We start from the raw sequence: 135,983 nt of genomic DNA, 5'->3' as shown, positions 1-135,983 counted from the left end.
CCCATAGGGTCCCCCTGAGTCCCGCCGGGAGTAACTCCTGAGTGCAGAGCCAGGAGTGACCCCTGAGCACCGCTGGATGGGACACAAAAAGCCCAAAAAAGTAGGATTAGAGGCCCCCGGCCCTGGCAGCGGAGCGCATGTGAGAGGGTCTAAGTTCAGCCCCGCCGGAAGGACGGGCAGGTGGGTCGGGGGTGGGCAGAGACGACAGAGTGAGAGGCAGATAAACGGTCGCCTGGGTGCATGGACAAACAGACGGCGTGAGTAGAATCCAGGTGGGTGGAGGGTAGATAACGGGGCCAGCTGGACCGCCGACGGCCTGACCCCAGCCGGCCCCTCTGGGCTTGGCTGGGGGGGGGTCTCCCCGGTCCTCGCCGGCCTCACCTGTGTTCCCTTCTCCCTGCAGGAGGGGAGCGTGTGACAGGGTCGCGTTCCCTCCGCGGGACCATGGTCTCCATGATGCTCGCCCGGCGGCTGGCCTGCAGCTTCCAGCACAACTACCGCCTGCTCGGGCCAGGTAAGCCGGGCTCTGGCCAGCACCGATCCCGGGGGTGGAGGGGGGGGCGGGGGGGCAGCCGTGCTCCCCCCTCCCCGACACTGCCCCGGAGAGCCCATCTCAGCAGGACGGAGACAATAGCCCTCCTCAGTGGCCTCCAGGCCAACTGTGCTGAACAGGGGCGGGACAGGGATGTCCCCCCAACAGCCCGCCCCCGCCCCCCCATCAGAGGCCGGCAGCCCAGCCCACTCTGCCTCCTAGAAGCCCCCAGAAGCTCCTAGAAGCTTCGGTTCCAGCCCGCCGGCCTGCAGAAGCCAAGAGAGTCCCGCAGGGACCCCAGTTGGGCCTCGTTGCGCAAAACAGAAACTGCTGAGTCCGGGCCAGACCGTCTGCAGCAGAGAAGGCGCTGGCTGACCCGGGGTCCGTCCCCAGCGGCACATAAGGGCCCCCAGGCACTGCCAGGAGGGATCCCTGAGCACAGAACCAGGAGTAAGACCTGAAAGCTAAAAAAAAAAAAAAAAAAAAAAATAGGAAAGAAATTGTTCATAGTGGGGCTGGAGCCATAGCACAGCGGGTAGGGCATTTGCCTTGCACGCGGCCGACCCGGGTTCGATTCCCAGCATCCCATATGGTCCCCCGAGCACCGCCAGGAGTAATTCCTGAGTGCAGAGCCAGGAGTAACCCCTGAGCATCTCCAGGTGTGACCCAAAAAGCCAAAAAAAAAAAAAAAGACATTGTTCATAGAATCTGGTCATGGTAGTGGTGTTACTAAGTGGCCGACTACACAGTGAAATGAAATATTTGGGGGTGATAGCACTGTATAGCTCTGTCGTCCCGTTGTTCATCAATTTGCTCGAGCGGGCACCAGTAACGTCTCCATTGTGAGACTTGTTACTGTTTTTGGCATATCGAATACGCCACAGGGAGCTTGCCAGGCTCTGCCGTGCGGGCGGGATACTCTCGGTAGCTTGCCGGGCTCTCCGAGAGGGACGGAGGAATTGAACCTGGGTCGGCCGCGTGCAAGGCCAACGCCCTACCCGCTGTGCTATCGCTCCAGTCCTTTTGGGAGTTATTTCTTATTATTTAATATTTATTAATATTTAATTAGTAATTGTTTCATTATTCATATTTTCCTAGATGAGCATATTATCAAAACATAGGTGGGAGAAAAGAAAAGTGGGAGGGCAGGGAGAGACTGGCAGAGAGGCGGGTCAGGAGCAGGAGGGAAACTGAGGACGTTGGTGGAGGGAAGTGGACTGGAGGATGGGTTGGAACATTGTAGGAGAAGGGTTGAAACATTGTAGGAGAAGGGTTGCAACATTGTAGGAGATGGGTTGCAACATTGTATCCTGAAACCCGTCATGACTAACTGTAACTTGATGAGAAAAACACAGGTGGGGGTTCCGGAGAGATAGCTAGGGGCTAAGGTACCTGCCTCACGGCCCCCAGCCATTCCTCAGAGGGACCCCCAAGCACAGACCTGGGGGTGGCCCCTGAGCACAGCCAGATGTGGCCCGAACCCCCCCCACACCAGAAGAAAAGGGGCCAGAGCAGTAGCACAGCGGGGAGGGCGCTTGCCTTGCACGCAGCTGCCCTGGGTCCCGTCCCTGGCGCCCCAGAGGGTCCCCTGAGCACCCCCAGGAGTGACCCCTGAGTGCAGAGCCAGGAGTGAGCCCCGAGCACTGCTGGGGGTGCCCACCCCCCAAAAAAAACCAAACCCCTCCCCCCAAAAAACATTAGGTGGGACTGACAGCGACAAAGGAGATATGATTAAACAGAATTAGAAGCCGAGCAGACAGGGCCGTGACCCGGCCCTGAGCCCGCAGGTTGGCAGAGCACTGGCTGCAGGGAGCAGCAGGGCTGAGGGCTCAGATGAAGGGGACAGGAACGACATTAAGGGGCGGCTTTTGTGGGCTGGAGTTGAAGATTGACAGTGTGTGCTGACCCCCGGGAGGTGACGGTGCACACACCAGGCGGATTCGCCCTCCGGTGGGGCAGGGGTGAGGGGGTCCCCTCCAGTCCGGGGGGCTGGAGCGATAACACAGTGAAGAGAGCGTTTGCCTTGCACACGGCCGACCCGGGTTTGATTCCCAGCATCCTATAGGGTCCCCTGAGCATCTCCAGGAGTCATTCCTGAATGCAGAGCCAGGAGTAACCCCTGAGCATCGCCGGGTGTGACCCAAAAAGCAAAAAAAAAAGAAAAGAAAAGAAAAGAAAAAAGAAAGCCCAGTCCAGATGTCTCCCGCTGCCATCGCTTCCCCGGGTTTCCATGAGCGTCAGCTGCACAAATGGCACAAGTTCCCCAGACAGACGCATTTCTAGCTGAGCCGTTTGTCGGCTGGGTGACCCCGGGCAGGTCTGTCGACCTCTCTGGGCTCTCCTTCGGCTTCTCTGAGGAATGACATCAGCTTTCCCTCTGAGGGGGTCGGCAGGGGGAGAGGGGATGACCCCCGGTCAGGTGCTCAGGGTCACGCTTCTCTGTCCACCCGCGGTGACCTCGCGTGGGACCCCCGGAAGCAGTTTCCTTGGCCGCACAGAGAGTGTCCCCCTCTCGCTGAGGGACCTGGGGCACTGTTGGTGTTTGAGTCTTTCCCTCCGCAAAGCGCGAGCCCGGAGAGAGAGCAGGAGAGCCTGCAGCATAGGCGCGCGTCCGTACTCCGGCCCTGCAGCTGTGTGACCCCGAGACCGTGCCTGAGCCTCTCTGATGCTGTCGGGAGCGTGGGCCGAGCCAGACGGACACGGCGGAGGAGGGCTTGCCTGGCGTCCGGAGCCAGGGCCAACGGCGGCTCTGGCCGCCCCAGATCTCCGAGGCCGGCAGGCTCGAGTTCCCGGCTCCCGGCCCAGCCTGGCCACCGTCCACCCTCCCCACGAGGTCTGGCAGCCGGCAGGATCCCGGGACGGTCTCGGGACAGCCCCGGCGGCTGCACATCTGGCCCTGGACATCCCCGTCTGCTCCCTCGGGGCTCCTGCGGGCAGGACCAGATTCCCCGCGGGCCCTGCCCTGGCCGCCCGCTGCCCGCCCAGGCCTTCGGGGCCCTTCAGCTGCCGCCCCAGCAGCCCCGCACTCGGTCCCGGAGCCCTGGTGCGCCACTGCCTCTGCAGGACCTTTTCCCGGGGACAGCGGGAGGGCCGGGACTCGCTGACCTGCGGCTTGGTCATTGTTTCATGTCAGGCCACCCCCAGCAGGGCTCGGGACTTACTCCCGGCTCTGTGCTCAGGGATCATCACGCCTGCCGAGACTCGGGGGACCGTATGGGGTCCCGGGGACCGAACCTGGGCTTGTCGTGAGCCAGGCAGACGCCCTCCCCACTGGATTATGTCTCTCGCCCCAGTTTATTTTGATTTTTTTGCTGTTTTTAGTTTGTTTGCTTGTTTGTTTGTTTGTGTGCGATGCTCAGGGCTCACTCCCGGCCCCGCACTCAGGAATGACTCCTGGCGGTCTCAGGGGACCACATAGGGTCCCGGGAACGGAACCCAGGTCCCATATGCAAGGCAAATGCCCTCCCACTGTGCTGGCGCTCCAACCCGCCCGCCCCGGTTTATTTACCTACCCCCTTCCTATGAACAAGTCAGAGAAATGCTGATTTGGAGTTTCCTCTCCCTCCCTCCCTCCCTCCCTCCTTTCTTCCCTCCTTCCCTCCCTCTCTCCCTCCTTTCCTTCCTTCCTTCTCTCTCTTTTCTTCCTTTACTTTTTTTTTTTTTTTTTTGCTTTTTGGGTCACACCCAGCGATGCTCAGGGATTACTCCTGGCTTTGCACTCAGGAATTACTCCTGGCGGTGCTTGGGGGACCATATGGGATGCCGGGGATTGAACCCGGGTCGGCCTCGTGCAAGGCAAACGCCCTACCCGCTGTGCTATCGCTCTGGCCCCTCTTCCTTTACTTTTTGGGACATATCTGGCTGTGTTCAGGGCTTACTCCTGGCTCTGTGCTCGGGGATCACTCCTGACAGTGCTCAGGGAACCATATGGGATGCCGAATATCCAACCCGGATCAGCCTGGTGCACGGTGGACACCCTCCCCGCTGTGCTATCACTCCGCCCCCCGCCACCCCCCCCCCCCCGCCCTCACTATCTTTGTTCCCAGCCTCCATCCCTGTTTCACGCGGGTCTGGCAGGAGTCAGGCTGGACCAGTGAAACCCCGACTGGGGCGGAGGAAAAGACGCGCAGCGTAGCTTCCCACGGACTCCTGACGTGTGCCGTGACCTTTCCCTCTGCTCGCGGGGTAACCTCTGGAGGAATTCTGTTGTTACTCCCGAGATCAAACAGAAGGCAGTAAAAGCCGGTGTCTTTGTGTCTCCGAGAAGGGGGAGCGTTGGATTTGAACTGGACTTGATCAAAGCGCTTCCCTTGATTACAGGAAGAATCCACGAAGGGCTTTGATCCCCGGGGCCAGGACGGGGAATGAAGGATGCGTTTAAATTGTTCTTTTTATTTTCACGCCGGGGACTTTGAATTGTCAGGCAAGGTTGTGTGCTTGGGGGAGGTGCCGCCAGGATTGTTCTTTCCCGGGGCTGACCTTGGGGATCGAGCTGAGTCCCACCACGGTTGTGCCGGGCGTGACGGAGACCGTGGCACGCCTTGTCTGGTGCCACTCCGGAATCGCATTTGCAACACGGGCTCCGTGCCCTGGAGACGAGAGGGGCCCGCCGTGACGAGTCTGGGCCTCGCCGCCTCCCCTCCATCTGGCACTGAGGGGCCGCAAGCAGCCACATTCTGAGTCCTTGATGCTTGTTTTTGTTTGTTTGTTTTTTCTTTTTTGGATCACACTCAGCGATGCACAAGGGTCCCTCCTGGCTCTGCACTCAGGAATTACTCCCTGGCAGTGCTCGAGGGGTCCTATGGGATGCTGGGGATGGAACCCGGGTCTGCCTCGTGCAAGGCAAACTCCCTACCCACTGTGCTATCGCTCCAGCACCCCCCCCCACGAGCTGAGCTCAGATGCCACCTGGTGCCAGCGACTTTCAGACTATGCCCCTCCATCCCCCCAAAAAAAAGCCCCAAAACCCACATGAGTTTCAAATGACTTGGGAGCAAAACTTGGTTCTAACGGGAGCATCCCTAAGAGGGGGGTCACGAAATGCAGGTATTTGATCTTCCTCCTGGTCATTGGTGGGGCCACCCGAGAGGGTGCTCAGGGCTCCTCCTGGCCCAGACTGCCGGGGTCCGGGAGGTGCTCGGGGGACCCCAGGCGGCCCCCGGGATTCCAGCCTGCGCGGGCTGCAGTGAGGCCAGTGGCCCCCGCCAGGTCCTTCCTGGTGTCTAAACCTGCAGGTTCCCGCCAACCGAGACTCGGGGTGTCCTGGCTGGGAGGAAGTGGGGTCTTGGGCAGGGTCCTCACGCCCACCCCCCCCCCCGACATCCCTCCCCCCCCGGGTTTCCTGCAGGAAGCAGAAGCATCAGTCAGGCAGCGGCCAAAGTGGACGTGGAGTTGGACTATGACGGGCCGCTGATGAAGACAGAGGTCCCTGGACCCAGGTCTCAGGTGAGGTGAGCGGGGCGCCCCCCAGCGGGCAGTCGGGCTGGGACAGGGAGATGGGGCACCTGTCACCTGGCCAGCCACCCGGAGGGCTCCCTGGAGGGGGTGTAGCTCACCTCATAGGGGATGTGGCTGGGGTCACTCCCCTCCTGGGGAAGGTGGGCTCAGCAAGCCCCTCTCACCATCCAGAGGAGCCCCCACCTTGGCTCCAGCCTGGCCCCCCAGGGTGCAAGAACTGGGCAGAGCTCCGCCATATTGGACCGGGGGTGGGGGGGGGGGACAGCAAATGCCCTTGAACTTGACCTTGAAAAGACTGGAAAGGCCAGGTTTGCCCAAAACAAGATTTCTGCCCTGGATGAAGGGAAAAGGGGTAGAGGTGAGGCATGTGGGGTACCGAGTGTGAGCCCTGGAAGGAGGTTGGGGCTCCCCGAAGCCCTGTGTCCCGTGACTGACTCTCTGCTGGACGCCCAGCGTCTGGCCTGCCGAGCGCGGAGGACGTCCCGGCGGGAACCTTCGCAGACCCTTTGGGGCGTCCTTCTTGGCGCCTTTCCGCGAGTCTTATCTGCAGTGTCGTGTTTTCTAAACTGCCACACAGCCACGCGTCTGTCACGGCTGCTGGCTCATCAGTCCGGGACGCTCCGGGATTTTGCATCCAACGGGAGTTTTGCGGGATGATTTCTTTATTTTTTCCCCAAAATCAGAGACCTTTCTCGAGCATATTTCTGCCGGGGGGGGGGGTGTGTGTTAATTTAGTAGTAAGGAGTAACAGACTGGCCAGTAATTGTTCCGGCCCATGAGTAGCGGTTTGTATTTGTGGAACTACCTATTTTTGTGACCCTAATGACTAAAGTCGATTCTCCGGGGAAGTATTTTTAGAGGTGGCGTCTTGGGGTGATGGAAGCAGCTCGTTTGTTTTCCTGTTTTCTCCGGTCGCACAGATGGCGTATGGCGCGTGCGGCTTGGCGTGATAAACGGGGAGAGGCAAGCTTACGTTTTTAGTGGACTTTATTTTCCTAATGGGGTGTTAAAACCTCACCCTCCCCTCAATAAAAAAAAAAAAGGTGTTGCTTTCACGGAGGCTAGGTAAATGAGCTCAAGCTTTTTTTATTATTATTCTATATTTTGGTTGACGTCACTTCTGTCATTCAAAGGTCTAAACCGCCACTGTGCTCTATTGATGATTACATAGGCAGGATTAGTTTCCTGCCGAGTATTTACGTAAAACAGCTTAAAATATTGATGATATTTGGGGAGCACAGCGGGGAGGGCACTTGCCTTACACGTGGCTGACCCGGGTTTGACCCCCAGCATCCCGTGTGGACCCCCATGCATCACCAGGAGTAATTCCTGAGCATTGCATCACCAGGTATGGTGAAAAAAAAATACCCCTCAAAGTATATAACTATAAATACAAATATATATATGTACTGGTAAAGGAACAGGTGTTGGAATGTTACATGACTGAAACCCAGTCATGAACAACTTTATAACTATGTATCTCACTGTGATTCAATTAAATATATATATATATGTATATGTAGATAACATTTGAGGCATACCCAGCGGTGCTCTGGGGTTACTCTTCATTAGTGCCTGGGGTCGTTCCTGGCAGTGCTGGGTTTCGAACCCGGGCCTCCTGCACCCAGTCCTTTGATCTCTCTCCCGGGGCCCCTGATAAAATGACTGACTCATTAACTCTTGGGGGTATTTTCGGGGGTGGAGGGATTGACCATACCCCGTGGTGCTCTGGCATCGCTCCTGGCTCTGTACTCAGGAATGACTCCTGGCGGTGCTCGGGGACCCGATGGGATGCCGGGGATTGAACTTGGGTCGGCCTCGTGCAAGGCAAACGCCCTCCCCGCTGTGCTATTGCTTCAGCCCCCAACTCACTAATTTATAAGTTGGCAGGAGGGCCTTGGAGGCCCAGGACTCACAGAAGCAGCAGGGACCGGGAGCTCTGGCACCAAGAATATGGACTGGGGACGGGAGCGACGGCACAGCGGGGAGGGCGTTTGCCTGGCACGCGGCCGACCCGGGTTCGATTCCCAGCATCCCATAGGGTCCCCCGAGCACCGCCAGGGGTAATTCCTGAGTGCAGAGCCAGGAGGAACCCCTGAGCATCGCCGGGTGTGACCCAAAAGGCGGAGAAAGAAAAAGAATGTGAAGAATGTGGCCTCACTCGGGTGTTTCTGTGCTTCTTGTCTGCAGGAGCTGATGAAACAGCTGAACATTATTCAGGTGAGCGGGGCGGGGCCGATCCTGCACCCCTCCCTCCCCTATGGTCCTCCCTCCCCTCCCTTCTCTGCACGGTCTTTCTACCCCTTCTCTCCCCACCCCCACCCCGACTTTATTTATTTATTTATTTATTTTGGTAATTGCCGTTCACCATTGTTCCAAATCTTTTTCACCTTTCTCGTTTCCCCTGTGGCTTCTGGATGCGCTCACATTGATTATTTACGTGTTGTTTAATTTCCACATTTTTCTGATCTCCTGGCATTCTGTTCTATCATTGATTCCTAATTTCATTCCACTGCGTTGGAGAACATTTTATGGACATATCCGCCTTGTAAATGGATTGAGCCTTGCTTGTATTTCTCTGTCACTGTGTTGGATTTCCTTTCCTTTTCTTTCCTTTCCTTTCCTTTCCTTTCCTTTCCTTTCCTTTTCTTTCCTCTTTTCTTTTTCATTCCTTTTCTTCTCTCTTCTTTTCTTTTCTTTCTGTCATGTATTTAGCAAATATTTCTTTTTCTTAGTATATATTACATACTATATATAGCATATATATAGTATATAGTGATAACTATATATTATCGAAATCTACATTAACTTTATCCCTGGGGGTCCGAGTGATAGTATACAGGTAAGGTGCTCGCCTTGCACGTGGCCCACCCAGATTCGATCCTCAGCGTCCCAGAGGGTCCCCGAGCCTGTCAGGAGTAATTCCTGAGTGCAACACCAGGAATAACCCCTGAGCACTATTGAATGTGAGCCAGAAACAAACCCAAAAAATTAATTCAAATTTAAAAAACCTTATCCCTGTAGGGGCCAGAGAGACACAGTAAAGTACGCAGGGCACTTGTCTCGTATGTAGCCGACCTGGATTCGATCCCCAGCACTCCACAGGATCCCCTGAGCCGTGCCGGGAGTGATCCCTGAGCACAGAACCAGGAGTCAGCCCTGTGCATGGTTGAGTTACACTCAGTAAACAGCTGCCCTGCTCTGCCCTTCCGTGGTGATCAGTAAGACACATCAGGAGGGCCGGAGCGACAGCACAGCGGGGCGGGCATTTGCCTTGCATGCGGCCAACCCGGGCTCGATTCCCAGCATCCCACAGGGTCCCCCGAGCACTGCCAGGAGTCATTCCTGGGTGCAGAGCCAGGAGGAACCCCTGAGCATCGCCGGGTGTGACCCAAAAGGAAAAAATAAATAAAGACACATCAGGAACCGTCGTTCCCAGTGAAGCATCTGTGTCCTTACCGTGTCCCTTCCCCTCGCCTCTTCCCCCCGACTCACGCTCCCCCCGCCTGAGCCCGGCCCGCTGTCCCCGCTGTCCCCGCAGAACGCGGAGGCCGTGCACTTCTTCTGCAACTACGAGGAGAGCCGAGGCAACTACCTGGTGGACGTGGACGGGAACCGGATGCTGGACCTGTACTCCCAGATCTCCTCCGTTCCCATAGGTGAGCGCCGGGCCCTCCGGGGCCACCTCTGTCCCCCCACCCTGTAGCCGCTCCCCTGGCAGGACACAGCCCAGGTGTCCCCAGAGGGCAGAGAAAAGGGTCCAGTCCTTTGTGGGCGGGTTCGGGACCCCGGACTTTCTCTTTTTTTTTTTTTAAATCTTTTTTTTGGGGTCACACCCAGTGATGCACAGGGGTCACTCCTGGCTCTGCACTCAGGAATGACTCCTGGCGGTGCTCGGGGGACCCTATGGGATGCCGGGGATCGAACCTGGGTCTGCCGCGGTGCAAGGCAAACGCCCTACCCGCTGTGCTCTTGCTCCGGCCCCAGACAAGGTGTTAAGCTTTTCCTACTCTCCAGCTCTGAGATGATTTTTTTCTCTTTTTATTTTCCTTTTGGCTTTTTGGTGGTACTCAGGGCTGCTTACTCCTGGCTCCGTGCTCAGGGACCCTCTGGGGTCAGCCTTGTACCAGGCAGATTCCCTCCCCGCTGTCCGCCACGCAGCCCCTGTGAGCTGATCGGAGACCCGCGCTGCCCTTTCCCGATATTAAGCCCGACGGCACCTGCCCCATCTTCCCGGCGCACCCAGCTCACCAGCCGTGTCCAGGGGCCCAGGGGCCAGTCCTGGGGAGTCCTCAGCCATCCTGCCTGGACAGGTCAACGCTCAGGCGTGGCGATGGGTCCCCTAAGGCTCTGCAGTGCTGGGGACCACTCTGGGGTCACCTCAGTGGTGTTGGGGGGACGATGAGGTACCAGCACGAGGACTGGGGTTCCCTCGTGCAGCAGGCATGGACCCCGCCTGTGGGCGCCTCCCGACCCCAGAGCCTGAGGGTCTGCACACCCGGGAGAGCCAAGGGCCTGGACCCACACGGCCATCAGCCTCGTGAGCCTCCGCCCCGGGGAGCAGCCCCCGGATAGCTGCCCAGGTGTGGGGGGGTCCCACCGCCTGATTTCCCTCAGGAGAGGGACGGGCCCCGCCCACGTCTCTCCTGCGGGAGCCAGTGGAGCCGCAGTCCCTGTGGGTTAGGAGATGTCCCTGGCACTGGCTTATCTGCAGCGGCAGAGACGCTCCACGGCCCGAGTGGCACAGCGCCAGGGCTGAAGGGCCAGCAGCCAGAGCACAGCGGGAGGGACGGCACCCAGGGGGAGCTGGGAGGAGGCAGGGGAGGGGGGAGGAGGTATTCAGCGCTCGCCTCCTGCTCCCCCATCTCACACCCGCAGAGCGGCCTGCGAGGGCTGGCCGGGGCAGACACGGCCTTTGCCACATCCCCTTCCCGTTCTGCAGGGAGCAAGTTCCCGGGGAGGGCGTTTGCCTGGCACTCGGCCAACCCCAGTTTGATCCCGGCATCCCATAGAAGTCCCCCGAGCACCGCCGGGAGTAATTCCTGTGAGCAGAGCCAGGAGTAAGCCCTGAGCATCGCCGGGTGTGACCCACTGTCACTGTATCACTGTCGTCCCATTGTTTATCCTTTTGCTCAAGCGGGCACCAGTAGTGTCTCCATAGTGAGACTTGTTGTGACTGTTTTTGGCATATCGAATACGCCACAGGTGGCTTGCCAGGCTCTGCCGTGCGGGTGAGATACTCTCGGTAGCTTGCCGGGTTCTCTGAGAGGGACAGAGAAATTGAACGCAGGTTGGCCGTGTGCAAGGCAAACGCCCTACTTGCTGCGCTATCGCTCCAGCCCAGGTGTGACCCAAAGAGGAAAAAAATAAAATAAAATAAAAAAGGAAGTTCCTGGTGAGCTAGACTCTCATGCACAAGCTGGGTCCCTAGCGCTTGAGCTGGGTGACACCTGAGTGGGGTCCCTAGCACCTGAGCCGGGTCCCTAGCACCTGAGCTGTCTCTTGACACCTGAGCCGGGTCCCTAGCACCTGAGCTGGGTCCCTAGCACCTGAGCTGTCTCTTGACACCTGAGCCGGGTCCCTAGTATGTGAACGGGGTCTTTCAGGTCCTCCAGTCCGAACTTGCCAAGCTGACCCCAGACTGCAGGCCTTGCGCAGGCCATATAAAGATCCCTTTCAAAGTCAATATATTTGGGGGCCAGTGATAGTACAGTGGGGAGGGCATTTGCCTTGCATGCGGCTGACCCGAGTTCGATTCCCTGCATCCTGTATGGTTCCCCTGAGCACCACCAGGAGTCATTCCTGAGTGTAGAGCCAGGAGTAACCCCTGAGCATCTCCAGGTATGACCCAAAAAGAAAAAAAAATTCAAAGTAAATATATTTGGGGACTGGAGTGATGGTACAGCAGGTAGGCCCTTGCTTTGCACGCTGATGACGGGGGTTCAGTCCTCTCCACTCCGTATGGTCCCCTGAGGGGTTCATTCCTGAGCTCCGAGCCAGGAGTAACCCCTCAGCATCACCAGGTGCGGCCCCCTTAAAAAAAACAAAACACCAAAGTAAAATACATTTAAGTTCAAAGACAAGCTGGTTTCAAGGAAACGGGCGCGTGGTCTGCGTCATGAGTGTGTATGTGTAGGGCCAGGCTTCGTCCTCCAGGCTGAGCTGGAGCACTGTGCCAGGAGCAGCCCCCGAACTCTGCTGGGAGTGACCCCAAAGCAAAGCAGACGAGGGCGGCGCTCCGAGGGCGGCCGTTTCTTCCCAGTCGACATCCTGCTCTTGCCCCTGGGTTTGGAGTCCTCTCTGTCTCCTGCTTGTGTTCCAGGAGAAGTCGTTTGATTTGGGGGCCCTGCGGGAGAGCAGAGGGGGCGACGGTGTGGGGGGAGGCGGGTGGGAGCCCCGCGAAGCCACAGACAGAGTTTCACGCTGTGGGGCCGAGTGCACCGGATTCGGGGGTCCGGCCTGCCTGCCGACGGGGGGTCCGGCCCTCGCTTCCGTGGGGTAAGGCTGCTCGGCTGAAGGCTCCCGGGGCCCTGGTGACCGGCACGGCCCCGTCATCCTCCTCTGGACACTCAGTGTCCCTGCAGGAGCCGGGCCGCGGGGAGCCCTCGTGGACACAAGTAGCCACTCGGCCCGGTGGACTCGAGGCTCAGCCCCCCGCCCCCACCCCCGCCTACCTGGCAGGGGCGCAGAGGGCGGGCCCGGGGTCTGGGTGCAGCGTGTCCCTGACGCCGCTCTCTCCCCAGGGTACAGCCATCCTGCTCTCGTGAAGCTCGTCCAGCAGCCTCAGAACGTGGTGAGTGTTGGGGCTGGAATTCCACGGCGGGGAGGGTACACCCCGCAGTCCTCGCAGGCTCTTCCTGCCTCTGCACCAGGACTCACTCCTGGTGGTGCTCAGGGGACCCTCCGGGTGCTGGGGACTGAATAGGGCTCAGACGGCCCAGGCAGGCGTCTTCCCCTGTGCCCTCTCTCTGGCCCCCGTTTTTACTTACTTATTTATTTACTGCTTTCTTGGGTCACACCCAGCGATGCTCAGGGGTTCCTCCTGGCCCTGCACTCAGAAATTACTCCTGACGGTGCTCACGGGGCCCTACGGGATGCCGGGGATCGAACCCAGGTCTGCAGCGTGCAAGGCAAACATTTGCCCTACCCACTGAACTATCGCTCTAGCTCCGGCCCCTTTATGAGGTGTTTTTTTTTTATCAGTAAATATTTTTTTTACGATTTTATACATTTTATTTTCATAGAGTAGTTCACATTAATATTCAAACACCCACCCAACCAGCGAGCATCTTCCCACCACAATAAGAAGGAAGTGTGTGAAGGTTGTTGTATATCTTTCTGGGGCTATTTAAGCGCGTACATACAAGAATACAAGCAGGTATATTAAAACCAAACACACGTGTGCTACTTTAGGTACATCAGTGGGCTAGAGTATCAGAGGTCCAGGAAATACTGCATCCCTCTCTTCCAGGAGCTTTATTTTATAGTCTCTGGATCTTGGCCATTGATGAGATTACATGATGCCAGGGGCAGTTTATGGGCGTGGCTGCAAAGCTACTGGAAAATGGGGGATCTGGGTGGAGGAGGCCCAGTCCTGATCCAAGCAGGCTTGGAGGTCTCAGTCCCGGGTCCCACATACCTGAGTTCCTCTGCCGGTTTCTTCATGTGTGAGGCTCGTCCGAGCATGTGGAGAGTGGCCTTGAGCATGGCTGCGGCTGGGTTCTGGAGGTTTTCAGCTGCCGGGGCTCTGCTTGGGGAGGGGAGGTAAACTCAACCCGCCCCCTTCTGAGGCACCCCGATGAAGACAGCCTGGCGCAGGGTTGGGAGATTCTGCCTTAACGGTAAACATTTTTTTTTAACAGTAAACATTTTCAGTGGTACATAGTGTCTATTCTTTGTTGTCTGTCTGTTTTGGTCTTTGGCCACACCCCGCGGTGCCCAGGGGGTTTCCCCTGGTTCTGCACTCAGAAATTATTCCTGGTGGTGTTTGGGGGACCCTATGGGATGCTGGGGATCGAATCCCAGTCAGCTGCGTACAGAGCAAACGTCCTCCCCGCTGTACGATCGCTTCGCCTCCCCCGACCCCGTTTCTATTTTAATTAGTTTCCTTCTGTCATTGCTGACATGCGGGTGATGGGATGGCACCCCCGAGGCTGCTGTGATACTTGCTGGTGTGGGGGGGCACACGGCACGTCTCTGTACTTCCCAGCCATGGTCTGCTTGTGGCTGGTGTCCGCTCACCGGGCCCCCCCGCCCACTCTGGTTGTGGTGCAGTGCTCTGATCCTGGTGCTCACACACCTTCTTGCTGCATGCCTGAGGAGGAGGGCGACCTCTGACCCCTTGGTGATGCTTACCCACACCCGGCAGCGCCAGGATGGGCGGGAGCCACAGCCGTGCCCCAGGGGGACCCTCTCCCCGCACGCCCTCTCCCCTCGCAAGTGCGGGCATGGCCAGTCACTGGAGACCCCGCTGCCCTCCCAGCAGAGGGGCGTACTGCAGGGCTCAGGGGTCCTCCTCTCTTCCCGCGAGCCGACCAGGGCGGGGGCCGGGGGGCCAGGGGGCCAGGGCCGGGACGTCTCCCCAAGGGCACTGCGGCGCTGCAGCGGCAGACCGTGGGCGGCGGCAGAACTCGGGCGTCCCGGCTGTGTTTGTTTTCAAGGCCCGACTGTTGTAAAACGCGCGTGGCTCACAGATGCTGCGGCAGTTGGTGCTGAAGGACGCGTCAGCAAACACGGGCAGTGTCGGCTGCTCCCGGGCCCCAGCCCTGCCACGTGACTGCCGGCCCAGGAGCCAGGGGCACCCTCCTGCGGGCGTCTCCCCGGCACCCTCCGCCCCGCGGTCCTTCCCGATCCTGACACAGGGGAGGGGGGCGGGGAGCACCTTCCTGCCCCTCTGCCTCACGGCCCTGCGCAGAGTGGCCGGGAAGGACTCAAGGTCCCTGGATCCCGGGCGGCCCCGCTGCAGGGTCACGCTTGGCACGCGAGGTGCAACAGGACTTCCAGCTGCCCCTTACCTGGCACGGCAGTCTAGCCCGGGACCTGAGCCCGCAGGCAGCTCTCTGGGCAGTCTGGCCAAAGCTAGATCAGTCTGACCACAGCCTGACCACAGCCTGACCACAGCTGACCACAGCCTGACCACAGCCTGACCACAGCTGATCACAGCCTGATCACAGCCTGACCACAGCCTGACCACAGCTGACCACAGCCTGACCACAGCCTGACCACAGCTGACCACAGCCTGACCACAGCTGACCACAGTCTGACCACAGCCTGACTACAACCTGATCACAGCCTGACGATAGTCTGACTACAGTGTGACTACAGTCTGGGCTACAGTCTGACCACAGTCTGACCACAGTCTGGCTACAGTCTGATCACAATCTGGGCTACAGTCTGACTACAGTCTGGGCCACAGTCTGACCACAGCCTGACCACAGCCTGACTACAGCCTGACCACAACTTGACAACAGCCTAACTACAACCTGACGACAGTCTGACTACAGTCTGGGCTACAGTCTGACCACAGAGCCAGTCTAGATCACAGTCTGACCACAGTCTGACCAGTCTAGATCAGTCTGACCACGGTCTGACCACAGCCTTATCACAGTCTGACTACAGTCTGACCACAGCCTGACCACAATCTGACCACAGTCTGACCACAGCCTAGATCAGTCTGACCACGGTCTGACCACAGCCTGACCACAATCTGACCACAGTCTGACCACAGCCTAGATCAGTCTGACCACGGTCTGATCACAGTCTAACCACGTCTGACCACAGCCTTATCACAGTCTGACTACAGTCTGACCACAGCCTGACCACAATCTGACCACAGTCTGACCACAGCCTAGATCAGTCTGACCACGGTCTGATCACAGTCTAACCACGTCTGACCACAGCCTTATCACAGTCTGACTACAGTCTGACCACAGCCTGACCACAATCTGACCACAGTCTGACCACAGCCTAGATCAGTCTGACCACGGTCTGATCACAGTCTAACCACGTCTGACCACAGCCTTATCACAGTCTGACTACAGTCTGACCACAGCCTGACCACAATCTGACCACAGTCTGACCACAGCCTTATCACAGTCTGACTACAGTCTGACCACAGCCTGACCACAATCTGACCACAGTCTGACCACAGCCTAGATCAGTCTGACCACGGTCTGATCACAGTCTAACCACGTCTGACCACAGCCTTATCACAGTCTGACTACAGTCTGACCACAGCCTGACCACAATCTGACCACAGTCTGACCACAGCCTAGATCAGTCTGACCACGGTCTGATCACAGTCTAACCACGTCTGACCACAGCCTTATCACAGTCTGACTACAGTCTGACCACAGCCTGGGCCATGGTCTGACCCCGGTCTAGGCCGTAGCCTGGGCCACCGTCCCTGCTGGCATCCCAGAGGCCTGGTGTGCCCGGCGAAAGGCAGGTGGCGCAGACTCAGAGCAGTGACCGCGGCCGGGTGCCCCGGGCAACAGGCTGAGAGCCGTTGACGGGCCACTTGCCTCTTCCGAAGTCTTGGCCAGCGAAGCCCCCAGGGGGCGGCTAGTGCGGGAGGAGGGTCCCGCCAGGCGCTCTGGAGTCCGGTGCAGGGGCTTCTCCTTCCTCGCCAGCCCAGCCACCGCCTCCCGGAAACGCCAAATACCGTGTTTCCAGAGGCCTCGTGGCCAGGACTCGGTGTCTGAGCCCTGGCCAGAATCGCCCCGTGGCCAGGCCCTGCCCGCTAGGCGCCCACGGGTTCTGCAGAGACGGTGGGTCCCTTGCCACTGCCCTTCCCAGCAGGGGTCCTCTCGCATCTCTGCTCCCAGCCTACCGTCCCTTCACCTGCATCTGTCCGGTCTGCGTGCTTAGGGGGAGGGGCATCCTGCCGCAGGAGGCGCCTGAAGACCAGAGAGGCTAAAGGACTCTCCCCGGGCTGCACAGCCCCGGCAACCCCACAGCCCTTTCTCTCTGGCCGCGCCGCGGGACTGCTGTGCCCCATAGCGAGGCTTCTGGAAGCCTGTCCCCATTTGCTCCTGTGCCCCGATGTCCCAGATAACTTCTGTCCTCACTGTCACGCTTTGTCGAACAAGAACACCACCCCCACATTCTTCCCGGGGCCCAGAGAGGCGGCTCCCGGCAGCCCGGCCCCTCCCCCGCCACCCACGCTGGCGATTTGCTGGCACCTCAGTCTCCCGGGGGCCCCCGACTCCTTCCACACCCCCGGGCACGCTCAGAGCCAGAAGGAGGAGCACTCTGGGGGTCAGACGAGGTTTCCGGGGTGTGCGGAGGGGAGGGGAGGCCTGCAGGAGCACTTCGGGAGGGTCCGGCTAAGCACAGACCTGGGTCCGGGGTGTGTCGTGGCCCGGCCTGGCTGCTCTGTGACCTGGGGCAAGTAGTTTGACGTTGCTGGTCCTTGGTTTGCCCCGCCCTCCCTCGAGGAAGGTTCCCCGTCCCGTATACAGACCCTCCCCCACTTACCCTCACGGTCCCCAGCGCCAGAAACAAGCAAGAGAAGTTTTCCAGAAAGTGTCCAGGATTGGGCAACAAAAATCAAAACCAGGGGCCGGAGCGAGAGCACAGCGGGGAGGGCGTTTGCCTTGCACGCTGCCGACCCGGGTTCGATTCCAGCATCCCATAGGGTCCCCCGAGCACCGCCAGGAGTGATTCCTGAGTGCAGAGCCGGGAGGAACCCCTGTGCACCGTCGCGTGTAGCCTAAAAAGAGAAAAAAAAAATAAAGCGAGAAACGTTATCAGCTGTGAGGGTTGTTGGCAGCCTGGGGCAGCGCCAGGCCCGGGGCTGGGGGAGCTGGAGGGGGTCAAACGCCGTCTGAAACATCCTCGTGGGAGGGTTCTCTGGCCTCCGAAGGTCTGCGTGCTATTGTCCAATACTGGGTTTTTTTTTCCCCCTGGGGGCCACACCCAGCAATGCTCAGGGTCTGCTCCCGCCTCTGTGCTCAGGGATCGCTCCCAGCTCCAGGGGCCACATGCGGGGCCACACAGGGAACCAGGGTGGGTCGTGTGCCAGGCAAGTGCCCTCCCCACTGTGCTCCCTCTCTGGCTCTCTATATTTGGTTTTCAGCCACTCTGATCGGTTTTTTATTGGCGCGTGGGGGTCCGGGAGAGATTGAGCCACACCCAACAGTGCTCACGGATTACTCCCAGCTCTGTGCTCAGGGGTCACTCCTAGTGGTGCTCGGGGATTTCATTCAGGGCCGGCGCCTTGACTGTTGTACTGTCGGTCTGGCCCGGGTCCATTCTTATTTTCAGTTGTAGATTTAGAGGAAGTTGCTCGTGTTAAGAGCATCGAGCAGCTCGGTGTTACCTGGGGCTGATGCCTTGGATGGTCCCTGACACCTTCTGGAAGAGCCACGACCTCCTTCCCGCCCCAACGAGACCCCGAGCCACCACCCACGAACGGCCTCTCTGGCTCCTGATCGCGTTGCTGAATGGCCACGATCCCGGAGACCCAGAAACAAATCTCGGAACCCAGCAGCTTTGGGCAGAAATCCCTCTAGATTTAATTTTTTTTTTCTTTTTGCTTTTTGGGTCACACCCGGCAATGCACAGAGGTTACTCCTGGCTCTGCACTCAGGAATCACCCCTGGCAGTGCTCAGGGGACCATATGGGATGCTGGGAATCGAACGGGGGCCGGCCGCGTGCAAGGCAATCGCCCTCCCCGCTGTGCTATTGCTCCAGCCTCCAGATTTAATGTTTAAAATTCCAGAATCCCAAACTCGCAGTCTCTGCCGCATGACATCCTATGCTATTCGTAACCAGCAATAGAAAACGAAGTGTCTAATATCGCCTTTTTGGCAGATACCAGTGTTGGGGGAAAATCTCAAATAACAACGGTGGGTCCGGTATCAAAATAGTGAATGTAATCAAAGTAGAGAGAGAGTCATGTGGAAATTATCCGCCACATAGGTAGGGGGACGGTGTGGGATGGGGGTTATACTGGGTTTTCGGTGATGGAAAATGTGCACTGGTGAAGGGACGGGTGTCTGATCATTGTATGACCAAGACTTAAACCCGAAAGCTTTGTAACTGCTCTCACGGTGATTCAATAAATAAATAAATAATAAATAAATTTTAAAAAAAACAAAACCCGAGCCAGGGCCTCTCGCTTCCGTCTTTCCCATTGGCCGAGCCTGCAGCGCCCGCAGCCGGCCGCTGTCGTGTGCCCTCAGTGGTGGGTAGCGTCAGATGAAAAGTGACCCTTCTGGGGCTGGAGCGAGAGCACAGCGGGGAGGGCGTTTGCCTTGCACGCGGCCGACCCGGGTTCGATTCCCAGCATCCTGGAGGGTCCCTCGAGCATCGCCAGGAGTAATTCCTGAGTGCAGAGCCAGGAGTGACCCCTGAGCATCGTCAAGTGTGAACCCAAAAAGGGAAAGAGAGAGAGAGAGAGAGAGAGAGAGAGAGAGAGAGAGAGAGAGAGAGAGAGAGAGAGAGAGAGAGCGAGAGAGAGAGCAAGTGACCCTCTGGGTTTTTCGCAGAGCACCTTCGTCAACAGGCCGGCCCTGGGCATCCTGCCTCCGGAGAACTTCGTGGACAAGCTCCGTGACTCTCTGCTCTCGGTGAGTCTGCCCGGGCCCCTCCCCCGCCCGCACCCCACGTCTGCTCCTGGAGAGGGGACTGCGGGGATCGGGCTCTGCCTCCGCTTCTGGCTCGCTCAAAATGTGGTTTCTTTCGCTGAGAGGATGATTCGGATGTTTTCTTTGAAAAATAAAATGGAAGGAAGGAAGGGAGGGAGGAGGGGGCGAGGGAGGGGACGCAGGGCCCTGGGATGTCCCCTCTGGGCTCCCCAGAAGAAGCCGTGGGCTCTGCTGCCCTGTCCCCGACTTGTCAGTTTCAAGCTTAGGAGCACAGCGTTCAGAGCCGCCCTCTGCCCTCTGACCCCCAAAGGAAGTGTGGGTTTTCTACACCCTTTTCTCTTTTCGGGTCACACCCAGCGATGCTCAGGGGTCACGCCTGGCTCTGCATTCAGGAATTACTCCTGGCGGTGCTCGGGGGACTGTCTGGGATGCTGGGAATCGAACCCGGGTTGGCCTCGTGCAAGGCAAACCAACGCCCTCTCCGCTGTGCTGTCGCTCCGGCCCTTTCTCCACCCTTTTCTTCCCTCTGCCCTCTTGCCTCGAAGCTTTCTTTTTTTTTTTTTTTTTTTTTTTGCTTTTTGGGTCATACCTGGCGATGCACAGGGGTTAGTCCTGGCTCTGCACTCAGGAATTACCCCTGGCCGTGCTCAGGGGACCATACAGGATGCTGGGATTTGAACCCGGGTCGACCGCGTGCAAGGCAAATGCCCTCCCCGCTGTGCTATCGCTCCAGCCCGCCTCGAAGCTTTCTTGGGCCTCTCCTCGTCCACCCGTGGGAGAAGTCTCCAGCCCCCAGGAAGTCCCCGAGTCCTTCCCAGGCTCTCCAGGTGCCTCCGGCACGGCTGAGCCTGGGGTGGGGGGAAACGACACCCCCCGGAGCTGTGCTCAGAGCCTGCCTCTCCCTGCAGGTGGCCCCCAAAGGAATGTCCCAGCTGGTCACCATGGCCTGCGGCTCCTGCTCCAACGAAAATGCCTTCAAGACCATCTTCATGTGGTACCGGGTAGGCGGGGCGTGACGTGTGCGTGCAGACTCGCCCCCCCCCGTGGCTGGTCCCACCCGGACACAGTCGGGGTGGCAAGGCCCGTCATCACTGTCCACAGCTGATGCCCTGGACGGGCCCCTCCGAGCACGCCAGAGGGCACCAACACCGCCCACGCTGGCCTGCGCGGCCACATCCCCCCGGCCTGTGTGGTCACCGTCCTCCCTGCCCCATGCTGCCGTGCTTCCCCGGGCTGTGCGGCCACAGTCCCCGTGGCCAGCCCCACACCGCCCCCGCTGAGAACAGCATTGCCCAGGGCGGGGTGGGGGGGTCCTCCCGCTGACCCTCTGCCCCCCCCAAACCTCTCCTGCTCCAGTGCCCAGTTCATGGACCCCTGCACCCCCACTCCGCAGACAGTGCTCCCTGGTGGTGGGGAAGCCAGGGCGGGTGGACAGGGGCGGGGACTCACTTGGGCCCCTGCTGGCCTCTGAGGCGTCTCTCCATTTCCTCAGAACAAGGAGCGAGGGAAGACGGGCTTCTCCAAAGAAGAGCTGGAGACGTGTATGATTAACCAGGTGTGTGCGGGGTGCAGGGCGGGGGGTACCCGCAGCCCCCCCCCGAACCCCCCGTGTCCTTCTCCTTCCTCCGACGCTGCCAGACCAAAGCCCCCAAGAGTCTGGGTGGAAATTGCACACGTGGGGGCCAGCAGTAGGGCGGGGCCCAGGAAGGAAGCGGGGGGGGGGGGGGCGGAGAGGAGACAGTGGAGGAACAGGGACCCAGAGGCAGGAAGTGCATCGCCCCTGCAGCCCGCAGACCCCCGGGTCGGGCCGCTGGGAGGCAGAGCGCGGCTGGTCCGGGGCCCTGGGGGGCCAGTTCCCGGCCGGAGCCCCTCCCCCCCCGTCTCACCGCAGAGAGCCAGAGGAGGGAGTGAGAGGACGGCATCCTTTGCTGTCTTCGGGGGTGGGGGGGGCAGAGACCCCCTCCATCCCGGCGAGGGCTGGGAGCTGCTCCGACCCCGGGGTGCTGGGGGCAGCGAGGCCACGTGGTCTGGGGTTCAAGTCGGGCGACTGCCAGGCTGCCCTCTGGCCCCGTTCCCGCGCTCCCGGCCCGGTGCTCTCCGTGCCGTGCCCCAGCCGCCCTTCGGATGCACATGCCACGCGGCAGCGCCTGGGTTCAGAGGGCTCAGACGCTCTGGGCGCGCCGAGGGGCTTCCTCCTCCTGCGCCCACTCGCGTCCTTGGGACCACAGAGCCCTCCAGCCCCTCTGACATTGACACAGACGCTTCTGCTGCCCTTGGTTGTTTTGTTGTTGTTTTGTTTTTTTGGAAAATTTTAACTTAATTTTATTTTTGGGTCACACCCAGTAATGCTCAGGGGTTCCTCCGGGCTCTGCACTCAGGAATTACCCCCGGCCGTGCGTGGGGGACACTATGGGATGCGGGGATCGAACCCAGGTCAGCCGCATGCCAGGCAAATGCCCTCCCCGCTAGACTGTCGCTCGGGCCGCTTCTGCTGCCTTTCAGAGGAAGAAAGAGGGGCTGGAGCGATGGGACAGTGGGGAGGGCCTTTGCCTTGCCTGTAGCAGACCCGGGTTTGATCCCCGGCATCCCATGTGGTCCCTCGAGCACCTCCAGGAGTAATTCCTGAGTGCAGAGCCAGGAGGAACCGCTGAGCATCGCTGGGTGTGACCCCCAACGCAAAATTAACTTAGTTCACAGAGAAAGGAAAAAGAGTCCCAGCCGAGGGACTCGGTGTCCTGCCGCGTCCTGCGGGCTGTGTTCTGGGGCTTCCCCCAGCCTGGAGGCGCGCGGCCGTGGGCGGTGAGACGGTGCCCTTGTTTTGTCTTGGACCCCGAGTGCTCAACCTTGTGAACACGTCAGTGGACTGCACATGTGTTCCACATGCAGAAGGCCCAGGGACCATGTCTGGCACCACATATGGTCCCGTGAGCAGTGTGATTCTGAGCACAGTGGTCCGTGAGTCAGCCCTGAGCATCGCCAGGTGTGACCCCCCAGAAACAAAAGTGACCATATAGTGAAGGGTTTTTTAAGGGCTAGAGCTACAGTACAGCGGGGAGGGCGTTTGCCTTACACACAGCCGACCCAGGTTCGATTCTCAGCATCCCATAGGGTCCATAGGGTCCTCCAAGCACCTCCAGGAGTAATTCCTGAGTGCAGGGCCAGGAGTAACCCCTGTGCATTGCCGGGTGTGACCCAAAAAGCAAGAAATAATAATAATACATTAAAGCACCAGAGTTGCACAGCCACGCGGTTGACCCAGGTTCGATCCCCAGCATCCCATATGGTCCCCTGAGCACTGCCAGGAGTGATTCCTGAGTGCAGAGCCAGGAGTGACCCTGAGCATTGCTGAGTGTGTCCCCCAAACAAGAAAAACAAAACCAAACAAAAATATATTTAAAAAAATTGTTTTTCAGGCGAGAGAGATGGATGGGTTACAGGGCACGGCCCTGGGTTCCATCCCCAGTACTGCAAAAAAAAAGAGAGAGAGAATTTCAAACTCTGCGTGCAGGGGCTGGAGGAATAGCACAGCAGGGAGGCGCTCACCTTGCATGGGGCCAACCTGGGTTCGACCCTCAGAGCCCCACGGGGAGGGATCTCTGAGCACAGCCAGCAAGGCCTGAGCACTGTGGGTGTGGTTCCTACACACCCCCCCCCGCCAGAGAAGGCACCTCAGAGTCCCCAGGGCCAGCAGCGGGGTCCGCATCCCCCAAGGCCACTGACCACCCGTCTCTTGGTTGCAGGCCCCCGGGTGCCCGGACTACAGCATTCTCTCCTTCATGGGCGCCTTCCACGGGAGGACCATGGGTAAGGGGGCATGACCCCGCGACCCCGCGAGAACATCAGCTGGGGGATCGGGCTGCCTTTGATCCGGAGGCAGGGGGGGCCGGGGGCTTCTCCTGCCTCCTCACTGACCCCCATCCCCACTCCCAGAACTCAGATGGGCTGGAGATCTGCGAAGCCCACGCAGTGGCAGAGCCAGCTGCCCCCGAGTGTGTGTGACCCGTCCCCGGTTCCCGCTGGCTCCGGCTGGCAGGCGAGCTCGGGGTCTGCTGGCCCCGGGTCTCCCCTCGGGTCTGGGCCTCAGGACCACCAGCCCCACCACCCTGGTTCCATTCCTGGCATCCCCTATGGTCCTTGAGCCCGCCCGGAGGGATTCCCCGAGCACAGAGTCAGGAGTCGGCCCTGAGCCCACCAGGAGTGATCCCTGAGCACAGAGCCAGGAGTCAGCCCTGAGCACAGAGCCAGGAGTGATCCCTGAGCACAGAGCCAGGAGTCAGCCCTGAGCACAGAGCCAGGAGTCAGCCCTGACCATCACTGGGTGTGACCCCAGACCGCACCAGGATGCTCCCAGCCAGCCAACCGCCTCCCCCTCTGTCTGGCCAGGTTGCCTAGCGACCACACACTCCAAAGCCATCCACAAGATTGACATCCCGTCCTTCGACTGGCCCATCGCGCCCTTCCCGCGGCTGCGGTACCCGCTGGAGGAGTTCGTGAAGGAGAACCAGCAGGAAGAGGCCCGCTGTCTGGAAGAGGTACCCGGGCCCCCCGGGGTCCCCCCTCGCCCGCCCACCCCCCCACTGGGCCCTACCCCTCCCCCAGCAAGCCCAGGAGGAGAGATGCAAAGGGCTGGCCGGACCCCAGGGCGGCTGCCTCCCCAGGAAGTGCTAGTGGCCGGAGGACCGGGGTCCCAAACGCTGGCCTGGCGGGGGAAAGACTCACCCCCCACCCCAGGACCGAGGCCACGCCCCCGGGAAGGGGCGCAGAGAGGAGAAAAGTGGGAGGTTCCCCTGGTGCTGACGGACCCTCCCGGCGTTGTCCAGCGTCCCTCGGTTGCTGGGTCCCCGGGTCAGGCTCTGCGAGTCCGTGGCCTGCTCGCAGGCCGTGCCGGGTCCCTGCCGGGCGCGGGCGGGCTCTGTGGCAGGGGCTCCATTCGTGGGGTCACTCCTGGCGGTGCCGGGGGTAGAACCCAGACCTCCGGCCCGTGGAGACGGTCCCGGCGCCACCAGCTTCACTGTTCACTGCGCCTGCGTCCGAGAGCCCTTCACTGCCCGCCCCCCTGGTGAAGGGGGCTCGTCCCCTCGCTCTCGGCAAATCCGAGCCCTCCAGGGCCCGCGTGGTGGCTGGGGGTGGGGCACTCGCCTGGATTCCGTCCCCTGCACCCCGAGGTCCCCTGAGCCTCTCAGAAACAGCCCCTGAGCACTGAGCCAGGAGGAAGCCCCGAGCATGGCCCAGATGGACAGTGGTCATCTTCATCATCTTCATCATCTTCACCCTCGCCGTCTCCCCGGTCGCCGTCACCCCCTCCCTTGGGCAGCCCCCTCAGTCCTCCGGGCGCCCCCTCACCCACACAACAGGGGGTCCTCGAGAGATGAACCTGGCGACCTGCTTTGCTTCCCTGGCTTCTAGTTTGGGGGGTGGGGGCTGGGAGGGGCACACCAGGTGGTCTCGGGGCCTGCTCCCAGCCCCCCCTGCCCCCACGCCCTCTGCTGCTCCCGGCCCCCCCTTGCTGCTCACACCCCCCCCTGCCCCCAGGTCGAGGATCTGATCGTGAAGTACCGGAAAAAGAAGAAGACGGTGGCCGGGATCGTGGTGGAGCCCATCCAGTCCGAGGGCGGCGACAACCACGCGTCCGACGACTTCTTCCGCAAGCTGCGGGACATATCCAGGAAGGTCTGTGCCGTGGGGACACGCCGCAGCTCGGGGGTCACGGAAAAAATAAAATAATAAGCGAAGGGGGGGCTGGAGCGATAGCACAGCAGGGAGGGCGTTTGCCTTGCATGCGGCCGACCCAGGTTCGATCCCCGGCATCCCATATGGTCCCCCAAGCACCGCCAGGAGTAATTCCTGAGTGCAGAGCCAGGAGTGACCCCTGTGCACCACCGGGTGTGACCCAAAAAGCAAAAAAAAATAAAATAAAATAATAAGCGAAGGGTGGGACATTGTGGGCTCCGAACCCTAATTATCAATGGTATTGCAGATCATTCAAAGAGCTGGGGGGAGGGGGTTTGGGGTTGGGGGGTCACTCCCAGGGGTGCTCAGGGCTGACGCCTGGCTCTGTGCTCAGGGATCACTCCTGATGGGGCTTGGGGGACCATACGGGGTGTTGGGGATCGAACCCGGGTCAGCTGTGTGCAGGGCGAGCGCCCACCCCCGCCGCGCCATCGCTGCAGCCCCTCAAGGGGAAGTTGCAGAGGTTTGACTCGAACCCTGAGGCGGAGCCTGAGGGCAGAGAAGCCCCCACGGGTCTTTCCTGAGACACTCAGTGTGGGAGCAGCCTTTGGGGACCCGCGATGGGCGGGCAGGGGCGGCGGTTGTGCGTTGCACACAGCTGACCTGAGTTCGTCCGATCCCTGGTATGTCCCATGGTCCCCCGACCCCGCCTGGGGTGACCCCTGAGTGCAGAGCCCGGAGCCAGCCCTGAGCACTGCCGGGTGTGAACCGAGAAACAGACAGAACAAGTGGCCGCGTCCTCCCAGCTTGGTTTCTGGGTCTGGGCGGGGCGTGGCTGAGAGGCTGGGGCGGCCCCTGGCAGTGTCCTGGGGCTCCCCCAAGATCAGTGCTCGGGGCTCCCTCCCGGGGCACTGGGGTCTGCCTGCCAGGCGAGCACCTCACCCCTGCGCCACCCCTCGGGGTGCCCCCGCCTGCTGTCTTAAGGGGGGAGCCCCACCCCGAGACGGCCAGCGGGACCATCCCCCAGCTTTTCCGCTGCCTCTCACCTGTCAGCCCGTCCGCCCAGCTCAGCCGGCCGCGGGAGGTGAATCTCGGGGTCCAGGTCCTGGTACTGGCACCCGCCATGGAAGACCCAGACCCCGGGGCACCCCACCCCCAGCCCGCGCGAGTTGGCGGAAATGCAAATCCCTAGAAATTGCGAGCCCAGAGAGGGACGGGGTGGCCGGCAGGGTAAGGGAGGGCAGAGCCTTTCCGAGCCAGCCCCCACCCCTGCCGGAAGTCGCTGGAGAGTTCCGTGCTAGCACCAGGGGCTCGTTCCCCTTCGGGGGGGGTGGGGGCAAGTGAACCCCTCAGACCTGCAGCGACCCCAGAGGTGCCCAGAGCAGGGGGACACGGCTGGGGGCTCAGGGAAGCCGAGATGGCCAGCGGGGACCCAAGGGTGGGCGTCCGCTCCATCTCCCCCTCCTCCCCCCCCCCCCTCCAGCACGGCTGTGCCTTCCTGGTGGACGAGGTCCAGACCGGAGGGGGCTGCACCGGCAAGTTCTGGGCCCACGAGCACTGGGGCCTGGACGACCCGGCCGACGTGATGACCTTCAGCAAGAAGATGATGACGGGGGGCTTCTTCCACAAGGAGGAGCTCAGGCCCAACGCCGTGAGTGGGGCCCGTCCGGGCTGGGGGAGGCGGGCGCCCCTGTCCTGCCCCTGGGGTGCCATAGAGAGTCCCCGTGGCAACCCTCCCCACACCCCTTGCGGTTTCTGCTCGTTCTCTGATGCTCCTGCACCTCGCCTGCACCCAGACGGCGGGTCAGTGCGGCCAGACGCGGTGACCCACCAGGGCCACGCTGAGGCCGTCCAGAGCCGAGTTTCCCCTCCAGGCCCTTGAGTATCTCCCCCTAAACAAGCTAGCCGCGGAGAGGCCAGGAGTCAGCCACAGCAAGGGTCAGGGTCCAAGAGCACGCAGCCTGTGCTAGTCCAAAAAAAATTTAAATTAACTATAAACTTAAAAGAAACATACAGGGGCTGGAGCAATAGCACAGTGGGTAGGGCGTTTGCCTTGCACGCGGCCGACCCGGGTTCGAATCCCAGCATCCCATATGCTCCCCTGAGCACCGCCAGGGGTAATTCCTGAGTGCAGAGCCAGGAGTAACCCCTGTGCATCGCCGGGTGTGACCCAAAAAGCAAAAAAATAAATAAATAAATAAATAAATAATAAAAGAAACATACAGATAAGGGGCTGGAGCGATAGTACAGTGAATAGGGTGTTTCCCTTGCACACAGCCAACCCGGGTTCGATTCCCAGCATCCCATAGGGTAGGAGTAATTCCTGAGTGTAAAGCCAGGAGTAGTTCCTGTGCAGTGCCAGATGTGACCCAAAAAGCTAAAGAAGAGGGGGAAAAAAGAAACATGCAGATAAAATTTAATTATAATGTAATTAAATTTAATTATAATGTATATTCATATATAATAAAATATATAAATTATATAAGATAAATCATATAACTTTAATGTAATTAAATTTAATTATAATGTATATTTATATATAATGAATTATATAAATTTAATTATAATGTAATTAAAATTACATTAAAAGTAACAAAGCTTTAGGATTCAAAGACACACGGGCACACACACATCACATACACACACAGTCATGAGGACACCAGGCCCCTTTCTTCCACTGTTGCTTCAGTTTCCCTCCACACGGTGGCCTCATGGCCCAGAAGCATGGCTGGTGCTCCAGCCATCACGTCTTCCTCTGGGTAGTCAGACGGGGAAGAGGAGGGAAGCCCAGAGTAGCCCCACTGGCCTCTGCAGCCTTCCCAGAAATCCCGCAACACCCCTGCTCGTGACACTTTGACAAAGGCTGGTGGCCGAGTTGTTGAGAAGGTATGGCGAGAGAGGCTGTTAGGTTTTGTCTCACGGCACAGCCATGCTGCAGATTTGGGGGGTCAGCGAACTGGGGGGGCCTCTGGGGTCAAGCTGCCTCAGTGCCCTCCTGCACCCACTCCCGGGAGCCTCGAATCTCTGCTCCTCTCGGAGCCTCACTTCCTCTGCTCTGTGAGGACCGAGCAGTCTCGGCTGCTGCCTCAGTTTCCCCAGTCTCCCTAAGAGCTGTGGCAGAGGTCCCGGGAGACAGCATCGTGCTCACGTGCCCGACATCCTCCGCCGGTGCCTTGCCAGGAAAAACGTCACCAGTCTCGGGCAAGGCTGCACCCGACCCGCGTCCTCGGGGGCCAGGGGGGCTGTGTCTGTCTGTGCGTCCGTCCGTCCATCTCTCAGAGCCTTTGCCGTGTGGACTGTCCTCTCTGGCGGGGCTGGGTGGCGAGGCAGTGGGAGCCGGGGCCCAACCCGTGCCCTCCCTTGCAGCCTTACCGGATCTTCAACACCTGGCTGGGGGACCCGTCCAAGAACCTGCTGCTGGCCGAGGTCATCAACGTGATCAAGCGTGAGGACTTGCTCAGCAACGCGGCCCACGCCGGGAAGGTCCTGCTCACGGGGCTGCTGGACCTGCAGGTAGCTCCGCCCGCCGCCCCGCGCACGGGGACCACCCGGCGGGCCCGGGACCCTCGAGATTCCACTCGGGAACTCCTCCAGCCCAGTTTTTGGGTGTTTTTTGGGTTTTTTTTTGCAATTTTTTTTCGAGCGGGAGCAATAGCACAGCAGGGAGGGCGCTTGCCTTGCACGTGGCTGACCCGGGTTTGATCCCTGGCACCCTGGAGGGTCCCCTGAACCCCAGCAGGAGGGACCCCTGAGTGCAGAGCCAGGAGTGAGCCCTGAGTACTCCTGGGTGTGGACCCCAAAACCAAAATAATAATAATAATAATGATGATAAAAATTTTTCCCAGGGGCCTGAGCGATAATTCAGCGGGTAGGGTGTTTGCATGCAGCCAACCTGGGTTCGATTCCTGGCATCCCATATGGTCCCCTGAGCACTGCCAGGAGTCATTCCTGAGTGCACAGCCAGGAGTAACCCCCCCTGAGCATCACCGGGTGTGACCCAAAACAAACAAACAAACAAAAATTCTTCTGAAAGAAGAGATACGCTGAAAGATGGTTTATGTCCACGGAACCGGCCCGTGGCCCAGGGCCTGACCCAGAGCCCTCTTCTGGCTGAGTCCTCACTTTGAGGTCTGCAGCTTTTATGTCCTGCCTTCACAGAGTGGAAACTGAGGCACAGGCTGCATTCGTGCCCTCCTGCAGGGGGAGGTGGGTGGGGGCTGGGACAAGCACGCTGCCCCGAGAGTCCCCAGGGGCAGGTCTGTGGGGGGGGCACCAAGCCTGCTGGCGCCGGGGGCCCAGCTCTGAACCCGGCCTGTCTCCCCCTCGCAGGCCCGGTACCCCCAGTTCATCAGCAGAGTACGGGGACGGGGCACCTTCTGCTCCTTCGACACCCCTGACGAGTCCATCCGGAATAAGCTCATTTTAATAGCCAGGAACAAAGGTGAGGCGGCCGGGAGGGCGGGGCAGGGTGGGGCCCGGCGGACCCCCGAGTCGCCAGCATGTCGCCTGTCCAGTCTGCTGCTCCGTGACACCAACCCGGGAGATGGCACAGAAGGAAGGAGGGCAGCTGGCAGGGGAAGAACCACAGGCAGGCAATCAGGAAGGGCTTCCAGGGGGAAGCAGCAAATTACCTGAAGTCTTTTTTTCTGGGGGGCAGAGAGAGAGCACAGCGGGTAGGGAGCCTGTCTTACAAGCAGCTGACGTGCATCCAACCCCTGGCCCCCCATATAGCCCCCTGAGCACAGAGCCAGGAGTGAGCCCTGAGCACAGCCAGGGGTGAGCACTGAGCACAGAGCCAGGAGTGAGCACAGAGCCAGGAGTGAGCCCTGAGCACAACCAGGGGTGAGCACTGAGCACAGAGCTGGGAGTGAGCACAGAGCCAGGAGTGAGCCCTGAGCACAGCCAGGGGTGAGCCCTGAACACAGAGCCGGGAGTGAGCCCTGAGCAGCGCTAGGTGTGACCCCAAAACCAAAAAGGGGCAGGGGTGGTGTGGCATGTCAGAGACCCCCTAGACGGCGCGACCACTAGGCCCTGAAAGTGAGCAGCCCAGGGCCGGAGCAACGGTACAGCAGAGAGGGCGCTGGCCTGGCATGCAGCCGCCCGGGGTTCGATCCCCAGCATCCCCTAGGGTCCCCCGAGCACTGCTAGGAGTGATTCCTGAGTGCAGAGCCAGGAGTCAGCCCTGAGCACTGCCGGGTGTGACCCCAGAACAAAGCAGCACAAAAGTGAAACTCGGTGAAACTCCCGGCCCTGGCCCCGGCCCCAGCCCCCTCGAGGGTCTGCAGACAAGGGTTCCCTCGGGGGTTCTCTGTGCTAGCAGGGAGAAGGGAGTGGGGGGCGGGGGCCTCAGGTGCAGCCCTCACCCCTCCCGCTCTCCCCCAGGCGTGGTGTTGGGGGGCTGCGGCGACAAGTCCATCCGCTTCCGGCCCACGCTGGTCTTCAGGGACCACCACGCACACCTGTTCCTCAACATCTTCAACGACATCCTCTCCGACTTCAAGTAGAGCCCTCCGGCCGCCCGCCGGCCCGCCCTTGCCGTCGTCCAGTCGATCCCTTTGCCTAATTCATGTTTCCACTTCTCGTGTCAGCGGTGAACGTGTGCTCAGAAGGGTGGTTCGCGTGGGGAGGGGCTGTCCGGGGGGCCGGGCGCTGGTGTTGGCTTCCTCCCTGCGCTGCTCGGGATGTTTCGAGGGGCCTGGCCAGAGCCCGCCCACCCTCGGCCCCACCTTTCTCTGGAAGCCAGCCCAGGCCCTGCCCTGTCCCCGGGGTCGGGCGGGAGGACGGGGGTGACCCCCTCACCCCTCACCCCGACCTGCCCTCACGCCCCCTCCCACCGCCCCCCAGGGGGGAGGTCAGGTCAGATGACATCAGGGACGATCGCAGGGAGGTCCCGTGCCCGGAAACTGAGTCTTGTCCTGGTGGGGGGTTTGCCCTGGAGACTGAGCGAAGTCCTGACGCCCGGCAGCCCGGACTGTGCCCGTCCTTTCCCCCCGTCCAGCGCCACCGAGACCTCGGCATCCTAGCGGGGGGCCACAGGGACCCGAGGGACCAAAGGGTCAGAAGCAGGAAGCAGTGGCCCTGGAGCGGGTGTGGGCTGTCTCCGGTCCCGAGTCGGCCACACCACACCGTCAGGGTCGGCCTGGGCTCCCTCCCTGCCTCACCCCTGCCCCCATCTGGATGGAGCCCCTGACCGTGCCCTGTCCCCGGGGAAGCGCCTGGGTGACGGCCACGGGCAGGAGCGAGAACAGCCGCCTCTGACGGCAGCCGGGCCTGGGGAGGGAAAGCCCTGTGCTGGGGATCCTGCACTGGGGGCGGGGGGTTCAGGAGGCCTGTGGGGTCTGCTCGGTCCCCCGCCTGGCAGCATTCACGGCCTGCGCACTGCGAGGGCGGGATGCAGCAGAGGGCGGAGTCCCGGCCTGCTGGGCCTCCAGGCGGCTCTGCTGGTCTCAGGACTCCGGAAGCCAGCGAGGCCACTTGCCCGGCCGGCCGATGGCGGGTCCCTCCCCGTCCTTCTGCCAGGCCTCTCCCCCGGGGACATTCATTTCTGCACAGCTGTTCCTTCACGACACTTGCACAGACCCCCACCCCCACCCCGTCCCAGCTCCAGTGCAGAGTCCCAGGAAGACCAAGGAGAGGAGGAAAAAAAAAAAATGGTTCCCTGTGTCTCGGGAACCAGGGAGGTTTCCTGGAGAAAGGGACATGCAGGTAGGGTTTTGCAGGCTGAGTAGGAGCTGGCCGAGCAGCCGGGGCAGGAAGAGCACTGCAGAGAGAGCAGTGTGTGCTGACGCAGCTGTTCAGGCCCCCTGGGGGCCTCGGCAAAGCAGCAGCAGGCGAGCGGAACCAGATCACCTCAACAGGTGCCGAGAAACGAAGTGGTGGGCGTGAGCTGGCCAGTGGTTCCAGGGTGGACCTTGACCCTCTTGGCTGCAGGGAGGGGGCGTGGACACTGTCCCCTCCCCTGCGGGGTGCAGACAGAGAAATGAATTCCTTCCGTCGGGAGACTCCCCACTCACCCCTCCCCAAGAGGAGTTACTTCCCGATTGAAAAGAGAAAAAATGTCTTAAGCCATTTGCCAAGTTCTGTGGACGCTGGGCAGCGGGAGTCCCCAAGACCCCGTCTCGGGAGGGCCGGGGAGGGGGGCCGGGCAGAGGTCAGGAGGAACCGCGCTTGGCTGGGCTCAGGAGGGTAGAGACCAGCCAGGGCAGCCTCCCGGAGTCCGGGGGTCAGGGGCCCCGACGGCCAGTGGGCGATCGGAAGTGACCCGTCCCCCATGAGTGCCATCAGTCGGTGTGTGTCCAGCTGGCCTCGCTCTTACAGAGGACACGGTCCAGTCTCCGTGAGTCTTAGCAGACCCTCACCTTGATTACAAAGCCGTGTTCAGATTTGTTTTTTATTTTTATTTTTATAATTCGTACTGACCCTCGCTAACCACGCCTCGCCGCGCACAGCGTTACTCACCCTCCCCCCCCGCCCCTGCCCCCGCCAAGCCCGGTAGGACCCCAGCTAGGAGCGCCGCTGCCACCGCCCATGACCCTGTTTACAGTGTTCTGTCCACAGTGCCAATCTCAGCCGAGGAACCTAACCACGTCCCGACGCAACTGCTGACTGCGCACAAGTCCATGAATTAAATGTTTCCTGTGTTAATCTGTATTCTTAAATTAAAAGAGGACATTTATAACGGAGGCGGGAGAATGCACGTGGCTCCGTGGGCCGTGGGCAGGCACCTGCTTCTGCACGGGAGCCCGGCTGGCGTGCGGGTGGGCCCGGGCGCCGCGTACGGGCGTTTTCTTCTAGACGGTCCCTCTGGGTGGGGCTCGCGTTGTCATCGTCCCGGAGATGAGGCACGGACAGCTCGGACGACCGGCCCGGTGTCAGAGCTCCCGCGCGCTGGGGTGGGCATTGCGCCCTGGGAATCCGATTTCCCCCGTGGGAGGACGGAACGGCTGTGTCACAGCTGGCTGGCACAAGGCAGTGGCTTCTGTCCTCGTGTGTGTGACAGCGCTCGTCGGAACAATGAGTCTACTGCGGGCAAGGGCAAGTGTCCCCGTGTGGATGGGAACGACTTTCCGGCGTGGCTGACCCTCTGGGGCATTCCAGCTGTGCGCACAGCTGTTGCGGCCCTCGGGCGGGACCGCTGCAGGCAGCTGGGATGGCGCTGCCCGGTCAGCTCTTAGCAGGCGCCAGTCTATGGTTGAGGACTGCAGGATCTGGGGCTGGAGCCATAGCACAGCGGGGAGGGCGTTTGCCTTGCATGCGACCCAGCTGGGTTCGATTCCCAGCATCCCATAGGGTCCCCCGAGCACCGCCAGGAGTAATTCCTGAGTGCAGAGCCGGGAGTAACCCCTGTGCATCGCCAGGTGTGACCCAAAAAGAAAAAAAAAAAAAAACCTGCAGGATCAAAAAGAAAGGCCAGGAGGTCAGAGCGATAGCACAGCTGCACAATCCCCGGCATCCCATAGGGTCCCCTGAGCACTGCCGGGAGTAATTCCTGAGTGCAGAGTCAGGAGGAACCCTGTGCATCGCTGGGTGTGACCACCCCCCCCAAAAAAAAAAGGAAAAAGAAAGGCTGGGAAAGCTGCCCTGTGCCCGCCGTGTGCAGACCTGCCTCTGGGGGCTCGCCCGTCCTGATAAAGCAACAGGCGCCCCCAGGACCCGCTTATTGGGACGGGTCACCCCATTCCGGGGCGTATGACGTGCCTGCCGGGGGAGCCCGTGTCCAGGGCCATAGCCGTGCTGGAGCCCTTCCCCACGGGCTGGAGAACACAGACCAGGCGCTGAACCCCCCATTTCTCCGTCCTGAGGGCCGGAAGCCCGCTGGCCCTCCCGCGGCTTCCTGCGTGCCAGTGGGCTCCCGGCAACGTCCTGAGTCTGGTCTCTCTCCGTCTGGTATTCGTCCCGTCCTGGCGCCCGGCCCCCGAGACCACATGACGGTAACCGTCACCCCATCACCACCAAAACCTCCAACCGGGGGTTAGTTCCAGCAATTGGGGGTGGGGCGGGGCGTCAGCCTGCAGCAACCACTGCAGGGTCCCTGGAAATGCCTGAGGGAGGTGGACCCGGCACAGCCCCTTCCCCTGGGAACACCGCCCCCTCCCCAGACACCCAAGTCCCTTGGTGTGGAGTATTTCCATGACGTAACATGATCCTGGCTGGGGCGGGGGGCGAGACAGAGCCGAACAGGGGCCGATCCCCCGAGTCCCGCTCAGGAGTCACCTCTGAGCACAGCCAGGTGGGACCCCAAAACTTCCTGGCCTCCTGCTTGCCTCGGAGGCGGTGGTTATTGTTCTTCCCTGTTACATCGTACTGAGACAGTGTATCCAGATACAAGGCTACACTACAACCACCGAACCTCCAGCTTCTGTTAGAATTCTTCTTCCCCCTTTGGGACTGAATCTTTCTTTGGAGGGGTCTCCCAGCTCAGGGTGCCCCGGGCTGAGGGAGCTCAGCACTGTGGGGGAACACGCCACTTACAACTGACGCCAGTTGCATGTTTGAGAAATAACGTTTTAATTATGTTTGGCTATTGGGGTCGCACCTGGCGTTGCTCAGGGGTTACTCCGGGCTCTGCACTCAGGAATTATTCCCGGTGGTGCTCGGGACACCCTGTGGGATGTGGGAGATCAACCAGCAAATGCCCTCCCCGCTGTACTTCTCTCCAGCCCCTGAATAACGTTTGTAAAAGACGGAAGGGAAACCACCTCACACACTCGCGCTGTGTTTGTTTGGGGGCCATGTGGGAGGTGTGTGCCCGGTGCCTGCACGCAGCCCTAAGGAAGCTGTTATTCTTTTTTTTGGTTTTTGGGTCACACCCGGCGATGCACAGGGGTTACTCCTGGCTCTTCACTCAGGAATCACCCCTGGCGGTGCTCAGGGAACCCTATGGGATGCTGGGATTAGAACCCGGGTGGGCCGCATGCAAGGCAAACGCCCTACCTGCTGTGCTATCGCTCCAGCCCCCTCTTTTATTCTTTTAAATGATGTCGGGGATGGGGAGAGAACAGGGCAGGTGAGGTGCTTGCCTCGCAAGCTGCTGACCTGGGCTCCGTGCCTGGCACCCCTAGGGCCACTGAGCATCGCCAGGAGTCAGCCCCGAGCACTGCCAGCCAGGTGTGGTCCAGAAACAAAAACGGGCCGGAGCAATAGCACAGCAAGCAGGGAGGGCATCTGCTTTGTACACGGGTGACCTGGATTCAATCCCCGGCATCCCATATGGTCCCCCAAGCACCGCCAGGAGTGACTCCTGAGCACAGAACCAGGAGTAACCCCTGAGCATTGCTGGGTGTGCACCCTTCCCCCCAAAAAAAACAATGAACAGCAAAAGGATGCAGGTGCTGTGAAGAGCACAGCGTGGAGATTTCCCTCACGTACAGCCAACCCAGGTTTGATCCCCCCACACCCTATATTGTCCTCTGCTCACCACCAGGAGGGACCCCCGAGCACAGAGCCAGGAGTCAGCCCTGAGCACCACCAGGTGTGGCCAAAAAAAAAAAAAAAGAACTAAAGGGAAAAAATGGAAATGGATATGAAGGAATGACGTCTGCTGGGACTGTGGCACCAGGGTGCCACGGAGGAAGGGTCAGGCATCCCCTACAAAGTGACAGCAGAGTGACCAGTGGGACCCAGCGACCCCCATAACCAGTGGAGGCCCCAGGAAAGGAACCGGAAGCAGGCATTCAAACCTGTCTGCGCCCCCCCACACCCACGGCCAGTAAGAGGCCACCCAGGGCTGCACTGCCCGGACACCGGGACCCCCCCCCCCCACAGGTGACCCAGCTCTGGGACCAGGAGGGTGGGGACTTCCTGTCCATGGGGGCGAGTGTCTGGGTCACTGAGAAGGTTCTGGAAGTTGCCAGGGGGGAAGGCGTGGCGCCATGAGGAAATACCAGCAAGTTTGTGAGGTGTGTCACGCCCCAGCCCTCAGGGGGCCCGTCAGTTATGGAGCCCCCAACCCCCCTCTCCTAGGAACTCCACAGGAAATTCAGATGACCGCTCAGGGCCGGGTGCAGCGGCCACGGTGTGGGCCACACGCGGTGTCCCCAGTGAGTGCCCGTGCACTTCTCCGTTACTTTTTATTGAGGCGTCACTTACTACAGTGTGATTGAATCAAGAAACTGAATTCTTACAGTGTGATCAAGAAATTGAATTCTTGGGTCGGGCCAGGCGCTCCTCCAGGTTCAGAGCTCGGGGTGACGGGGGGGGGGGGGGGGAACCAGGCGGGAGCCGGGCTCTCTCCGCGCCCAGGGTCCCAGCGGGCTCGGGACGGGGGCCCTGGTCACCATCAGGGCGTGCAGGGGTGGAAGCCAAGGCTTGCAGGAGCCCCGATGGATGGGCTGCCCAGGGGTCAGGCTGCTGAGAATGGCCGGACCGGACTGACCCGGACCGGACCGACCCCGTCTTCCTGCAGCCGCCTGCTCACCCGGCCTAGGGCGTCTGCGAAGGGGCGAGGGTGCTGTGACGAGCACAGCGCGGAGGGGATTTCAGCCAGGGTCCATCAACCCGGGTCTGAGCTCCTGCGGCCTCCAGGTCCCCACCCCCACGGTGAGGGCCATTCACTTCAGCTGCTCCAGCGCGCCGAAGACCCTGGCGAAGCGCTCCCGGTCCAGCACGCGCCCGTAGCGCAGCGGCAGGTAGAAGGTGGCCTTGCCGCTGTACTGCTGGATGCGCACGAACAGCTCCTGGGGCCGGTCCCGGCTCTCGGTCAGCGGCACCACGTCGGCCACGGGCCAGTAGGAGTCCTGCCGCCAGCCCCAGAAGGTCAGGTGCGCCACGCGCAGCACGGTGCCCGCCTCGTTCACGTACAGGATGCCCACCAGGCGCCGGAAGAAGTAGCTCATCCAGCACAGCATGGCCAGCGCGAAGCCGGCCACCCCGCCGGCCAGGTACAGGGAGCTGAGCGGCACGAGGCCCTGGGCGTGCCCGTAGGCGCCGGCTGGCAGGGCCAGCACGGTCAGCGCCGTCTGGGCCACCTTCAGCTTCGACAGCAGGCCGAAGGCGCGGATGGCAGGGAACCTGTAGACGGGGTGGAACTTCTCGGCGCCGGGGCCCGGCGGTCTCTCCTCCGACGGGGCTGACCGGCTGCCCAGCCACCTCCGGGGGTCCAGCCCGGCGCCCGGGCACCACCGCCTGCGGAGAGGTCCAGCCCGTGCTGCCACGGGGGCCAGCCACCTCGGCCCGGCCATCAGGAGGGCAGCCTGGAGGGGGAGACGGGAAACCATTTCTCTCTGCTTCCCCCTCAGCCCCCGCTGCCGACGCCCCGTCCCACCCCCCAAGGGCCAGAGACCGAGGGCCAGGGCCCCACGGAGGGTCAGCAGGAAAGCTGAAAGGGGCGGCCACTGCGGACACCGAGCACAGAGAGAGAGGGAAGGGCCCCCTGGGAGGGTGATGGGAGGTGACAGGCAAACGGGTCCCCTCTGCTCGGCCGCTTCAAGGGCGTCCACTCGGCCAAGAGGCACAGACACAGCCACAGCTCGAAGCCACCTGCCGGGCTGCCAGCTTGGAGCAGGGGCTGTGGGGCGCAGACCCTTGCAGGCTACACGGGCCTCTGTGCTCGGGGCCAGACAGGGGTCCCAGCGCGACCGCAGCACGCACCAGTGTGGTTCTCTGGGCTGTAATCAATTGAGGTTGTTTTTTGAGTCACACCCTGCGATGCTCAGGGGTTCCTTCTGGCTCTGCACTCAGGAATTACTCCTGGCAGTGCTCGAGGGACCCTATGGGATGCTGGGGATCGAACCCGGGTCGGCCGCGTGCAAGGCAAACGCCCTCCCCGCTGCGCTATCGCTCCAGCCCCCAGCTGCGGCTCTCTGGATCCCACCCCACCACCACCCCCGCGGCCTCCCGCCTCCCCCTGCCTGGAGTGGGGGGCTCAGAACATGCTGTGGGCGAACACGGGCCGAGGGTCCAGCTGTGTGGCCAGGGGCGGGGGTCGCCACCCCAGCAGCCGCTCAAGGGCTTGGCTCGGTGCTGGGGGGTGTCATCATATGCGGTGCCGGCGGGGATCGAGCCCGGGTCACCCGGCATCTGTGCAAGCCCCGCCACCCCGGCTCTCCCGCCCCAACGCGCTGAACACGCGCAGGACACGCGGGGCTGGCCCACGTGACCTCCGCGCGGGGACCAGGAGCGACTCCGGGACACAAGGTTCCCCCTTCTCACTGGGAGCCCCCCTCGCCCCCCCGTTAGAAGCCAGGTTCTGGCTGCCCCCAGCCGGGACCCCGACCCCCAACACACGCCCGCAGGCCCCTTTGCCATCACTGTGCCCTTACCATGGCCCCCGACCGGAGGCGGCCGGAAGTGAGCCCCTCAGCCCCGCCCCCGGAAGCGCTGAGGGCGCGTGCGCAGTCGCCATGGCGCGCAGCATTCTGGGACTTGTAGTCTTGGGCGGGACACGGACACACACACACTCACACACATATACACACACGTGTCGCTGGGACGGGGGAGGTGGGTGGGGGGCAAAGGTTGTTCCTTTCCCGACACGCCCCGCGGCCCAGGCGTCGAAGCCGGAAGCGCGGCGCCTACGTGTCGGCGCGGGAGCGATGGACGCCGGGGCCGCGGTGGCGCCCCGCAGGCTCTGCCTGTTTGACGTGGACGGGACGCTGACGGCCCCGCGGCAGGTAGGCGGCGCCCGGGGGTCGCCGGGGCCGGGATGGGGAAGCGCCGACTCCGGACGCCGGTGTGGACGCCCCGGCCGGCCGCGTGGCCCGCGGACCCCCGCCCTGCAGAGCGCGGCCCGGGGCGCGCGCCCCCACCGTGCGCGTCCCCCACCCAGCGCGCCCCCATCGTGCGCGCCCCCCACCGCGCGCGCCCCCCGCGGGATCGGGACGGAGCCTCGCCGACGGCTGCAGACTGTCCCGGGCAGCCCGGCGGGGGCCGAGGGCCGGGGGCTGGGGGCACCGCGGGGAGCGCGCCCTGGCCGGCCGCGCGCCCACTGGACCCTGAGTGCAGAGGCCCCGCCGAGCGTCCCTCCCGGCCGGGGGGCGTGCTCGCAGGCCCGCGCTGCAGAGACCACCCGACCTTTAGCCACCAGCGCCTTCTCCGAGCCCGAGGATGCTCCCCCCACCCCGGGGATGCTCCCCCCACCCCGGGGATGCTCCCCCTACCCCGGGCGCCCGCACACCCGCGCGGGTGCAGAGCGCGCGGGCCAGCAGCCCGGGGGCCAGGGCAGATGCATTTGTCCCTGCGGACCACGAGGCCTGGAGGCAACGACCCGGCCTCGGTGTCGAAGGCATGCCGGATCAGAGAGTCTTGGCCACTGTTTCAAATCCGTGCGGGGCCGGGGATGGAACCCAGACCCGCCCTTGGAGCCGTCCCAGGCCCTGAGCATCCTCCTCAAGGCCATTCTCACGGGCTTTGGACTCCCGGGACCGGCACCAGCTTGATCTCACAGCAGGTGTGGCCCGGAGCCCGGCACCCTACAGGAGAGGCTGTTGGGGTTGTGGACTGTGGACTCCGAGCATTCGAAAAATCGTTTTTGAATTTTTGTGTTTTTTGGGTCACACCCGGCAGTGCCCGGGGGTTCATCCTGGCGGTGCTCGGGGGACCACGCGGGATGCCGGGACGGAACCCAGGGTGGCTGTGGGCAAGGCAAGTGCCCGTCTCTTGCTCTGGCCCCGAGAGTGAACCTTCAGGACATTGCTTATTTGGGGAGACGAGGGGATGTGGTTTGGGGCCGCACTGCTGGCGCCCAGGGGTTCCACCCCACGGATTGCTCAAGAGGCAGCTCCTGGCAGGGTTGGGGAAACCCGGTGCTGCCAGGGACTGGGCCCGGGCCTCAGCCCTGTGAGCGGACTCCGGGAGCAGGATCCAGGAAGTCGATTCTGGCTCCCAGAAGGAAGCCGGATGTGGGAGAAGGGGCACAGAGAGCGGCAGAGGAAGCATCCTGACAGATCATAAACGAGCAGTGGGGGAAAGATCTACAACTGATAGGGAGATTGCTTCCGGGTGCCAGTGCTCTTGGTGAAACATGGAAAGTGCTCTTGGGGGGCTGGAGCAATAGCACAGCGGGGAGGGCGTTTGCCTTGCACGCTGCCGACCTGGGTTCGAATCCCAGCATCCCATATGGTCCCCTGAGCACCGCCAGGAGTAATTCCTGAGTGTAGAACCAGGAGTAACCCCTGTGCATCGCCAGGTGTGACCCAAAAAGCAAAAAAAAAAAAAAAAAAAAGTGTTCTCGGGACAAACCTGGACAGCCTTCGGCTGCCTCTGTCGGCGCCGTCACAGATGGGGATGTCGGTAAGCGCAGTCAGGACGTGGAGGGTCGCTCTGTCCTAGGCCCAGCCGTGCTGGGGGGCCCTAGGGGGTGCTGGAGCTCGGAGCTGGGCTGCAGCCCCTCGAGCAGGTGAAGCGCAGAGCCTGGCACGGCCTGCTGTGCAAAACCCACTGGTCAGGCTGGCCTAAGAAACGTCATTCTGGGCGGGGGCGGGGACGAGGAGGAGAAGGCGCCTTGCCGACGACTGACCCAGGGTCTGACCCTCCACATGCCATAGAGCCCCCCAGGCCGCGCCAGGAGTAAGCCCTTCCACAGGTGTGGCCCGAAAGCTAAAAAAAAAAAAAATTAAAAAGCTGTTTCTAGGGACCAGAGTCCAGGGTTTGATCCCTAGCACCACCTGTGGGCCCCCAGGACCCCCAAGGAAGGGTGGTGCCTGAACTCAGAGCCAGGAGTCAGGTCTGAGCACCACTGGGCGTGGCCCAAAACACACACACACACACACACACACACACACACAAATAAGTGAAGGACAGAAGAAAACAGATATTCTACTGAAAACAGAAAAAAAATTCTTTAAAAAAAGGAAAGAAAGGAGAAATTGTAAAAAGCAGAACAAGACCATCGTGAGGGGTGGGTAGCCACTCTCTGATAGCCTCAGTAGTCAACGGCCAAAAACGGCTCCATCCCCGACAGGCGAATCCTTCTACAACCTGCGCTCTGGCATCCCACCCCTGCAGGGCCGAGGGGGAGCGGCTCCCTGAGGCCTGGCGAGGCAGTGGGCTTGTCTCGGAGGCTTGATCTCTCTCCTGCGAGGATGCCAGCCCTCTCCTGGTCTGCCCTCTTTGCCGCCGCTCTTCCTTCCTGGGCTGCGGCCTCCCGGGGGGGAGGAAGGCCAGCAGGTAAGGTGCTCGTCTGCCTTGCATGTGGCCGACCCCGGTTCCACCCCACCCTCCACCCCCGCTGAGCCCTGCTAGAGTGATTTTTTTATTCTTTTTGGGTTACACCCAAAAAGGTGATGCACAGGGTATCCTCCTGGAATGGGACTCAGGAATTACTCCTGGCGGTGCTCGGGGGACCCTATGGGATGCTGGGATTCAAACCCGGGTTGGCGGCCTGCAAGGCAAACGCCCTCCTCCTCGCTGTGCTATCGCTCCAGCCCCTAGAGAGATTCCTGAGTGCAGAGCCAAGTGTAAATCCCAATCACTCCCGGGTGTGGCCCCAAAACAGATCCCGCCCTGGCCTCGGGCGCTTTGTACCGCTGATAGGATGCTTGCCTTGGCGCACAGCCAACCCGGGTTCGATCCCTGGCATCCCAGATGCCCCCCCCCCCTCAGTGCCATCAGGTGATTCCCGAGTGCAGAGCCAGGAGTAACCCCCGAGCACCGCCAGGTGTGACTCCTAAAAGAAACCCACCCCGAATGAATGACCCACCTGAGAGAAACGATCAGCTCCCTTCACACCTGGGGGAGCCAAGCCCAGGCCGCCGCCGGCCTGTGGCACATTCTTGGCGTGCCTGTGTCAGGGCCGGGCCAACGCTCTCTGGTGACTGGAAGGTGACGAGGCTTGGCGGGCCATATGGGCCTGTCACGAGGACTCGACTCCTGTCACACGGACACCAGATAAGTGAAGGGTGCGGGGGCCAGGGGAATGCCGCTCACGTGCTGGAGAGCCGAGTTTGCTGCCCGGCTCCACAGAGGACGGGAGCTGGTGGGCCCTGCCCGGCTTCACGGGACAGGCAGGCCCCCGGCTCCTGCTGCAGGCTCCACTCCCTTAGCTGTCCCCAGTGATCGTGTTTTGCAGAAGGTGAAATTGTCTGCCTGTCTTTGCCGTTATTCCACCTCAGTTCTGTTTTTTGTTTTTGTTTTTTTTGGGGTCACACCCGGCAATGCTCAGGGGTTCCTCCTGGCTCTGCTCTCAGGAATCACTCCTGGCGGTGCTCGGGGGACCCTATGGGATGCTGGGAATCGAACCTGGGTCGGCCGAGTGCAAGGCAAATGCCCTCCCCGCTGTGCTATGGCTCTGGCCCCACCCCCCCAGTTCTGAGTCTCTGCAGCTTGCGCCCTTCTTCTGGGCTGGTTCATAAAGGATTCCTTGTGGGGCACTGGAAAGAGAGTAGTGGGGAGGGTGTTTGCCTTGCGCGTGTCCAAGCGGGGTTGATCCCATTTGGTCCCCTGAGCATGGCCAGGAATGATGCCCGAGCACCGCCGGGTTGGCCCCTCGAGCTCCTCAGCACGGGAGATGCTGGAGAAGGGGTCATTTTGCATGGGTGGGGGGAGTCCTGGCCCCCTGGCAGGAGTGAAGGGGCGGTGCATGTGGGGAGGGGGGAGTCCTGGCCCCCTGGCAGGAGTGAAGGGGCGGTGCATGCGGGGGGGGGGAGGGGGAGTCCTGCCCCCCTGGCAGGAGTGAAGGGGCGGTGCACGTGGGGGTGCAGTGTTGCAGGTGCTGGCTACTGTTGCAGCTGTAGCTTTGCCAGCATCAGCTTCCTCTGCACTTTCTCTTCCTCTGAGCCCCGGGAGGCGTCTACGCGGGGAGGGCAGGACCCAGTGAGGAGTCCCCCGGTGCGCTGCCCTGAGTACGAGTGGGGAGGGCACTCGCCTCGCAGGGGGTTGATCCAGATTCAACCCAGCACCCCATAGAGGGCCCGGAGCTCCACCAGGAGTGACTCCTGAGCACTGCTGGGTGTGGCCCCCAAACCAAAACAAACAAACCCTCCAACACCTGTGCTTTGTGATGCTGGACATCAAACTCCTCCTTGCGAGGCGGGTGCTCTGAGCTGCATCCGCAGCCCTGACTCATGTTTTCGAGAGGGAGCCAGAGCGACAGTGTAGTGGACAGGGCCCTGCCTTGCACGCAGCCCACCTGGGTACCACCCCGTATCCCACTGTCAGGTCCCCGAGCACAGCCAGGTCCGGCTTAAAAACATAAACATTGGGCTGGAGCCATAGCACAGCGGGGAGGGCATTTGCCCTGCACGCAGCCGACTCGGGTTCGATCCCCGGCATCCCATAGGGTCCCCTGAGCACCACCAGGAGCGATCCCTGAGTGCAGAGCCAGGAGGAACCCCTGAGCATTGCGGGGCATGGCCAAAAAAAAATTTTTTTTAAAAAGGACCCAAGAATTCAGATGTTCCTATACCAAAGGGGTCACGCAGGGCCTCGTGTTTGTGATTCTTGCTTCTCTGCCTCCTGGTTTACTGCGTCTTCTGAAACTCCCTGGAGGAGCCCCGTCTACCCACAGGACTTTTTCTTGTTTGGGTGTTTTCTCTTTCGGGTTTTCTGTAATTACAGGGGCGGCTTCCGAAACCTCCTCTCTGACCTCACTGTTGATGTTAGGCCCCACGGCTCCAGGCCCGGGACAGCCCTTAAAAGGCCGGGGCTGTGTATCCTGTCATACTGGCGGGAGGGATCCCAGCTCAGCGCGGAGCAGTGACTGCGGCCACAGGCCGTAGCGTGTTCTCTTTGGAAGGAGGAACCGTGTGTGGTTGTTGGTTTGTTTGGGGACCACACCCACGGGGCTCAGGGCTGACCGCTGGCTCTGCACGGGTGACCCCTGAGCCGGGATCCCTCCTGGCGGTGCTCGGGGGACCCTCAGGAGAGCTGGGGCTCAGCCACGTGCAAGGCCCTGGCGGCCGGGCAGCCCCTCCGGCCCCAACTGCTGTGGCCTCTCGTCGTGGCAGTGATGTGTGCCCATCACAGCGCGGGCCTGGGCTCTGGCCAGCCCCGGGGCCAACGGGCGGAAAGCGGAGGGAGAGACAATCGCTTTTTGCCGTTTCTCCGCCGGGGTTCCTCGGGACTCATGGCCCGTGTTCTCCTCCTTCACACGTAGAGGATCACCACGGAAATGGAGGCCTTCCTGCAGACCCTGCGGCGGAAGGTCAAAATCGGGGTTGTAGGCGGATCGGACTTTGGGAAGATGCAGGAGCAGCTGGGAGACGACGGTGAGGCCGGGACTGTCACCTGCTGGGGACGCGCTTCTGGGAGGGGAGCGGGGAGGTTCCGTCTCCGCCCGCTGTTCTGGGGGCTGGGCTGTCCCCTGTCCTGCTAGCCTGGGTTAAGGCACGATGGGGTGCGGGGGTCAAACCCGCTGGGCCTCTCTCTCTCTCTCTCTCTCTCTCAGCTCAGCAGCCCCCCTCCCCCCGCCACTGCCCAGGCTGGGGACAAGGATGTGAGTCTCTGTGTCCTCACTGTGCCTTTCTGGTGGGGGATTCAGAGAGGCACATCCCCACAGGAAAAGGCGGGCTCTCCTGGATGTAAGGAGCACAGCTTTAAGAGTCCAGATGCCGGCCGGAGCGATAGCACAGCAGGGAGGGCGTTTGCCTTGCACGCAGCCGACCCGGGTTCGATCCCCAGCATCCCATAGGGTCCCCTGAGCACCACCAGGGGTCATTCCTGAGTGCAGAGCCAGGAGTCAGCCCTGAGCACTGCCGGGTGTGATCCCAAAAAGCAAGGGGGGGAGGAAAAAAGTTCAGACCCTTTCTGGGCTGGCCTGACCCCAGGCAGCCTCTGGGGGTCAGCGGGGCGGGCGTGTCTTTCCAGCGACGGCCCTGACGCTGCTGCGTGGAGGCGCGGTGGCCGCCAGACTGTCCGTGTCCCGGTCCATGACAGTGGCCACGTATTGGGTCACTCGGTTAAGCAGGCTCGGCTCCTCCAGGCTGGAGGCCTCGTGGCCCCCCCGACGGCCCTTTCCATTCAGGGCCCACCCGGTTCCAGGGCGGGAGACCGTCGGGCTCAGTGGGCTCAGGCCAGAGTCAGCCCCCCGAGGGCCCCGGCCTTGGACCCCGGTCAGAGGCGTGGCACAGCCGCCGAGCACGCTGCCTGGTGAGGTCCTGGGTTCGATCCGCCGCAGAGAAAGGCTCAGGCAGTGGACAGTCCACTGGCGCTCAGCCCGAGCAAGGCCTGGGGGCCAGCGTGGCCCCCTCGTCCCCGGCAGGCGGGCAGGCTGCAGGCGGCGACTCGGAATACAGCGCCCAGCCTCCCGCGCCACCGTGTTACTGATCTTCCTGCCGTGCCAGCCAGGCCTGGGTGCCACGTCCGTGCCCGCGGGAGCCTTGGCCAGCGAGGCTCAGGGCCGAGATGCTGCAGAGCGGCCGAGCACGTGCGCGCGGGGCATGTTGCACGTTGGTTCAGCCCCTAACACTGTTAAAGTCTTGGTTTCGGGGGGGCCACACCTGGCACCGCTCACTCCAGTTCTGGGCTCAGGAATCATCGGTGGTGTTGGGGGGTGAACCCAGGTCAGCCATGTGCAAGACAAGCGCCCCGGCCGTGGTAGTATCCTCTGCCCCCACCAACCCCCCAGCAAAAAAAAAAAATTTTTTTTTTTTTTTTTTTTTTTTGCTTTTTGTGTCGCACCCAGCGATGCTCAGGGGTTCCTCCCGGCTCTGCACTCAGGAATTACCCCTGGCAGTGCTCGGGGGACCCTATGGGATGCTGGGGATTGAACCCAGGTCAGCCGCGTGCAAGGCAAACGCCCTCCCCGATGTGCTATCGCTCTGTCCCAAAAAAAAGAATTTTTTAAAAAAGAATTGACTCTTCCCGGCCCTCAAGGTGACAGCCTCTTCCCGATGCTTACAAGCATCAGTGCCGGGACTCGTGTTGTGTCGAGGATCCGAACCCGGGCTCGACCTCACGGCACTTTGCTTCTGTTTGGGTCGCAGTGGTTGAGAAATACGATTACGTGTTCCCGGAGAACGGCCTGGTCGCCTACAAGGACGGGAAGCTGCTGGGGAGACAGGTGGGTCCGGACCGCGAGCTGCTGCCCGGGTCCCGGGGGGCGGGGGGGTGACGGTCACTGACCCAAGCTAGTGGGCGCGTGACACGCGGGCGGGGCAGTTCGCCCCCTGCGTGGAGCCTTGCGGCTGTCGTAAGACCGTTTCCGGCCCTGCACTCGGGCGGCCGAGAGGGACCAGGCGTCTCCTCTTCGTGCCTGTGGACGCTTTAAGGGCGCGAAAGTGCCTGCAGGACTCGCCGGGCCTGCCGGGAAGCGTCTGAGAGATCACGAATATGAGACTCACGAGTGCAGCCGCGGGAAGTGCTCCGGAACCCGCCCGAGGTTGCCACGCAGAGGAGAGGGGCGGCGGGCCTCGGTGGGAGGGTGGAGGTAGCCGGCCCGGGCCGCCCCCAGCAGTGTCGGCCCGTGCTCCCCCCTCTAGAACATTCAGAGCCACCTGGGCGAGGCCCTGGTCCAGGACCTCATCAACTACTGCCTGAGCTACATCGCGGGCATCAAGCTCCCGAAGAAGAGGTGGGTCTGGGGCGTCGGAGCGCGCGGCCCGCAGCGCTGAGCGGAGGCGGCGACGGCCAGCGAGGGCCGGGACGGCGGGGGGGCCCCCGCCTGGGCCGCGAAGGGCTCAGCACGGCCCCGCCGCCCCCAGGGGCACCTTCATCGAGTTCCGCAGCGGGATGCTGAACGTGTCCCCGATCGGGAGGAGCTGCAGCCAGGAGGAGCGCCTCGAGTTCACGGAGGTGGACAAGGCAGGTCCCCCGCGCCGCGGGGAGGGGCCTCGGGGAGGGGCCGCGGGGCCGGCGCTTAGGGCTGGTCACTTCCCTCCTCAGAGAGAGAACATCAGAGAGAAGTTCGTGGCGGAGCTGCGGAGAGAGTTCGCCGGGAGGGGAGTGACCTTCTCCATAGGTGGGCTGGGGGCCGCGGCTGCACGCGGGTCAGAGCTGCCAGCAGCTGGGCTCGTCTTTCCCCGGGGTCAGGGGGAGCAGAGGGGGGTCCGGACTTTTTGCTCACACTATTTTTTTTTTTAATTTTTTTGCTTTTTTGGGTCACACCCAGTGATGCCCAGGGGTTCCTCCTGGCTCTGCACTCAGGAATCACTCCTGGCGGTGCTCGGGGGACCCTATGGGATGCTGGGGATCGAACCCAGGTCGGCCGCGTGCCAGGCAAACGCCCTACCCGCTGTGCTATCGCTCCAGCCCCTTGCTCACACTCTTGAACCCAGGACGGTCCCACCCTGCCTTCGAGCAGCGTCTCCAGCCCCCTCCCCTCCTCCCTCCCTCCTGCCCTGTCTCGGGTGGGGGGCCTGTCCTGCGGGCACTGCAGTGGCCCTCGCCCGGCGCCTGTCACCTGCCTCCCCGTCACCCCCGGCCCGTGTCTGTCCCCGCGCGTGGCAGGCGGCCAGATCAGCATCGACGTCTTCCCCGAGGGCTGGGACAAGCGCTACTGCCTGGGCCACGTGGAGCAGGACGGCTTCCAGGCCATCTACTTCTTCGGGGACAAGACCATGCCCGTGAGTGCCCGTGGACGCACGGCAGGGCCACGTGGCTCCGCAGCGGGGGCAGCGGTGGTGGCCGCCCGCAGGAGGGGGCGACACGGCACCTCTCCTGGGTGGGTGGGCTCTTCCCCCCGCCCCCCAGACCCTGGGAGGCCTCGGTGCTAAGGGGACTCGCAGCTGCAGCTCAGGAGGCATCTGGGACCCTGGGCACCCACGGGAGCCGAGCAGAGCTGGAGGCGGGGGGGGGGGGCAGCGCCACTTGGACAGGAGACCCCTAGGAGGCGGGTCTGGGCTCCCCGGGCCCCAGGGCGGGTTCACGGCAGGTGCACTGTCCCCCTCGGGCCCCGCCACGCCACTGTGGGGTGACCCAGGCCGTCACCCAGCGCCACAGTGGACGCTGGCCTGCAGCGCCGGCCCTGGGTTTCCCTGCTGCGGGGAAGGGTGGGCTGCAGGCGCGGGGGGCAGCCGGCTGACTCGCTGCGTCGTCTGCAGGGCGGCAACGACTACGAGATCTTCTCGGACCCCCGGACAATCGGCTACACGGTGTCGGCGCCCGAGGACACGCGCAGGATCTGCGAGGGGCTCTTCTGAGGGCCCCGCCCGCACCTCACTTCAGACCCCAGCAGGGCTGGGGCCCGGGCGGCCAGGACCAGGACCAGGCGCCCCACAACGGTTCAGTGCCCTCGGGCAGGGGCGAGTGGCCCCTGGGCGCGGCAGCTGGCCCGCCCCGCTGTGCCCGCACATTAAAGCCCTCGGGTCGCTTTCCCGCCTCTCCCGCAGCTGCTCTGTCGCCCGTGGCCGTGTTTCCTCTCTGACCCGAGCCCTGGGGCATCATCGTCTGCTGCAGAATCGGGGTGCAGTGCGCTGGGCCCCCGCCCACTCTCAGCCCTCCTCGCCCCACGGCAGCAGGAGATGGTACCGTGGCCAAGCCAGGGTCCCGAGTCAGGGCCCCGGCCCAGGTGCCATGCACGGCCCCCCACGCCCCGCCAGGGTAGCCCAGAAACTCTGTATTTTTCTGTTTGGTTTTTGGGGTCACGTTGGTGATGCTCAGGGGTCACTCCCGGCTCTGCAGAGTCACTGCTGGGGGTGCTCGGGGATCCAGTGGGATGTCGGGGCTCGAACCTGGGTCAGCTCTGTGCAAGGCAAACACCCTACCCACTGTACTCTCTCCCCGGCCCCTCAAAACTATCATTTTGTGTTTGGGGGCCACTCCTGGCGGCTTTCAGGGTTCAGGGGGACCATGTGTGATGCCAGGGGCCAGGCAAGCATCCTCCCTGCTGTCCTCTCCCTCCGCCCAGCCCTGGCGGGCAGCCCCACCCCCAGCACAAACGGGAACTGGACTTGGCTCAAGGTCACTCGGCTTCACAAGGTCCCGGGAGGGCCAAGGACGGAGGACGCTGGCCGGGTGCCGAGCAGCTGGGCGGGCGACACTGGAAGGTGCCTCCAGCCCGAGGGGCCTCGAGAGCAGACGCTGAAGGGGGGGGCCTGGAGCCCCCACCCCACACGCAGACGCGCCTCCCTCAGCCTGCACAGCTGCGGCTGTTTTTTCCTGCCCCGCCCTGTGAGATCAAGGCCGGGATCCCGACAGCTGTCTCCCACCCAGGGGGCCGCCCCCCACTTCCCCTTTCCGGATGTCTGGGGTCAGGCGGGAGGGGCGCCTCTGGCTGCTCTGTCCACCCCCCCCCACCACGTCCACTGCTAGGCCAGGGCTCCTGGGGGGCCGCCTCCCCCATGTCCAGGCCCCGGGAACTGGGGTGCCTGAGCCCCAACCCCCACCGGGCCGGGGTCCAAACACCCCAGGAAGTGGCATTTTCTGTGTCACCACCTCCGGCTTGCCCAGGACCCAGGAGGAACCGGACAGAGGGTGATGGGTGTCAGTCACTGTCCCCAGACGGGCCATCCCGAAGGATGAGCCCACCTGGACCGGCCACGGGAAACATGGCTCCTGCCCCCGCCCTCCCCCGCGCCCCGCGCCACTCCCCAGCGCTGGCCGGAAAGGATGGGGGTCCTCGGAGGACACAGGAAAGGCCAGGACAAAGGCCGCGGCCAGCCAGGAGCTCCCCGGGGCTCTCGAGGCCCGAACCCGTGCTAGCAGGGAGCCCGAGGGGAGCTCCTGGCCACAGGAGAAGGCGGGGCCCGCAGCAGGGGCAGGCCAGGCTAGCCTGGTGACCCCCGCACCTTGCGCCAGGACCAACAAACAGTTCCTAGAAGAGAACAGCTGGCGAGCAGCTGGCGCCTACCTCCCGCACCCCAACCCCCACTCAGACCCGCAAGGCCCGTGCCCGGACATGGCTTGGGCCAGAGCCCAAAGCTCCGCTGAGGCCAGGCCCGCGGCCGCCCTGAGAGACCCTGCTAAGTTCCCGGGTGTCTCGCTCCACACCCCCAAACACGGCTGCGTCCGGGAGCAGGACGGTCCAGTGGGTACAGGCACTGGCTTTGCACGCAGCTGGCCCCTGGCCCTCCATGGGGTTCCCTGAGCCCCGCCAGGAGTTATCCTCGAGCACAGAGCCAGGAGTCAGCCCTGGGCACAGCCGGGTGTCCCCCACGCCCCCTGCAAAAAAAAAAAAAGACAACTCTCCCGGGCTCCAAGTTTGGCCGGGCTGAGACGTGGGCGGCCGCCTCCTTCCTGGGGCTTGGGTGTCCTGTGTTTTTGCAGCCCTGGGGTGGGACCAGGGGACACACACAAGGCGGGCGGGGGCAGTGCCCGCCGTGGCACCAGGTCCCTGTGCTCGGCCGCTGGGATGACCTCCACTTCTGTTTAGGTTTTGGAACCGCACTTGGTGGTGCTCACGGCTCTGTGCTCAGGGACCAGGCTCTGCTGGGGGTGGGGGCGGGGTCACCTGACAGTGCCAGGGTCCCTGTGATGCCACGGGTCATGCCCAGGTCTGCAGCGTGAGTCACACACAGCCCACCAAGCGTCTCCCCAGCCCCCATAGAGACACAGGAACGTCATTCCCGTCCTGCCCACGTGCCCCAATCACGGGTGGCGAGCGGGAAGCCCGACGCTGGGGCAGGGGACACGGTGCCCTCAAGCCACCCCCCTGCTCACACAGGGAAGCGCATCCTCGAGCCGGCCACGCCCCAGAGCCCTCAGAGTGTCTGGTCAGCACCGGGTCCAACAGCCGCGCCTCCTTTTCAGATGCTTTTAATCCTTTCCAGACGGTGAGCCGGCCGCGCGGTGGTGGCCGGGGGCAGCGCGCCTGCCCCCCCACCCGCGCCCCTTCCTCCAGGGCGGACTGGCAAGGGGCCCCGCGCCCCCTCCGGGGAGCCCCGTCTCCCCCCCTCCGCAGCAGGATGTCACCTCCGCTCCGGCCCCCGCCGCCTCGGCCCCCAGAGTCCCCCGGGCCCCCGGCGTCCCCTAGGAGCTGACCACGTGCCCCGACCAGGTCTCGTGCTTCGTGCCGGGGGCCAGGTGGGTGATGACCACCTCGACGGCCTGCAGCTTCTCGTTCTTGGGCGGGATGGAGCACATCTTGTACGTGACCTCGTCGCCTTCCACGGGGACGTACTCCCCCTCCACGCTGCAGGGAAGGATACGAGCTCAGGGGCGGGGGGGCGCCACCACGCTGACCCCCACCCCCGCACCCCCAGCACTGGAGCCAGGGCTCGGCCACACGCAGCCCCCGACCACGCGTCGTACGTGGGTGACGGGCGTGGGGGCTGGTGGCGAGAAAGCATGGGGGAGGCCGGGGTTCCGTGCCCAGCCCTGCCAGGGGTGACCCCCTTACAACAGAGCAAGTGGGGGAGGGCTGCGTCAGCCCAGGGGCGGCCTGGGGCGGGGCTCCCAGCACGCCCGCCTCCTCGGCCCTGCCCGGTCCCTGGAGTCCTCCGGAAGCGTCCTGTGCCGAGAGCTTGTTCCAGGAAGGCTCATTCCCTGGCGCCCGCCGGGGGGGGGCCCGGCAGTCCTGGCTGCCCAGCGCCCTGTGCCCCCGTCCTGCTGACGGGCCCTTCTCGAAGCCACCTTGAGGACGCCCCAGGAAAGCCCCACCCTGAGGCCCAGCCCGGGACCGCAGCTCCTCCAGAATTGGACAGTGGTGGTTTCAGAGATGCATCGGGGCTGGGGCGAGAGCACAGCAGGGAGGGCATTTGCCTTGCACACGGCTGACCCGGGTTCGATTCCCAGCATCCCATAGGGTTTCCTGAGCACCGCCGGGAGCCATTCCTGAGTGCAGAGCCAGGAGGAACCCCTGAGCATCACTGGGTGTGACCCCAAAAAATTAAAAAAGAAAGAAAGAAAGAAAGAAAGAAAGAAAGAAAGAAAGAAAGAAAGAAAGAAAGAAAGAAAGAAAGAAGAGGGAGAGAAAGGAGAGAAAGAGAGAAAGAAAGAAAGAAGAAAGAAAGCATTGTGGGCCAAGGTGGCTCAAAGGGGGAGCCCGGGTTCGAGCCCAGCCCCCTAGAGGCAGATACAAGCAGTATGACGGGGAAGGGGCTTTCCGCTCCGCTCCAGCGCCCGGGAGCTCTGCAGGCAGGTGCCCCGCTGTCCTCTGGGGCGCCACCCTGCCGCGGGCAGGCCAGCTGCCCCTGCGGGCCCTCCAGACCCCCTCTGGGTGGGGGCACAGCCGGCACCCCCCACGGTCACTCTGGCCTCGGCCGGCGGAGGGGACGTGGCCGAGACCTGACAGGCGAGACTGCCGGGGGCCGAGGGGCAGAAAAAGGGGCCGCCAGGCGCTGGCCCCGCACGCACTGACCCGGCTTCCGTCCCCGGCATCCGTGAACGGTCCTGAGCCCCATCAGGAGGGACCCCTGAGCACAGAGCCAGGAGTAAGGCCCGAGCACTGCTGGGTGTGGGCTCCAACACAAACCAGACCAACACACGTAAATGAATAAACACCCCCAAGCCCCAACAGGGCCCCCCCCCCCCCCGCTTCCCGCCGCAGGTTCCATCCACGAGGCAGAGCCAACGCGGGGGATGGGCCCGGGAGAGAGGCAGGGGGCGAAGGTGGGCACGGGGCCGGGCGCCCACTGCCTCCCCCCCAGGAGGCGGCCTGAGACCAGAAGTCAGGCACGTGCACCCCCAGCTGCTCGTGAGCCCCCCACCTCACTGGGGCCTCGGGAGGGCTCCAGACTCCGAGGGGAAGGGAGAAGGGACGGAGGGAGGGAGGGAGGGAGGGTCCCTGTCCCCCAGGCCCCGCCCGCCCCCGGCCGTGCCGACTCACTCGGAGATGTGCAGGAAGATGTCGGGGCCGCCGTCGGCCGGCGTGATGAAGCCGTGCCCTTTGGAGCGGCAGAAACACTTGCAGACGCCTTTGTACACGGGGCCCTGCGAGGCCCGCACGGTGCTGCAGGGGCGAGAGAGTGAGGGGCACGACCCTGCACGCAGCCCTGCCGCCACCTCGGGCCTCGGCTCCCGCGGCGGGGCGAGAGGCCTCCCTCCCAAGACCCTCCCGAGACCCTCCCGAGACGGACGGCCGCTACGGGCTCCGGGCCGGGAGGGACGAGGGCCAGAAGCAGCTCCACCCCAGGAGGGAGAGCACAGCGGGGAGGGCGTTGGCCTGGCACGCGGCCAACCCGGGTTCGATCCCCAGCATCCCATAGGGTCCCCCGAGCACAGCCAGGAGTCATTCCTGAGTGCAGAGCCAGGAGGAACCCCTGAGCATTGCCCGGTGTGACCCTCCCCCTAAAATATCACAAAGCATCTCGACCTCACCTGCCCTGCAGGGGTGAGGCCCCCCCACCCCTCCCATCCCTGCACTGGGGCAACGGAGATGGTCAGGGGCTCCAGAGAGGCCCGGGAGGACCCGGCCTTCCCCCACCCCACACGCCCCGGGCAGCCCCGAGTGGAGACTCACGCCGAGAAGGTCCTCGTCCGCCGCGTGGGCAGCGGGCTGGGCACCACGTTGCCCCGGAGCGGGGAGGGGGAGCGGTCGCGGGTCCGCTGGGGGCCCAGCAGCCCCGACGGCGGGTGGGCTGGGGGCTGCGCCGGCGGAGGTGGCTCAGATGACATGGCTGACCTGCGGGGACATGGCACTCAGGGCGGCGTCGGGCCGAGACCCGCGGTGAGTGCGCAGGCGGGGGGGGGGCACCCAGCACCCCCCACCCCCCCACACACAGCGTGCCCTGGGGACGTGGCCTCACACTGGAGGCCTCAGCACTGCCCTCGGGGCGCCCAGCAAGCCGGGTTCCCCACCCAGTGACCCCCGACACGCGCCAGGGGGTGGGCCAGCCCTGGCGGGGTGACGGGGGCAGGGAGGGGCCCTCCCGGTATGGCCTCGGCCCGAGCATCCCCAAGAGCAAGACGGGGCGGCAGGGACCCGGGTGCCACCAGGAGTGGCGGCCGTGGTGGGGGGGATGGAGACCACCGAGCTCTCCGGCTGGGTCTCCTGCGTCGAGTGGGGTGAAGCTCAGTGACCCCCAGCCCCCGACGGGGCAGCGGGCGGCCGCGCCCACACGGCGTCACCCCGGGGGCTCTGGGAGGTTCCCCGCGGCTCACCCGGCTGTGGGGGCGGAACCGTGGGATGCTGCCGTGACACCAGACACAGGGGTAGGGGAGCAGACAGCACTCAGCGCCTGAGTGCGCCTGACCCGGGTGCGAGGCCCGGCCCCGGGGCTGCCCGAGGGTGGCCTGCCCGCTGAGCATCGCCAGAGGGGCCCCCCATGGCCCCGCCCCGACCCCTCAATCCCAGCACGAGGCCCCAGAACAGCGAGCGCCCCCCCAGCACCCCCCAGCTCCCCGCACGCCCCCCGAGCCTGGCCGTCAGGGGGCGCGGCCACCGCCCCCTCCCAGCCCTCCTCCAGCCACAGCCGCGGGCTGGGGGGGACGCGCAGGGGAGGCCCCACCTCATAAAGGCCCCTGGAGCTCGGCTGGGGGGCCAGGGCTCTGGCATGACCCACAGAGCTCAGGTCACGGAGTTCTAGAATGTTCCAGCGCCGGGAGTTCTGGGAAGGGGGGCCGGCCCCGCCCAGCCCCCCAGACCCGCTCGCCCTCCTTCCTCCCCCAGGTCCGCGTCGGGTCCCCAAGGCTCGGCTGCATGCGTGCTCGGGAGCCGAAATCAGACACGCGCCACCGTGGGGGTCCGTCCGGCACCGGGCATGGGGGCAGCACACGGCCGCAACTCAGGAGACGGAACACCTGGGGGGCACCATGCGGGAAGGGCCCACTGGGCCCGGGTGGTGGAGGGGCGCCTGAGAGTGAGGTGGGCACCGCCCTGCCCATGCACAAGCCCAGCCCCCGCCTGGGTGAGCCGCGGAGCACGGCCGGGAGCAGCCGGGCAGATGAAACAAAATTAATGAAAACCCAAGAAATGAGGGTGGGGCCAGGGAGGGGAGGGGGCTCCGAGAGCCGGGGGGCAGCTGAGCTCCTGGAACCCCGTTTCCGGTCCTGGCTCTTGGCTCCGCCGGGAGTGAACCCCAGGGCGACACTTCCAGATAGGGGGAAGTCTGTGCAAAGACCCTGCGGCGGGGGGAGGAGAGGGTTCAGGTAGGGCTGGCAAGCAGCAAGCAGGTGTGTGCACGTGTGTGCATGTTTGCATGTGCATATGTGTTTGCGTGTGCACGTACGCACATTTGTGTGTGCACCTTTGCAAGTGTGTGCATGTTTGCATGTGCATATGTGTGCTGTGTGCATTTTTGTGTGCACCTTTGTGCGTGTGTGCACATTTGCGTGTGCACCTTTGTATGTGCGTGCATTTGCTTGTGTATGTGTGCATGTTTGTGTGTGCACCTTTGTACATGTGTCCATGTTTTCGTATGCACCTTTGTATGTGTGTGCATGTTTGCATGTGCACCTTTGTATGTGCGTGCATTTGCTTGTGTGTGTGCATGTTTGTGTGTGCACCTTTGTATGTGTCCATGTTTGTGTGTGCACCTTTGTATGTGTGTGCATTTGCTTGTGTATGTGTGCATGTTTGTGGGTGCACCTTTGTACATGTGCCCATGTTTTCGTGTGCACCTTTGTATGTGTGTGCATGTTTGTGTGTGCACCTTTGTACACGTGTCCACGTTTGCATGTGCATGTGTGCAGTGTGCACCTTTGTACGTGCGTGCCTGTTTGTGTGCGTGTGCGCCTGCCTGTGGCGAGGAGGGAGAGGTGAGAGGGGAGGGGTGAGGTGAGAGGGGAGGGCAGTGCTGGAGGAAGGAGACGGGGGAGGTGAGAGCGGGGAGCGGCTCGGGACTGGCACCTGTGGCCGTCACCGTGCACGTGTGCCCCTGTCCTGCTGCCCACTGGCCGCTCACCCGTCCGTGCCTGGGCTCCTGCCCGCCTGCTCCTCGCGGGTTACGAAGCGGGTCCAAGGGAGTCCCCGGGGCCCTGGCAGACCCGCCCTGCCGAGGCAGCCAGGCTGCAAGGGGCGTGGCTACGGACAGTCCACGCACCTGGACCGAGGTGGACACCTGAGCCCCTTGTTCCTGACGCTGCTTTCTCCACGCTCCAGGACTCAGCCGCCTCATTCTCCACCGCTGCGGGGGGAAACTGAGGCAGGGAGCGCCCGAGAGGGGAGGGGGCGGGAAGGGAGGTACACGCCGGGGCCATCTGTGCTGGAGTGGCCGGGGCAGACCTGGCCCAGAGCCAGCGCCGGCTCCACCCCACAGAGAGGCGAGGGCAGGTGGGGGTCAAAGTGCAGCTGGAAGGACCAGAGGGAGGAGCAAGGCTTCCCGGCATGCCACCCCACCCGCAGCCATGGGGGGCTCAGGGGAGGGCAGACTCGGAGGGGAGGCAGGTCTGGGCTGCTGTGCTGGGTGTGCATATGTGTGTACATATGTGCATGTGTGTGGCTCCATGTGTTGGAGCATGCATACAAATGTGTGGCTCCATGTGTCACAGCATGCACACGTGTGGGTCCATGTGTCACAGTATACACATGTGTATGGTTCCATGTGTCAGCATGCACATGTATGTATGGTTTCGTGTCAGCATGCACACGTGTATAATTCCATGTGTCAGCATGCACACGTGTATATGGTTCCATGTGTGTCACAGCATGCATACATTTGTGTGGCTCCATGTGTTATTGCATGTACATGCATGTGTGGCCTCATGTGTACCACAGCATGCACACATGTGGCTCCATGTGCACATGACATCATGCACACAAGTGTATGGATGTGTGTGTGACAGCATGTATACATGTGCAAACGTGGCCGGCAGCTCCCCAGGTGCCCCCACGACGGTTCAGAGCGGGGCCCCACCCCCGACACTGGCAATGGCACCTTTGGACTGTCACCCCCGGGCCACCAGCGGCGCCTGAGTCCCAGGGCACAGGGAGTGCGGAGCCTGGGCCTCTCAGGTCCCCCAGCAGAGGTGTGGCCTGGGGGCCCCGGGGGCTCATCCCTCCCAGGAGAGTCTCCCAGCCTGGCTAGGCCCTGCCCACTGCAGCCTGCAGACGGTTTCCTGGGGGGGGGGGGGCGGGAGGCGGGGTCAGATGGCGAGACAGGGAGACGGAGCAGAGACAAGGAGGTCAGGAGAAGACTGAGGACAGGGAGGGGTGCGGGGGCTGCAGGGGAGGGGCGGGAGCCGCAGAGGGCCTGGTCCCTCATCCTCTGGCCCACAGCCTGGGGACAGACATCAGCAGGAAGCACAGTCCCGCACGGGGTCACGGCCCAAAGCCCCTCCCTCGCCGCCTGCACCCGGCCCGGCGGGGGCTCCCGGCCCGGCGGCTCAGTGCTGGGAAGAGACTGGACACGGGTCAGCGCCCTGGACACGGCCCAAGCCCAACCCATGCCAGCCCCGCCCAGCTGTTCCGGGGAAGCCGGGGGCTGATCCCCACTCGAAGGCAACCTGCACCCCCAGCTACCGTCACTTGTTCCCAGTGGGACACACACACACACACACAGACGCGCTCGTGCACACACACGGGGATGGGGCGCACACACACACACCCGGAATGGGATGAACACACACACACACCGGGATGGGACAGTAACTCAGCGTACATGCACACACACACATACACACACACACACACACACACGCACACACACTGGGATGGGACAGTAACTCAGCACGCGCACACACACACACACCCCTGGATGGGACAGTAACTCAGCACACACACACACACAAACACACAGATCCCAGACCCCAGGATGGGCCAGTAACTCAGCACACACACGCATGCGCGCGCGCGCACACACACACACACACGCACACGCACAGATCCCAGGCCCCAGGATGGGACAGTAACTCTGCACACACACGCGCACACGCGCACACACGCGATGGGACAGTAACTCAGCGCTGGCAGTGTAGACGTTACACTCCCCTAGACGGATCCAGACCCACAGAACCCAGCGGGCTGCGGTGGCGCTGCCAGGAACGGGCCTTCTGGCAAATCCCTCCCCTTCCTGTCACTGTCAGATGGGAAAGAAACCAGAGCGTCAGCCGGCCAGGACAAAGGGAACCTAGTCCCAAAGCCCGCGCTGATGGGGGGGCACTGCGCATCCCCCGCTGCGCGGCACAGGGCCCGGGTCCGGCTCCGAAGGGGGTTCTGGAAAGAGCGAGGGCTGGGGGCACCCCGGAAGCAGGTGGGCCCCGGGGAAGCCCCAGGCCTGGAGTCGGGGGAGGTGGATCCTGAGTGGAGGGCAGGCCGCGGGCAGGGGGCGGGCAGGGGGCAGGCAACAAGGCTCTATTGAGCCGGCGGGTGACCTCAGCGCGGATCCACAGGCACGGACAGTCCGCGGGGCGGCCCGGGGTGGGGAGGGCGGTCCCTCCCCCTCAGTTCTCAGGCGCGCCCTCAGGGTAAGGAAAACACCCTTCAGCGGCGGCGGGGACGGCGAGCCCCTGGGGCCCCAGCGCTGGGCGAGACTGGACACGGGTCAGCGCCTGGCAGCAGAGTGCCCCGTGGGCCAGCCTGGACACTGCCCGGGCCCAGCCCCCGCCAGCCTGGCCTGAGGGGGCGGCCACTTCTCTTGCTCTGAGACTCCCCCGAACCCCCGGAAAGATGCTGGGGAGGGCGGGGGGAGCGGGGAGAGCAGGTGCGTCTCTTCCAAGGGTCCCCAAAACGCGGTGCTTTTTGGCCCGCAAACTTGGGCGGCCGCGGGTGAAACTCGGGGCGCACGGGGCTGGCGGGTGCGGGTGAAAGTCGGGGCGCACGGGGTTGGCGGGCGCGGGTGAAACTCGGGGCGCACAGGGGCAACGGCGGGCGTGGGTGAAACTCGGGGCGCACGGGGGCAACGGCGGGTGCGGGTGAAAGTCGGGGCGCACGGGGGCAACGGCGGGTGCGGGTGAAAGTCGGGGCGCACGGGGCTGGCGGGCGCGGGTGAAACTCGGGGCGCACGGGGCTGGCGGGCGCGGGTGAAGCTGTTCGGGGCGCAGGGGGAACCCGGCGGGCGCGGGTGAAGCGCGGGGCGCAGGGGGAACCCGGCGGGCGCGGCTCCTCCGCCCGCACAGGCGGCCCGTGGCGCGGCGCCAGCGCGGCTCCCCCGCCACCCCCGCGGGGCCTGGCCCGCTCCCCCCGCGGGCGCCTCCGGGCCGGGCTGCGCCGAGTGGCTCCGCCTCCCCCGTGCGGCGCCCCCCGCGCCTCGCCCCTGCGCCGCCGAGTCACCAAGTGACTCGGGGCGAGGGTGCTGGGCCCGGCGAGGGGGTCGGGGCCGGCGCGGCGGGGGTTGTCCAAGAGTCCGGGGGCTTTCGCCGGGCGCACGAGCCGGGCGTCCAGGCGGCCAGAGCTGGCCGATCACGGCCCCGCGTCCATCCCGCGGCCGCCACACCCACCCCGCCCCGCGCGCCCCAAACACCGCCCCGCGCCCGGGCACTGTCCCGCGGCCCGGAGACGCCCAGCCCCGAGCCCCCTGGCGGCCAGCTCGGAGACCCTGGGCCGGAGCACCCCAAGGATCCATCCCGGCGTCCTCCCGGGCCTCGGGGGCGCCCCGGCGGCCCCAGCCCGGGAGCCCCGGGCAAGCCCCTACCTGGAGACCCGCTGCTCCCGCCGCTTCGCTCCGACTGCTGGCTGGGGCTACAGGGGGCGTGGTCCGCGGGGCGGGGCGCTCAGGCCACGCCTCCGGAGCTTCAGCCAATGGGGCCGCGAGCGGGAGCCCGGGCCCGCGCGGCGGGAGGGCCGGCGAGGCGGGGATTGAAGGCCGCGCCCCATGGAGCTTCAGCCAATGGGACCACGAGCGGGAGCCCGGGCCGGCGCGGCGGGGCGGGGCGGACTGGGAGGGCCACGCCCCCTGTAGCTTCAGCCAATGGGGCCGCGAGTAGGAACCCGAGCCAGAGCGGCGGGGCGGGGCGGGGCGGTGAGGCCACATCCCCTGAAGTTTCGGCCAATGGGGCGGCGAGCAGGAGCGGGGCGGGGCGGGGCGGGCGGGAGTAGCGGGGCCGGACCTTTGTGTCCCCGCCAGACTGGCGGCGAGTGCGGGGCGGGGGGCCCCTGTGTTGGGGGCGCCTGTGCTGCAGCCGGGCCGGGAGCCGCCGCCCGGAAAGTGCAGGAGCCGGTCCTGGCGCCCGGGTCTGGCCTTGCCCTAGAGTCCGGATGGGCCGGCGCCTCCCGTTTGAGCAGCACCGGGCACGAGGAGCAGGAAGGAACCCGGGAGCGCGGCGGGGGGCGCAGGGCCGGGCGAAAGGCAGGGGAAGCAACTCGGAGGGCGGGAAGCCGCTGCCTGTCTTCTTTCTGTTCTGATGTTTCGGGTTTTTTTGGTTTTTTTCTTTTTTTTTGGCTTTTTGGGTCACACCAGGCGCTGCTCAGGTTACTCCTCTGCTCTCAGGAATTGCTCCATGCGGGATGCCGGGGATCGAACCCGGGTCAGCCACGTGCAAGGCTAACGCCCTCCCCGCTGGACTTTTGCTCCGGCCACTTCTTTCTGCTCCTCTTTCCTTTACACCGTCCGCCCGGAGGTGCATGGCACTGCTCTCACTTTACAGGCGAGGACACTCAGGCCCGGAGAGAGGTGACCTCTGCCTTGTCGCGCCGACGGGGGGCGGGGGGGGCAGCCCTAGGAACCCAGAGCAGGGACAGGGCGGCTGAGCTGGACATGGCGGGGGTACTGGGGGTCCACCTGGAGCCCCTGTCTCTGTCTCAGCCCCCTTCCCACAAGGGTAGGGGGGCTAGGGGGAGGGGCGCCCACCCACCAGACCATCTGCAAGAGGGGTCCCCAGGTGGCTCCCAGTCCAGGGGCACCGTGACCCCAGGGCACAGCCTACTGGCGGTGAGAAGTAAATGGCCCGTTTAGAAGTACCCCCGTCCCCCCATCCCACTTTGGACAAGCCTGACGGGTCCCGGAGAGCAGGGGTGCAGGGGGGAGGGCTCCGGAGGGCAGGAGTGCAGGGGGGAGGGCCCAGGGAGCAGGAGTGCAGGGGGGAGGGCCCAGGGAGCAGGAGTGCAGGGGCAGGTTCCGTCCCCCAGTCGCTGCCAGAACAAGTCTAAGGCTCCCAGCTCTAGACAAGGCTTGAAACCCCAAAGAAACGCCAAAACCAGACTGTGCTCCTGGCGCTGGGGTCAGGCCAGCACTGGCCTCAGGGAAACTCAGCGGCATGTGTGAGACCAGCGCCCCGTCCCTCCCTGCCACCCCGTCCGGGCTCCGTGCGGGGCGAGCACCCAGAAACACAGTGATCTCAGGGCCCCGCCCCGAGCAGGCACTGGGGCCCCGGTGATAACCAGGGTGACCCCAGGATGTCCCCGCGCTGGGCCTGATAAGCCAGTGGGACCTCCGCTCGCCTGGAAGAGCTCACACTCGCTCTCGCTCCCTCCCTCCCTTCCCTCCCCCTCCCTCTCCCTCCCTCCCCTCCTCCCTTCCTCTCCCTCTCTCTCTCCCTCCCTCTCCCTCCTCCTCCCTTCCTCTCCCTCTCTCTCTCTCCCTCCCTTCCCTCCCCCTCCCTTCCTCTCCCTCTCTCCCTTCCTCTCCCTCTCTCTCCCTCCCTCCCCTCCTCCCTTCCTCTCCCTCTCTCTCCCTCCCTCTCCCTCCTCTCCCTTCCTCTCCCTCTCTCCCTCCCCCTCCCTTCCTCTCCCTCTCTCCCTCCCCTCCTCCCTTCCTCTCCCTCTCTCTCCCTCCCTCTCCCTCCTCTCCCTTCCTCTCCCTCTCTCCCTCCCCCTCCCTTCCTCTCCCTCTCTCCCTCCCCTCCCTTCCTCTCCCTCTCTCTCCCTACCTCTCCCTCCCTCCCTCTCCCTCCCCCTCCCTTCCTCTCCCTCTCTTTCCCTCTCTCCCTCTCCCTTTCTTTCCTGCCCTCCCTCCTGCCCTCCCTCTCTCACTCCCCCTTCTCTCCCTCCTGCCTTCCTCTCCCCCTCCCTCTCTCTCTCTCTCTTCCTCCCCTCTCCTCCCTCCCTCTCTCTCCCCAGCTGCCACATCCTGCTACTCGTGGAGAGGGTCTTCATCTCACCCCCCATCCCCCCCCACACACACACACACACGCACACCGACATCTCCCTTCATCCCTCCCGTCCCTCCTGACATCTTCTTGGCCCGACCTGGTCCATCAGCCGCTGAGGGCTCTGGCTGTTTGCGGCCACCAAAGGACCAGGTCAAACATCCGGCTGTCCGGAGCAGTTTTCAGCCCTGAAGCAGCCCTGGACACCCCCCACCCCCCACCCCTACTTCTCTGGACTCCTGGAGGCCTCGATTGCAGCAGGCATCTCTGCAGGGGGCAGGACAGTGCCCACTGGCTGGAGGAGGGCGAGGGCAGGGGGGGCAGAGGGCGGGGGCAGCTGGGACATGCTCTGAGCCCAGAGGACTGTGTCCAGGGTATCCTGTATCCCGGTGAGGGCTGGAGAGAGCACTGCCGTGCAGGACTCTTATTCACCGTTCTGCTGCTTAGGGAGCCACCCCCGGGGGGCTCCTCCCAGCCCTGTGCTCAGGGGTCACTGTCAGTGGTGCTGGGGGACTGTGGATGCTACATTGAACCAGGGTCAGCCATAGGCCAACAGAGTGCCTTAGCCCCTGCCCTGTCTCTAGGGCTTTGGAGCACACGCTAAGGGCCTGGGGTCCGTCCCTGGCTGCTGCCGGGTGTGGCCCTAAAAGCAAAAACAAAGAGGGGGGGGTGTGAGAAAGAGAGGGAGGGGGAAAGAGAGAGAGAAAGCTGGAGAGGGAAAGGAGAAAGAGAGAGAAAGGGAGAGGGGAGGGAGAGATGCAGTGAGCCGGCTTCCAGCTGGGCCACAGTCCCGTCCTTCCTCGATGCCCCCAGCAGTGTCCCCCTGAGCCACCACCCCCACCCCCACCCCAATACCTGGCCATGCGTCCATTTGCTGCACTGCGGGTCGGTCACCCACCAGCTCTCAGAAGCCCAAACCTAACCCCGGTTTCAAAGGGCCAAACTGTCTCGAAACCCTCCAGACCTCAGTGGCCGCCCGCCCACGGCCACTCTCCACAGCCCGGCCGAGCCTCATGCACGAGTGCGTGTGCAGAAAAGCCCAGGTGTGCGGGACTCGTGACTGAAATCCCCAGGCTCAGCGGGGTGGGGAACGGGCCCCCCTCCATGTTGCTGTGCTCCCCGCAGTGTGGCAGTCACACCCACAACCTGCCTCTGGCCGCATAATCTCACCAACGCCGTGATCCAGAGACCCAACAACACATCTCTGGGAAGAGAGCACAGAACGAACCGTACGCCACAGAGACGCCTCCAGACCCCACGCCAGGCTCGCACCAGGGCAACCCGGAGGGGGCGGCTGAGTTCCCCTCCCACCCCAGCGAAGCCTTAGCAGCCCAAAGCCTGCAGGACTCCACCGCACCATGCTCACGGCCACTCGCCACAGGTATTCTTTTTCCTTTTGGGTCACACCCAGCGATGCTCAGGGGTCACTCCTGGCTCTGCACTCAGGAATCACTCCTGGCGGTGCTCGGGGACCCTATGGGATGCTGGGAATTGAACCCCCGTCGGCCACATGCAAAGCAAACGCCCTCCCCGCTGTGCTATCGCTCCAGCCCACCATGGGTGTTTTAAATCTTAGGATTCCTGGAGCACACAGCCACATTCATGGCATCACATACTTCACCCCACTGACAGACCAAGAGTCGCACACCACATGAAGTGGGTTTAAAGTAGAAGGCAACCAATCTTAGGGGGAAATATATACATATGTATATAAATATATTGTATATATGGGCTGGAGCAAAAGCACAGCGGGGAGGGCATTTGCCTTGCATGCGGCCGACCCCAGGTTCTATTCCTCCGTTCTCGGAGAGCCCGGCAAGCTACCGAGAGCATCCCGCCCGCACAGCAGAGCCTGGCAAGCTCCCTGTGGTGTACTCGATATGCCAGAAACAGTCACAAGTCTCACAATGGAGACGTTACTGGTGCCCGCTCGAGCAAATGGATGAGCAACAGGATGACAGTGCTACAGTGATATTATATATATACATGTATATGTACATGTACATATACAGACATAGATGTAAGCCCACAAGGCTCAACCTTTAACATGTTACTAATCTCTTATAGAAGGGCTTATTGGCTCCTGGGTGAAATACAACAAACTTCACACACTTTCCTCTAAGGAAACTTTTTCGGATCACTTTTAGCAGATTATTCCTAATAAGCAATGCAAAGTACATGACTTCAGTTCTGCTTTGGGGGCAGGGTTTGGGGTTCCGGATGGAAACACTTGAAGCACAGAGGTGGGAAGGTTTCACGGTGGTGGGATCGGTGTTGGGACAGTAAATGTAATCAGTTACGGTGAACAACTTTATAAAAATAAAATTTAAAATAAATAAAGTGGCTGTCAGGGCTGGACTGGTAGTACAGCAGGGAGGGCGTTTGCCTTGCACGTGGCTGACCCAGGTTCAATCCCCGGCATCCCATAGGGTCCCCCGAGCACCGCCAGGAGTCACTCCTGAGTGCAGAGCCAGGAGGAACCCCTGAGCATTGCTGGTGTGACCAAACACACACACACACACACACACACACACACACACAATTCCCCACTGTCCCTGTCCCCCGTGAACACGGGGTCGTGTAAGGAGCGGCTCCCTGCAGGAGCCTCCCCACAGGGGACACTGGGAATGGGGGTTTTGTCTTAGTTTTGGGGTCGCTCTTGGCTCGGCAGGGACCAGGCGGTGCCGGCGTGACGCCGTGACCCTGTGCAGAGCTGTCTCCTGACCCGGTGGGGTCGACACTGGGGAGAGATGTGCCCCGCGGGCGAGAGGCAGCCAGCGAGCCGGGCCGCCCCCTGCCACCCCCGAGGGTCCCTGAGGCCTTCCGGAGTTATCCTGAGCACCGCCAGGTGTGGACCCCCACCCCAAATACACCACGATGCGTGCAAATGTCCGTGGTGGGGGGGGTTGGTGGAGCTGGATCGGAAGTCACTGGGGAGGCCTTGGCAGTGGGGGGAGGGGCTGCGGACACTGGGCGGAGACTCCGCGGTCCCTCACCGGCCTTTGCCCAATCGCTGCCTCTAGTGCGGGCCCGCGGCAGACCCGATCTCTGGCGATAGAGTTGGCGCCGGGGGGCCTGTGGGCAGACAGGAGCCGCTGCTCAGAGCTCACCCCCGGCTCAGTGCTCAGGCATCGCTCCTGGGGGCTTCGGAGAACAGGCGCAGGGGATCGGACCCTGGTCGGCCACGTGCAAAGCAAGTGCCCTAGCTGCAGTGCTAGCCCTCCAACCCCACTAGCCCTGTGCTTTGTTGGGGGGGCACACCTGGCAGTGCTCAAGGCTTACTCCGGAGTCTGTGCTCAGGGAGCACTCCTGGTGGGGCTCGGGAGACCGTACAGGATGCCAGGGAACCAGCCGGGGTTGGCAGTGTGCAAGGCAAGCTCTCTCCCCAGCCCTGCTGTAGCGCCTTTAATTGAGCATCTACTATGTTCCAGGAGACGGCAGGGAACAGAGATGAAGAAACTGCCCTCATGGCAATGTTGGGGCCCTAGACAAGGCTCAGTTGAACTATGGCTCCTATACATGAGAATAAATGCAGAGAGGACCACACACACACGGAGCAGCGAAGCCTCCCTCTCCGGGAGAGCTCGGAGAGGTCCCGGGAGGTAGGGGCTGTGAGCTGAGTCTGGCCACTAAGGGATGCCAGGGGCTCTCTTGGGAAGAGCAGGTGCAAAGGCCCAGGGGCAGGTAAACCAAAAGCAGGCCTGCCCTGACCAAGTACAGGCAGAGTCCTGTTGATATATTCTCATCACACTTTTTTTTTTTTTGGAGGGGTGAGGGGAGGGGCACACCTGGCGTGCTCAGGGCTAACTCCTGGCTCTGTCTGTGCTCAGAGATCAGAGATCATATGACCGGGCTCAGGGGACCACCTGGGATGCTGCAGATCAAACCTGGGTCGACCACACGCAAGGTGAACACCCTCCCCGCTGGACTATTGCTCCAGTCCCATCTCACACTTTCGGCAGGGAATCTCAGTAGGCCCATTTGTGGAAGTGGAAGCTGAGGCTCAGAGAGGGCATACGCGTGCCTGGAGTCACACAGCTCGGGGGGCAGCTCAGGCTGGGCCCATCTCCCTGTTCCTTCTACAGGGCACCAAACGTAAACAAGAAACCCAAGCGGCGGAAGCTATTTTGGTTGTTTTGGCCCCCCCTGGTGGTGCTCGGGAGACCATATACAAATCTTCGCTGTGGCTGCGACCTCATGCAAGTTACCCCCTGAACTACTTCCCGGCCCTTTCGGAGGGTCAGCGGGGCCCGACTGCAGCACCCCACCCTCAGAGCCGTGGGCGCCCCTCCTCCAGCCTCCTGAGCACTGTGTGGAGGATCCCACCTTCCCTGGGGAAAAACATTAGAAAACAGCCGCTGGCCTTCAAAAGTGTCAGAGAAACGTCCCCGCCACAGAGGCCAGGTGGCATCTGGTCCCCCTACTGGGCGCCTGTCCTCGAGCCCAGGGCGAGGGTGTCCTGGCTCTGGAGTAGGGGGTGGCCTGGCGTGGGAGAAGAGGGTGGAGGCACCTTGGGAGCAAGGAAGAAGAGGACCGGTGTGGCCAGTGCTGCCCCCTGGTGGCCATGGGGCAGTACAGCAGCACCCTCTTATTTCCCCTCCCCTGGAGGTCCTACAGAGCCAGGTGCCCCAGGTCCCACCCAGGGGAGGGGGGCTCCCACAAGTGGAGCATGCAGCGCACACATTCACTCACTCATCATTCATTCACTCACTCCATTTCATTCACTCATTCATTTCACTCCATCACTCACCCATTCATTCACTAACTCATTCACTCACTCTCATCCATGCTCTCACTCACTCATTCAGCCGGTCACTCGCTCACCCACTGTTCTGGGGGTTGCTCCAGGCAGTGCTGGGGCTCGCCCAAGGGTCCCAGGAGGTGCAGAGGCCACGCCCAGCCCTCGGGGGTCCTCTCGGCCTCCCCGGCTTCAGATCACCGGCTCCTCCTCCCTCCCCAGCGACCACCCTCACCCAGCATCTCCGCGTGGGGCCTGCGGGTGGCCTCAGCCGGAGACGCAGGGGCCAGGCCCCCGACGCCCACCCTCACCAGGATGTGGCACCGTGGGAGAGACAGCACGCAGGGCAGAGGGACAGGGGAGGGAGGGCCTGTCCCCCCGGGGTGAGCTCCCCTCCCGGGCACAGGAGCCAGGGGTCATCTGCGAGTGGGCTCGGGAGGAGACGTGACCGCACAGGAGTTTGCTTTTCCCACGGACGCGTCCCCTTCACGGGAAATGCCGGCCCGTCTGCTGAAACCCGTGGTGAGAGCTGTTCCGTTGGCCATGACGGACAGACACACAGACGCACAGACGCACGGCTCGCCCCCTGGGCAGTGGCACTCGCATGCCAGAGCCCCCTCACCACCCCCCGCTTGCTGGCGGCGACTCCAGGGCCGCGCCCAGAGGTGCCCGGGGAACGGGCAGGTGCTCTCACCCCAACCTGTCTCCCAGCCTGAGTGATTTACCATCAGTTCAGTCAAGCACCTTTGTGTTCCTTTTTTTTTTTTTCTTTTTGGGTCACACCCGGCGATGCTCAGGGGTTACTCCTGGTTCTACACTCAGGAATAACTCCTGGCGGTGCTCAGGGGACCATATGGGATGCTGGGATTCGAACCCGGGTCGGCCGCGTGCAAGGCAAACGCCCTACCCGCTGTGCTATCGCTCCAGCCCTGTGTCTCCTTTTTTTTTGTTTCCTTTTTTTTTTTTTTTTGGTGTCACACCCGGCGGTCCCCAGGACTGACTCCTGGCTCTGTGCTCAAGGATCACTCCTAGTGGGACTCGGGAGACCCTATGAGGTGCCGGGGATTGAATCCAGGTCAGTCGCGTGCAGTGTAAGACCCGACTCCCTGTCTTCCCTCTCCTGTGCTCCCTCTTGTTCTGCCAGGCTGGCGGGCAGGTCTCTGTGGGCCGGGCACGGGAGATGCCAGGAGCGCAAACGCGCTCAGCTCTGCCGGCGGGGTTCCCGGGGCGCCTGCTCTCAGCCTCTCACCCCTTCTCCTGCCGGGCCCCTCCCACAGTGGCGGGAAGCAGAGAAGTGAGGGCACTTCCTCCTGGGTTCCTTGCGGGGGGGCGGGGTCGCCACTCACACATCACAATGGCCCTTGCGCTGAGCTGGCCACAGCAGGGAGGGGTCAGCGCTCTCACTGATCTCCGGGGCGCCCGACGCAGGATGGAGGCTCCCCCGGGCTCACAGCTGAGTGCGACTAAGCCGAAGGCCCAGGGTGAGGGCCCTGGGGGACCCCCGGGGAGCAGGAACGAAAACTGTGGGTCCCCTCGCCGAGACGGGGGCTGACCCCTGCCTCACCCCAACGCCCTAAAGTCTCTGTTCCCCTCAACAGAGACCGCAGGCCCTGCAGGTGGGGGGACAGTGCCAGGGCTCCTGACACCCCAGAGCAGTGTCCTCATGCGTGTCAGTGGCCTGCCCGGGAAGCCAGAGGCCATCGAGGCTGAGCAGCTACAGACTGGCGAGTGGGGGTGGGGTGGGGGGCGGGTCCTTAAGTTGTGGGGTCTGTTTCGAGGGGATGAGTGGGTTGGGCCTCTGGAGGGGGGTGTGTAGGGACCACGAGTCTCGTCTCTGGCTGGCACCCCAGGCTGGGGACCTAGTTCCTCACCTCTGTCTCGTCACCTGTAAAGTGGGTACAGCTCCAGGGGGCTTCAGAGCCAATGCCGTGGGAGGGTGCTTGCCCGCATGCGGCCGGCCAGGGTTCGATCTCGGCCTCCCATAGAGTCCCTCGAGCACCGCCAGGAACTGATTGCTGGGCTGGGAGGCGGGTGAGCCCGGAGCACTGGCTGGTGGGCGGCGGCACGCTCAGCGCCCTCGGCCTTGGCTCTTTCCCAGAATCCCCCCGGATCAACCAGCCACAGCAGTACCAGGCCTACGGCCCGCGGCACTCGCAGCGGCCCTCACAGGGACCCTCGTACACCTCGTACGGACATGGCTCCAGGACGCGGCACATAGGTGAGCACGGCCTGCCCGCACGCCCCGCAGGTGCTGAGGTGGGAAGGCTGCTCAAGCGGCGGCCGAGGGAAGGTCCCCAGCCTTCATCTTCCAAGGATTCGGAAACGAACTGGAAACCCCTCAGGACTGTCCTCAGGCAGGAGAGCTGCACCGTGGGGCTGGGAATTCCCGCCCCGTTCCCTGCCTGGGGCGCCGGGAGGCTGGGGCGCCCCTTCTCACACCACACTGGGCGGGACCGGTCCGCATGGCCACTCTCCTCCGGACCCCCGGGGGGCCAGTCTGTCTGGTGATCAGGTTATTCACCCACCCACCCCGAGGCAGGAGATCCTGGGGCCCTCTTTAAATCCAGGAGGACCCCCCCAACTCCCTGGGGGGTGCCCTGGCCAGTGCCAGGGAGGGGCAAGGGGCGTTAGAGAAGAGGAGAGAGCACAGCGGCAAGGGTGCTCGTCTTGCATGTGGCCAACCGGGGTTCAACCTCCATGTGGCCCCCAGGGCCTGCCAGGAGTGATGCCCGGGTACGGGGCTGGAGCGATAGCACAGTGGGGAGGGTGTTTGCCTTGCACGCGGCCGACCCGGGTTCTAATCCCAGCATCCCATATGGTCCCCTGAGCACCGCCAGGGGTAATTCTTGAGTGAAGAGCCAGGAGTAACCCTTGTGCATCGCCGGGTGTGACCCAAAAACCAAAAAAAAAACCAAACAAACCAGGAGTGATCCCCGGGTACCGCTGGATGTGACCACAAGCAAAACAAAACAAGAGAAACAAAAAAGAGCGCGAGCTAGGAAGAGGCAGGCCCCAGGCCCACCTCGGGGACAGGGTATGGGTGGGGATGGGGGTGGGGGCGGGCATCTGACTTGCCCCCCGTCATCAGGTACCTTCCGCATTCTCCCCACGGTGGCTTCGTCCCTCCCCTTCAACACCACGTGTCCGTACTGCGGCAATTATATCCTCACCGCCACCAGTGCCACCCCGGGCCTGCTCAACTGGCTGCTGTGTACCACCCTCTTCCTGATAGGGTGAGCGCGGCCCAGGTGGGGCTGGCCCAGAGCCCCCTGCCTGGGTGACGCAGGACGGGACAGGGGGGACCCCCCAAAACCTGCCCGAAGCCCCGCCCGCGGCGCCCAACCCATCTCCCCACATTAGCCCCGCCCACTCTGCAGGCCCCACCCATGATTAGAGACCCGCTCTGTAGGCCCCGCCCCCCCACAGACCACGGTCGGTCTGCCCCTACAGATCAACCTGCTCATTCTGCAGACCACGCCCCTCCCAACCTTCTAGACCACGCCTCTCGTGCCCCACCCATCTACAGGCCACACCCCTGCCACGGAGACCACGCCCCTCGGGCCCGCCCATCCCAGGACCACAGCCCGCAGGCCCCGCCCCCGCCACGAAGACCACGCCCCTCGGGCCGCCCATCTAGGGTCCCAGCCCACAGTCCCCGCCTCTGCCACGGAGACCACGCCCCGCCCCTGCAGGCCCCGCCCCCGCGCAGGCCCCAAGGTCACGGCCCGCTGCTGCCGCCCCTCAGGTGCGTGCTGGGCTGCTGCCTAGTGCCGTTCTGCATAGAGGAGTTGATGGACGTGAGGCACAGGTGCCCCGTGTGCCGAAAGCAGATCTACCGTTACCGTCGCCTGTGAATCTTTCCCGGAGAAATAAACTTTTCTGTTTGTTTCTGTGCCTGTCGTCTGTCCGAGCCTGCCTGGTGGAGGTGGGGGGCCCGGGGGCCCTGCGGCTGACCGTGCGGCTGGTCTGGGGGAGTCAGGGCCAGTGCCTGCTCGGCACCAGGGCACGAGGGGCACACACCCTTCCACGGTCTCCGGGGGCGGGCTGGGGGCCCCTGGCCGCACCTTATTCACTCCCCGTCACCTGGGCACGGCTTCCTGCAGCCCTGCAGGGTTGGGATGAGAACACAGCGGGGAGGAGGCTTGCCTCGCACGTGGCCAACCGGAGGCCCACCCCGCAGCACCCCTAAGGTCCTCTGAGCCCTACCAGGAGCGACGGGTGGGCTCTAGGCGCTGGGTCTCTGCGGCTTGCAGCTGGCCCGTGTTGTCCACGGGCCAATGCTTGCTGTCCACTTCACAGAAAGGCTGAGGGCAAGTTCCCTCCCAACACGGACGCAGGCAAGGTTGAGCAGGCACTGAGCTGTCCGGGTCACAGGGCTGGAAGGGACCGCAGGGGTGCGGACCGACCCACTGGGCAGGCCGGCCGCTATAGGCTCTTCCCCGTAGGGCCAAGTAGAGCAGTGTTGTCTGGGAGTCAACTTGCCTCCACTGTGACCCTGTTCTCAATGGGTTCTTATTTTTTGGTTTGGGGTCCTCATGGGGGTGCAGTGCTCTGGGGAGCACGTGCTGGGGCTGGAACCCAAGGAACCTGCCAAACCTGCGCCATCCCCGGGGGCCGTCTCCTGGCTCAGCGCGGCGCTTTGGATTGGGGGCCACACCCAACTGTGCTCACGGGGTTACTCCTGGAGGTGCTCGGGGGACCGTGTGGGGCACCAGGGATTGAACTCAGGGTGCAAAGCAGGTGCCCTTCTTGCTGGACTAACACTCCAGCCCGCTGGCACCGCCCATGTTTATAGCAGAACCAGAGCACCCCGCAACGTGCGGGAGGGGGGGGCGTCTGTACACGACAGGATACGACTCGACTGGGCCACGTGAAGGAAATCCTGCCACTTGCAACAGGGACCGCAGACCGCACTCGGCTTTGCGTGCCACTGAGAAGCACCACGCGGGAGTGGCAAACAGGCCGGAGACAGCGCAGCGGGAGGGTGTGTGCCTGTGCGAGGCAGGGTTCGAGCTCTGATCCACTCGGATGCAGGCATAGCTCCGTGGTGGAGCAGCCGCTGGCCCCTGTGAGAAGCTGCGAGTTCAAGCCCCGGCACTACCCACATACCCAGTGTGCCCACGGCCCTCGTGGCCCAGCCAAGGGCACGAGCCTCACAACTGCGGCTTGTGCATACCTCCCGCGTGTGACCCCGTCCTGGTGACCATGCAGGGAAGGAGCGAAGGGACCAAATGGTGGTCATAGCAAGGCTTTTCGGGGGACACCTGGTGAAGGTGGTGGGGCTGAGGGGGTTTCGGGACAGTAGTACAGCAGGTGGGAATTCCTTGGAGCATCTCTGGGGCGGCCCCCAAACCAAAGGACAGAAACTATGGGTGGGGACGTCATGGCTGGCATTCGTCAGCATCTCCCAAACACACACCCGCCAGAGCTACTCAACGGCAGGTTTGAGCTTGGCCCCGGGAAGAACTTGCTGGTGGGCCTGGGGTTCCCTCTGATCATTTTCTGGGCCCTGGATGCTCAGGAGGAAGGGCTGACAGGAGGGACTTCTGCTGGCAAAGAGGCACAGGGAAGCCACCTTTACCAAGGAGGCAGGCCCCAGCCCGCCCAGCAGGGGGCGCTGTGAGCTGCGTGTGGGAGAGGAGCCAGGCCATGCTGCGGGCAGGAGTGGGGGCTCCCCACAACCCACTGTCCTCGGCCCCCCTCGTGCCCCTCCCAGACACCCCTTTCCGTGACCAGCTCAAGGCCCTGACGAGGGGGGACAGGCCGCCCGGGCCCGGGAGGTGGGCTCGCCTTCCCCTTCCAGTCACTCACCGAGGTGTCATTTTTATAGAAAATTTTATTCAACATACAACATTTTCCAGCAAAAAGGCAATATACAGGAAGAGTTGGTGCACACTGCTGCTACGGAAACAAACCAACGGGGGGAGGGGGGAGAACTAAGTGTGGTCTGCGGCTTCTACTGGACTGCACTCGGAACTAGACACGCAGCTGCATTAGCGCCAAAGGAACGGACGAGGCTGGCTCGAAAGAAAACTACACAAGGAGCAGGACGCCGTGAGCCGCGCCTGACCGCGCTCACCGCCAGCTCCTCCCGGCGGCCGTGGGACGGACGTGTTCAGTCATTAAATATACAATTTCATTTCTCCGGGTTTTTTTTTTTCCTTTGAACTTTTTTACAAAGTAAACAGCTTCTAACCACTAGCGAGCATGCCCCCCCCCGTCCCCCCCCCCCCGGTTGCGAGGTGACCGGGGGGGCGGCGGGCACGCCAGGGGGGCGCTCGCCAGCGCTCTCCGGGCCGGGCACCGCTGGGCCGGCGCCGCCGAGGACGGAGGGAGGACAGACAGGCAGTGAGGGGAGCGCTGCGCGGCCGGGCGCGGGCGAGGGGCTCCAGGGAGACACCGGGGGGGGGGGGGGGGGGCGGCCTGGGGCCTCCGGGCGGCTTGGCGCCAGCAGAGTGACGGAAGCGCCCTTTCACCCCCAGGGGACCCGCATGCCCCTGACCTCACTCCCCTGCTCGGCCGACAGTTGCCTTGCACTGTGGTTACCGTAAAATAACTCTCATTGGCATCCAAGCTTTATAAAAACACCTTCATTTTGCTCAAAAAGGGCAGTCAATAGACAGAGAAGCCAAACTCAACAGCCTCAACAAAAGAAAATGAACATCAGCAGCAATTCCTCTTGCTGAAGACGGGCTGAGCGCGTGTGGACCACACAGTTCCGGGCTGTCAGCGAGGGGCCCCGGCCTGGCCCCGCCGCCCACGGAGGTCAGTTATGGATCTTAATGGCCTTTTCCAGGTACGTGTAGCGACTCCTCTTTGGGGCTTTGTTGAAGTGGTCGAGCCCGAGCCAGGGCCGGGGGTGAGACATGTTACCTGGCGGAGAGAGAGACTGTGGGCCCACGGGGGCTCGCCGGCAGGGCGGGGCGGGGGGGGCGCGACTCGCCCTCGGGGGCCCTTACCAGGCTGCGGCTCAAAGTCTTTCAGGTTGACCTCGTACTCGTCCTCGTTGATGTACTGGTGCCGGCCCATCATGACGATGGCGAACTTGAACTACGGGAGGGAGGGGGGGAGCGCCGTGAGCCCCGAGCGCGTGCCCAGCCCACCGCCCGCCCCGCGGCCCGGCCGCCGCCCACCTTCTCAAACTCTTTCTCCTGGATGTCCAGCAGGTTCTGGATCCGCTTCATCACTTCTCTGAAGTGCTCGCCCTGCGCGACAGAGGACGGCTGTGCCCTGCGGCCCGGCCCCCGCCCCGTGCCCCGCGCCCCCGCGCCCGAGCCCAGGCCTCACCTGGTGGATCCGCAGCAGGAAGGGGACGCCGAAGGTGCCGAAGACCTCCTTGTGGAAGTGGGCCACGGTGATGAGCATCTCGTTCTCCTTGTCGATGTCCACCTGGTCCAGCGGGATTTCCTGCAGGCAGGCGGCCGTTGGGTGGTGGTGAGGCGGGGGAGGGCTGAGGGGTCCTCTGGACCCACACGGGACCCGCCCTCATGCAGCCGACCCCCGTCCCCGGGCGCCTTTCGGGGCTAGGCTGGTCTAAGACAGCAGGTGGCGGGTGGGGCTCGTGTCCCCCGGATGCCAGCGGGACAGACATCCCCTGGCCCCTGGCCACGACTCCCTCTCTGGACAGAAAGTCAAGGCTGATGGGGGGGGGGGGCTGGGGAGGCACTGGGACCCAGGGGGTCACCAGCAGTGGACGACCCTGAAACAGGGAGACGAACTGGCGCTCGAGCCCAGGGAGCTGCCCCGGGAGCTGGGGGCCCTGCCCGCCCCCCCCCCCCCCCCGCGGGCACCTCTATTCGAAACGTCCGACTCGTGGCCGGGGACAGACACTCTAACAGCTCGTCTTCCTGGTGCACCCCGATGATCTTGTAGCTAACGATTTCTAGCAGCCTGGCGGGGAGAGACAAGGGTCGAGTGAATGAGAATGTTCCCACGAGAACGTCCCAGACAGCAGTGCACAACGGACGTCGAACCCTGGTCGGGGCTGGCGGGGAGAGAGGCACAAGGGGTCGGGCGAAGGGGTCTGCACGGGCACGGGAGACCCACACACGAGGGTCCGGGGTCCCAGCGAGGGGCCTGACCTGGCCCCCTCTCCCTCTCCTGAGTCACCGTGTCTCTCCTTTCCGCAGTGAAGAACACCCGTGGCGGGGGGTGGGGGTGGGGATATGGGAGCCCGGGGCCCGGGGTACCTGCCTGAGCCTCCCTGACGCCTTCTCGCCCAGCTCCACCGCCTTCCTGCACTCCTCCAGCAGGTCGCGCACGCAGCCGTGCTTGTCTGGGTATAGTGTTATCTCCTGAGAGAGAGCCCGGCCGGGAAGGCCGCTGTGCCTTAATGGGGCCTGTCCGCTGCCCTTCGCCCTCTCACCCCGCAGGCCCTGCCGGTACAGCTTCCCCAGGAGACCCAGCCAGAGGGGGCTAGCCAAGTCCCCTCCCCTTGCAGGCCCGGCCCAAGCGGTAGCCGCGCAGGAGAAGGCGGTTCTCGACGGACACCCCCACCCCCCCAGCGCTGGGGGCAGGGGGGGAAGACAGTGGCTGGCGCCTTGAAGCGCTGGGCTCGGGGACGCCCCAGACAGCATCACGGTGCACAGCTTCTGTCCACGAACTACAGGCTGGGGACAGAGGAGCCACTGACCAGCTCTAACTGAAATACGAACCGTTACAAGCGACTTACCTCTTCCCTAAACTGGCTGTTTAACCATATACACTTAAAACTCCGCCTGTTTTCGAAGTCGGTGATTTTCATCTTCAGCTATTAAGAAGAGAACAGACGCACCTTAGACACTCCCTACAGAGCCCTCCCCCTCCCGTGGGGCCCGTGGGCGCAGACCGGGGTTGGTACCTGCTGATAGTAAAGTTTCTTGGGTTGCCGGGGCTTGAAGAACTGTAGGAGGTCCCGCAGGGTGCCTTCGTAGTTATGCCTAAGAGGGTTCCCTGGGCCGTCCCTGTAACTGCACCGAGGACCGACGTCAGCCCAGCAGCCCTGCCCCCCACCACCACGTCACCGGGCAGAGCGGCTGGCTGAGGGCCCCGTGGGAACCGTGTGAGACAGGAGCGCGGCCCTCACCCGGCCCGTCTTACCCTTGAGACTTGAAAAACTGAAGTAACATCGGGTCGGTGTTGAGTCGCTGTGCGACTGTCTTAGCCACCTGAGCAGGGGAGGGAGCGGCGGTCAGACGGGACGGACACGCGGGTACCCAGCCGTTCCCTCCAGTCCCGGGAAAGGACGGAGCAACCCAAACCCAAGTGCCCCAAGAGGCATGGTGAGCAGCCAGCAGGTGCCCGGGCAAGCGCGTCACCAGACCACCGCACAGACAATCCGGCGCCAACGGCCACCCCTGGCCACCCCTGGCCACCCTGGTGTTCAAGCCAAGGGGCCTGGCTCTATTACCTGAAAATAATTCATCCTATTGGACAGCGTGACCACGAAGCCGGGGTCGTTGGGGATGGTCTTGTCGCAGAAGATGACGTCCACCCGGTGGTAGAGGTCCCGGAAATACTCTTTCGCAGTGGGCAACTCACTGTTATCGTTTTCAGGGTCGTCCCTGGGAGGAGAGCGCGAGCGTCTGTATGGACCCCACGCAACCGAGGGCGGGCCAAGCGGGCACTGCCCAGCACCCCATGCAGGACCAGCCACACGCCAGCCACACGGCCCGCCCGCACGGACCCCTGCAGGCCCCCCCCCCGTGGGCCAGCCCTCAGCAACCCAGGATCCACAGCAGGGGTGAGGTCACGTGCACAGACGCGCCTGGGGACCGTCCCTGCCACCCGCAGCGCCGGGCACCTACTTCTGAAACACTATGATGTCACCATCCATGAGCTCATCGAGGGCTTTGTCAAGGGACACATCATAGTCCTGGATTCTCTCCGTTAAGTTCGGTTTAACTTCCTGAGGACACAGGCCACAGTCAGGGCCCCGCCCACCCAGAGCCTGTAGAAAGCACTGCCTCCCTGGGCCCCGGGAGAAGCCACCAAGTCACACTCGAACCGCCCCACCCCCCCAAAACCAGGGCAGCAGGACCAAGAGGCTCCACGGCCCGCGCACCTCATAGAGGATAAGGCTCGTCTCCTGGATGAATCCTGCTCGGTCACACATAACTGGCAGCAAGTCACCTGGGTGGGGACAGCAGAGACGGGGGCTGTAGCGCACTGCCACTCCCCCACGGGCCTGGCGCGGAGCACGCAAGCGACTTACGTATTTTACAGGATATCGGGGTGTAGATGTGCCCGCAGTAATTCAAGCTCCGGGTTTTGGGATCGTACATCTTCAAAAACAGCATCACATCATCTATAAGGCGAGGACACAGGCGGGTCAGGGGCCGAACGCCCCCAGCAAGGCGCGGCCGCGGCAGGACGGCTGATGGACGTGTGTCCTCCCCGCCCCACCCAGCCCTGCCCCCAGCGGGGTCACCAGACGCAGCGCAGGGAGAAGTGAGCTCATTCGGGCACTGAGGGGCAGGGGGTCAGCCCACATGCAGAGCCCCCACGGGCCGCGCCCACGGAGCACAGGCGTCCGCTCTGCGGCTGGGAGCCGGGATGCCCTCGGCGGAGCCCGGGCCCAGGCCTGGCTGGGGAAGCACGGGGGGCACTTACGATCCTTATCAAACTTGGGCAGCGTCGCGCCGCTGGCGGCCAGCTCCGGGTCGACCGTCTCCAGGAAGATCGTCCAAGGGTTCTCGTTGTCACTGAGCTCGATCATCTAGTGCCGAGAGAGACAGCCACCTCAGACGGCCCGGCCGGCGCCGAGCGCGGGCGGTGCAGCCCGGCCAGCGCCGCCACTCACCGTCTTGTTGCCGTCGGCCTCGTTGTCCAGCATGGCCGGCCGCTTGGTGCCGTTGCTCCTGGCTTGCATGGGCCATAATCTAATCTGATCCTGGGGGAATCCCTGAAAGTGAAGAGAAAGTTAATACCGAGCTGGAGCAGGGAGGGAAAGAGGGGACAGACCAGCAGACAGTGTCTGCCCTGCACGCGGCCAACCTGGGTTCAAGCCCCGGCATCCCTGGGGACCCCGAGCACTGGGAGTGAGCCCCGAGCAGCTTCGCCAGAAGGGCACAGGCCGGCGGGAAGGAGTGACAAGGCCGACCCGGGCCGGGCGCAGCGGGCACTCACCATGGTCTGGGACAGGCTCTGCACGAACTCGGTGAGGGAGGAGTTTTTCAGCACCTTGAACACCGTGTACTTGACCTTCTCCTCGTCATACATGTCGTTCCCTTGGTGGCCACAAAACTGGTCCTCTGCCACTATCTGGAGGGGAGGCGGGGGCACAAGAGCTTACAGGGGCCGAAATGCAGGGGCTACGGCGCGGGGCGAGTCTGAATCCTGAGACGCTAACTAAAGACCCGAGTGATTCCAGCAAAGCACCACCCCCCGCCCCGAAACCCGAGGAACGACCCAAGGGAACCTGGAACCGAACCCAGAGGCAGGACACCCCGAAAGGCTCTGGGTCTCCTGGCGCCCGGGAAAGCGGCTCTCTGGGCAGGGGCCAAGCCCGCCCGTGGGGGCACTGCTCCAGGCCGGGCCCGGCCACCGGCTGACCTGCACTTGCATGTAGAGATGCGCTTCCTGCCGCTCCTTCCGCTTCTGGGCCTCGATCCTCTTCTCCTCCTGCAATCGCTCCACCAGCTGCTGGGGGATGTCGTGGTCGGTGACGGCCTGCAAGACTTCACCTGCGGGAGAGACCGCCCCTGCCTTCAGCTGCGTGCCGAGGCCGCGGCCCTGCCCCCATTCTACCCCCCCCCCCACCGCTCCGGGCTGGCGGGCAGCCACTGTTTCTTTGGGGGTTTGTGGTTTCTGGCCACCTGGCGGTGCTCAGGGCTGACTCCTGGCTCCGTGCTCAGGAGACCACACTGGGGCGGGGCTTGCACCAGGTCAAGGCAAGCACCCCCCTACCCCCGGCCACGGTCTAAGGTACCACCCGAGCCTCGGGCCGCCGGAGCCCCCGCCACTCACTCAGCCGGGACTCCCTGATGTAGACCAGCATGTAGGCATTGGTGCAGTGCCGGACCGACAGGTCGTCGTCGTGGCCCCCGTAGTTGTGCTCGATGGCCTCCTCCTTCGTGCACCGTGACACCACGTCATCATCGAACTTACACCACTGCGGAGAGGAGCGGGCCGCTCAGCAGAGGCAGCGCCACGGCCACGCCGCACAGCCGGACGCCTCCCAGACCGGCGTCCACGCCAAGAGCACCCCGCCCGGAACCGGCAACCGGAACCGAGACCAGCCGGGCAGAGCGACCCGCCTCAGGCGGCCTCGGGGCGGACATCAAGCTCCTGGGGTCATTTCCTCCTGGCCCGGGGCCCCGGGCACAGCCCAGCCCACCCAAGGGGGGCCTCCTGCAGCCGTCCACTGCTGGCCAGCCCCGCGCGTGCTCAGAGCCAACACACCCCCAGGGGAGGCAACTAACTTCCTAGCAAGTTAGACAAGCACTTAACAAGAACCCACAGCTCCCGGGCCAGGGCGGAAGGAGGAAAGGCTGCCTGGAGGGGGAGGGGGAAAAGAAGGGGGAAAGGGAGGGGGAGGGGGAGGGGGAGGGCCCGCCCGCCCCGCACCCCTGCCCAGCGCTTACTTTGCCATCCCCCTTGGGGTTGAGATAAACCACATAGTGTCCACCATGATTATCTCCACTATGAACCAGGACTGCGTGAAGAATATAGTTTGCTGGGTCCTTAGGATCTGTTTTTTGCAAAAATTCATCGAGTGGTAACTGTTCTGGAAACTCAAACCTATTAAAAAACATTTTTGAAGAAATGCGGGTTTCACTCACACATAAAAAGCTTCGCTTTGGGGCTTTCTTGACTGTCGGCCTCAGCCGGGCAGAGGCCCGGGTCCCACCTCGGAGGCACTAACAAAACCTCCCGGCGGGTGGACGCAGGGGACGCGCGGCGGGCTGGCGTCTGCAGCCAAGGCGGCTGCCCCAGTGGCTAGAGGACACGGGTCCGGGAACCACGCCGGGAGATGGGGGTGCCACACGGGCGTTTCTAGGGAAAGCCCCTCTCCCTGACGGGGGCCAGGCCACAGCTCCGTGCCCGGGAGCGCCCGGGGCGGGAGGGAGTGGGGTGCGGGGGGCAGAGCAGCCCAGCCCGACGCAGCCCGGACAGTCAGATGACCTCGATGCTTCCAAGAGGCCCCAAGTCTGGACTTCTAGGGAAATCTCGTGATTTTTAAATGTTGGCAACGAGTTCCAGTGAAGACCCGGAGACAGGCCCCACACGTCAGCCCGGGCCAGGCCGCGTGCTCGGCAGTCGCCCTGCAGTCCAAGGCAGCAATGGGGCCTCCCCTGAGCGGGGACCGACAGCCGCAGACGGCCCGACGCAGGGGGAGCCTCTGGCGGACAGTAACCCTGGGGCACCCGCCCAGGGCAGCCCATCCCTGATTCTCTTTTCTTTTGGCTTTTTGGGCCACATCCGGCGATGCTCAGGGGTTACTCTGGGCTCTGCACTCAGGAATTACTCCTGGCGGTGCTCGGGGGACCCCATGGGATGCCGGGGATCAAACCCAGGTTGGCTGTGTGCAAGGCAAACGCCCTCCCCGCTGTGCTATGGCTCCGGCCCGTCATTCCTGATTCTTTTCCAGGGTCTGGGGGTGAGAGGAGGGGGTTCCACACCGGGCGGGTGCTTGGGGGGGGGGGGATACACGCAGCGGGAGGCTGAATCGGGGCCCTGCACAGGCCTAGTGCGCACTCAGCCCGTGGTGCTCGCTTCCAGGGTCTGATCCCGCACCTCCCACAGTCTCATCAGGCAGAGATGAAACCAAGAGGGGCCAGAGCGGTACACGGCAGGGAGGGCGCTCGCCCTGCACGCAGCCAACCCGGGTTCAATCCTGGGCATCCCACAGAGCGTCGTCCCCCTCAAGCAATGCCAGGAGTGATTCCTGAGTGCAGAGGCAGGAGGAACCCCTGTGCATCGCCGGGTGTGGCCCTCAAAGCAGAACAAAAACAAAAATAGCCCGCCATGCGTTCCCTGTGTCCATTTTTTTAAAAAAGCAGGAAACTCTTTAATTTAAAGCCAACACAAGGCTCAGGACATGCCCTGTGGTGAAGCTCGCGTGTGAGGTCTGGGTTTGGCACCTGGCACCACAAAAATAAAGAGGACCAGGACTCACTTGGGACCAAATTCCACCTCTAAGCTCGCCTTCTGGCCAGGAGCAGATGGCGAGGGAGGAGCCGAGGGGCAGCCTGGGAACCCTGACACGGAGGGGACCCCCTCCCCATAACGATGCCTGGGCGGGCGGTGGCCAAGGGGACTGAGCGATCACCTGTCATTGATCTTGATGTTCTGATCCGTCTGAGGGTCATACATGAACCTCATCAGCTGGAGGTGTAACACTGGTGGCAATGTTAGGAATTTCACACCCTTCTCTGCTTCCTGAACACAAAAAGAAAAGCACGTTTAGCGTCTAATTTTTTTTTTTGGGGGGGGGATGAGCATGACCAGAGCATTCTAGGGACACGTGTGGAACGGCAGGTGGGAGGGGCACAGGCCGCCGGGCAGGGAAGGGGACCCTGCTCAGGTGAGAGCGCCAAGTGGAAGCAACAGGCGCTCCTGGACAGCAGTTTGTCCGACGCCCAAAGGGGGGCTGGCGTGGAGGCCAGGGGGGGCCCCCCGGTGCCCCCAGCACCAGCGGGGCAGTGTGCCCACCCCAGCCCCGAGAGGAAGGAAGAGGAGAGTGTGGCAGAGGACGGGAGCAGGTGCACGGATGGGGACCTCTCCCAGGCCTCCCCATCCCGCCCACCTCGCGGTCCTCAGCCTGTCCTTGCCCTCTGCAGGGCCGGCGAGAAGCCCCGGGTCAGCCCCGCGGTGCACAGCCCCAAACTGGGATACCCCAAACAGAGGTAACTCCAGCACCCGCCACCCTCTGTCAAAGCCCTCTGTCATCCGACTGACGCCTGGTCCCAGAGTAACCCTGACCCAGACTCAGCCACCCGGCAGTGCGCGGGGGCGGGCATCGGCGTCAGGCCAGGGGGGCGGTCGGGGGGAGGAGGCAATGCCGTCCTGGTGCACAGCGGGGAACCGAGGCCCGGAGTCGGCCAGGGGGACTGTCGCGGCCGCATTACCTGCAGGCCGTGTTCCCCGGCGTCGTATTTGTTGTCTCCGTCTAGCTGCTCCACTGCCACGTAATCCACAAAGGACTCGAAGACTTGCAGGAGGAGAGAGGAGGCGCTGTCAGGGCGGGGTCCGGCTCTCCTCAGCCACCCCGGGACCCCGTCACCCAGGAGCACAGGCTGTGCCTCCCCCCCATCCCCCACAACCCCTGACGAGGGGCGTCAGCAACAAACCCAAGCCAGAAGGTGAGAGTTTCAGAATTCTGGCCAGAACCTTCTGGGTCAAGTCCTAGTTCTGGAAGGCTACAGGGCGGCGGGGCTCTGAGCCACGTCAAGAGCAGCTGCTGACTCGGGAGAGAAGCCGAGGGCCTTCCTCTCTGGGCGACCCACAGTCAGAGGGGGCCGCACCCCGCCCCCCCGAGTCTGGGGCATTTCCTGTCTGTCCCCCTCCCCAACATCGGCCACGTGCTTGAACGATGAGTCGCAAGTCAGTACCGGGCGGTGCCGTTCAAGACACGCAACTTACTGTTTTTCTTTCCTTTTATGCTTAGTTGGATATCATAATAATCTTCTCTTCTGTCGGACCGATAGTCTACTTCTTTACACTGGATGTAGGACTGCAAGCAAGGCAGAGGAGAGGGCTTGAGAATGAGCCGGTCAGGCCAGAGCTCACTCCACACGCCCCACGCGCCTTACGGCTGGCCGGCACCTACCACCATCTTGCCTCTGAATAACTTAGGGATGGTCCCTTCCACACACGTGCCTTTCATCTTATTCTCCACATTATCCAGCAACTGCAAAGAGAAAGTTTGGGCCTTAAGGAAAACTCATGCTTGAAGAACAGAGTCATTTGAAACTTGACAAAAAAAATAAAATCTAATGCTCAAAGAAATGCTAGGCTCTAAGTATTATGACCCTTGGCATGCAATTATCAAAAACATAACATCTTCTTCCTCGTTCGGATATTTACAAAAAATATCTACATGCAACAGATGAGATTAACCCTTTACACAGCCTTTGGAATGAATTAGTAATCTGTAGTGCCTCGAGAAGCAATTTTTTTTTTTTTATATTCATGTTACCTCTGTGGAAAAGCATGTAAATTGATCACTAAACTTAACTCGGATTGGTCCACACCAAGAGATTAATGAGGTTGAGCCTGTCAACAGGATTGACTGGTTTGTCCATGGGTATTTAATGAACTGGATTCAATCCAGCTAGTGCTGCAAAAAAGAAAACACACCTTGCCCAGCCAATCACCTTGAACACCATCCATGTGTGCGCACATGTGTCTCTGTGTGTGCGTGTGTGTGTGTGCGTGCGACTCTCCTCACAACTGCCGCTGGGAGGGACTGAGATGGTCTGGGGGACGGTCACCCGCAGAGGGTCCCCGGAGGCCAGCGAAGCCGCTGTTCTGGAGCTACTGAGCGCCCTGCCGACACAGCCACGGCGGTGACGGCCACCACTCCCCACCAGGGACGGCCAGGCTGCCCTCGGCCGAGAGGCCGCCTGCAATGCTACTCTCGCTCTGACTTCCGAACCAGAGAGGCGCTACCTTTCCTTCCCTCCTGGCCTAGCTTTGGAGCCGGACAGAGAAGGGCAGAGGCTTCGCTCACTGACGGCCTACAGATACTCGATGTAAGGAGAGCACGAGGATCGCTTCCGACTTACCACGCGACAGAGCTCCTGAACGTCATGCTGCATGAAGCTATCTAACGTTTCCCACCTTCGGGAGAGAGAACACCGTGTCGGAATGGCAATTTCACACGGGAGTAATTGAAAAAGCAGCTTACATTTCAAAAAATAATTGCACGGATATAGTATTTTCAAATGCACATCTGGAGAGCTCCTTGGAGATTAGGTATAAATCGAGGAAAAGGTGAACCGAGGGCCGGAGTGACAGGACAGCAGGGAGGGCGTTTGCCTTGCATGTGGCCGACCTGAGTTCGATCCCTGGCATCCCCTAGGGTCCCCTGAGCACTGCCAGGAGTAATTCCTGGGTACATGAGCCAGAACTAACCCCTCAGCTTGCTGGGTGTGACCCAGAAAGAAAAAGGTCAACTTTATCGGCCACACAGGGGGCGGCCCCCGTCCATACTCAGCGGCAGGTACAGGATGACCACCAGCCCACTCTGAGCCACCTTGCTGGCCAAGCTTTATTTCTATTCTCTCTGGGAACTGTAGCAAGGAGGTGACCTTGGCAGTGAGGAGACTGAGAATCGCTCAGGCCTCTCTTAATAAGGCTGAGGCCAGACGGACGGCACAGCTGGGTGGGCACTTGCTTGGCCAACCGGGGCGGGTGCCTCAAAACCACATGCCGTCCCCCGAGTCTGGCCAGGGGGATCCCTGAGTGCCATCAGACCTGCTCCAAAATACAACCCTGGCTGCAGCTTCCCCCCGCCCCCCGCCAAGTGTCAGGCTGGGAAGATGGCACGGCAGGTCAAGTCCTCGCCTGGCACACGGCCAGCCCAGGTTCAACCCCTGGCTGGATCCCGGCGGAGCCCTGATCCCCGCCAGGAATAATTCCTGAGAGCAGAGCCAGGAGTGACCTCTGGGCATCTCGGGGTGTGGCCCAAACACCAAACCAAAACACTCAGCTTCCGTTTAAGGCACAATCCTAGAGCCGAGACTCGCTCTGTCGCCGGGAACACAGCGCAGAGTGGCCTGGCAGCAGACGCCCCGGGCGGCACGAGGCCCGCCCCCTCACGCACCCGAATGACTTGGTGAGCTTCTTGGTCCCCACGGGCTTGTCGCTGTGCTGCAGCTCATAGAAGACTCTCTGCAGTGCCAGGGGGACGCTCTTGGAAGAGTCGTCGCCCTCCGTAGGCATCATGTACACGGCCTGCAAGAGACGGTCCGGAGCAGGCGTGAGACTCCGCGAGGCTCCGCGCCTCCACTGTGCCCGGGAGAGGGTAAGGAGGGCACCTGCCTTGCACAGGGCCGACCTGGGTTTGGGCCCCAGCATCACATATGGTGCCCAAACCCTGCCAGCAGTGAGCCCTGAACACCGCCAGGTGTGGCCCCAAAACCACCACCGCCACCACCACCAAAAAGCAAGGCTATAGAGTATTGTAAAAATTGTTTTTCCAGGCCGGAACATCAGGCAGTACATCAGGGTGCTTCCCTTGCACGCGGCCAACCCTGCTTGGTCCTCAGTACCATATATGGTCCCCAAAGCCCACCCGGGTGATCCCCGAGTACCACCCAAGGGTAGCCCAAAACAAAGCCGCAACAAAAAAACCAAAGCAGGGGCTCGAGAGATAGCACAGCGGGTAGGGCGTTTGCCTTGCACGCGGCTGACCCGGGTTCGAATCCCAGCACCCCATAGGGTCCCCTGAGCACCGCCAGGGGTGATTCCTGAGTGCATGAGCCAGGATTTATCCCTGTGCATCGCCATGTGTGACCAAAAAAAAAAAAAAAAAAAAAAAAAAACCAAAGCAGCCAACCTCAGTTCATTCCTGGCACGGAATGTGAACCCCAAGTACCCCCCAAAGTGAGTGACTCCTGAGCAGAGCCAGGAGAAACCACCCAGCACCACATCACACAACAGCGCAAGACCTTACAAAATAATTCCCGAGGGCTGGGAAGATAGCACAAAGGCAAGGTGTCTGCCCTGAGCACGGCGGGCCCAGGTCCGACCCCGTAAGGCCCTCCAGGCATCTCCAGGAGTGACCCCCTGCCCAGAGCCAGGAGCGAGCCCAGAGCACTGCCAGGTGTGTGACCCCCAAACAAAACCAAGTTTCCCGCAGGGCCGCGCCGGTTCCTGCTAAGGAACGAACCCAGGGTCCTTCACCTGAGCTTTGCCCTGGCCTTGGCACACAGGAGCTCAAGGTGGTGTCGCTGGCGGCTCTGCTAGAGCGCCCGGCAGACGCCACTGCCCCAGCCCCCGGGTGAGGCCACAGGAAGGGGGAGCCCCGAGGGTCCCGGGGGTGGGGCGCGCTACCTTCCGCAGCTGGTTGGTGAAGAATAACGTCTGCAGCAGGCTGTTCATGTAGCACGTCGCGCCCTGGTTCTTGAGCCCCACGTAGCCCGTGTGCTTCTTGGAATCCCACCTGCGGAGAGGGCGGCGGCTGCTGCTGAGACCTGCGCCGAGCCCCACGGAGCCCCACGGCCGCGAAGGCAGCGCCCAAGGGCCCGGTCAGCGCGTGGGCACCCGCTCCAGGGTGACTTACGCGACTCCATGGGGGGCATCCGCCTGCACGAAGACCTCAAAGGTCACTTTGTCGTCGTCGATAAACCCTTTCTCAGGATCGGTCACCTCCTATGAAAATCAACAGCCGCGTCAGCCCCGGTGGCCGGGAAGCGCCGGGCGGAAGCCGGCCCCGACCGCGCGGCACTCACGCTCCAGGCCATGAAGTTGGAGAAGCCCCAGTCGTTCTCCTTGTGGAAGAAGAGGTGGCTGATGCGGCGGCTGAAGGACTTCTCGTCGTCCCGGTAGTTGATGATCTTCAGCACGGCCTGGGCGTGACAAGACCACGACCTGCGGGACAGAGCACGGCCTCAGCCTGAGTCTGCGCGGCCGCCGGCAGCTTGGAGCAGTGCGCGGAGCACCTGAGCTGCTCTCTCCCTCCTACGGGCAGGGCGCAGAGACGCGGGCCAGAGGGGCCGGGGCGCCCAGCGCCTGCAGAACTTAACCTTTCCAGCTCCCAAACGGGCTTCATTGTTTGAAAAATCTGATTCGTGGGGCTGGAGTGGTAGCACAGCGGGGAGGGCGTCTGCCGTGCACGGGGCTGACCGGGGTTCGATCCCCGGCATCCCATAGGGTCCCCCAGGCACCGCCAGGAGTCATTCCTGAGTGCAGAGCCAGGAGGAACCCCTGAGCATCGCCGGGTGTGACCCAAAAAGGGGAAACCAAAAAATCGGCTTCACGAAGAATCCAAATTTCTGAACTTTTCACAATTTTGAGACATCCAAAGTGTTTTGGTCAGGGATGTACCAGTGCTTCGTGCTGGTATTAACAAAAGGCTCAGAAAAAGAAAAGGCTTCCAAGAGCGAGTACCGAGGGGAAGGCGCCCCGTTGGACTCCCCCGTGCCTGCCGTGAGTGACCCGAGCGCAGAGCCAGGAATAAGCCCTGGGCGCTACTGGGTGTGGCCCCAACGCCCACCCCACCCCCCATAAGGAAAGACAATGCCATTTGTTTAGAGCAGGGTCCCCAAGTCAGAGGTCACCTGACTCACCCCCCTAGTCAGAGGAGAGGGTGCAACTAGCTGCTCTGCTTTAGAGCAGCGGGTGAAGAAACTGCTAGATTTTGGGGGCGTCGCACTGCTCCACGGCACAGGCCCTCGGCAGTCCCCCGAGAGCCCCGGCTGCCGTAAGTGCCAACCTTCCTGGCCTGCGGAGAGCCGGGCCACCCCTCAAAGCTGTCTCCCTGACTAAAGAAACCCCAAGGCCCCCCGATGGCGTAGGGCACGGAGAGGCTGTGTGGGAAGGAGGGGGCTTCCCTGCTGACGGCTTTCCGGGGAGCCTCAGTGGGGAGCAACAGTCTCTGCTGACCCGTTCACGGCACCATCGGTGACCCCGGGGTAAGAACCCGGGGTGTGAGGCCTCAGGGACGAGGACCCGCCTGGATATCCCCCGATCTTAAGACACTCTTAGTCCGTGGCAATTCTGCAGCAATGACAGGAACACTCTCTCCCCCGCGAGAACCCAGCCGGCCCCGAGGCCACAGGCCCCACCACGGCCGGGCAGCAGGGGCCGCGGGCCAGCAGGTGCCAACACAGCGACTGGAGCTGCCCGTGCAGGCAACGGTCAACGTTCCCGTCCGGATATACAAATACCTACCAGTGGGCTTACACGGGCAAATCTACTTTAACCTAAGACCAAGAGCGACACGGAGCCGGCTAGAGAAGTTACCCAACAATTCAAAAGGAGGCCGATCAGATTTGGTTTCCAGTAACGTATCACAACTATCTGTGGGTTTGTAATGGCATCATTTAAACCGTCTTACGTGGAATCAGATTCAGCATTGCACTGGAGAAAGAATCCTACGCTTTTTTGGTGTGGTCTGTCTGGATAAAAGCGTGGCATCACCATAATCTTCCATGGCAGATTTCGCACAAAACACGGAGGGCTAAGGACCGACTCACTCAGTCTGCTGAAGCGCTCGACAGTGAACTGGAAGGTGGCCTCGGAGCGCCAACTCGTGTCTGCAAGAGAACAAGCACGTCAGTCCCGGAGCCCGGCACGGCCCGGCGTGCAGGGCAGCCTCGGCCGGGGCGCGGGGCGGGTGGTGGCTTCCGGGCCAAAGGGTCACACGAGGCCGGTGGTGGCTCAACGCCCACCAGGGACGCGTCCTGCCTTCTCCAGGGCAAACCAACCGGAGGGAGCACGGCCCCCCGCCCCAACTCTACTCCTCTCACCCACCCATCCCGAGTCACCCACCGGAGGAGGAACCCGGGTGGGCCTCCAGGTGCCCAAGAACGGAGACATGAGCCCCTGGATGTGAAGAGTGACAGGCAGGGGGCTGCAGGGGCCAACCAGGACTGGCTCATCTGGCAGTTCTGACCCACCCTGGCCTCCCGGGGCCGGACTCGGTGCTCAGCGCGAGCCTTATGGACACGGAGGCAGTTCAGGAGACTGGACGGGGCTGCGGGCGGCGCTGATGTGGCTCAGCGAGCCCCGCCCGGGCCCTCCCCACTCCGCCACACTCCTGGGGTTGTGGGTCCTCTGCTGTGTGCGCCTCTCTCGTTTCCCAACCCAGCCCTGCCACAGACGGGGACAACGGTGAGCACCGGGGGGCTTCCTCGTGTTTGGGGGCGGGGGCTCCTCTAAACTCCCGTGCAGCAGCAGACTTGGGCGACCAAATGGCCAGGCTATGCGGCTCCGAAGGTGCTGGAGGGCGGGTGTCCACTGGCCCATGGGAGAGGGTCCTGGACGCCCTTCCGCCCGGGAGCGGGCTGCGGTCTCCCCCCAGTCAGACACGTGGTCACTGTGTGCAGGTGCTGCAAGGTGGGAAGGAGGGACCCGCCCACCCTGCAGACCCCTCCCCCCAGGAGTGGACACCTAGCACAGCGGCCAGCGCGCTGCTCTGAAACCGCATCCTGGAGTCTGACAGCACCGACCCTGGCCCCCAAGGACACGGACCCACGGAATGACACGGCCCGTCCCAGGTCCCCGACCCCACGCCCCCTGCCCGCCTCATTGTCAGGTACCACTGAGAGCTCGTGGGACTTGGTCCTGCAGAACACAGTGGTTTTCTGGGCCAGCGAGCGCACAGCGGGCAGGGCACTTGCCTTGCCCTCAGCCAACCCAGGTCCGATCCCCGGCACCCCCGAGCTCTGCCAGGAGTCAGCCCGGAGCATGGCCGGACATGGTCCCCAAACCAAAAAAAATAAAGCGCTTCTCTGGCCACCCCCCCCCCCCCGCCCCGCAGACACATCAGCTGATCCCTGAATTCACACTAGGCAGATCCACGAGCCCGGGAGTCGGGGCTCTGAGACGCTGGCACAGACGCCCACCGGGCTGGGTCACGTACACACACGCAGAGAACAGAGTGGGCTTCAGAGGCACAGCCTGGGGGTTCCCCGGGGATGAAGCAGCCCACCCCCCGCTCTCAGGAGACGTCACCCCGAACCACCCAGGGAGCAGGCAGCAGGGCCTGGCCCGTTTCTGCCAAGACTCCACAGTGAGGAAACGTGGGACTCGGGGACCAAGCACGCCGCTGCAGGGCTGCGCTCACGGTGGGGAGTCCCCCTGCCTGTCCCCACACGCTGGACACAGCGGCGGCACTGGACACGGGGCACCAAGCAGAGGAAGACGTGGTCTCCATCAGAAAAGGTACCTCTGGGGGCCGGAGCCATAGAGCGGGGGGCTCACTCGCACTGCACGTGGCCAACCTGGGTCTAATCCCAGGCGCCCCCAACACGTGCGTGCGTGCGCGTGCGCGCGCACACACACACGCACACACACACACACACACACACACAACACGCACACACAATGAAACTGAAAAAGGTCTCCTGGACTCTTCCCAAGCCCGAGGCCTGCGCTGCCCCAGGAGCCTGAGCCTCCACCCAGCCCAGGATCCAGCTCGTGTGCCTCCTGGGTGCATGGCTGCTGCCCTGCCCATCTGCCTTCACGGGCCCCCTGGGCCCCCTCTCTGCACCAGGCAGGCTGTGCCCTCCAGCTCTGCAGGGCTGAGGTGCTCCGGAGGCGAGCCCAGCGTGAAGAGCGAGATGCTCAAGTCACGCGTGTTCAGGGCTGCTGAGCGGGGGCAGGCCGCGATGCTGGCCCCGGAGTCCGCTAGCTCCGGCCACCCCTGTGCGCTCACGCACCTGCAGCTTCCCAAGGACACTCGGGCTGCCCCTGCTCATGCTCCCCGCTAGCTGGGCTCGTGCCGGTGCCAGGCGCATCACGGGCGCTGACGAGCAAGGCCGGCAGGCAGAGCCCGCACACACGCCACTGCAGTGGCCCGGGGCCTGCAGGGGGGGCGCCCGCGGGTCAGGGCTGAGGGCTCAGGCCGCACCTCTTTACCTGCCTCAGGGAATGCGTGAGCCAGCGCTCACCTAGGGCCGCAGCTTCTCAGAGGCTGGGCGGGGGCAGGAGTCTGAGCAGCAGAGTCGCTCCGGAGGCTGCTGGTTCCTGTCCACTGCCCCGCTACTCCCCTGGGAAGGACACAACCCTCATGAGGACAGGCCGCGGGCGGACGCGCCATCTCAGCCGCTCAGGAGCCTCCGCCTGGCACTCGGCCACACCCAGGCCCGGCCCCGAGCACACAGAGACCTCGAGTGTAGACGGATAAGTTGCCACACACAACCTCCTGCCCAGGGCCCGAGGGGCCAAGGGCAGCCACGTCCTAACGCTGGCCAGCACTGTGCTGCCACCAAGGAGAGGGGGGCCGCCTGTTCTGGAGACGCCACGGCTGATGCCCCCCTTCCCGCGGGAGCCGGCGAGCAGCTACTCACCGCGGACAGCGGGGGCCAGCGGGCTGTCCCTGTCGCGTGCGCCGCGGCCACACCGCCTCCTCCGCACCAGCTCCGCTCCGCGCCGCGGCCCGCCCCGCGCCCACACTCACCGTCCTCCATCTCCTCCTCGGTGTTGTTGTGCCCATCGCTCATGGCCACATTCCCATTGATGACAGGGTTCTGAGTGATTCTGGGGGGGTCATCGGTATCTCCAGCTGCGGGGAAGACAAGAGACGCCGCGTTAGGGGCCTCGCGCTGAGGAGGCACAGCAGCCCCCGACACACACTCCCTCCCCACTCCGCATGCAGCACTCACTCAGTGTGTGACCAGCCTAAGAGAGGGACAGACAGGAGGACGGCACGCATTTGGGGAGCAGAAAGGAACAGAACGGGAGACTGACACCCAGGGCTGATAGAGACCAGGGCGGGGAGGGTCGCTCCACGGCCCGGAAGCCGGCGTCAGGGACCAGGGGAGAAGGCAGCTGGGTAGAGAAGGGACCACTAAGTACATGATGCTTGGAGGGCTCGCTCGGGATGGGAGACGCGTGCTGAGAGTAGGCTATGGACCGAACATGGTCAGTTACTACCTGTCCTGCAAACCATAGCACCCAAAAGAAGAGAGTAAGAGGGAATGTGCCTGCCACAGAGGTGGGGGCGGGGGGGAGACATTGGGAACACTGGTGGTGGAGAATGGGCACTGGTGGAGGGATGGGTACTTGGCCATTGTATGACCGAAACGTAACCACGAAAGTGTGTATGTATGTAACTGCATCTCACGGTGTTTCATTAAAAAATTAAAAAGAGGGGCTGGAGCCATAGCACAGCGGGGAGGGCGTTTGCCTTGCACGCGGCTGACCCAGGTTCGATTCGCAGCATCCCATATGGTCCCCTGAGCACCGCCTGGAGTAATTCCTGAGTGTAGAGCCAGGAGTAACCCCTGTGCATCACCAGGCGTGACCCAAAAAGCAAAATAAATAAATAAATAAAAAGAAATGTGACTAATCATAAACCTGGTTTTAAATGTTCCAGGGAAGGCTAAGGGATGTAACTCAGTACCAGAGAATACACCACGGCAGCTGAGGCCCTGGGTGTGGCCCCCAAAGGCTAAATGAGATCTGAATTTGCTCCAGTTGATATAGAAAACATGCTAAATATATTTTGAAAATTACAAAAAAATTTGGGGCTGGAGCGATAGCACAGCGGCCGACCCAGGTTCGACTCCCAGCATCCCATATGGTCCTGAGCACTGCCAGGAGTGATTCCTGAGTGCATGAGCCAGGAGGAACCCCTGTGCATTGCCAGGTGTGACCCAAAAAGCAAAAAATTAATTAATTAATTAAATGTTATTTTATAAAAATAACAAAAATTAAATATACCTAGTTATATATAAATATACATTTTAAAAGATTTCCCACTCAATCCCAGAGAAAATCTTTCCCGTGTCTTTGTTCTGGGGGCCACCTGGCGGTGCTCAGGAGGGGACCGTTTGGGGTGTCGGGATTAGAACCAGGACGTGGCCCACAGCTGCACGGAGGACAGCTCACGGCTCCCGCGCCCTCTGCCCAGCACCCGAGGAAAAGGACTAAATATAGACATGACAGGCAGAACGTTCCAGACGGACACCGCCACCGCCTTCCAACAGGCCCGGTGTCCCTGCCTCCCTGCGCGGGGGGCCTGCGGGGAGAGGACCCGCCCGACACAGGCTGAGGGCCCGTGGGAAGCAGAGTCGCAACGGCGAGGCAGAGGCAGGCGCAGTCCCCACCGCTTTCGGGACCCTTGGGAGGCCGGCGCGCCCCATCCCCCGAGAAAGGGCCTCCGACGCCTCACACTCCGACCCTCCTCCTCCCCGCCCAGTGCTCCCTGTGGCCAGCGCCGGGGCCAGACCTCCCCGACACACAGACGCGCGAGGGGAGCAGGGGCCGAGTAGCTGAGAGCGGCCCAGAGACGTGTGCTGGGCTGGCCGCGCGGCCTCTCCACCGGCCGGGCGCGGAGTCGCTTCAGCACCTTGGAGAGCGCCTTCCCCGGCCGGCTCGCAGGGTCGGCCGCAGCGCGCCCACCCGAGGCGGTTCTCGCTGAACAGTTCAGAAACCCAGAGTCTCCCCCCAACCTCGGGCCATTTCCAATCCCGACGCTCAAACGCCTTAACTGAGTAAAGCTCACACCCCTAACACGAGCGCTCCCGGGCCTTCCAAAGCGGACACATGCGTCTCCTTAGAGGGCCCCTCAGGGACGCTGGGACAGTGGCAAGGGCCTTTTGCCCCCCGCCCCGCCCCAAGCGCCAGGAGAGCCCAGAAGCCCCCCAAGGCAACAGCCCCCGGTGACTCCCGAGCAGAGCGGAGCTCGGTGCCTGCCTGGGGCCTCTCATGTCGCTCTCTGGCGCGGCGCGGCGCAGCACAGCTGCTCTCAGAGACGCTTCCCGTGCGGGCTCCAGACCCAGGGAGGGCTCGGCTGCCAAGCAAGTGTCAGCAGCGGGCAGCGTGGGGCAAGGGAGGCCCGCGGGGATCCGAGCCCAGCGGGGAGAAAGTGTCCGCACAGGCGTGCTTGGGTCACCAGAACTGGAAGCTGTGGCGATGACACGGCGAAGGACGAGTCAAGCCAACTCCGCACCCCCCCCCCAGGCCCGGAGGCGGAAAATGAAGGGCAGCGCCGTTTCCCAGCTGCGGGAGGATGAGCACATGTGGTAGATGCAGGGCACAGAACGGAGCACTGGCCAAGGAGCCCCTGCGAGCGGGACAGGCCATGCTGCCCTGTGGCACGCCGGGATGCTTGCCCAGGGCCAGAGCACCGAGCAGCCAGCTCAGAGACGAGTGCGCTCGGCCGGAGGATTCGTCGTGCAGCGAAGACTGTGGCTCCCGAGTTGGAGTCGGAGGGAAGCACAAAGCCCGCCGAGCCGGCAGCACTCCAGCAAGGCTAGGACCAGGCTCGGGGCAGGCAGGGGCCCGCGGGTACTGTTCTCCGGCAAATCCTGCGCCTGGCCTCGCCAGAGCTTCTCCCAGGCGGGCTCGCTCGCTTTAGGGGCTGATCACAACGCTACCTCAAGTTGCTAAGGCTGGGAGTCGGCCAGCCAGCACCAGCTGACAGGCGGCGCCTCGCACGAGCAGGCACAAAGTCAAGACCGTGTCGAAGGTGTGCAGGACCGTTGCCGTCCGAAACAGAGGACACACCCGGCCCGCGGGCGCGGCTATGCCCAGGGCCCACGAAGGGTAAACCGCTGGTGGCAGCCTCGCTCAGTTCCCACAGCCTCATCTCACGGCGCCTCTGGAAGAGTGTGACGTTAGAGACGCGGAGGCAACCGGTGAGGCCGAGGCGGAACGGGGGTGTCTGAGCCTTTCTCTGCTCCCCTCCCCATGTCTGTTTGTGATGTCACAGCGCAGAACCACCGCCATGGAAGGGCGCGAGTCACTCCTCCAGTCAAGGGCTGAGCTAAACTCCAGTCTGTTGGCTCTGACACGCTCTTGCCACTCCATCGAAACTTTCCCAACCGTCCCTAGAAGGCACGGGGAGAAGCGGGAACCAACAGCCACCCCCAAGCCTCATAGCCCTGACAAGCCAGTGCCACCGAGGGTCCCGTGAGCACCAGGGACAGGACACTGGGGGGCCACACTGAAGTCCACCCCCACCCCAACTCTGCGGGGAAATGCCCCCCCCCAGCCCCGCTTTCGAGGGCGCTGAGCCCGTTTAGAGACAGCGAGACACAAGGGTCTCAGGCTGAGCCTGAATTCTGCCGGTCTCTGAGCTACCCAGCGGAATCGACGCGGGAAGGGTGGCCAGGAAGGCCAGCGCCGGGCCCCCCCGGGGGGCCAGGTCACCTTCTCGTCCCAGCCTGTGGCTCCCCGCCATGCCTGCCTTGTCTGCATGGCGCTGCAGTAGAATGTGGGGGGCGGGCGGGTTCCCCTGGACGCATCAGAGTGAGTGTTTAGAACCCAGAGACCCCCCCCCTGCATTCTTGTTCTCTGAAGCTCCCACGAAATTCCTGCTGGAGTTTCCAGCAATGTCGTCGGGGCAGAGGGGTGCCTCCCTCAGCAAGGGGTGCGAGCCACAGAGCGGGGTCAGCGGGAACCAGCTCCGGGAGCCAAGGGGTCCGCTCCCTTGGCATGGCGCGTGCTGCCGACAGGGAAAGCCAGGCGCGCGGGTGCGGGAACACTGCTCTCTGCCGCCAATCCCAGTGCGGCCCAAAGTCAAAAGCTGATCCAAAAAAAAAAAGACAAAAGCAGGGGCCAGAGACGCTCAGAGGGCAGGACAACTGGGGTGTCCACGAGGTCCAGGCTTGATCCTTGACACAGCAAGTGACACCCCCCCAAAAAAACAACTCACAGGGGAGGCCCCAAGCAATGCCAGGTGAGCGCCAAACAAAAAGCAAGGCTAGGGTGAAGGCTCAGCGGGTAGTGGGGGTCCCTGCTTTGTGCGTGCTCCTGCTGCCAGAGGGACCCGCAATCACCAGCCACTGCAACCCCCAGGAACAATTTCAGGGACAAAACACCTCTAAGCCCAAAGAAACAAGGACATGAAGTGACAAGTGCCCCTGTGTGTGCGCAGTCACCCGGGAGGTGTGATGCTCTACACGGGAAGGGCAAGACCACAGTAAAGCCAGGGCAGGACCCCCACATGCCAACTATGGGGGTGTGGTCAGAGATGGGACCTCCGGAGAGGCCGGGCAAAGGCACAGGGGAGTAAGAGGAGCACCTCGAGATCCTCACTGCTCCCCGCGCCACTCCCCCGGGAGCCCTGCGGGGTGCAGCCCCCCTCACTGGGCCCCAGGCCCTGCCCACCTGGACCACCTTATGAGTAGTCCGGGTCCCGGAGAGGAGACGCTGTCCCCAGAGCAGTGTCCCCGCTGGGCCGGGGTGGGACCCAGGGCTGCGGGGCCCCATGGCAGCTAGATGCCAGGGACAGAGAGACTGGAGAGACGGTCCGAGCCCTGCCTGGGCAGCCCGAGAAGGCCGCCATCCTGGAAGGGCGCAGGCAGCACGGCCACCTCACGCCCCCTGGGTCCCAGCAGTGGGACAGGACCAGCCAGCCCCTCCAGGGTCGCCGGCACCACGGGGTCTGGTCCTGCTCCGGCAGACGCCACAGCTGCCCGGACGCTCACCAGCCGCCGCCTGCACACGGCCTGCCACCTCGGGCTCCCGATTTCCGCTTCCGGAGTGGAGGAGGAAATGCTCACGGCAGCGAGTGAGAAGCCGAGGCTGGATGAAAGGGGACTCTGGGCGGGTCACGTCCAGAGGGGGCAGCCGTGGGACCCCAGGGACCCCAGGGCCTGGCACGGGGAAGGGAAATGCCGACAAGCCCTGTAGTGGTGCCAGGACTCTGAGACTTCCTGACGAGCCGGGCTCCCCGGGGAGGCCTCGCTTCCCAGAGCAGGACCGACCAGCGCCCGGACCCCGGGCCAGCCTCCTGCACAAGCGCCACCGCGCAGAACCCGCTGGACCAGCTCGGCCGGAAGCTCCCGGAAACCGCTGGGCGGGAGCAACAGAGCCGGGGGAGGGCGGGGTGACCTGCAGGACAGGGGGCCCTGACACAGGGGTGGGGGCGCTGCCAGATGGGGTGGGGGCGGGGAAGCCGTGGAGGTGGTTCCAGCTCCGCCCAGTCTCCAAGTCGCGCTGGGTGTCACTCCCTGGGTGTCACTCCCGCCCATCTTCCACCCCCAGGGGGTGGGGAAGGATGCCCCCGAGGCCAGGCGCTGTGGGGGCCGCACGGGTCGGGGGGGACACTCCTGCTGAAGACGGCCAGCCAGGGATCAGGTCACGGGACCTTCCCCAACAGATGGGGAGCATCCACAGACGGCCGGAGCACACGCTCGCTCGCCAGGGCCGTGGCTCTCAGCATCAAAAAGCCAGATACCCTCAGCCCCGCGAGGGCGACCCAAGGAGGACTCCCGCGCGCGCCCGGGGAGACACGGACGCGTGGTCCCCGCAGGGACGCAAAGCTCTCCAGAGGAAACTCTGCGCAGCCTTCAGAAAGCAAGGCCCCTGGCACACTGGGGAGCCCCACGCCAAGCCTGCAGCTGACCCCAGTTCCATCCCTGGCGATGCATGTAGCCCCCTGGCGTCCCCAGAGTGACCCCGGGAGCCAGGAGTAAAGCTGACCCAAAGCCCAGCTAAAAACACCTGCGGGGGCTTTAAACAGGTGTCACAGTCTCCAGGCCTGGTCTGGGGGCCCCTCCCCAAGCCCCCGAGGATGCGGAGGCAGGCACCCCCAAGTCACTGCGCCCCCCCCCCCCCAGGAGACAGACTCCAACAAGACGCTGCTCCTTCTGTCCCAGTAGGCAAGCTGAGTCGTGCCGGCTGCCCCACCGTGGACACGAGGGTGCTCCCACCCCAGCTCCCACCGAGACTATGACGGGCCACGTGGGAACTGATCCACACAGCCCAGCGCCTGGCTCCTCCCACATGGCCAGTGAGGGACGTCAGAAGGCACCATGCAAGCCTGAGAGGAGAGGCTTGGGGACAAGCAGCCCTGGGGCACGATCCTGAGAGCTCGCGGGTATGGGACCCTGCATCCCAGCCCAGAAAGCCAATTGATCTGCAGCGGCGGGGTGAAGGGTCATTCTCAGGACTGTAAACTGCACACAGGAACCAGCCGGAATCTGAGGCTGGGGTCATCCAGGCACCTCGGGGGGTGCTCCCTCCCACAGCTGGTGGCCCCGGCGGTGTCCCCACGGCCCGGGGACACCCTCAGACCGCACTCGGCCCACCCTGCAGTCCCTTCTTCCAGCTTCGCATGCTCTGCAAAGTCCCGAGACCCCAGGAAAGATGCTGAAGGGCAGGAGGGAGCCCCCGGCTCAACCCTGTCACCACAGGGCCCCGGAACACCTTGCCAGCTGCCCCCAAGTACTGAACGACGGGCCGGGCCGAGCACACACCTGCCGAGAGCCAGACTCTGGGTGCGAGCCAGCCGCAGCGGAGGAAGCTCCAGCCCAGGAAGGCCGGAGCAGACTGGCCAGGAAGCGCCTTTCTGGGTTAGCTCGGGCCGTGGTCCTCTGGGAATTCTAAACCCGCAGAGGCAGCGGCAAGCTCGGTGGAGCGGGGACCCGGTCCCCAGGGGACGTTCCTGTGGACAGGGGGGAGCGGGCCCCGGGGCACCGACACACAGGGGAGGCCTGACCTTAATTCAAAGCCAGACTCACATGAGACCCAGCGGCGGGGCTGCGAGCAGACACAGTGTGGGACCAGCTACCGACACAGAACATACAAAAAAAGCTGAAGGACTGACTTCTCCAGGGCGGCGGCCCAGGGGGGAGCGGAGTCCCCAGCGGGGCAGGTCCCTGCGCACCCCAGCGCCAGAGCGCGGCCAAAATAAATAAACGGATGAAACCGCCTAAGAGGATCATCAGGAAATTGGAGCCGCTGCCGGGAGGCGCCCAGCTCCAGAGGTGGGACAGCAGGGTGCCACCCCCGGCCCCTGGGTCCAGCCACAGCGCGGGACTGGCCGCCACAGAGGGAAGTGTGACGTCACGCAGGGCTCGTCCTTGCGCCCCCACCGCACAGGCCAGCGCCTGCCTGGTTCCATGGTGGTGGTGGGGAGGGGTCCCTGCCACACCATCCAAGCTGCAAAGGGCCGTGGACACTAAGGTGGAGGGTTATTTATAACCTCCTCCCTCCCAGTTATTCTCCCCCCGCCCCCGGCCACACCAGGGCCAGGAACTGAGTGGAGGTCAGCTGCACGCAAGGCCAGCCTCTGCCCTCTGTGCCGCAAAGTCTCTCCAGGCCCTCTTTCCATCTCCCCCCCACACCTTTAGGGTCACACCGGGAGATGCTCTGAGGCTATCCCTGGTTTTGCACTCAGAAATTACTCTGGGCGGTGCTGGGGGACCGTACGGGATGCCAAGGATTGAACCTGGGTCAGCCCCGCGCAAGACAAACGCCCTCCCCGCTGCCTCCTCGCTCTGGCCCCTCTCTGAGCGGGATAGAACGGAGTCTGCAGGATATAACGGAGTGTTTGAAACAAAACCCACGATGCACTTGGGGATTTACAATGCACACCGAGGGCCGAGGGTCATCCTGCCCGTAGTGACCATGTCCACTCCCGCTCATCCTGCAGGGACGTCCAGGGAACTGAGCCCCAGAGGCGGGCAGGCGGGGCGCAGACGGGCCAGCGGCTACCAAGGTCCGCACCATGGGCTCCTGCGGGAGCTCCACGGCCTGCAGCCTCCCCTAAGACCTGGGCCTTATTTGTTTCTTTTTTTTTTTTTTTTTGCTCTTTGGGTCACACCCAGCGATGCACAGGGGTTCTTCCCGGCTCTGCACTCAGGAAGTACTCCTGGCGGTACTCGGGGGACCCTATGAGATGCTGGGAATCGAACCTGGACCAGCTTGCATGCAAGGCAAACGCCTTCCCTGCTGTGCTATCGCTCCAGCCCCTGGGCCTGATTTTTAAGTTCACTGTCACAGTAAGAGCCAAAAACAAATATTCAAATTATGCCTTGACCCCAGCAGCAGGGAACTCCCCGGCCCCGTGCCTGCAGCCCCCCGCCCCAGACTCCCTCCCCCTTGAGAGCCGGGCTCCTGGGAAAGTGGCTGCACTGTTCAGGCCGGAGTTAACACCGGGGGTCTCTTGGTTGGGGAGCAGGACGGATGCTGAATCCACACCTGAGGCCTCTCTGACCCCCAACCGGTCTGGTCTTGACCCAAGTTTCAGAGCCGAGCCTCCACGGCCCTTCCCCAGAGACGTCAGGCCATGGGGGCTTGTGAGGAGACCCCAGGCCCAGGCCGAGTCTGCTGGGGGCCCAGAGCGGGTCCCCCGGGCAGCCCGGGCAGGCAGCAAGCTGCAGCCGGGGTGGACCCGGGCCGGCGGGTGTGGGGAGTCACTCGGGAACCCGCTGTACTGGGTGTCTGCCGCGCACGCCCTCGGCACGTCCTCAGGGAAAGAATGCAGCCACTAAGCTGAAGACACACACTGCGGCCGTCTCCAGACAAACCTTGCAAAACTGCTCTCCGAACCTTTCCGCGGACGGGAGCCATAGCAAAGCAGCTAGGGCGTCTCCCCTGCACGTGGCCAAGCCGGGTTCGATTCCCAGCACCCATGTGGTCCCCTGAGTGCAGAGCCAGGAGTAACCCCAGAACACTGCCGGGTGTGGCCCCCAAGCAAGAACAAACCAACCAACTAGCCATAAAAGAACCTTTCCGGATCAACGGCCCTGCCCCTAGGAGTCCTGGGTTCGATCCCCAGCACCGAGGCAGGGAGTCCCAGAGCCCGGAAGAATCTCTGCAGGTCTCCGTGGGAGCTTTCTGCAGCAACGCGCGGTCCGGCCAGGAGCAAGGCCACTGGTCACCGTGCAACTCCTCGCCCCTCGCGTGGCTGGGAGGGAGGCCCCCTTGGCCCCACACACGTGAGTCGTGCCACACGAGTACAAGACACACATCTTCCCGCTTCTCGCACCCCATGAGCCGGGGCCTGTCTTCGGGATGCTATTTTAGGCCTGTCGGGGGGGGAGTGAGGGGTGTTCGGGGGCTCCTGCGGAGCGTGGCTCAGCGCCCCAGGACCTGCAGCTCCACACGCGCCCCAGGACCCAACCAGCCCCAGGAGCCCAGACCCACTGTCCTTCCAAGCCTGAGCCGCCACGGGAGCCGCCCAGCATCAACCACCTTCCACAGAGCCGGGCTCCAGGCACGGGTCTGTGTCTCGGGCCTGCTCTGTCTGCGCGGCCCCACCGGGCAGGGACTGTTGGGTGCGAGGCCCTCCCGCCGCCATGCTCCAGGGGGGATTCCTACTTCCGGGCCTGTGGTGTGGTCCCAGCACCTCGGGTTGCTGGGCTCTGGGCCACCAGCCACACTCAGCGAGCACTTTAAAATGCCCCCCACATGCTGCTGAGAGCAAAGCGGTGCCTGTGCTTGTTCTACAACAGCGGCGCATGGGGCCGATTGAGACCCTAGAAAACGGTTCATCCCCCACAGCTGCGCCGGCGGGGCAGGTGGCCCAGGTCTTCCCTGGGCCCGGGGCCCCGCTCTGCCTCCACGCCTCAGCCCTGCCACACGCTGCCCAGGGAAAAGCCCCCAGCTCCTCCCCCAAGTACCCCACATGGGGGGGGCAAGGAAGGAGAGGCAAGGGGGCACGGCCCCCCCCAGACACACCTGGGAGTGTGCGCCCGGCCCTCCGGACCCCGGGGTGTCAGGAGCACGCCTCCCCCTTCCCGCCGGCTTCTTTCAGGCTGGCTCGCAGAGCCGGGGTCAGCCCTGAGCGCTGCCGGGTGTGGACCAAAACCAAGGGGGGGGGGGAGCAGCTACACCCACGGCAGAAGCGGCAGCCCGCCCGCCCGCCCCGCCGCGCTCACCTGCTCCCACAGCTCGGGAGGATTTCGACACGCCTGACTTCTCCGAGCCCGGGCATGTGTTACCCCACTCGGAGAGTGGCCTACGCGACTCTCGCCTGCGCTCAAGGGACACTTTCTGCTTCCCCCAACTTTCTGCAGTCCACATTAGTTCAGAACAAGGCCATTATGAAACAGGGGACGTTTAACACCGAACTCTGTCACCGCACAGGCCAACAGACACCTGGGACACGGCTTCTCTGCCCTGGTGAGCGAGCAGAGCACCAGCACCCCCGGCCCTGTGACACACCAGGCAGCCAACAGCAGCAAACCCTGCCCTGCCCTGCCCCCGCCCCGTGACGCTGGCTGTGTCCCGTCTGGGAAACAAGGTTTCCTTCCAACGGGACCCAGGGCGGCCTTTTGAAGTCACTTTCATTAAAAGCCATAAAAGTGAACTGAAACTGCAGCCATCAAAGCAGCGCGCGTTTCTGGCTCCCGCACACGCCGCGCCGGCCCGGCCCGCCGCCCCACTGCCCACAGTCGGGTGGACAGGCCACCGGCCAGGGCCAGGTGGCTCAGGAGGCCAGGAGGGCCCATCCCACGGGGCTCGGGAGGCTGGGCGCAGAATCAGGCCCCAGGATGAGGCAAGAGGGTCAGACTGGAAGCACCAAAAGGGCTTGGGGACAGGAGGAACGGGGGGGTCGGAGCCCGGCCATCCCCTCTCTGCCACTCGCTCAAGTTTTCAGAGATTCACAGGCTGGAAGGCACGGCCCACGGGCCCCTCTCGCCCCGCTGAGGAAAGCCCCTGACGGACGGAGCACACCTGGGCCCCCCCCCACTCGGGGCCTGGCACCCCTGCGTTCTTTCTCCCCACGGCCCCGCAGGCGGGCCCGGCCTCGTGCTCCGGGAGGCACACTGAGGCACGGGAACACAAGGTCACACACCAATTCGATTCGGAGGCAAAGTCCACTTTCAGGGCCAACCGGCCCCGCGCCTGTGCTCCTGTCCACTGATCTGACCCGCCCCGGGAACAAGACCGGGGGGCGACGGCTCCCCATCTCCCCTCGGGGCCCCACCACTCCAAAGTGGGCCGGACCCCCTACCCCTGGCACCTCCTTCCCGCTTCTCCAGGTCAACGAACGTGCCGCTGTGGCCTCCCCGCAGTTCTCACCAGCCGAGCTGATGGGAGAGGAAAATCACTAGCTTCGGATTATTTGATTTTTGCCTCGCTATGGTGCTCTCTGCAAAGGAAAACTACACCTCAGACCTCATCAGGTGGTTTCAGCTAGCTGGGAGCACCTGCGCAGGGGCACCCACTCTCCCCTCCCAAACCAGTTGCAGCAGTCAGGGAACCTGAAGGGCCAGCTGCCCACACGGGCGGGTCGGGACGCGCGAGACGCCGGCCGGGAGCAGCTCCCGGTCCCCGCACCGGGGCCCGAGTCGGGTCACACGGCAAGTGCCATGGCCCGGGGCCCCCCAGACCACGCTCTGAACCCCCGGCTTCTCGCTGCGGGGGCCCAAGAACCACCCCGGGAGCAAATAGCAGGGGTGAGGGGGGCCAGCGGCCGGCCCGCCGCACACACACACAGCCTGGGGCCTCCCCGTGGCCCAGCTCCCGGTCCCGGGAGGGCAGAGGCCGATGCTGCCCGGTGACATGGTCATTCGTGCGGGGCAGACCCCACCCCGCCGCCCCCCTGCTATGGCTGCGAACCACAGTCCTGGGCTCTGCCCACACACCGCCCACCCCCCACCCCCCCCCCCCCGCGCTGTCCTTCACCCTCAGCAGCGCACCGGGCAAGGGAGACTCCCCGGGCCACGGCAGCGGGGCGACGGCCGCAGCCCTGCAGAGCAGAGGCGGCACGGAAGCACACCAAGGCCGACCTCTCCAGAGGCGAACCCGACCCACCAAACCAGTTGCCCGGGCTCCCGAGAAACCACCCAGCCCCGGAGGGCCAGGCTGGCCGCTCCTCCCTGGCAAAGCCTTCGCTTGCTCAAGCCCAGCACACCCTGCCCGGCTCCTGCCGGAGTCGAGGAGCGGGGCTGGCGGCTGAAGCCCACCTGCCCCACGGAGAGGCTGGGGGGTGGGTCCCTGAGCCAGCACGCGCACACCTGTGGGGCCTCAGGTGGAGACCCCGGGGAGCCCGCGGGCTAATGGATCCCGGGTGCAGAAGGAAACAAATTTCTCCAGTTTAAGGAATTAGTGTTAATGGTCGTAACCTCTGCCGCGCCAGCTGGAAACTCCGGCCCAACTCCAGCCCGGAGACCTCGGGAGCTGCTTTCCCCGAGGAAAGCCCGACAGTGGGAATCAGACCCCAGCGCGGGAAGAAGCTGCCGGCCAAGACCACCCGGGCCCCCAACAGCCTTCCACACCTCTCTCCTGGCCCCCCCCTGCTTCCACACGGCCCATGGACAGCCCCCCCCCCCAAGCACACCCACACCACTCTGTCTCGGAAGCCAGTCGTGGGTGGGGGCCGGGCAGAGCAAGAGGCTCTCACCGGGGTCCCCCAGCCCCTGGACCAGCCATTCTAGGGCCCGTGTCTGCCGAGAAACTGAGGCCGGTATTCTGATCAGCCTGGCAGAGACAAGTTAACACTTGAGGTTCAGCAGCAAGGAGAGGGGGAGGGGGAGAGACCCTCTCTCAGCCGGGGTCACTCCCGGAGGGGGGGGACAGGGCTCCGCGGCCACTTCCCACGCCTCGCCCCCCCAGCCCCACCCCCTAGCCACTCGCAATGTGGCAAACCACTTTTTCCGACCAGTGTCCAATTATTTGGCAGGAAAAGTGTGTCGCGGAGCAGTGCCAGTGGGGGCGAGGCCCCCCTCCCGAGCCATGCGCCAAGCCACCCTCCCGGAGGGCACACGCGGGCACACACATGCGGCCGCCTCACCTGGGCTGCCTGAGCCCCCCCCCCCCCCACCCCACGGATGCAGCCCAGGCTCTGCTCCCGCCTGACAAAAATCAAAACAAAACCCGCATGCAGAAGCGGGACCTCCGGTGACCCATTTATTGGGGAACCCCCCCCCAAGACACATACACACAAGACACAGAGACACACACCGGGGTCCGGGAGGGAAACGGCCCGCGCGGGAGCCGGGACTGCTGTGTCCTTGGTGGGGCCCGGCTGTGCCGCAGGTTAAGTCCCACGCGGCGGAGGTGGGCGCGGGCGGCGGGTCCGCAGGTGCGTGCGCGCGCGCGTGTGTGTGTGTTTTGGGGGGTCCACGCGGAGCCCCGCACCCGCGCGCGGGGGAGCGGGCCGGATGCCGGCGGCGCTCACCCCCGCAGCCCGGGCCCCCAGCCCCACCTCCGGCCCACCTGCGCCCCGGCAGGTGTCTCGGAACCCGGCCCGCTGGGGATGGGGGTGGGGGGGTCCCGGCGGCAGGTGCGGGCGAGCCCGGGCCGCCCCCTCCCCCCCCTCGCCGGGCGGCCGGCACCGGCCGGAACCGGGCCAGACCGGCCGGGCCGGGCCGCGCCGGGCGTGCGGGGCCGCGCTCCGGGCGCTTTGTGGCGGGGTTCGCGCCCGCGGTGGGGGCGGGGGGCGGCGTGACGGTGCAGCCGGGCCGGGCCGAGCCGGGCCGGGCCGGGCCGGGCCGGGCGGGCGGGCGGGCGGCCCGGGCCTGCCTTAAGATGGCGAGAGGCCCCTCGCGCGGCTCCCGCGGCGGCCCGGCCACAATGGCAGGCGCCCCGGCCCGCCTCACCTTCCATCTCCATGTCCTCGGGCTCGCTCAGCTGCTGCTCGCCCGCCTTCTGCTGCTGCTGCTGCTGCTGCTGCTGGTGGTTCATGTCGGCCGGGGCCTCGGCGGGCCGGGGCGGCGGCGGCGGCGGCGGCGGGGCCTCCTCCTCGTCCTCCCGCGCGTCGTCGGCGGCCCCGGGGCGGCCCGCGGCGGGCGGCGGCGGCAGGGAGACGCGCACGTACTTGCTCGCGATTCGCCCAATCTCGGCGCCGAGGCGGGCGGGCGGCCGGCGGGCCGGGCCGGGCGGCCGCGGCGGCTCCCGGGGCTGCGGCTGCTGCTGCGGCGGCTCCTGCGGCGGCTGCTGCTGCGGCGGCTCCGGCGGCGGCTCCCGCGGCTGCTGCTGCTCCCGCCGCCGCCGCCGCCGCCGCTGCTGCTGCTGCTGCTCCGGCTCCCGCCGCCGCCGCCGCCGCCGCCGCGGGGCCCGCCTCCCGCCGCCGGGGCCGGGGCTGCGGGGCCGCGGGCCGGCCGGGGGCGGAGGGCGGCCGGGCGGGGGCCGCGGACTCAGCCCCGCCTCGGGCCGGGCGCGGCGGCGGGCGGGCGGCCTGGCCGGGCCTGCGCGGCGGACGGCGGCGGCGGCGGCGGCGCCGGGCGGCGGCGGCGGCGGCGGCGGCGGGGGCGGCGCGGGCGGGCGACGGGCCGGGCGCGCTCGGGGCGCTGCGGCCTCCGCCTCCCGGTCGGCGGCGTCGGCGGGGCGCGGGCGGCGGACGCGGCGCCCGGCGGCTCGGCTCGGCTCGCTCTCAAAATGGCGGCGGCGTGAAATGTCACATCCGCATGGGGGGCCCGAGAGCGAGCGGGGAGCGGGCGGCGGGAGCGGGCGGGCGGGCGCCGCGCCGGAGGGCGGAGCGGGAGGGCGGAGCGGGGAGGCGGGGCGGCCGCGGCCCGCCTCGGCCCCGCCGCCGCCCGGGCCCGCCCCGGCCCCCGCCCGCCGCCCGCCGCGGCCCGCGCCGGCTCAGCCCGGCCCGCGGCGGCCACACGGCCCGCGACGGACACACGGCCCGCGACGGACACACGGCCCGCGACGGTCACAGGGGCCGGACACACGGCCCGCGACGGACACAGGGGCCGGACACACGGCCCGCGACGGACACACGGCCCGCGACGGCTCTGCCCGGCCCTTGATGGACACAGGGGCCCGCGACGGCCCAACCCGGCCCGCGACGCCTTAGTCCGGCCCGCGGCGGACACACAGCCCACGGGGCTTCACACGGACCCGCAACGCCTGAGCCGGGCCGAGACGCCTCACACGGCCCGCGGGGCGCAGACGGGCAGCACCTCAGTCACCTCAGCCCTGGCCGCGCCGTCTCACCCGCCTCAGTCTAACCCGCCTCGGCCCGGCCAGGCCCGTGTCTCTCACACCCGCACCCCGCGCCCCCGCCGCGGGTCTCCCTCCGCCCCCAGAGTCCCTCGAGGCAGTGCTGGGCGCTGGGTGGGGGGCGCGGGGCACCCCTGCGGAGGCCGTTTCTCTCGATGACGCCCCCCTCCCCTGCTTATTCACCCCCCCCCAGCAGCGTCTGAGGACAGACCCTCCCCACAGTGGGTGGGGGGCGCGGGCACGCACGGGTCCCCTCTCCAGCGGGTCACCCTGGCCTGCTGCTCCTGCTCCCCAACTGCACGCGGCCGGTGGGGGTCCAGGGCACGGGCTCAGCCTCCTGTGCAGAAGCACTGGGGGCCCATCCTGGCCACGGGTCTCAAGGGGCTATTCTGATCCGCAGCGTCCAGGAGCCTGCGGTCCCCTCTGGGCACCAGCCTCTTCCCTGCACCTGCACCTGTCGCCACCTTCCTCTCGCTCATCCCCGTGCGTGGCACCCCCACCCAGACACAGCTCAGAGGAGGACAACGCCGGGTCCGAGAGCTAGCACGGGGCCCCCAGCAGCAGGCCCACCTTCCACACGTGCTTCTCAGACCTCAAATAGGAATGACCCTGAGCACAGAGTCAGGAGTAAGCCCTGGGAAGCCAGAGCAATAGTACCCTGAGCACAGAGTCAGGAGTAAGCCCTGGGAAGCCAGAGCAATAGTACCCTGAGCACAGAGTCAGGAGTAAGCCCTGGGAAGCCAGAGCAATAGTACAGGGGGAGGGCGTTCGCCTTGGATGCAGCTGACCCGGGTTCAATCCCCGGCGTCCCATAGGGTCCCCCGAGCACATATAGGAGCTGGAGCGATGGCACAGCGGGGAGGGTGTTTGCCTTGCACGCAGCCGACCCGGGTTCGATCCCCAGCATCCCATAGGGTCCCCCAAGCACCGCCAGGAGTAATTCCTGAGTGCAGAGCCAGGAGTAACCCCCTGAGCATCGCTGGGTGTGACCCAAAAAGAAAAAAAGGAGTAAGCCCTGAACACTGACCCCTTCTACACAAAAAAAAAAAAAAAAAAAAAGCCACAGGGGAGAGAATCTTTAGCACACGGCTGCATCCCAAATTCCTGAGCTCTAATATGTACAACACATGAGCGATACACGGAGTACCAACGCTTTGACCGCAGTACAGTGCTCCACACACCGCTGTCGAATGACTGTCCCATGCAGTCGTCCCCACCGCACTCCCTGGAGGGGTTCCACCGGCCCTGAGTCCCAAGGCCTCGGTCCCCCCAGACGTCAAGGGCCCCGCATGCACCCTCACGAATGCTTAAGGACAGTTCTCAGACGCAGGGGAAGCCTTCTAAGCTTGCTGGGGACGCCGTGGCAGGGCAGGGGGGTGGGGGGGCCAGAAAGGGCAAGTTGTGGCAAGGAAAGGGTGCGAAGGGTGGTGGCTGGGTGATAGAGGTGCCTATCAGGTTCCACCCGGGGCCAACCTTATCATCAAGGCTTGGACCCAAGCCTTGGAATCAACAGCAGCTGTGAGGAGGAAAGTGGATCCTTCCCACAGTGGGCGAATTAGACGTGGTAGCCAGTGAAACGTAGCTCGGCAATGAATGAGACCGAGGCAGGGGTGGGGAGCACCAACGCTGGAGCACTGCAGAAGAGCCTGGCTCCATCCCTGGCACTGTGTATGCTCCCCAGAGCATCGACGGGCGCAAATCCCCCACCCTGAGCACAAACCCAGGGATAGTCCAAGAGCAGCACCAAACGGGGCCTAGATATCCAAAATTGAATACAACCTTTAAATCAGGCAGAGAGATAGTTCAGTGGGCGGGGTCTTCCCTTTTATGAGTCCGTCCTGAGTTCGATCCTTGGCACCCCATAAGTCCCCCAAACACTGCCAGGAGAGAGCCCTGAGCACAGAGACAGGAGTAAGCCATGAACACTGGCAGGTGTGGCCTCAAAACAAGTATTTTAATTTTTTAAATTTTATTTATTTTCTTTTTGGGTCACACCCAATGATGCACAGGGGTTCCTCCTGGCTCTGCACACAGGAATTACTCCTGGAGGTGCTCAGGGGACCCCATGGGATGCTGGGACTTGAACCCAGGTCAGCCGCGTGCAAGTCACAAACACCTTATCCGCTGTGCTATTGCTCCAGCCGCACAAATTTCTTTTTTTCTTTTTTCTTTTTTTTTTTTTTTGCTTTTTGGGTCACACCTGGCAATGCACAGGGGTTACCTCCTGCTTTGCACTCAGGAATTACTCCTGGCGAAGCTCAGGGGACCCTATGGGATGCTGGGAATTGAACCTGGGTCAGCCGCGTGCAAGGCAAACACCCTCCCTGCTGTGCTAGCCCTCCCTGCTGTGCTATTGCTCCAGCCCCACAAATTTCTTAAGTAGGTTGGAGGCTGGAAAGATATGCACAGCAGGTAAGGTGCTTGCCTTGCACAAGACCAACTCAATTCCCAACACCCCGTAGGGCCCCCTGACCCACACCAGTAGTGATCTCTGAGCACAGAGTCAGGACTAAGACTTGAGCACTGCTGGGTGTGCTCCTCCCCTGCGCCCCCCCCCCCCAGAAAAAACCACCTAGGGCTGGAGAGATAGTACAGGACTTAAGGCATTTGCCTTGCATTTGGCCAACCCCTGGTTCCTGCTTTGGCACCATGATATAGGCTCCTGAATGCTGCCAGGTGTGACCTAATAAGTAAAATAAAATGAAAAGAGAATGAAGCTATTTGCATGGTACATCATCAAAGAGTGTGTGTGTGTGTGTGTGTGTGTGTGGTGTGTGCAGCGTGTGCCTAAGAACTCAGCAGAAGCATCGCGATTCCGCTGAGTAATGCCTGTTTCCTGGGAGATTCCATGTCACACTGCTACCAAAAAGTCCTGAGAAGCATCAACACCGAACAAACACCCCCCAGGGGCCCTGCTCAGGGCACTGGCGTCGCCAGCTTCCAGGACCCAGACCCGCACGCAGAAACCGGCCATCGAGGAAGAGGCAGAACCAACTGGGGAGACAGGACCCGCGGGAAGAGGCTGACTTGTCATTAGGTGGCCAGTAAGTGCCAGGGCGGGGCCACCCTATCATTACTCTCCGAGCAAAACATATTTTTGCTGTTCCCGGGACCTGTGCCATGACTTGGCATAAACAGCCGTTTGGTTTTTCTTCTCGAGAACCCAAATATTTATCTACCTGAAAGCTCCTTGGGGCAGGGTCTAAAAATCGTTTGAAGGAAAGGGCAGAGAATGAGTGGGAAATCTCAGGGTTTTGGTTGTGTCTTATTCTGCTGGCAAGATAATTCATTCTCAGAAAAATGAATGACCTCACCCACCTCCCGTGGTAAGTTAAGTGAGGAGCTGAACTGGCAGAAAAAGCTCTGGGTCTTAGACAGGAAGATGGAGGGGAAAGTTGTGCAAACTTGAACTTGTGACACTGATATAACCACGTTTTCCCCCATTTTTTGGGGGGGACTCGAGGGGGGTGATCCCAAGCAATGCTAAGGAGACCCAGGCCCACTCCTGGGAATACTGAGCAAGTGAACTAGACAGTTCACTGCAGGGCCTTGGTGATGCTACAGTCCAGAGAACCCGCAGCGGCAAGGGCCACCCTTGGTAGGGCTGGAGCAGAGCAGAAATCCCCCGAGGCGACCCCTGAGGGCCTCTCAGAGCCATGCAATCCTGGGCGTCCACACAGGGTCCTGCAGAGCCAGGCTGCTGGGCTCAGAGCTTTCTGGGCTCACTGGGACTCCTTTTTTTTATTTTTATTTTTTTTTGCTTTTTGGGTCACACCTGGCGATGCACAGGGGTTCCTCCTGGCTCTGCACTCAGGAATGACTCCTGGCGGTGCTCAGGGGACCATATGGGATACTGGGATTTGAACCCGCGGCGGCCGCGTGCAAGGCAAACGCCCTCCCCGCTGTGCTATCGCTCCAGCCCCTGGAACTCCTTTATATGGGGAAGTAGGAAGGACCCATTCGACCAAGGGACTTGCTTTCTGCAGAGCAGAGATAAAACTTTGTTTATTTGGCTTTGGGGCCACACCCAACCATGCTCAGGGTTTAATCCCGGCTCTGCCCTTAGGGGTCACTCCTGGGGGAGGCGGTGGTGGCCAGTGCAAGGAAGCAGAAGCCATGAGCACTGCCACAGACCCAAGCTAGGTGGGCGGTATGCAAGGCGTGGCACCCAACCCGCTGCCACTGTCTGTCCGTGTCGGTTCGGGGGTCACACCAGCTGGAGTCTGGGGGCTACTCCAGTGTGGAGCTCAGGGGATGCTCCCCGCAGTGCTCAGAGGAAAAAGGTGGTACCAGAGATCAAGTCTGAGACTCAGGTGACCGAGCCTGGGCCCAGCCCTCTGAACCAGCCCCTTCCTGGTCTCGACACGACCCCATGAGTGCAAAAAGCTTCCCTTGTGGCCCCCCAGGAATCACTGCCCAGCACTGCGCGTGGTCCTCAGGGCTCTGCCAGGAGTGGCCCCTGAGCAGAGCCAAGAGTGGCCCCTGAGCACAGAGCTAGGAGTGGTCCCTGAGCAGTGCCCCCTTAAATCAAAAACACCCTTTGGAAGCAGCCCCTAGAGGTTATGAGATGGCAACTGTGAGACTGAAGTGACTGAAACGAGACGGGGTCCCAGCACTGGCCTTTCCCTCCCCCACATCCTTCCATGTAAAACTTTTTGAGAGGAGGGGCCGGAGCGATAGCACAGTGGAGAGGGCGTTTGCCTTGCATGCAGCTGACCTGGGTTCGATCCTCGGCACCCCATAGGGTCCCCCGAGCACCGCCAGGCGTCATTCCTGAGCGCAGAGCCAGGAGCCAGGAGGAACCCCTGAGCATTGCCGGGTGTGACCCAAAAAGAAAAAAAAAAAAACCACTTTTCAAGGGGGAATGGAGAAAGGCAGGACAGCGGGTAGGGGGCTTGCCTTGCACACAGTCAACTCGGGTTCAATCTCCAGCACCACGTATGGTCCGCGGAGCCCTGCCAGGAATGACCCCTGAGCACCACCAGGAGTGGCCCCCAAATAAACAAAGCTGTTTGTGGTAGGGACCGGTGAGACTGAACAGGAGACGGGGCACCTGCCTTGCACACACCCACCAGCACTTGGGGAACCAGACCGCGGGGCACGATTTCATCCACTGCATCCCGGTCCCCCAACCCTGGGCAAGGATGATCCCTATCGTCCAAATCATCTCGCAAAAATCTCGGAAAGAAACTCAGTGCTTACTACATAAGGGTAGGAGCCCAGGCCCAGGAATCCGGAGTCAGAACCCCGTCTTGGCAAACCCGCCTCAACACTCGGCTCTGCCAGGCAGCTGGCAGACACGCCAGCCTTGGGCTCCATTAGCCTTAAAATTATGTAAATTCCTTTTTTTTGTTTGTTTGATTTTTTTTTGTCTTTTTTTTGGGGGGGGGGGTCACACCCAGCGATGCTCAGGGGTTTCCTCCTGGCTCTGCACTCAGGAATGACTCCGGCGGTGCTCGGGGGACCCTATGGGATGCTGGGAATGGAACCCGGGTCGGCCACGTGCAAGGCAAACGCCCTCCCCGCTGTGCTCTCGCTCCAGCCCAATCGTACAGAATCTTTAGGATGCCTCCTTTGCCTCAAAGGGCCACTCACACCCTTGGCACATGGAGTACCTGGGTTCCGCACCCCCTCCACGGCATGCACAGCCCCCCCACCACCGGGAAGGACCCCAAAAACAAAGCAACCAGGAGTGATCCCTAAGGAGTCAGCGCTGGAGCAACTCTGGGCGTGACCCAGAAACAAACGCATGAAAAACCCAACCCAAGGTGGCCACGCTAGAAAATGTGTCACTTGCAAGCCCAGTTGAGAGACTTCCGGGCAGTGACTCACTGCACCCCGGGGTCCCCTCCCTTGCACAGGAGAAAGCACTGGGTCTCGAGTAGGAGGGAAGCCAGTTCATGGACCAAGATGGACACCTAACTGCCCGGACCCCGGGCTCGCTCTCTAGGAAACGTGTGTGTGTGTGTGCGCGCGCGCGCGTGCGGTATGCCCACGGCCACTATTCCCAGCAGTTCTGGTGTGGACAAGACTCCAGATGTTCTTGGATTACAGAGGACAGGAGCAGAAGGAGGTCCAGCCCCGCTGTGGGCGTCTGACACACACCACCGCACACGTGAACTTGGAAAACCTGCTACTGGATGCAAGAGGCCAGGGAGAGCACTGTCCTTGCATGCGGCTGACCAGAGCTCAGCGCCTGGCACCCCATATGGTCCGCCAAGCATATGGGGAGTAATTTCTGAGCACAGAGTTAGGAGGAATCCCTAAGCATCGCCGGGTATGACCTCAAAAACAATAAATAATTTCCCAGGTTAGTGATTGTAACAAGTCTCACAATGGAAACGTTACTGGTGCCCACTCGAGCAAATTGATGAACAACGAGACAACAGTGCTACAGTGCAGTGCTACCGGGACTGCCAGGGGCTGGGTCTGGGGGTACTTAATGCATATGGGGGTTCCTTGGGGGGGTGATGAAAACATTCTGGAAAGAGCAAAGAAGGTTGCACCGTGTGGTGACTCTCCAAATCGTCACTGATGGGGCAGCGAGACAGCTCCACGGGCATAAAGGAGGGCCCCTCAGCACTGCCACGTGTGACCCGAGAAAGTCCACACCAGAAAACATGAAACGTGCATGTCACAAGTGGGGAGCTTCATGTCACATATGAAAATTGGACATACGGGGCTGAGGTGCTTGCTGCTGACCCAGTTCCATCCCCGGTACCACATACGGGCCCACAAACAGCACCAGGGGCCACTGGCGAGCACAAAGCCAGGAGCAACCCCTGAACAACTGTCGCGCATTCCCCCAAAATCAAAATCAGTAACAAACACAATTTTTTTTTCTTTTTGGGTCACACCCAGCAATGCACAGGGGTCACTCCTGTCTCTGCACTCAGGAATGACTCCTGGCGGTGCTCGGGGGATCCCGGGGGGATGCCAGGAATCACATCCAGTCGGCCCCGTGCAAGGTAAAATGCCCTACCTGCCGTGCTCTCGCTCCAGCCCCAACAAACACAATTTTAAAAGTCAATCAGAAGATAAAAAAAAAAAAATCATACTAAGATGTTCTCTTGATTCCTAGCTTCTGCCTCTGACCACGAGGCCCTCTTTACAAGTCTGATAGCATCATTCTTAGAATTTTCCAGAAGAAGAAACAGGTCCAGAGAAGCCTGCCCCCCCCCCGCCTCTTGGGGCTGCGGGTGTAGCATTATTGCCATTCGGGGTCTCTGTCCTGGCTTGTTGGTGGGGAGAGAGCCGATTCTCTGTAGGGTCCCTGGGCTCTGTCCTCTGGCTACCAGCAGGGGCCCCCAAGCCCCGCTAGGGCACCCCAAAAGGTCTCCCAAATGGCCATGGACTCAATTTTCTATTAACATTTCTAAAAATAAACAGCTGACCTGAAAAATGAAAGCGGGTTTTCAAAGGCCTCTAAGTGCGGCTGGAGACGCGTTCAAAGTAAACTTCCCTTGGCAGGGCCGTGGGGTGGGGAGTGGGGGGGACTCACACTTTCATTCACGTGGCAATCAGGCAGCAAAGGGACAGAGGCAGGACACAGGACACAGCGTCTCGCCCTTCCCTCTGCAGCAGCTTGGCTGGACGCACCCCCCCCCCCGCAGGACCCTCCGGGCCCACGGTCCTCCCCTGCGCTCCCGGGAAAGACGTTCCTCCCGGACAGAGGACAGAGGAACCCCTGATGGCGGTTCCGAGTAGGTCCCCTGAGCCGCGGGAAGAATTTAGTCACCGCAGCAAGTGGCAACTGGATCTTGTAGGTCACATGGGAACCCAAGGACTCCAGATCCATGAAAATGATGACAATGGAGAGCTGGGTGGAGCCTGTCAGCCTCGAAGGACGAGAATGAGTTTAAGAAGCCCGGGATTGGGCTGGAGTGACACTACGTCAGGGAGGGCATTGGCACACGGCCGACCCGGGTTCGATTCCTGGCATCCCATAGGGTCCCCCAAGCACCGGCAGGAGTAATTTCTGAGTGCAGGGCCAGGAGGAACCCCTGAGCATCGCTAGGTGTGACCCAAAGAGAAAAAAAAAAAAAAGCCCAGATTGGGGCTGGGTATGACAGTACATCGGGTCTGGAGTTTGCCTCGCATATGGCTGTCCTGGGTTCAATCCCCAACACCCCATATGGGTCTCAGAGCCCACCAGGAGTGATCCTTGAACTCAGAGCCAGGAGTAAGCACTGCTGGGTGTGGCCCCAGGCAAACAAACCAACAAACGACTCGAGGGACCCCAAAGACTCGAGGGACCCAGGGACCCCTTTCGAGCTGTGCATTTAGCATTTAATAAGTCTCAGGAACCCAGAGGCTTAAGCTGAAATTTTTTGTACGTTTTGCAATTTGAGGGAAATCACACCCATCAGTGCTCAGAATTCTGTGCCCCAGGATCACTAACTAGATTTTGAAAAACAACCAGAACCTCAGAAGATTTAGGTGCCAGGGGCTAGAGAGATAGCACAGCGGGGAGGGCATTTGCCTTGCATGCGGTCGACCCGGGTTCAAATCCCAGCATCCCATATGGTCCCCTGAGCACAGCCAGGGGTGATTCCTGAGTGAAAAGCCAGGAGTAACCCCTGAGCATCGCCAGGTGTGACCCAAAAAGAAAAAAAAAAAAAGATTCAGGTGCCAGAGCAATAGTCCGCAGGTAGGGGTCTTGCCTTGCAACGCAGCAGACCCGGGTTCAATCCCCGGGATCCATATTGGTTCCCCAGAACTGCCAGGGTGTTTTCTGAGTGCAGAGCCAGGCACTGGGTATGGCGCCCGCCGAAAAAGATTTAATTCAAGGGCCTGAGAGAGTGTCTTGGGGCTGACCGAGTTCCATACTCTGCAGCCCACATGGCCCCTGAGCCAGGCCATGCGCGTAGGGCTGGCATTAAGTCCTAAATGCTGCCAGGTGTAGCCCCCCAAAACAAAAACAAATAATCCGCAAGGGTAATGATCTGGGGTAGGGGTGATGGTAGAGAAGGGGCCGATCTTGCTTACTCGCGGCTGCTGGTCAAATCCCTGGCACTGCACGGCCCTCTGAGCACCACCAGGGGTCGCTAATGAGCAGAGGCAGGAAGCGTCCCTGATCACCCCATAGCCGGCCCAGAAGCCAAAACCAAGGAAGCTCAGAGAGAGAATGTCCCCCCTGCTAACAAGGACGGTCTCTCTTTCCAAGAGTCTCTTTCCTATGTTTTTGTTCAAATCACTCTGCTCCTCCTTTATTTTATTTATTTATTTTTTTTTTTTTTGCTTTTTGGGTCACACCTGGCAATGCACAGGGGTTACTCCTGGCTCTGCACTCAGGAATCACTCCTGGCGGTGCTCAGGGGACCATATGGGATGCTGGGATTCGAACCCGGGTCGGTCGCATGCAAGGCAAACACCCTATCACTCCAGCCCATGCTCCTTCTTTAAAGTAACGCCTGAGGGCCAGAGATAGCTCAGAGGGTGGGCTGCAGGCCAGGCATTCTGGGTTGATCCCCTCATCTCCCACAGTGACCTGGGCAGCCTCAGAGCCCTGTAGCCCCCAAAAAACAGAGCAAGAAGGGATTTTATTTTTGCTTTTTGGGACACACCCAGCGATACATAGGGTTCATGCCTGGCTCTGCACGCAGGAATTACTCCTGGCAGTGCTCGGGGCACCCTATGGGATGCTGGGAATCGAACCAGGGTTGACCACATGCAAGGCAAATGCCCTACCCGCTGTGCTATTGCTCCAACCCCAGGAAGGGAATTCTTGCTTATAATTCAGTCTTGAGGCCTCAGAATTGTTACATGAGTCTTAGTTTTCTTCTCCTACTTCTTCTTCATCTTCTTCTTCTTTTTTTTCTTTTTTTTTGGGGGGGGGCTGGAGCGATAGCACAGCTGTAGGGCTTTTGCCTTTCATGCAGCTGACCCGTGTTCGATTCCTTCGCCCCTCTCGGAGAGCCCGGCAAGCTACCGAAGAGTATCACGCCCATACAGCAGAGCCTGGCAAGCTACCCTCGGCGTATTGGATATGCCAAAAATAGTAACAATAAGTTCTCACATTGAAAGACGTTACTGGTACCCACTCGAACAAATCGATGAACAACGGGGTAACAGTGATAGTGATTGAAAATAGGAAGGTTTATTGGAAATTAGAAGGGAAAGGGAAGGAAACTCCCCAACTGAGGAGGAATTCAGTATATTAGTCTTAATACAGTTCTCTTAGAACTTTTAAAGACAGTGGTGAGGGGCTGGAGTGACAGCGGAGAGGGCGTTTGCCTTGCACTCGGCCCACCTGGGTTTGATTCCCAGCATCCCATAGGGTCCCCCGAGCACCGCCAGGAATAATTCCTGAGTGCAGAGCCATGAGTAACCCCTGAACATCGCTGGGTGTGACCCAAAAAGCTAAAATAAAATAAAATAAAATAAAGAGGGCCCTGAAAAAGGGAGATAGCTCAACCTCCCTTTTGAATGGAGTTTGAATGTCTGTCCAGGATCCTCCCCACAGTGCCACTGGGTGTGGCCTATAAACAAAGATAAGAACTTAAATGAGGGGGCTGGAGAGATAGCACAGCAGGGAGGATAGCACACCGGGGAGGGCATTTGCCTTGCACTCGGCTGACCTGGGTTCAATCTCCAGCATCCCATTTGGTCCCCTGAGCACCACCAGGAGTAATTCCTGAGTGCAGATCCAGGAGGAACCCCTGTGCATCACTGGGTGTGAGTGACTCCAGGGAAAAAAAAAATTGGAGGGTGCTGGATCGATAGCACAGCGGGGAGGGCATTTGCCTTGCATGCAGCCGACCCATATGGTCCCCTGAGCACCGCCAGGAGTAATTCCTGAGCGCCAGGAGTAATTCCTGAGTGAAAAGCCAGGAGTAACCCTTGTGCATTGCCAGGTGTGACCCAAAAAAAGCAAAAAAAACAAAAAAAAAACCAACCAAACAAAAGAGCTTAAATGAACTTATAAACATTCCTGAAAGGGGCTGGAGAGATAGTTGAAAGGGTTGAGCGTGACTTTGCATCCAGGGGCCCCAGCTCAGTCCCTGACACTAAGGTCTGTCTCCCGGCCCTGCCCTGAGTAAGCTCTGGGTGGGGTCCCAAAATAAACATAAATAAGAATAACCCTAGGGCGGGGTCAAAGACATAGCCCAGCTGGGAAGAGTCTAGCCCTGCAGGAGACCAGGTCTAATCCCGGGCACCTGACTCAGTCCCCTGAGCGCAGAGCCAGAGGGAGACAGACAGACAGACAGACAGACAGACACACAGACAGACAGACAGAGAGGAATGCTGTCAATTGGGAAGATTTCTCTTAGAACCTCTCCATTTCCTGCTTGGCTCACTGATCGTTTATCAGTTCCCCAGGTAATTAGTGTGTTTTATCTTATCTTTATACAAATTTTGTTCTTTTGTGTTCTGGCCATGCAGGGCATGCTGGGGAGCGACTCCCTGCTCTGTGCTCAGCAGAGGGTGAGGGTGGGGGGGGGGCGTGCACTTTCAGGGTTGGACCCTTGCCCGCTGACCTCTGGCCTCTGCTCCCACCCTTGCTGCATCATGATGGACCCTAAACATTTTCCTTCTTTTAAAATTTAATTGAATTTTTATAAAGTTATTCACAATAATTCATTGCATTTAATATTCAAAACACCCCCGTCCTACCACCATTGCACCTTCCCACTGCTATATTTCAAACGTTTCCACCCCAAATCCCAAACTGTGTCCCCAACGCAGAACTGAAATAGTTAATTTTGTATTGCTTGTTCTGAACAAGCCACTAAAAATGCTCCAAAAAAGGTTCTTTAGAGGCAAGGTGTGAAGGTTGCTGTATTTCACCCTGAAACCATTAAGCCCTTTCATAAGAGCACTGGAGCACTGTCCTAGCACTGTCATCCCGTTGTTCATCGATTTGCTCTAACGTCTCCATTGTGAGACTTGTTGTGACTGTTTTTGGTATCAAATACACCACAGGGAGCTTGCCAGGCTCTGCCGTGCAGGCAGGATACTCTCGGTAGCTTGCCGGGCTCTCAAGAGGGACAGAGGAATTGAACCTGGGTCAGCTGCCTGCAAGGCAAACGCCCTACCAGCTGTGCTATGGCTCCAGTCCATATAAGAGATTACTAACACAAACATTTTCCTTTGGTGTTTAGACCCAGCTGGCAGTGCTCAGGGCAACTACTGCCCTGAGTTCACCATAGATTGCTCAGGTATCAGGCCAACATCCAGAGACTTAAAAGGCTTAAGTTTTTAAGTCTTATATTCCGGATATATAGGGCTATATCTGGAAGCCTTATTATAGCCTACTTATAGGCTATACCTCCCTCTGGGAGAGCCTGACAAGCTACTGAGAGTTTCTGCCTACATGGGAGAGCCTCGCAAACTCCCCATGGCGTATTCATATGCCAAAACCAGTAACAATGCTGGGTCTCATTCCCCTGACCCTGAAAGAGCCTCCAATGCGGCACGGTTGGGAAGGACGATGAGAGTAAAGAGAGGCTGCTAAAATCTCAGGGCTAGGACGAATGGAGACATTACTGAGACCGCTCGAGAAATCTAACAATCAGCGGGATGATGATGAGGAGGAGGATGAGGAGGAGGAGGAAGAGGAGGAGGAGGAGGAGGACATGCCAGGGAGCAAACCCAGACTTCCTGCAACACTGCAGGTGTGCCAGCCTTTGAACACATCTTCCCAGTCCCAAATATTCAACATTGAATACAACATCATTTAAAAAATGTTTTGGTTTGGGGGCCACACCCAGCGGTGCCTCCTCCTGGCTGACTCCTGGCTCTGCATTCAGGGATCACTCCTGGAGGGACTTGGGGGATGGATGAGGTAGGGAGGATCAAACCCAGATAGGCACGAACAAAGCAAGGACTCTCCCTGCTGTTCCATCTGTCTGGCCTCTGTTCTGAGCTGGGATCACCAAATTTCATAAACAGTGGGCAAGTCCATCAAAGTATCTCTCTACCCAATAGTTTACTTATTTATCTATTTTGCTTTTTGGGTCACACCTGGCTATACTCAGAGGTTCCTCCTGGCTCTGCACTCAGGAATCACTCCTGGCGGTGCTCGGGGGACCATATGGGATGCTGGGAATGGAATCCGGGTCAGCCGTGTGCAGGGCAAATGCCCTACCTGCTGTGCTATCACCCTACCCACTGTGCTATCGCTCCAGCCCCTCCACCCAGTAGTTTATTAGACTGTGGAGACCCCATTCAGTGACTCGATAGCGAGTTAAGTCAGCGGCAGCAGAGGGACTGCTGAGTCAGCTGAGAAACATCACTGAGACTGACGCGTTCTGGGGCCCAATCATGTAGGTACCAGCTATTATTCATTCCTCTTGTGTTTGTTTCATTTTTTGGTTTGTTTGGTTTTGGGCCCCACCCTGCGGTGCTGAGGGCTTATTCCTGGCTGTCTCAGGGAGCACCCCTGGCACTCAGGAGCACTCCTGGCGGGACTCAGGGAACAACTATGTGGGGTTGGGGATCAAACCCAGGCTGTCTATGTGCAAGGCAAGTGCCTTACCTGCTGTACTATCTCCCCACCCTCATTCTCCTTTATTACCAATGTTCTCAATACTTTATGGTTTTCAACTTCCTATATCTGAACTATTTGATTTTGTTTCTTTTATATTAAAAAAAAAAATCTGGGGCTGGAGCGATAACACAGCGGGGAGGGCATTTGCCTTGTACACGGCTGACCCAGGTTTGATTCCCAGCATCCCACATGGTCTCCTGAGCACCACCAGGAGTGATTCCTGAGTGCAGAGCCAGGAGGAACCCCTGAGCATCGCCGAGTGTCACACAAAATAAAAAAACTAAGTATGTTTCGCCAAAGTAGTAGTGATAGTACAGTGGGGAGTTTGCCTTGCCTCTGACCCAGGTTCAATCGCCAGCACCCCATATGGTCCCCTGAGCCCCTCTAGGGGAGATCCCTGAGCTCAGAGCCAGGAGTAAGCCCTGAGCACCCCCAGGTGGATACCCTCTCAAATTATAAATATAGGAGCTCAGAGAGAGAGTACTTGCCTTGCTTGTGTGGGACACTGGGTTCAATTACTGGCAACACACACACACACACACACACACACACACACACATACACGTTGAAAACCCAGTGATGAAGAAGCCAGCGATTTTCCCTGTCTTCTTTTTTATCAATTCAAAAGTTCTTTAGATTCTAGGGCCGGAGCAATAGCACAGCGGGGAGGGCGTTTGCCTTGCATGCGGCCAACCGACTGGAGTTCGATCCCTGATATCCCATAGGGTCCCCGAGCACTGCCAAGAGTAATTCCTGAGTGCAGAGCCAGGAGGAACCCCTGAGCATGGCCGGGTGTGACCCAAAAAAGAAAAAAAAAAAAGTTCTTTAGATTCTAATATTTGAAACAAAAATCTCTAACTACTTTTAATAATTTATTCCCCAAATATTCCATGAGCATCTGAGTAGGCCCCGGCCCTGGGAACGAATATATGCACATGTTAGAACTTGGGAGAAGGGAGTCATTGAAGAATGTTTGTCTTTTTCTTTTGGACCACCCATGGCAGTGCTCATGGGTTACTCCCTACCTGTTGTTTGGAGGTTCCTGGTTCCCGGGGCTGCTGAGGGGAACCAGGTGTCAGGGCCTGAACCCGAGCATGCAAAACAATTGTTCTAGAGGCGGGAGGGACATCGCAGTGGGGAGGGCCTTTGCTGTGCATGCGGCTGACCCAGGTTCCATCCCTGCCATCCCATAAGGCCCCCCGAACACAGCCAGGAGTAATTCCTGAGTCCAGAGCCAGGAGTAACCCTGAGCATCACTGGGTATGACCCAAAAAGCAATAACAATAATAATAATACACTGTAGCACTGTCATTCTGTAGTTCATTGATTTGCTCAAGCACGCACCAGTCATGTTTCCATTGTGAGACTTGTTATTACTGTTTTTGGCATATCGAATACGCCACGGGGGGCTTGCCAGGCTCTGCCGTGCGGGCGGGATACTCTCGGTAGCTTGTCAGGCTCTCCGAGAGGGGCGGAGGAATCGAACCTGGGTAGGCCACGTGCAAGGCAAACGCCCTACCTGCTGTGCTATTGCTCCCCAATAATAACGATGATGATAATAATAATAATAATTGTGAGGCTGGAGAGCTCGTACAGTGGATAGGGAGCTGGCCTTGCCCGGGGCCCGGTCTGATCTCCAGCACTGGCTGCCTGGGCTGCAGGAGGGAGTCCCGAGTCGGGGATAGGCCCTGAGCACAGCTGGGGATTACCCCCCTCCCCTAATAAATCTGTGCGTGCACGTGGGATGGCCACAGGGATCCAACCCAGGACCTCTCATGCCCAAGGCAAACGCTCCATACCGAGTGGTCCCCAACACTCCCTTGCCCCCAGAGCTGCCCCAGTGAGGACCCGGGAGAACTTGCTTAGCACTTTCAGACTCCCAGGAACGGCTGTTCCCGCTCTCCTGATTTTCCACGTCATCATTAGATCCACGGAACAGTCAGCCCGCACAGAATCAACCTTCCCTTCTCAGACCCTTATCTTGGAAGTCAAACCGAGGCCCTCAAGTCTAGTGTCCGGGAGCATCTGGGAGGGCGTTTATAAGCTGAACGTGGACCGAAATGGGTCAAGGCCCAAAATGCTTAAATGAAAACTACAGAGACTGTCCAGGGCCAACCCCTGGCTTCCTGAGTAGGTTTCTGCCCCCACCCCCTATTTCCCCCCCCAGCCCCAGTGAAAGCACCTCCGTCCACTGTCACTCACTGACCCCATCCCTCCGAGCAAAGGAAGATGGAGTCAACACGGGCCCCAGCCAGGGCCCTTGCACTTCCTGGGGAACCGTGCAAGTGAGAAGCAAACACAAAAGCCAGAACCATAGCACAGCGGGGAGGACATTTGCCTTGCACACGGCCGCCCCAGGTTCGATTCCCAGCACCGCCAGGAGTCATTCCTGAGTGCATGAGCCAGGAGTGACCTCTGAGCATCACGGGGTGTCACCCAAAAAAGCAAAAACAGAAAAAAAAGGAAAACAAAAAAGAAATCAGCACAGCCTGCGGGAGACTAGTGTGGGCTTACGTGACCCCCGCCCTGTGAGACTCTGGACTTGAGTGTGGAAGAGGGTCTGTCAGAACAGCTCCTGCCGGGAAGAGGATCAGAGTAAAACAGTCTGGGGGGAGGGGCAGGGAAGTGACTCCATCCCCGGCTCCAACAAACCTCCCACAGTACCGGACGGTGTGGGGTAAAGGTCGCTGGGTGCTGCCCTCAGCTGTGTCTACTCAAACCGGCTCCCCTCCCCCACCGCCCTTCCACATGTCAAAGACCCAGCATGGTTTTTTGTGGGTTTTTTTTTTGTTTTTTTTTTTTTTTGGGGGGGGGATCACATCCCGCGATGCACAGGGGATCCTCCTGGCTTTGCAGTCAGGAATTACCCCTGGCGGTGCTGGGGCGGGGGTGGGGGGGGGTGGGGAACCCTATGGGATGCGGGGAATCGAACCCCGGTCGGCCGGGTGCAAGGCAAACGCCCTCCCCAAGACCAGACGTTCTGATCCACGCGATCCAAGTCGGCGGGGCGGCAGGAAAACGGAACCAGCACTGTCAACTTCACGCCCCTCGTAGGGAGAGGGTCCCCCGGGGACCGGGCCAGGCGCCCCCAGCCCGGTCTCCGGCCAGACGGTCTCGACAGCCCCAGGCAGGCCGAGACGAGGCCCCGAGGGGGCACCTACCTGGCACCTCGCTCTGCCGCCAGCCGAAGTGCGCCAGGAGCATCCGGGACTGGAAGCTGGTGCAGGGGACGCGTGGGGGCGGCTCGCGGGGGCGTCGCGGCCGCGTCCAGCGCGGGCGCCCCAGCCTCCGCCGGGCCTTCTTCTGCGCGGGCATTTCCGCAGGCGAGAGCCGCAGGGGTCCCGGCTGCTCGGGGGCCAGTCGGAGGAGAGAATGGAGCAGGGGGCTCTGAGCATCTCTCCCTGGCTCCGGCCTCTTACTCGCTTCCTGCATCCCTCCACCCATCAAACCCAAACACAGGCCTGAAATCCCTTCATTTGCCTAAGTGAAAGGTTTTTAAGGGTGTGGTCGAACGCCCAGAGAATCAACTGCTCGGGGCCAGGGCGACGGCACAGCCGGGAGAGGGTTTGCCTTGCATGCGGCCGACCCTGGTTCGATCCCCAGCATCCCATAGGGTCCCCCGAGCACCGCCAGGAGAGATTCCTGAGTGCAAAGCCAGGAGCAACCCCTGAGCATCGCTGGGTGTGACCCCCCCCAAAAAAAAAACCCCCAAAAATGAATAAAATAAAGAATCAACTGTTCTAAAGTCGTTTTGCAGGCTCTGGCTTCCTTGAAAGCACAGGGCGAAGACGCAAGGTCAAAGGACTCCCGCTCCAAACCCAAGCACAACACAGGGGCGCGTCTTGGACTGGGATGCACCAGGACCCTGACGGGCAGAGAGGGTCTCATGAAAGTGAGTCCTGCACACTTGCTGCCTTCCAGGTGCATAGCAGTTATGCTGACGTAACTGTTAAGGATTCAACCACAGGGGCCTGAGCCATAGCACAGCGGGTAGGGCGTTTGTGTTGCACGCGGTGACCTGGGTTGGTCCCCGGCATCCTATAGGGGTTCCCTGAGCACCACTGGGAGTGATTCCTGAGTCAGAGCCAGGAGTAACCCCTAGCAACGTTGGGTGTGACCCAAACCCCTTTCCCCAGATAAAAATTAAAATAAGTGTGCAACCATAGCAGTGGGGCTGGGGAGAGAGCACAGTGACTAGGGTTGCCTTGCATGGTTGCCTTTTTTTTTTTTTTTTTTTTTTTGCTTTTTGGATCACACCTGGCGATGCACAGGGGTTCCTCCTGGCTCTGCACTCAGGAATTACCCACCCCTGGCGGTGCTCAGGGGACCCTATGGGATGCTGGGAATGAACCTGGGTTGGCTGCATGCAAGGCAAACGCCCTCCCCGCTGAGCTATCGCTCCAGCCCCATTGCATGCTTCCCTTTGCATGCGGTCGAGTGGAGTTTGATTCCCAGAATCTCCCTATAATCCCCAGGAGTGATTCCTAAGTGCAGAGCCAGGAGGAACCCCTGAGCATCACCGGGTGTGGCACCAAAACAAACAAACAAAATAGAAATAGCCTGACGCCTGGAAAACCCATACTTAGTCCTCATTGATTTTAAGGCTGGGCTGGAGAGACGGGCAATGCCCAGCACCTGTGTTGTGGTGGGGACGCCTGAGTCTCATTCCCGGCAGCTGAAGCGCTGAGGGGCAGCCTCAGAGCCCTCACGCTGCCAGGTGTGGCCCCAGCACCAAACGCAACGGGATAAAATATATATATATGGTTCTGTTGGGCTGGAGCGATAGCACAGCGGTAGGGTGTTCGCTTTCACGCAGCTGACCTGGGTTCGATTCCTCCGCCCCTCTCGGAGAGCCCAGCAAGCTACCAAGAGTATCCCACCTGCACGGCAGAGCCTAGCAAGCTCCCCGTGGCATATTCGATATGCCAAAGACAGTAACAATAAGTCTCACAGTGAGAGACGTTACTGGTGCCCATTCGAGCAAATCGATGAGCAACGGGATAACAGTGACAGTGATGGTTCTGTTGGGGACTGGAGTGATAGCACAGCGGGCAGGGTGTTTGCCTTGCACGCGGCTGACCCGGGTTCGATTCCTCCGCCCCTCTCGGAGAGCCCGGCAAGCTACTGAGAGTATCCCACCCGCACGGCAGAGCCTGGCAAGCTCCCTGTGGCGTATTCGGTATGCCCAAAAAAAAAAAGTCTCTCAATGGAGACGTTACTGGCACCCGCTCGAGCAAATTGATGAAAAGCAGGACGACAGTGCTACAGTGCTGTGCTACAGTTGTGTTGGAGTTGGAGAGCTAGTACAGTGTGAAGGACCCTCGCCTTGCATGCAGCCAACTGGGGTTCGATCCCCGGCTTCCTGTATGGTCCCCCGAGCACTGCCAGGAAGAATTCCTGAGTGCAGAACCAGGAGTAATCCCTGAGCATCTCCCAGTGTGGCCCCAAACCACCCCTCAAATACATATAGGAGCTGGAGCAATAGCACAGCGGGGAGGGTGTTTGCCTTGCACGCAGCCAACCCGGGTTCGATTCCCAGCATCCCATAGGGTCCCCCAAGCACTGCCAGGAGTAATTGCTGAGTGCAGAGCCAGGAGTAACCCCTGTGCATCTCTGGGTGTGACCCAAAAAGCAAAAAAAAAAAAAAAATCAAATACATATAAATTAAAAAAAAATTTTTAAAGGCGACCTCATTGCTAATCAACAGTGGGCCGCAGGGAGCCCGCAGGAGTCTGCTCTGGAGGGTCAGGGACAAGCCTTTCCTTCTTTCCTCCCTCTGCCGTGACCGAAACTGAGGTTGTCCTCCCCTTAGCATGCACAGGAGGCACCTGCCGTGGTGGGACCACGCTAGAGCTGTCCCACCTGGCGCCAGAGCGCAGGCGGTCACACACTCAATGCTGGGGACATGCCCAGTGGTGCCCAGTGCAAGCAAGGTGACCACTTTTTTTTTTTTTTGCTTTTTGGGTCACACCCGGCGATGCTCAGGGGTTACTCCTGGCTCTGCACTCAGCAATTACTCCTGGCGGTGCTCAGGGAACCATATGGGATGCTGGGAATCGAACCCAGGTCGGCCATGTGCAAGGCAAACGCCCTACCCGCTGTGCTATTACTCCAGCCCTGCAAGGTGAGCACTTGACCTCCGAGTCATTCCTGGCCACAAGCTCAATTTTTCTGTTTCATCATCATCATCATCATCATCATCAGCCTTCTCCGTTCCAGGTGTCGAACCCAGGGTCTCACGCAAGTGCTCCACCATTTAGCTTCACCCTGGCCCCCAACGTTCCCTTCTTCCCTCCTCCCTCCTTCCTCCCTCCCTTCCTCCCTTTCATCCATCCATCCTTCCTTCTCTTCCTTCCCTTCCCTCCCCTCCTTACTCCCTTTCCTCCTTCCACGCTGGGCATCAAGCCCAGGGTTCATCCCTGCCAGGCAGGCACTTTACTGTTATTTGGTTTTGAGTCACACCCAGCAGTGCTCCGGGGTTACTTCAGGCTGCGCACTCAAGAATGAATCGTGTCAGTGCTCAGAGAATCCTACGGGATGCCGGGAATCAAACCCAGGTCAGCTGCGAGCCAGCCTACCCACGGCACTAGCGCTCCGGCCCCTAGCACTTTTCCACTAAAATACATTTCCAGCCCTAAGTTATATATTTTTAAAATTCATTTTTAACTAATTAATTTTTTTTTCTTTTTGGGTCACACCCGGCGATGCTCAGGGGTTACTCCTGGCTCTGCACTCAGGAATTACCCCTGGCGGTGCCCAGAGGGCCATATGGCATGCTGAGAATCGAACCCAGGTCAGCCGATTGCAAGGCAAACATCCTACTTGCTGTACTATCACTCTAGCCCCCCTAATTTATTTTGGAGGGAGCCATGCCTGAGGTCAGGTACTCAGGGGGCTTGGGGTTCACGCCTGACTCAGCCTGATATTGAACCTGTTCAGCCGCAAGGAAAGTACCTTTCCCCACCTCTCTAGCCCGGGGGCCCTGATTTTCACATGATTAGGATATCTACTCTCTCTGCCAGGGTGGGGCAGGCCCTGAGGGACTTGGGGCTCCTCCTAGCAGTGCTCAGGGCAGGAACCCAGGGTTCGGATCATATACAAACCCCAACCTTGGGGCCCTCTGCCCATCAAGGAATTTTTTTCGGGGGGGCAAGATTCGAATCCTGGACCTCACACGTGCAGGGCAAATGGCTGTCTGCTGAGCCCCCGATGGGCGCCCCCTTCTGGAGGTGGGGGACAGCAGCAGGGCCCGCCACCCCTGTGGACGGCGCCTTTCCGGGGAGATTCCTCAGCAGTGGGTAACGCTGTTGCCTGGTGTTCTAACCTCAGCAGAAACTGAGTCAGTTCTTGCCAAGCTGATGGTGCCTCCTCAGCTCCCCTCCCGTCCCATGCGGGACCCTGGGTGGCCGTTTCAGCAGCTCCCCGGCTCCTTCCCCAGCACGGCTCTCAGAAGAAGCGCCTCCTTGCTCCTCGCCAGCGGCTGCTGTCTCCCGGCACCATCAATTATGCTTCAGTTATTATTATTATTATTATTATTATGCTTTTTGGGTCACACCCAGCGATGCACAGGGGTCACTCCTGGCTCATGCACTCAGGAATTACCTCGGTGACCTCTCTGGCCTCTCAGGGGACCCTATGGGATGCTGGGAATCGAACCTGGGTGGCCGTATGCAAGGCAAACGCCCTACCCACTATATTATCGCTCCAGCCCCCCCTTTTTTGTTTTATCTTTTTGGGTCACACCTGGCGATGCACAGGGGTTGCTCCTGGCTCTGCACCCAGGAATCATTCCTGCCGGTGCTCGGAGGGGACCCTATGGGATGGTGGGAATCAAACCCAGGTCCGCCGCATGCAAGGCAAACGCCCTCCCCACTGCGCTATTGCTCCAGCCCCAACTGCATTGATTATGAAATTGTAACTCCCAGGCATGGCTCGGGCCTTGCTGCTGGTTCTACTCACCTGGGTCTACCACATTTCGAGTTGTTTTGTGGGGTGGGGGGGCGGGGCCTGGGGACCCAGGAGTGCTTTGGGTCCATGTGGTTCTGTGGGGCAAACCCAGAGCGCCCGTGTGTCCAGTGCTTCTGCTCCAGCCCTTTGACCTCTCTGGCCCCATATTTCTCTTCTGAGTTGTTCGAGAGTTTTCTTTTTTTGGTTTTGGGGTCACAGACAGCCGTGTTCAGAGCTTACTCCTGTCTCTGTGCTCAGGGCTCACTCCTGGTAGGGCTCTAAACTGATTTTTTTTTTCTTTTTGAGTCACACCCGTCGATGCACAGGGGTTATTCCTGGCTCATGCACTCAAGGGAATGACTCCTGGCGGTGCTCGGGGGTCCCTATGGGATGCTGGGAATTGAACCCGGGTCGGCCGAGTGCAAGGCAAACGCCCTCCCCGCTGTGCTACCACCCAGTCTCTAACCTGATATTTTTACTACAAGTGGAAACAGCTAACATGGATGTGGATTTCTCCCCCCACCCCCATTTCCCTCCTTTCAGGTGGGATCAGCTGGATTTAGAAAACAGGCGCTGGGGCTGGAGAGATAGTACAGAGGTAGGGTGTTTGCCGTGCACGTGGCTGACTGGATTTGATCCCCAATACCCCATAGGGCCCCCAAACCCCAAGGAGTGATCCCTCGGCATAGAGCCAGGAGTAAGCCCTGAGAATTGCTGGATGTGGCCCAACCTCCCCCCAAAAGAAAAAAAATGTACATATGTAGGTGCTCTTAATCTCCTATGATTCCTATTGAGTGAATAGTAAAAGCAAGAGCAAACATTTATTTTGGACTTACTAGGCAAATTTGCATGACATTTGCATGCACATTTGCATGTTTACCCTCGCAACACTCCTAGGAAACAGGACTATAATTACTGTCCTGGACATTTTTCAAAGGAGGAAACAAAGTAACCCAAGCAAAGGCTTCCCTGGGCTCCAGGCAGAGCTGGGGTTCGAACTGGAAGCTGTCGGAGTGCCTGAGTGCCAGCCCGGACCGCCCACAACCCCCCCTCCCCTCCCCCCAGACAAGCGCCAGGTTGCCCTTTGTTCCTGGACCGTCAGGGTGGGCACCCAGAGACCGTTTCCCAGCTGCTGAGAACTCACTTGTCCTTTGCCCAGCCCCGACAACGACTCTGTCGGGATGGAGGAAGGACTCTCCCTGGTTTTCATTTTATTTTTTTCTTCTCAGGTCACACCCAGTGATGCTCTGAGGTTCCTCCTGGCTCTGCACTCAGGAATTACTCCTGGCGGTGCCCGGGGAACCCTGTGGGATGCCGGGGATTGAACTCGGGTCGGCCACATGTAAGGCTAATGCCCTCCCCGCTGTGCTATCGCTCCAGCCTCACTGGTTTTCTTGCTTTTGCTTTTTTTTTTTTCCTTTTTGGGTCACACCTGGTGATGCACAAGGGTTACCCCTGGCTCTGCACTCAGGAATTACTCCTGGCGATGCTCGGGGGACCATATGGGATCCCGGGGATCCAACCCGGGTCGGCTGTGCACCAGGCAAACGCCCTACCCCCCTGTACTGTTGCTCTGGCCCCTGCTTTTGATTTTTCTTGTTTGGGGGCTCCACCTTTTTAGTTTTGTTGTGGTGCTCGAGGGACCAGGGGGTGCTGGGGACCCAACCCTGGACCCCCACACTCGGGGTCTGTGCTCCAGCCCTAAGAAGCATCTCTGGGGGCCCTTGAAGCTCTGAATTTGGACTTGGGGTCTTTGTCTGACTCCTCTGGGCAAAGGGGAATCCTTTCCCAGGTGAAACTGAGGAAGAATGTGGTCTCTGGACACAGGAGACCCAAACTCAAGCTCCACTCCCTGTGCCTGGTGGGTCACAAGCAAGTTGCATCCCCTCCCTTGACCTCAAGCTTCACATCTGTGGATGGGGAATGAACACAGTAGTGCCCACGTCCTAGGACTGGGCCCCTCAGTGTTCCAGCTACAGGCTTCTCAGACTGCCTGTGACTGTGTCCTGCTGTGCTCAGGCTGGTTTTGCTATAAGCTACAAACAACTTTTTATTTATTTATTTTTTGCTCCTTGGGTCACACCCAGCAATGCACAGGGGTTACTCCTGGCTCTGCACTCAGGAATTATCCCTGGTGGTGCTCAGGGAATCGAACCCAGGTCGGCCGCATGCAAGGCAAATGCCCTCCCCACTGTGCTATCGCTCCAGCTCCATAAGCTACAAACAACTTTAAGTTAAAAAAAAAAAAGTATTTGTTGGGAGGAGGGAAGCTAGATGGGAAATTGGAAGGCAAGGATGAGCCCTGCGGAACCCAGTGGGGACCAGCAGCCATGGGGAGCCTGGTGACTGGCCCCACAGTCTCTGCCAACAGAGCTATGAAACAGGTAAGCTCCGGGCTGGAGCGGTGGGGACAGCGGGGAGGGCATTTGCCTGGCACATGGCCGACCCAGGTTCAATCCCCAATGACCCAAAGTATCCCCGAGGACCGCCAGAAGTGATTCCTGAGTGCAGAGCCAGAAGGAACCCCTGAGCATCGCCAGGTGTGGCAAGAAAGAAAGAAAGAAAGAAAGAAAGAAAGAAAGAAAGAAAGAAAGAAAGAAAGAAAGAAAGAAAGAAAGAAAGAAAGAAAGAAAGAAAGAAAGAAAGAAAGAAGGAAGGAAGGAAGGAAGGAAGGAAGGAAGGAAGGAAGGAAGAGGGGCTGGAGTGATAGCACAGCAGGTAGGGCGCTTGCCTGGCACTCGGCCGACCAGGGTTCGATTCCCAGCATCCCATATGGTCCCCTGAGCACCGCCAGGGGTAATTCCTGAGTGCAGAGCCAGGAGTGACCCCTGTGCATCGCTGGGTGTGACAAAAAAAAAGAAAGGAAGGACGAAAGGAAGGAAGAAGAGAAAGAAGGAAGTAGCTAAGCTCCAAATTCAGGTGCCGGGGCCAGAGAGATGGCCCAGCAGGTCAGGCCCTTGCTCACACGCTGCCCATGCCAGTTCGATTCCCAGGAAACCTGCGGTGGCCCAAGCACTGCCAGGAGTACGGCTTGAGCAGAGCCAGCGGTAGGACTCAAACACAGCCAAGTGTGGCCCCCACTCCCCGCCCCCATACTACAACAAGCTCATGTCTGAGATGGCTGGGACTCCGGCACACCCCCACCTAGACGCTGACCCCAGCCAAGCTGCTGCTGGGGAACCTTTGCTCCGATGGGCCAGAAGAAAACAAAAAAGCAGGGCTGTGGCTGGAGGACCCTCCTGCAGGGGTGGGTGGGGAGGAGGCTGCCCTACCCCTGCTCTTGGTGCAGTGTGAAACCTGCTGACCGGCCCATGGCGCCCTCTTCCAGGGCCGCAGCCTCCTGCAGGCCAAGGAGAGACAGACAGGCAGGCAGACAGGCAGACAGACAGAGACAGAGACGGAGAGATGCTGGGGGCCAGGACTGAGCTCTGGGGCTACCCTGATCCTCAGAACGCTCCTGGGAATAGAGAAAATGATACTGGAGAAAGAAAGAGTGTACCCCCGCGGCGGAGAGAGAGACATGCCAATCCGCTTTGTGTCTCGAAAGCTTTCCTCTTCCGGACCCCTGAAGGCTCCAGGGGCTCTGCCAGATGCAGGGGCCCTGGAGGCGGGCGCCCCCCCCCCCGCCCCCCCGTTCCCCGCCGAGCAGGGCGGGCGCCCTGCCCTCACATCAGGCTCCTTCTCCTGCAGGAAAGGCAGCCCAGGTGCTCACCGCGGAGGGGAGGGCAGTCTCCCCCCCTACACAAGGGAGGCCCCGACCCCCAGTCCCCCCGCGGTGCAGGTGGAGAGCGCCCCATCCCCCCCACCGCTCCTGCCCGAGCTATTCTAGGAAAGCGGCTCCCACCAGGACAGCCTCTGCGGGTGTATTAAAAGAAACGCCTGTGAGGAGCCTGAAAGCGTCCTGCCAGACTGCGCGGCTCCGGCCGCGCCCAGTTTCTGGGTCACGCGGCCGGGATGGCCAGGCCGGATCCGGTGTCTGGACAGCGCCCCACGGTCTCTTTCCCGGGAAGCCGCTGGCCATGGGGAAGCAGGACTTGCTTCTGTCGGGCCCAGCAGTCCAGAATACTGGGTGATGGACTGGGCCAACACAGGCCGGTCTCAGGGGCAATCAGATGGCCTTTCTGGACAAAAAGAAAAAAGAAAGGAAGAAGAAAGGGAGGGAGTGGAGAAATAGTACGGTGGGTAGGGCGCCCGCCTTACACTCAGCCAATCCTGGTTCGGTTCCCCGGCACCCCATGGGGTCCCCCGAGTCTGGTCAGGACTGATCCTTGAGCACAGAGCCAGGAGTGAATTCTGCGTACCACCAGGTGTGGCCCCAAAACAAAAGGAAAAAGAGAAAGAGGGGGCCAGAGATATAACACAGAGGGAAGGGCATTTGCCTTGCACATGGCCACCTGGGGTTCAGTCCCCGGCCTCCATAGGGCCCCCAAGCACTGCCAGGAGTGATTCCTGAGTGCCAAGGCAGGAGGAAGCCCTGAGCAACGCCCAGTGTGACTCAAGGGCCAAGAAAATAAAAGAAAAAAGTAAAAAAGACGGAAGGAAGGACAGAGGGAAGGAAAGAGGAAGAAGAGAGGGAGGGAGGGAAGGAAGGAAGGAAGGAAGGAAGGAAGGAAGGAAGGAAGGAAGGAAGGAAGGAAGGAGGAAGGAGGGAGGGAGGGGAGAAGGAGGGAGGGAAGGAAGGAAGGAAGGAAGGAAGGAGGAAGGAAGGAAGGAGGGAGGAGGGAAGGAAGGAGGGAGGGAAGGGAAGGAAGGAAGGAAGGAAGGAAGGAAGGAGGGAAGGAAGGAAGGAGGGAGGAGGGAAGGAAGGAAGGAGGAGGAGGGAAGGAAGGAAGGAGGGAGGAGGGAAGGAAGAAGGAGGGAAGGAGGGAGGAAGGAAGGAAGGAGGGAAGGAGGGGAGGGAGGGAGGAAGGAGGGAGGGAAGGAGGGAAGGAAGGAAGGAGGGAGGGAGGAGGGAAGGAAGGAAGGAAGGAGGGAAGGAGGAAGGAAGGAGGGAAGGAGGGAAGGAAGGAGGGAAGGAGGAAGGAAGGAGAGAGGAAGGAGGGAAGGAAGGAAGGAGGGAAGGAGGGGAGGAAGGAGGGAGGGAGTGAAAGAAGGAGGAAGGGAGGAAGGAAGGAAGGAAGGAAGGAAGGAAGGAAGGAAGGAAGGAAGGAAGGAAGGAAGGAAGGAAGGAAGGAAGGAAGGAAGGAAGGAGGGAGGGAAGGAAGGAAGGAGGAGAGGAAGGAGGGAGGAGGGAAGTTCATTTCGGAGGCACCACGCCCTCGCAGTGGCTGGCGGGGAGAGGAAAGTGTCCCTGCCCTTCACGGTGTCATGCTGTGTGGCTTCCCATTGTAGGACTCGCCTCCGGTCCCTTCCTCGCGGTCCCTCATCTGTCCTCACCCCTCTCTCCTCCCGCACGTGTCCCTTGCGGGATGGAGTAGTCCCGCCCTCCTGTCCATAGGATTGGCTCACAAGAGAAGCACGTGACCCAAGCTAGGCCAATCAGACTCTTGGGGCGGACGAGGCTAGCTATTGACAGGACAGTCTCCGTGTGCCGGCAGAAATCGTGGTTTCTGTTACACGGCGAGAAAAATCTCTGCAAAATGAAGTCAGGGAGTAACAAAGAGTGTCTTCAGGGACAAAGAGGAGACGAGAGAGAATCAGAGACACACAGACCCAGACGGGGGCCGAGCAATAGCACAAGAGAGTCAGGCTCTTTCCTAGCACGGGTCCGACCTGGGTTCGCTCCCCGGCACCCCATATGGACCTCCGACCCCCGACAGGTGTGATCTTGAGCACAGAGCCAGGGCTAAGCCCTGAGCATCTCTGGGTGTGGCCCAAAAGCCAACGATAAAGAGAAAGGCACAGACAAGGCAGAAGTAGGGGCGTCTGTTACCTGCCCCTAAAGTACCAGACTCCCAACCATCAGTCCCTCTTGGCTAAGCGTGTTGGAGGTTGAATTTGGGTTTTGTGCTGGAGAGGTCCTAAGAGAGAAGATGTTCAATTCTATTTAGCGGTACTCGAAGACAGGATCAGAGAAGTATGATTTGCATGTGGGGGGCCAGGTTTATTCCCCGCCCTGTGTGGTCTCCTGAGCACAGCACCGGGGAGCAGTCCCTGAGCACCAACGGGGGTAACCCCCGAGGATCCCCCCCCCCCAGACATTGCTATAATACAAAGAACACAGACTAGATTGGTTGGGAGAGATACAGTGCGCTATGGCCCATTCAAGGCGTCAAAGGCAGCCAGATGACTTGGAAACACGGAAAACAAACTCAGAAATTGCTCGATGCTTCCCAGGACTTAGGAGGACACACAAAAAGGGCCGCCGGGCCCCGGCTTCCTCCTCGTCACTGCTAACCCATCTGTCCACCCACATAGCATGTCCTCCCACTCTTTGCTTTTAATATATATATTTTTTTGCTTTTGGGTCACACCCGGCAACACACAGGGGTCACTCCTGGCTTTGCACTCAGGAATTACTCAGGGGACCCTATGGGATGCTGGGAATCGAACCCGGGTCGGCCGTGTGCAAGGCAAACGCCCTCCCCGCTGTGCTATGGCCCCAGCCCCCCATGCTTTGCTTTTATGCCTTTGTTCCTGGATACCAATCTGACCAAGCCGAGGCATGGTCCCTTGGCTGCACTGGGCACCTGAGAGCTGCTAAATGGTGGCGAATATTTATACTCTTTCTCTTTTAACTGTATTAAAAAAAAATCAATGCTGATAGTACTCTCTGTTCTTTCCTTTGAAAACCAATTTAGCAGTTCTGTGCACTCAATTCAGCTTCCACTAACAACACAGATAAGCTTAATAATAGGTGTGAGGCACTGCTAAGTGCTCTAAAGGCATTTTCTTATTTAATCTCGGTGATAACCGCGTGTTGGGGGAGCTTGGCCCCACCGCCTATTGGGAGCCCAGTGGGCTCTTCCCAGGCTGTAGCCCCGCCCCCAGGCAGCCCACGAGACCCCCTTCCACATTTCACGGTGGGCTCTGATTGGTCCACAGGGTTAATCCCCTTTCCTTGACTGTGATTGGCCCAAGCCAATCAGATGCAAACTTTCCCCATGGGGGGTGGTGGTGGGAGGGGTTCCCTCGGGAGGGGGGTGGGAGACCTGCTCTGGACCAATTTCTCTGTAAGAATGCGATTTCCCGCCCAGATGGGGGGCGATGTGAGGCCGCTGTGTTGGATATGAGCACGGCTTGTGGCCTCAGTGGCCAGAGAGTTTTTGGCTCTGCACTCCGGAGTTCCTGCTAGTGGTGTTCCGGGAGCCACGCGGGATGGTTTGAACCACGTGGGATGGTTCAGGGAAGCACACGGGAGGATTTGAAGCCGGGTGGGTGCGTGCAAGGCAGAATGCCCTACTCCAGCCCAGCCAAGCCAGGTTCGATCCCAGAATCCTGCCAGGACTCCTGAGTGAGGGCAGAGCCAGGAGCAATCTCTCAGCACTGCTGTTTGTGTGTTTGTTGCTTTTTGGGTCACACCCAGCGACGCACAGGGGTCACTCCTGGCTCATGCACTCAGGAATGACTCCTGGCGGTGCTCAGGGGACCCTATGGGATGCTGGGATTTGAACCCGGGTCGGCCGCGTGCAAGACAAACGCCCTCCCCGCTGTGCTATCGTTCCAGCACTGCTGAATGTGGCCCCAAAACAACAGCAACAGGGGCTGCAGCAATAGTACAGCGGGGAGGACGTTTGCCTTGCGTGCGGCCGACCTGGGTTCGAGCCGGGTTCAATGGCCGGCATCTCCTAGGGTTCCCCCAAGCACCAGCAAGAGTAATTCCTGTGGGCAGAACCAGGAGTAACCCCTGAGCATCTCCGGGTGTGGCTCCCAACAAACAAACAAAAACCAAAAACAACCCCCTCCCCACAAATGAAAACAAATAAAAAGCAACAATAAAGTCTTCACCAGCTCAGCCAGAGGAGGAATGGCAACGGGGCGGGGGAGATAGTGCAGTGGCTAAGGCGCTTGCCTTGCACGTAGCCGACTGGGGTTCGATCCCTGGCATCCCATATAATCCCTTGTGCAACTTTAGGAGTAACCCCTGAGCAATGTTGGATGTGACCCAAAAAGCAAAAAAAAAAAAAAGAAAAAGAAAAAGAAAAAGAGGGGGCTGGAGCAATAGCACAGTGGGTAGGGTATTTGCATGAGCCCTTGCACGCGGCCGACCCGGGTTCGATTCCCAGCATCCCATATGGTCCCCTGAGCACTGCCAGGAGTAATTTCTGAGTATAGAGCCAGGAGTAACTCCTGTGCATCGCCAGGTGTAACCAAAAAGTTAAAAAATAAATAAAATAAAACAGATTTGTTTTTTCTTTTTGGGTCACACCCAGCAATGCACAGGGGTCACTCCTGGCTCATGCACTCAGGAATCACCCTTGGCGGTGCGCAGGGGACCCTATGGGATGCTGGGATTTGAACCCGGGTCGGCCACGTGCAAGGCAAACGCCCTACCTGCTGTGCTATCGCTCCAGCCCCTAAAACAGATTTAAAAAAAAAAAAGAAAAAGAAAAGGGAGCATGGTACATCAACCCCAGCTTTGGGAGGCCCAGGCTGAGACTTGGTTTGCTCCTGACCCCACCACACCCTGCTGCCTCACGGCCGTCGGAGCGTTCCGTGGGGGCCTACCAGAAAGGTAAACCCAGCGTGGCCCTTCTTCCTTTCTCTCCGTGTTGCGCCTGGGCTGTTTGTCTCGG

At 61.7% G+C, this 135,983-nt stretch overlaps 6 protein-coding genes across 9 annotated transcripts in view; 3 read left to right on the top strand and 3 right to left on the bottom strand.

Moving 5' to 3' along the window:
• ABAT (4-aminobutyrate aminotransferase) overlaps positions 1-30,836 on the top strand; it is a 57,419-nt gene extending 26,583 nt beyond the window's left edge. For both annotated transcript variants that reach the window (XM_004604137.3, XM_055136827.1), the window contains exons 2-16: positions 404-514; positions 5,880-5,977; positions 8,180-8,209; positions 9,531-9,648; positions 12,733-12,782; positions 19,484-19,564; positions 20,491-20,583; positions 21,075-21,137; positions 23,323-23,386; positions 23,966-24,114; positions 25,115-25,252; positions 26,736-26,903; positions 28,619-28,765; positions 29,582-29,693; positions 30,635-30,836. In XM_004604137.3, coding sequence (XP_004604194.1) covers positions 445-514; positions 5,880-5,977; positions 8,180-8,209; positions 9,531-9,648; positions 12,733-12,782; positions 19,484-19,564; positions 20,491-20,583; positions 21,075-21,137; positions 23,323-23,386; positions 23,966-24,114; positions 25,115-25,252; positions 26,736-26,903; positions 28,619-28,765; positions 29,582-29,693; positions 30,635-30,756 — 1,503 coding nt within the window. In that variant the 5' untranslated portion in view covers positions 404-444 and the 3' untranslated portion in view covers positions 30,757-30,836. The remainder of the gene's footprint in view (positions 1-403; positions 515-5,879; positions 5,978-8,179; positions 8,210-9,530; positions 9,649-12,732; positions 12,783-19,483; positions 19,565-20,490; positions 20,584-21,074; positions 21,138-23,322; positions 23,387-23,965; positions 24,115-25,114; positions 25,253-26,735; positions 26,904-28,618; positions 28,766-29,581; positions 29,694-30,634) is intronic.
• Positions 30,837-36,307: 5,471 nt separating this feature from the next.
• On the bottom strand, positions 36,308-38,629 carry TMEM186 (transmembrane protein 186). The gene is made up of 2 exons (XM_055136832.1): positions 38,512-38,629; positions 36,308-37,443 (listed from the first exon to the last, which is right to left on the bottom strand). Exons 1-2 carry the CDS (start codon positions 38,512-38,514, stop codon positions 36,802-36,804), a joined length of 645 nt encoding a protein of 214 aa, XP_054992807.1. The 5' UTR covers positions 38,515-38,629; the 3' UTR covers positions 36,308-36,801.
• Positions 38,630-38,647: 18 nt separating this feature from the next.
• On the top strand, positions 38,648-48,444 carry PMM2 (phosphomannomutase 2). 3 transcript variants are annotated; one of them, XM_055136831.1, is made up of 9 exons: positions 38,669-38,862; positions 41,195-41,356; positions 44,283-44,394; positions 46,111-46,187; positions 46,606-46,697; positions 46,828-46,927; positions 47,009-47,084; positions 47,573-47,688; positions 48,166-48,444. In XM_055136831.1, exons 3-9 carry the CDS (start codon positions 44,298-44,300, stop codon positions 48,262-48,264), a joined length of 657 nt encoding a protein of 218 aa, XP_054992806.1. In that variant the 5' UTR covers positions 38,669-38,862; positions 41,195-41,356; positions 44,283-44,297; the 3' UTR covers positions 48,265-48,444. The 3 variants fall into 3 exon arrangements, with proteins under 3 accessions (XP_054992804.1, XP_054992806.1, XP_054992805.1); XM_055136830.1 differs by having other exon boundaries at positions 41,151-41,356; XM_055136829.1 differs by lacking the exon at positions 41,195-41,356 and having other exon boundaries at positions 38,648-38,862.
• A 2,358-nt stretch (positions 48,445-50,802) lies between these two features.
• CARHSP1 (calcium regulated heat stable protein 1) lies at positions 50,803-59,627 on the bottom strand. Its single transcript, XM_004604136.2, has 4 exons — positions 59,512-59,627; positions 53,463-53,624; positions 52,830-52,952; positions 50,803-51,194 (listed from the first exon to the last, which is right to left on the bottom strand). Exons 2-4 carry the CDS (start codon positions 53,615-53,617, stop codon positions 51,032-51,034), a joined length of 441 nt encoding a protein of 146 aa, XP_004604193.1. The 5' UTR covers positions 53,618-53,624; positions 59,512-59,627; the 3' UTR covers positions 50,803-51,031.
• Positions 59,628-68,070: 8,443 nt separating this feature from the next.
• LITAFD (LITAF domain containing) lies at positions 68,071-70,495 on the top strand. Its single transcript, XM_004604348.1, has 5 exons — positions 68,071-68,122; positions 68,240-68,365; positions 68,740-68,859; positions 69,730-69,874; positions 70,387-70,495. Exons 1-5 carry the CDS (start codon positions 68,071-68,073, stop codon positions 70,493-70,495), a joined length of 552 nt encoding a protein of 183 aa, XP_004604405.1.
• Positions 70,496-72,459: 1,964 nt separating this feature from the next.
• On the bottom strand, positions 72,460-104,805 carry USP7 (ubiquitin specific peptidase 7). The gene is made up of 31 exons (XM_055135319.1): positions 104,522-104,805; positions 90,694-90,798; positions 87,628-87,826; positions 86,021-86,159; positions 85,852-85,940; positions 85,623-85,731; positions 84,391-84,521; positions 83,351-83,405; positions 82,393-82,473; positions 82,206-82,296; positions 81,692-81,774; positions 80,893-81,002; positions 79,205-79,361; positions 78,588-78,732; positions 78,174-78,304; positions 77,748-77,882; positions 77,422-77,523; positions 77,232-77,337; positions 76,834-76,926; positions 76,684-76,751; positions 76,427-76,527; positions 76,030-76,183; positions 75,720-75,787; positions 75,481-75,589; positions 75,313-75,390; positions 74,835-74,935; positions 74,432-74,531; positions 73,929-74,048; positions 73,775-73,846; positions 73,601-73,691; positions 72,460-73,514 (listed from the first exon to the last, which is right to left on the bottom strand). Exons 1-31 carry the CDS (start codon positions 104,604-104,606, stop codon positions 73,408-73,410), a joined length of 3,315 nt encoding a protein of 1,104 aa, XP_054991294.1. The 5' UTR covers positions 104,607-104,805; the 3' UTR covers positions 72,460-73,407.
• Positions 104,806-135,983: the final 31,178 nt, after the last annotated feature.

This window comes from Sorex araneus, chromosome 4 (assembly GCF_027595985.1).
Source record: "Sorex araneus isolate mSorAra2 chromosome 4, mSorAra2.pri, whole genome shotgun sequence".
NCBI lineage: Eukaryota > Metazoa > Chordata > Mammalia > Eulipotyphla > Soricidae > Sorex > Sorex araneus.
This window is presented reverse-complemented; position numbering and strand designations above follow the sequence as displayed.

What these genes read in the sequence shown, in the direction of transcription:
- CARHSP1 (XM_004604136.2), bottom strand. Translation starts at nt 53,617, where the DNA reads ATGTCATCTGAGCCACCTCCGCCGGCGCAGCCCCCAGCCCACCCGCCG. An exon ending in CGGACGAGGACCTTCTCGGC is followed by an intron (nt 52,953 to 53,462) that starts GTGAGTCTCCAC and finishes TCGCCCCTGCAG; the next exon opens with CACCGTGCGGGCCTCGCAGG. An exon ending in ATCTTCCTGCACATCTCCGA is followed by an intron (nt 51,195 to 52,829) that starts GTGAGTCGGCAC and finishes CCTTCCCTGCAG; the next exon opens with CGTGGAGGGGGAGTACGTCC.
- PMM2 (XM_055136829.1), top strand. Translation starts at nt 38,785, where the DNA reads ATGGACGCCGGGGCCGCGGTGGCGCCCCGCAGGCTCTGCCTGTTTGAC. An exon ending in ATCAAGCTCCCGAAGAAGAG is followed by an intron (nt 46,698 to 46,827) that starts GTGGGTCTGGGG and finishes CGCCGCCCCCAG; the next exon opens with GGGCACCTTCATCGAGTTCC. An exon ending in GGGAGTGACCTTCTCCATAG is followed by an intron (nt 47,085 to 47,572) that starts GTGGGCTGGGGG and finishes CGCGCGTGGCAG; the next exon opens with GCGGCCAGATCAGCATCGAC.
- USP7 (XM_055135319.1), bottom strand. Translation starts at nt 104,606, where the DNA reads ATGAACCACCAGCAGCAGCAGCAGCAGCAGCAGCAGAAGGCGGGCGAG. An exon ending in ACAGCCAGTTTAGGGAAGAG is followed by an intron (nt 74,936 to 75,312) that starts GTAAGTCGCTTG and finishes GCTCTCTCTCAG; the next exon opens with GAGATAACACTATACCCAGA. An exon ending in TCCTGCTGCGGATCCACCAG is followed by an intron (nt 73,847 to 73,928) that starts GTGAGGCCTGGG and finishes TCTGTCGCGCAG; the next exon opens with GGCGAGCACTTCAGAGAAGT.
- LITAFD (XM_004604348.1), top strand. Translation starts at nt 68,071, where the DNA reads ATGGAGGCTCCCCCGGGCTCACAGCTGAGTGCGACTAAGCCGAAGGCC. An exon ending in GACTAAGCCGAAGGCCCAGG is followed by an intron (nt 68,123 to 68,239) that starts GTGAGGGCCCTG and finishes TCCCCTCAACAG; the next exon opens with AGACCGCAGGCCCTGCAGGT. An exon ending in CTCCAGGACGCGGCACATAG is followed by an intron (nt 68,860 to 69,729) that starts GTGAGCACGGCC and finishes CCCCGTCATCAG; the next exon opens with GTACCTTCCGCATTCTCCCC.